General features: G+C 54.7%; 7 protein-coding genes across 12 annotated transcripts; 3 read left to right on the top strand and 4 right to left on the bottom strand.

Annotated features, from left to right (window-relative positions):
- The first annotated feature begins 984 nt into the window (after nucleotides 1–984).
- Nucleotides 985–37273, top strand: ANK1 (ankyrin 1). Of its 6 annotated transcripts, none has more exons than XM_083880612.1 (44): nucleotides 985–1163; nucleotides 8621–8722; nucleotides 12445–12543; nucleotides 13500–13598; nucleotides 14283–14381; nucleotides 14484–14669; nucleotides 14806–14904; nucleotides 15456–15554; nucleotides 15879–15977; nucleotides 16427–16624; nucleotides 16701–16799; nucleotides 17123–17221; nucleotides 17442–17540; nucleotides 17731–17928; nucleotides 18100–18198; nucleotides 18281–18379; nucleotides 19481–19678; nucleotides 19882–19980; nucleotides 20374–20472; nucleotides 20652–20750; nucleotides 20864–20956; nucleotides 21115–21187; nucleotides 21583–21606; nucleotides 22500–22602; nucleotides 22893–23040; nucleotides 23250–23347; nucleotides 23436–23660; nucleotides 24053–24207; nucleotides 24382–24593; nucleotides 24721–24925; nucleotides 25080–25176; nucleotides 25545–25773; nucleotides 25956–26081; nucleotides 26161–26280; nucleotides 26488–26572; nucleotides 26811–26885; nucleotides 27353–27484; nucleotides 27688–27834; nucleotides 29486–30038; nucleotides 30720–30960; nucleotides 32331–32414; nucleotides 32660–32827; nucleotides 33135–33256; nucleotides 35031–37273. In XM_083880612.1, the coding sequence occupies exons 1-43, from the start codon at nucleotides 1140–1142 to the stop codon at nucleotides 33231–33233; spliced, it is 5784 nt and encodes a 1927-aa protein (XP_083736738.1). In that variant the 5' UTR covers nucleotides 985–1139; the 3' UTR covers nucleotides 33234–33256; nucleotides 35031–37273. The 6 variants fall into 6 exon arrangements, with proteins under 6 accessions (XP_083736738.1, XP_083736740.1, XP_083736741.1 ...); XM_083880611.1 differs by lacking the exon at nucleotides 985–1163 and adding an exon at nucleotides 6567–6664; XM_083880614.1 differs by lacking the exons at nucleotides 985–1163; nucleotides 33135–33256 and adding an exon at nucleotides 6564–6664.
- A 619-nt stretch (nucleotides 37274–37892) lies between these two features.
- Nucleotides 37893–40267, top strand: NKX6-3 (NK6 homeobox 3). Its single transcript, XM_083880617.1, has 3 exons — nucleotides 37893–38503; nucleotides 39541–39710; nucleotides 39785–40267. Exons 1-3 carry the CDS (start codon nucleotides 38125–38127, stop codon nucleotides 40013–40015), a joined length of 780 nt encoding a protein of 259 aa, XP_083736743.1. The 5' UTR covers nucleotides 37893–38124; the 3' UTR covers nucleotides 40016–40267.
- Nucleotides 40268–43893: 3626 nt separating this feature from the next.
- On the bottom strand, nucleotides 43894–51558 carry GPAT4 (glycerol-3-phosphate acyltransferase 4). Its single transcript, XM_083880337.1, has 12 exons — nucleotides 50386–51558; nucleotides 47797–47866; nucleotides 47176–47473; nucleotides 47018–47092; nucleotides 46494–46583; nucleotides 46287–46380; nucleotides 46029–46144; nucleotides 45751–45806; nucleotides 45339–45424; nucleotides 44992–45120; nucleotides 44835–44914; nucleotides 43894–44273 (listed from the first exon to the last, which is right to left on the bottom strand). The coding sequence occupies exons 1-12, from the start codon at nucleotides 50548–50550 to the stop codon at nucleotides 44165–44167; spliced, it is 1368 nt and encodes a 455-aa protein (XP_083736463.1). The 5' UTR covers nucleotides 50551–51558; the 3' UTR covers nucleotides 43894–44164.
- A 1698-nt stretch (nucleotides 51559–53256) lies between these two features.
- Nucleotides 53257–54365, bottom strand: LOC310920560 (protein phosphatase 1 regulatory subunit 3C-B-like; the record flags this gene model as incomplete). Its single annotated transcript, XM_083880609.1, has 1 exon — nucleotides 53257–54365. One exon carries the CDS (start codon nucleotides 54363–54365, stop codon nucleotides 53499–53501), a length of 867 nt encoding a protein of 288 aa, XP_083736735.1. The 3' UTR covers nucleotides 53257–53498.
- A 2997-nt stretch (nucleotides 54366–57362) lies between these two features.
- Nucleotides 57363–59733, bottom strand: GINS4 (GINS complex subunit 4). Its single transcript, XM_083880610.1, has 7 exons — nucleotides 59604–59733; nucleotides 59376–59462; nucleotides 58963–59076; nucleotides 58400–58497; nucleotides 57992–58080; nucleotides 57552–57642; nucleotides 57363–57465 (listed from the first exon to the last, which is right to left on the bottom strand). The coding sequence occupies exons 1-7, from the start codon at nucleotides 59688–59690 to the stop codon at nucleotides 57369–57371; spliced, it is 663 nt and encodes a 220-aa protein (XP_083736736.1). The 5' UTR covers nucleotides 59691–59733; the 3' UTR covers nucleotides 57363–57368.
- A 1204-nt stretch (nucleotides 59734–60937) lies between these two features.
- GOLGA7 (golgin A7) lies at nucleotides 60938–65100 on the bottom strand. Its single transcript, XM_083880452.1, has 5 exons — nucleotides 64937–65100; nucleotides 63895–64047; nucleotides 63531–63632; nucleotides 62511–62574; nucleotides 60938–61656 (listed from the first exon to the last, which is right to left on the bottom strand). The coding sequence occupies exons 1-4, from the start codon at nucleotides 65045–65047 to the stop codon at nucleotides 62527–62529; spliced, it is 414 nt and encodes a 137-aa protein (XP_083736578.1). The 5' UTR covers nucleotides 65048–65100; the 3' UTR covers nucleotides 60938–61656; nucleotides 62511–62526.
- Nucleotides 65101–74344: 9244 nt separating this feature from the next.
- On the top strand, nucleotides 74345–87697 carry SFRP1 (secreted frizzled related protein 1). Its single transcript, XM_083880338.1, has 3 exons — nucleotides 74345–74894; nucleotides 79900–79977; nucleotides 85562–87697. The coding sequence occupies exons 1-3, from the start codon at nucleotides 74360–74362 to the stop codon at nucleotides 85882–85884; spliced, it is 936 nt and encodes a 311-aa protein (XP_083736464.1). The 5' UTR covers nucleotides 74345–74359; the 3' UTR covers nucleotides 85885–87697.
- The last annotated feature ends 17684 nt before the right edge of the window (nucleotides 87698–105381 follow it).

The raw sequence follows: 105381 nt of genomic DNA on the forward strand, positions 1-105381 counted from the left end.
CACGAGCTGTATTTATCTGAATACTGCCCAGGCCTTTCCAAGTGTGATCACCTCATGGCTGTGCATTCACTGGTTTGGCCCTAGTGCCTGGCTGGAAGCACCTTGGCCTTCTTGACCCTGTAACTGTCAAAAAGGGCCAGGTAAATGGTAGCTGGAAATAGAAACCAAGCTGTCTGGCTCCTCTGCAGTGCCCCAAGTCCTTTGCCAGGCTGGCCCCAGTGTAGCATCTGGAGCCAAGATGGGATAGGCAAAGCACTAGCAAGAGGGATGGCTCCTGCCAGCCAGGTGGTCACAGCTCTGCAGGGTCACCCTGAGCTGGAGCACAAGGAAAGGGTGGGACGGGAGCGGTCTCCAGAAGGTCTGTTCCTTTGGACAACTGGTGTGACTCCCTTGCGTGTCTTTCAGAGAGGGCATGCACCAACCACTGTGGACCCCTTGCCTTCTTGCTGCAAGCAAGGATCTCCTGAAGGGATGCTGGAGCAGGAGTCTGCTGTGCAGGTAGAAGGGGGGAAGGGGCGCGTTCATTGTATTGTAGTGGGCTCTAGGCCCTACAAAGAGCCTGGAGCTGCTGTCACTAGACCTCATTTGCCACTTCAGTTCCATCTCGGTGTCCTCCATTTGGGACTGTGCCCAGCCAAGGTCTGCAGGGACCTGTGAAAAACCTGAGCTCTTCTGCTCACTGTCTCCAGCCCAGCCTGCTTTGTGTGTCACAGACCAAGAGACAGTGTGGTTCTGGCCACAGAGCTGTTTCATTTTGCTTTATATTGCCAAAGTTTCATCTTCCCTTGTACTATTTGAAGAGAGGGCTCATGCACATGGGCTCCTCCCTGTTAACAGCTCATGGACATGTTTATGAAGTGTGGCTCAGGCACGACATCCACTAAACACTGTGCCCAGCCTGGCAGCTCTCCCCAGGTTCCTGACGTGGGACAACCCGTAATCTCCAGACTCCAGACAGGAGCTTCCTTGTTGTGCTGGTTTGAAGTCAGGCGTGTGAGTGGGTGATAGGGTGCAGTCTGCTGCTGATAAACCTCTTCCAGCCTGCTCATGCTTGGTTTGGCTGCAGCATTCGGCATAAGTGGGTTGATCAGAGCTGCAGACCCTGGCTGTCCAGGGTGAGCTGACCATCTCCTGCAGTGATGACATGCATGCGTTGCCTGAGGGTGAGTACTTGGGCATGGTTAGGGGTTCGCTGAGCAGCAAAAGAGGAGAGAAATCAGGTCAGCCGGTTTGCACGAGGGAGTTCAGGTATATTCTAGGTGGTAATATGAACTTCAGTCCAAAGATATTGCCTCCTCTCCCCAAACAGTTGCTGCTAACTGGACCTCAGATTGGCAGGAAGGGTTTTCTGCCCTTCTTAGGTCATTGGTAACTTGTCTAAGGTCATTCTTGGAGCCAGTGCCAGTGCTGGCATTGAAATCTTGGTGCCGAATTTGCCTTGTCCTTCTCACTACTGCTTTACTGGGAGAAGGGAGGTGGCCCATGTGTTGTTTTTTTTTGCAGTATTGTGACGGTAAATGTTGATTTCTCTGTTGTCACTTTTCTTGTTTTACCCCTGTGGAGGCCTGGGACAGGTGCACAGGATGATGTTTCTCCCTCAGCACAGTGCTGCGCTGGCTCTGCTGGGAGCAGGTGGCTGTGCTGCAACGGCTTTGCTCGCATTTCCTCACCAGGGATCTGCTGGCAGAGATATATTACCAGGCCTGTGCTTCTGGTGTTTTTCTGTCAATGCTTTCTTCTCTGCATGGCTTCCAGAGGCTGCACCCCAAGCGCTGGCCAGGCAAGCCTGGCTTAAGGCTGAAAGTCTATGTTAGCCACAGCACAAGGACTGTACTGTGATACCACCCAGCATGCAGATCCCAGCAGAAAGCCCCCTTCTAAGTGCTTCTCTTCATGCAGGCAGGCAAAGCAGGTGTGGACTAGTCCTGCAGAGGAGAGGTGGGGAATGAGTCAGAACAGACTGCAAAAATTAGGAACAGTTTATAAGTGTCACTATGAAAGAAAAGGAAGCTTCTCCAGAGGGCACCAGGGCAGACCCTGATGGTCTGATCTGGACTTCAGCACCTCACCTGAGCATGAGGGCGCTGACAGAGCCCACGGCAGGTTGAGGCTGGTCCAGGAGCTGTGTCTTAGTCCTAGGCTGACATCAGGCGGGCTCAGAGCATGTCTCTGATTCCCCCCGTGCACTGGCAGCATGCTAAGATCCTCTCAGCTCCCCAGTGTTTATTGCACAGACCTGCCTGAACCATGCCATGGTCCAAAAAAGGTAGTGCATCAGGAAAGTGGGAGATAAAAAGCAGTTGCTGTGCTGCTGCATCTCTCTCAGCAGCTGTAAATGTTGTTATGTTATTAGAAGAGGTGTACTGCCTGAGCAAAGAGCTCTCATGTATTGTCTTCAGTCACAGTCTATATATTTTTTGATGAGGTAAAAATAGCTTTTCTTTTTCAGGATATGCAGAGAGCACAGGCTCCTGCTAACAACAAAGGAGAGTGACAGCTCTCCCCTGGGTGCGCATGGCCTCAGCTGGCAGGAGCAGGAGCTGTGTTAATTCTTTCCTTGCTTTGGCTCTGTGTGAAAGGAAATATGTTCCAGTCTCCTTTTCCTGTTCAGGTCTCTGGACCAGCCCGTTTTACTCTGCACTCTCCATTGCTGCTGGACCCAGCATTGTACTTCAAAGGGAAAGTGATAGTTTGCAAATGACAGAACAAGATCTTGAACACGTTACTTAGAAAATCCATTAAGCAGCAGACAGCACTGCAGGCTTTCACAGTGCTGTAGGCTGTAGCCCACCAGGGGATCCTTATCAGAAAGATCAGTCTGCTGTGTAGGGGCAGGTCCTTGCTGCCTTGCTCTGTGCAGATTAAGCTGTTTGTGATATCTGCCCTCCTCACAGTTCTGAACCTGTTCCAGCTGGAGCAGCCAGCAAAGGGGACCCATGAGCGGGGAAGGAAGGAGACAAATGGCAAAGCAGATGTCATCTGCATCTGAAAATGCTTAGCAGGGACAGAGTTAACCTTGACTCTGACCTGTACCACCAGTGACAGTCCAGACTTACTCTCCTGTTAAGGGTGCACAAAAATGGGCTTTCCAAAAGCTCATTACTCATGATTATGTAATGGTGGAGGATTGTGCATGGGAGAGAGGCCAGTCTGACGCTGGCAGCAGAAAGCTTGTCCTCTCTTCAGCACTGGAAAAATGTTAATTGACAGGTTGCTTCCCTTCCCACAAACCTGCCAGGGGCCTTCCTTCCCTCCTTCTTCTGCTTTGGGATTTGTTCTTTGCCAGTTATGGCAAGTTCTTCTCCAGCTCTGTCATTTGCACGGGAATATGAACAGATCTTTCACTTCCTGCATGCTCTGATTCACCTGCTGCGAGATGGTCAAACTCCCCATTGCATCTGGGGGTCTCTGCTGGTCGTATCAGCCATCAGCCTCTGTGGAACGTGCTTTGGGGCTGTTGTGAAATCTCCACTAAGAGGAAAGGAGCATGGACAAAGGGTTTACTCAGGCTGGTGCATGAAATGAGAACAAACTGCCTTCCAGAGATGGCTTCTTGTGCCTTGACTCTTATCAGTCCTATTAAGATCTGCAGACCTGTGCTAAGTCATGTGGGCAGAGGTGAGGATGATGGGAGAATAAACTTGGGCATATGGATTTATCTGTCTTGAATCATGTGGATGGGGATGAGGATGGTGAAAGAAAAGAATTTAAGCATTTGGAATTATCTTTTCATCAGATGAATTTTCCTAATGCTTTTACTTTTCTCTTTCTTCTGGGTTTGCAGTATCTGCCTGTTCTCTGTGTTTTGCTGGCTGACTGCCTGGGGCATTGCTACTGTGGCCTCTCTGGAGATGCTGTATTCTGCTGAACGCTGCCTTCTACTCAGAAGGCAAAAACCTGCCAGCAGGTTTTGTTTCTACTGCAGGGCCCACTGAGAGCATCCCATTTCTGTTAATACAGATAGGGGAGAAAGTTCCTGTAAGACAGACAGTATGGCTTCTGTTTCTGAGCATTTTGAGTTGAATCTCCTGATCTTCCCTGATTGTCCTATGAGGACCCTAGGTGTTATCCCTACCTGCTCTTGATCTTAGCAGCTCTTTTAATGTGTTTTGAGGACTGAAAAATTCTTCACATCTGATGAGAAAGGACTGAGGTTATCACCTGCAGAACTGTGTACTTGATATCTGCAAGGTCGAGGGGTCCAAATGAGCATTGGCTCCAGAGATATTCCTAAGTTAGACAGTTATTTAAAAATAAACCACTACACTGAAGTGAGCTTTTGGTGTTTCTGCTGGAAATAATGTCTCAAAGGTGAGGATCATGCCCACTGTTGGACATAAGCCCACATGAGCGAGGGAATGTCCAAGCAAATGGCAAGGGCTGTTGCCCTTGGCAAGGGTTTATCACAGTCCTCAGCTGGCAGCTCTGACTTTAGGTTCCAGGACACTGGCACTAGTAGCTGGAAGTAACTGGATGACCTCTGAGTCATGTGAGTTGGACCTTTCCCCAGCATCTGAGACAGTATGCCCATAGCAATATATGGCTTGGCGCCAGGATTTGAATTTGCACTTCACTGCCAGTCCTGGGGTTCTTTGGCTCTTGGGGTGACTGTGTGCTGCCCAGCCTTTGGGTGTTTCCTTGCTGGACCTCCTGTCTGCTGCTTCATGAGTCTGTGTCAGCTTGGCTGAAGAGTCAAGTGTGCAGACAGGGTAAAGAGGGCAATGCAGCAGGATGCGTGTGTGCCAGGCTAGAATAGTGTGGCGAGTTGCTTTTTGACTCTCTTTTTGTCACAGAAAACACCGTGAAATCAGCACAAGTCCCTGGACTCATTTGTACTTGGAAATCAGCTACTAAGAGCACTTAGCAGCTCATACAGAGTGAGCTCCTGACAAGTGTGGCCACCATTTACAGGAGGAGGCAATGCTGAGATCCTCCCTTTTGCTATCAGTGATGAGCAGCAGGAGCTGGTGGGAGCTCCTCCCTGGGTGTGAGTGAGAGCAGGCACTGCCAGAAGAGATTAGAACAGGACACTGACTGTGGCCAGAGACACAGCAGGCTTACAAACCTCTGACTGCAGCCCTTGAAATCCAGCCTGAGCCCCTGGTTTGACTTCCCCTTTGCCTTGGCCATTGCTACAACTCAATGGGCTCATGTGATTTCAGGCTACTGGCATTAATGCTTTGAGAGCAGGAGGACACCTGGGAAAATGAACAGAAGAAGCCTCTACTCAGAGCCAGGAGAGGGAGTCATGAGAAAAAATGTACTCTGAAACCAGGACAGAGGGAAAGGGAAAAGTTTAGATTGTCAGCAGACCAGGGGAAATTTTTCCTGAAGGAAAAGGAGGGGATGGAGAGTTAGAAGCACAGTCTGGTGTGCTGTGCTATATTCTTGACTTTAGAAGGTCTTGAAGGACTTAACAAAGTCCAGATCTGAGGCTTCTCTCTTGCAGAATTGCTGGCAGCAGCCTCCTGACACTTCACAGCTTGGATGTCTGCAAGCCTGTAGAGCATGATGCCTGTGTACAGGATTTAGCAGCCACCTAAGAGTGCAAGAGGTACACAACAGCAAGCGAGGCAGCTTATTTTCTCCCCTGGAATATCTCCTTTCTGGAAAATTGGAAGGAAGGCAAAGGAGAATGGAAAGAAACTCTGCAAACTCCAAATACAGGAAAATCAGCAGAGGCAGTTTCTGCATCTGGAAGCAGTTGCTGTATGTTCTGGGGCACACAGCGAGTGACTGTGTGCGTGAGGCACGGCTGTGCTGCACTTGTGCTTGTTAGTGGGTGCTGAAAACTGCAATGTGTGTGTCTGTGGCTGGGTGAGCTGGGATGGCGCTCACTGGGGTGTGTGTGTATCTTCTCCATGTGCACATCTACTTGTGTTCACTGGGTGTCTGCATTTCTTGCTGTCAGTGCTGAAATTCAGGAGATGGCAGTGACCCAGCCTGTGCTTCTGTTTCCTGGGGAGTGAATTGCCCTGAGCAATAGGCAGGCAGTCCCATCGTGCACCCTGACATCAGAAGCACAATATGACTGTGGATCTGCTCTTACCGTTTTAGGGGAGCTATTCCATCTTCTCTGGTGGAATGTGTGGTGGGATTGCTGGTCTCTGATGCCCTGCATCTCTCTGTGCATCTCTGGAAGGTACATGCTGAGCATGGGGCGCAAAAGAGCAGCACCTCTGACACACTCTAGCCTTGGCATGTTTTCCAAGGCCAGGGCCCCAGCATCCAGAGGGTCAGGAGGGAGCCCCAACCACTCTCCTCTGTGGCAAGAGTTACCTGTGAATTGCCAGTCTCCTGGGCATATCTGTGGGGCTGCTTTTCCTCTGCTGTTCCTGAGGTGATACCTGCAGCTCTGACCCCCTCCCTGCGCTTGGCAGCAGTCATTTGCTTTCCGGAGGTGGCTTGATATTAAATATCCTGTCTGACACAATAATGGAGAGAAAATGAACAAATTCCATTAGCAGTTGGCGATCCCTGCAGGGTCTGCATTGGAGAGAGGACGGAGCCTGTATTTTTAGATAGAATGCAATGTAACTTACTGGCTCTCTCAAAGCTGGGGAGTAGATAACCAAGGAGGGAGAGAGGGGACACCAGGCTCAGGTTTCAGCCGAAGTGCCGGACTATGGCAGCACGAAAGGGCAGGTCCGGTCCAGACGTGGCTGTGAGTATTCAACACACTTCTCCTTCATGCCCACAGAGCCCTCTGCTTTGCTTTTCTGCTTGCTTTCTGCTTGTAGTCTCTGCTGCTGGATATGCTGGGGCTTTGGGAGCCCCTTTACTGCAGGGCCATGTAGAGTTTTACCATTTAATCTTCAAAGTTCCATGTGTGTCCCATGGATGACAGAGCCTGGCTGAGCTGTGCTTTGATTTTTCAAGGGTTTTCTGCCTTGTTGATCCTGACCTGAGAAGCAGAGGCTTCTGGCAGTGTCTGGAGTTGGAAGAGCTCTTTGCATTCAGCCTGTTGCTTGAAGCTGTCAGTGTTTCCTCACTGGATCCCAGACAGCACGCAGAGCTCAGAGCGTGAATGTGCACTTCTAAGCACAGTGCTGGTGTTTCCTTCTGCCTCTTGCAGTTGATCCTTCTGTGTGAGCAGAGCACTGAGGTGCTGTGTCTCCTCTGTGTTCACAGCCTTCCAAAGCCACAGCTCCGCTGTGAATCTGGGGGCCCTTCCCTGATAGATGGGGCTGTCCTCTGAGGTGGAAGCAAGCAGAGCCAGCTGGCACAGGAGGTCATGCCATCAGCACATGTTCCCCCTGCACGCGGAGGCTGCACACTGTGATGGGGCACGGTGGTGCTGTCCTCCACCACGTGTCCTTCTGACCCATGGGCTGCCCAGAGGGGCCATGGCACCCTGCTGCTGTGGTGGTAGCCTGGCCTGGGCTCTGTGCCTGGCCCAGCAGGGCCAGGTCACCCTGTCTGTGGGCCTTACCTCTACAGCAGGAAACAGGGTCCTGATGGGCCCAGGGCATGGCTGCCTTTCTCTGTGGTAGAAGTGTCAGGCAGAAGGGATGAGCTGGGGGAGGCAGATGGAGGAGACCAGAAGGCATCTGCTCCAAAGTCTCAATTCAAATGTCTGAGACTGCAAAGAGAAGGGAAGAGAGGAGCCCTGAACCTGTGTGGTGCATCATTCTCCCTAATATGCCCCCAATGCTTTTGTATCTGGCTGTGTTGCTTCCAGATCCTGTCCAGGAGCTTCCTGATCTTGGATGCTCCTCTGCAGCCAGGCTGTGGGAAATACAGGATGGCTTGGGGTGGCAGAACAGAAGCTCTCCTAGCACAGGAGGTCCCTTGGTCAGTCCTGATGTGAGTGGTACAAGAGAGGTTTCTCTTGGAGCTGAAGACAGAGGAGTGTGTCCTACGCCCATGCCATGGATGTCTTGTGGCCCTTGGCTGCAGAGAGCCCTATGGGCTTGCCTGAGCAGGCACATACCAGCTCCAGTTACCAGTCCAAGTTCCCAGACTCACAGACCCACATCACTGCATTTCCATCCTGTTCTCCAGCTTCTGGTGAGCCATGCCATTGTCTCCATTTGCTGCCTCACACTGCTAAGTAGTGTTGCTAAAAGTATTGCTGTACCTTGCCTGGGCTGGCTGTGGTGTAGCAGGGAGGCACTGTCAAAAATGAGAGCAGTGACTTTCACAGCTGTGAGGTGTTCAGCTGGAGTCCTTGTCCCTGGTGCCAGTACCTGAGCTCACTGCTGCTGCTATCCCATGGCTTCTGGAGGAGGATAGGGGTGGGCTCACTACAGCTCCATCCATCAGTGTAGTTCTTCAGCCCAGGCACAGAGGGGTTTCCTGGGCCAAGGGAGGCTGTCGTGGTGGCAGGAGCTCCCTCCCTACTGTCCCCACAGTGTGATGGGACGAGCTGCAGACCTTCTGCGCCATTATTTGGATGGTCTTCACTTTAAGTCCAGGTCCCAGTCCTTCTTCTTCCTGTCTGATTTGGGGCATCTCAGTCTGTCCCAGCAGCTTCCACTGTGACTTGCCTGGCCTCTGCCTTTTCTTCCTGGTCTGTGTAGTTATGTTCTCTGCAGCTGAATGAAGAGTTGACCCAGTGCTGGTGGTGGGGGAGAACAAGGAGGCTCTGAGTTTCATGCTTTTTCTTTTTGTCCCCAAGGCCGATGCTGCAACCAGTTTCTTGAGAGCTGCAAGATCTGGGAACCTGGACAAAGCCTTGGATCACCTCAGGAATGGGGTAGATATTAACACCTGTAACCAGGTAGGTGAAACACACAGGGCTTCTGGTACTATCTCTAGTTCATGTGAAAATGTGGCTGACCAGAGGGCAGACCTGGAGAAGTTGCCTTTGGGGCCAGGAGGGCAGCAATAGCTTTAAAGATCTGGGGAGCCTGGACGTAGTGGCTGGAGCATCGCAAAGGACATTAACAGGTAAGCAGAGAGGGCTCCTTTAGTGTGACAAGCAAATGGGACAATTGGAAGGAGCTCAGCTGCTTCTCAGAGGGTAGAGCAGATAGCTGTGAAGAGTAGCACAGTGGCTGGAACATCACAGGAATGGCTCTTGGGGGTTATTCCTCTTGCCTGCAGTGGTGCAGTGCTGAGGCTTTTGGATTCCTAGAAGATGCAGTTTATCACAAGCAGTGAATGTTTGCAAAATGCCAGTTGTGGTGGTTTGGGGGGCATTGGGCATGAGGAGCCCTCCTCATCCTTCACAGAAGCAGGTTTGTACAGGAGCAAAGAGCTGCAGGCACCAAGGAATTGTTTGCACATCATCATCAGAACATTTTGTATCTGTGTAGCTGCCAAATGCAATAGCTGAGCCTGAATGGGGGCAGATGCTGTAGGGACAGATTCAAGGGGCTTAGGCTGAGCAAGGGGAGCAGACAGGCTGTGCTGTCACTGCTTTCTGGAGCAGGGGTATTGCTGGGGAGGCTGACTCAGCAGGTAGCACAAAGGCACACTCATCTGTTTCAGTATCAAGTCCCCAAACCAAGTGAAGTTCAGACCTACTGATTTGTGTGCTGCAGCAGCCAGTGCAGTGACTGGGGACAGCTCCCACAGGGCCAGCAGAGCGCACCATGGATATGCACTCGTGTCTGATAGTGAGCCTAAAAGAGGGAGGATTTCCATGTCCACTGGTCCTGTAACGCTCTAGCCCAGAGGGGTTTGGGGTTCTGGAGAAGACTCTATAAAGAATTACAACAGGGTGACTCATCCACAAGATAAAGATGATGGCTTTCAACTTCTGTCTCACCAAAAGAGATGGTCTGTCATCAGCTATCTCCACGACTGGCTTCAAGTCCTGTTTCCAGCCAGATTTCAGGTGCTGGTGAGGGCATTTAACACTTCGATGGAAAGACAATGGCTACAGCAGTATGAGGCTCTTCTCTCAGTGATGTCCTTGCATTGGTTCCTGCTATCTCCCTGAGGTTAGATGGCACTTCGGGGTTTCCTTCTGAGGAATATCAGACCTGTGGGAAAGGTCCAACCTCACATGTCCTGTATAGAATAAAGAGGGATATATGTGGTCAGACCTATCCCACAGGCCCTGTATTCTTACTCAAGTTCAGAGACCTTGACATGCCATCTGATCTTCATCCCGCCGATTTCACCTCCTTCATTGCTGCATCAATGTCTTCATCATCCACCTTTTGTGTTTCAAATTATGGCACGTTCCCATCTCATCCAGGAGGAGCTGGAGGACTGAGGATGAGTGCACCTTGCTGCCAGGACTCTCGCCAGCTTGGAGCAGCACTGTGATGGCATGTGGTGCCCGGGAGATGGTCTTTGTTGAGATGGACAGTCCTGATGGGCAGTCCAGAGCAGGTCCCTGCTTTGGGACAGGCTAAGTGTGGAGCCTCTGTGTTATTCTGTAGGGCTGCATTTGTCGCATTGATAGTCAGTGACTAGGATTTCTGGGAACTATTTGCAGCATTTGGTGAGGAAAATACAGCACCTTTCAAATTACGGACATCCTGTGGCAGTTTTGGGTCAGATGAGCTGTCAAGCCAAAGCAAATGTGCAAAACAGTCTGTACTGTTCCTGGAGCAGAAATACTGATGGGCCATCAATGGAAACAATCTTCTGTGCTTATTGCACAACTATTTGTTACAGGTTAATGATTTGTCACCGGTTTATAGCATTCAAAAGGTTATTTATGAATCCTTTGTATAAAAGGGCTTATGGGCTGAGGGGAGCAGCTGAGCATCTGTGGTCTTGCTCTCCATTTGTTGGTTACATGACTGTAACTGAGAAAAAGCTTGCATGTCTGTGGCCACTTATCACTTATCTGAGTTGTGAGGTAAGGGTGTCAGTGATTATCTGTATGGGGTTGTGTAGGTGTGTCTGTGTCAAAGAAATGGGTCTTGGCCAGAGAAGATGGACTCCGTGTAGCCAGACGTGGTTGGGGAGCATTTCCTTTCAGTGGCACTGTTCTGTGGGTATTAGAGCACTCCCACTTCATTTCCCCTTGGAAACAGACATTTTGTGCTTGAGGCTTGATAGAACTCTGGAGTTGGTGTGCTGAGGAAGCCTGTGGGGTTTCAGATTTTTGCTCTTTGTGCTGTAATCAGAGTTGAGCAAAAGAATCTGTGACTCTTCAGTTACGATTCTGGGCAACTGGTGCTTTGAGTGAGAAAGAGTGGAAAACCCTTTTCCAGTCTGACAACATTATTGAAGAAGTTCTGAGTTTAACTGCAGTGTGGAGGGCTGGAACTGAGCCTCCCTGGGCATTTCCTGCTCCCCTACCAATATTTAGATGGGGATGAAGTATTTCTGTGAAGTGACCTTCCAGTCAGGAGTTGAAACACATGATTGGGAGGTGGAGTACTTGGGCAGGAGCAGGCATCCCTCTGCCATGCAACAGCACTGTGTAGGTGTGAGTAAACCTAGCATATCCACCTGAGAGAACTGAGGGATAAGGAGAAAAAGTGGCATCTGAAAAAGCCTGCAGGTATTTAACCTCTTTTCCAGCAAATATCCCAGGCCTTTTGTTTACATCTGGGAAGTGGAAGAGGGTGTCAGAAATAACAGACCAGAAGCTGCCTTAGTAGCCTTGAGGATGCTGTCTGGCCTGGCACCCTTCCTTCTGACAACCCAGGGATGCTAAAGGGCCACTGGCCAGTCCTCTGCTCTTCAAGCTCCACGTGTAGGAAAAAAGCAAACTAAACTGGGGCACAGGCAGAGATGTTCCTGAGAAGTGATTTTAGTTCTTTGGGAGCTTCCTAAAACTAGTAGAGCTTAATAGTGACACAGCCAACACCTTCTCTACACTCTGCTGCAGCTGAACTCTGGGGGAGCAAAGCCATGGGGTACTGGTGGGCAGTCGGAAAGCCAGTCTGAAAGCCTGGCCTGGAAGCTCACAAACTACTGTGAATTAAATTTGGCTGCTGCTTGATAAAATCATTGTCCCAAGCAGGGCTACTCCCTGCACATCTTTCTGTGTAAATGTTAAAGTTTAAAGCTTGTATGTGCACTTATACAGCAGTTGTGGTGCATCCTTGCTCTGGGCTGGGCACAAAGCTCAGCTCTGTGCTTTAGGTGTGAAAAACCTGACTGTGAGGAAGGGCACCCTGTGGAAAGTCACTTGAGCAAAGACAGGAGTTGACATGAAGGATGTGCCATGAGCAGGGAGGACTGAAGCAATTCTTGTGCCTTGAGCACAGAAATACTGAGCTGTGGTACCACCCATCCGTAGGAAATTGCCCACGTGGACTGCATGTTTTGCTCATGGAGAAACCTCCAGCATTAGTCAGCAACTCCGTGTTCAGTTGTGTGAAGTTTTCCTGGCAGCATGGGGCTGTTTGTGGCTGGATGTCAGTGCAGAGCTCAAGGACAGGGCAATCCCTCCTGCCCCCACCAGCCTGGACTTTCTCCAGCATGGGCCAAGTGTCTGCAATCATGTCTGCACAGGAGCTCAGAGTAGAGTGCTCTCCAGAGCTTCATTCCCAGATGATGGCTAATTCCCACATTTGTTTCCTCCAGAATGGGCTGAACGCCTTGCACCTGGCCTCCAAGGAGGGCCATGTGAAAATGGTGGTGGAGCTGCTGCACAAGGAGATAGTTTTGGAGACAACAACAAAGGTAAGGACAAGGAAGTCTGGCCACACTGGTCACAGCTCTGCACCCTGCCATTGCTGCCAGACACACCAGCAGTAGCTTAGCAGTGATCATGGTGTTTGCTGTCAGCCCCCAGAGAGGCAGTGCAGTGGCAGTGCTGCTGAGCTGGGCCCTAGGACCAGGCTCTGGTTTTAGCACAGGCTTGGCATCCCTAGGTGGATGGGAGCTGCCTCTCCCCTGTGTGGGGGCCATTGTGGACAGAGGGGAGTGACATAAACCACATGTGCCAGTCCTGTCTTACTAACATCCTCTCCTGGCACAGGCTGCTGCTCCAGGGCAGCCCCTGCAAGTTCCAGCACTGAGATGGCCTCGATACCATTGTCACAAGCCTGGAGAGCTTTGGTGCTCCGTAAATAACATCTTGTTCCTTCATGCATCACCACAGCAGGTGTGGTTCTCGCTTGATGCCAAGCAAGACAATGGCACAAGCAAGCAGGGCTGACAAATGAGCAGCCTCCAGCACTAGCTGAAGGGCTGCAAGAACAGCTCTCATAGGGTTCTGGACACAGAGCAGGATCTGGCATTCTGCCACACCACCCAAAGGCACAAGTCAGAAGAGCCTTGGCTACCAGGGTGCACACTGCAATTTTGCCTGAAGACTGCCAGCTCAGCTCCCCCATCCTCCCCCCGCCCTCATCTCTCAGTGCTGAAGATGCACAGTGCCTGACAGTGCATACAGCTCCTGCTGCCAGTAACTTCATGGGAGAGATGAAATCACTCTCTTTCCTGGCCAGCAAATGGGAAGGGTGGCTGATTGGTCTACAGCAGGGATGGAACATGGAGCGAGAGCTGCATGGCCTTCTAAAGGTTCTCTTGGCCAGCTGCTCTGATTGCAGGCCTGTTAACACATGTCAGGCCCATCTTTCCCTGGCATCCTGGGTTGCTTCAGCCCCTGAGCACTGTCCTGTGGTGTCTTTCAGAAGGGAAACACAGCCCTGCACATTGCTGCCTTGGCTGGACAACAGGATGTGGTCCGGGAGCTGGTGAACTATGGGGCCAACGTCAATGCACAGTCACAGGTAGGGTGACCTGGCCTGAAACAGGAAGGCACCCATCATGTGTGATGGTGATGTCCTCATGGTGGGAACTGTGCCTAGCCTGGGTATTTCAGCAGCCCTTTGCAGTTTCCCTCTAGTCTTGTTCAGGAGTGAGGACTGCCAGACTCCTGAAAAGAGACAAGTGTGCAAATGGTGTGGAGGGAGTCTTGAGGCACATGGGGAGACCAGAGTGGTCCCTGTCAACACATACAAGCATGCTGAACTTATCCTGGGAGGACTCATGGCTGATGCCTCCCTGGCAAAGCTTTGAGATCTCCAGCAACCCCTGCAGTTAAACACACTGTAATTCCTTCACTCTCTCTTCCTTAGGCCTGGGAGGGCTGAAAGTTCTTCAGATTTTGCCTGATGGGAGAATTGTCCTTGAAACTGGGGACAATACTGGCAGTGAGCAGAAGGCAGTGTCTCCTGAGTTGACTTTTATGAAGCATTGCCTGCTTTTTTTCTGGATATGTGGAGGCTTGGGCTCCATTTCCCTGTGATTGTTCCACTGTTGCCAGTTTTTTTCTCTTTTTCACATCCACAATGGATGCTTCTGGCCCTGTTCACTGACCTGGGTCTGTGGGTGTTGATGGGGGTGTAGGTCTTCAAAGAACTCAAGAAACACAAGGAAAAGTTGTGTTGATGTGCATGGCCCTGTGTTTGCAGAAAGGCTTCACACCTCTCTACATGGCAGCGCAGGAGAACCACCTGGAAGTTGTGAAGTTCTTGCTGGAAAATGGAGCCAACCAGAATGTAGCCACAGAGGTGAGATCCTTGGGGAGGAGCCTATGCCCCTGCTTGTGGGGGCTACTGAGGGATGTGCTGGGTCCTGCCGTGGCTCCTTGATTCTCTCCCTCTCCTTGGCAGGATGGCTTCACTCCACTAGCTGTGGCTCTCCAGCAAGGACATGAGAATGTGGTTGCTCACCTTATCAACTATGGGACAAAGGGTAAGGTCCGTCTGCCTGCCCTGCACATTGCAGCCCGCAATGATGACACTCGCACAGCTGCTGTGCTGCTGCAGAATGACCCCAATGCTGATGTCCTCTCCAAGGTGTGTGGTTTTCCTATGCTGTCTCTGGGAGCTTCCCCACATCCCCAGGGAGAACAGCAGCTTGGTATGCTGTATTTATCCATAGTTTCATCAGGGAGCATGTGTCTGGCTGGCTGATCCCTCCTTCTTTCCCTAGACTGGATTCACCCCTTTGCACATTGCAGCCCACTATGAGAATCTCAGTGTGGCCCAGTTACTGCTGAACCGTGGAGCCAGTGTCAACTTCACACCCCAGGTGAGTGCAGAGTGGGAAGTTACTGGGGCTTGTACTGCTCCAGCATGAGAGGAGGATGCTGTGCCTCCTATCCATGTAGGGTGCAGCAGCAGCTGCCAGGGCATGCTGGTGAGATGGGACTATGCAGAAAGTAGCCCAGATGCACGGGAAGTCGTAATCAATAGCCAGCATGGGGCTATGCCTCCCTTCTGTCAGAAGGAGCCATGCACCCCTGAAAGCTCTTGGGGACCTTGTGTCCAGGCTGAGGGAAAGCTGGAGCTGTTGCTGCAGGGCAGAGCTCATAGAACCTGCAGTTAGGATGCCTTTTCCAGACCCACAGGTGGAGCCCAATCCATGAGTTGGTGCTTTCCTGCAAGCTCTGTATAGCTTCTGTCTGCAGCCTTTAGCTGCACAGCCCTCTCTCACAGCCCTGTTAAGCTGTTCCCCAGCAGAGATGTAGCTGTCCCTGGGCAGAGATGTAGCTCTCCTTGCCATCTCTCCTCTGTTTGTCCCTTGCCTCCTTGAAAGAGAAGGGGCTGCTCCTTCTGACAGACTGTCTTTCCTCCTGACAGAATGGGATCACTCCCCTGCACATAGCTTCCCGCCGGGGCAACATCATCATGGTACGGCTGCTGCTGGACCGCGGGGCCCAGATAGAGACAAGGACCAAGGTGAGAGCACTTCTGAACACAGCCCATCTTTACGCGGGGCATCTCCCTCCCTGAGCTCCTTATGCCCAGTGCTTACCCTGCAAACATCTTGCTGGGAATGTCAGGGAAAGTCTCTGGTGCACTAAGGGGATGGACCGGGTTTCTTGCTGGCATATGTAGAGGTGCGAGGGGGCTGCAGGGCTACAAAGGTGTGCCCTGGGAGCTGAGGCCAGGCTCAGTTTCACATTATTTTGAAGACAAGTCTAAAGCCCCAATACTCCTCTCCCTGAGGGAACCTTACACTTCCATGCCATACTGAGCCCTTGAACCCTTCTCTCTTCCCAGGATGAGCTGACCCCTCTCCACTGTGCAGCACGCAATGGACACGTGAGAATTGCAGAGATCCTCCTGGACCATGGGGCTCCCATTCAAGCCAAAACCAAGGTACCCGGGTGACTTGGTGGAGCTGTGATAGGTGCAGGTCCCAGGGCAGCGCAATGGGGTAACAAGCCGTGCACAGTTGCTGGATGGCACCCATGGGTGGTATGGGGCTTTTTTTGGCCTGACAAGGGGTAAGAAGCTTCCTGCCCTACTTGGCGCTAGCTGGAGTCCTTTTCCTGAGGGCTTCATCCTTCAAAGGGACCAGTCCTGAGGAGGGGATGGCCTGGATACAGTCTGCCCCATGGCAGCAGCTCTCCAGGCCCTTCCCTCCACTCAGCATCGCTTCTCTGTAAGTCTCAGTGAGGGGTTTTGGGGCTCCTCTCTGGTAGCACCCTGGGGAACAAGCTGTCTCTTCTGCCCTAGAGTAGTGTCTGGGGGTGCAAGGCAGGGGCTGGGTGGGGTGCCTGGACCCCCTCCCAGCCCAGCCCTGAGGCCCTGCTCCATGGTCACAGAATGGCTTGTCGCCGATCCACATGGCAGCACAGGGCGACCACCTGGACTGCGTCCGCCTGCTCCTGCAGTACAGCGCCGACATCGACGACATCACCCTGGACCACCTGACGCCACTGCACGTGGCTGCACACTGTGGACACCACCGGGTGGCCAAGCTGCTGGTGGAGAAGGGGGCAAAGCCCAACTCCCGAGCCCTGGTGAGGAAGGGCGTGTGGGCTGGACCAGGGGAGAGGGAGTGTTCCTGCAAATGACTGTCCATCTGTCTGTCTGCAGAATGGCTTCACACCCCTTCATATTGCCTGCAAGAAAAACCACATCCGCGTCATGGAGCTGCTGCTGAAGACAGGTGCCTCCATTGATGCTGTCACAGAGGTAGGTGGCTGAGCCCATCCTCAGCTCTCTTGCTTCTGCATGTACAGTGTGGGCAGCATGGCAGGATGTGATGTCCCTGTTGCTTCTGCCATACCCCAGGGACCTTTCTTGGTGCTCTTTGCAGATCAGAACCTATTTAGTCAGGCAGCATCTTCCCGAAGGGCAGGGAGATGCAGGGGAGTCAGCAGGTCCCTGTGTTTTTCCTGGAGCAGACTGGGGACTCATATTTTCTCTGTGCTGAGACCTACCCTGGGGAGAAGGATTAAGAGATATTGCCAAGGCCATAAGTCCCATTTTGATTTCTGGTCCCTTTCACTTCACAGTCAGGCCTGACCCCCCTGCATGTGGCTGCCTTCATGGGACACCTGCCCATTGTCAAGACTCTGCTGCAGCGTGGAGCCTCTCCTAATGTGTCCAATGTGGTGAGTTCCACCCTGGCTAGGGCTTTGGGAGCTTAGCTTATTGATGTTCAGTGGGATATTTTGCACCCTCTGTTCACCTGAACAGTCCCTGGTGCCCTCTGCTTTGTGCTGGCACAAGGAACAAGTAGGGGTTGCTCTCCTCTGTTCAGAGTAGAGGAATGACTGCAGGAAGGCATTTTCCCTCCTTTGGCCTTACCACTTTATCCTGTCTTTGGTGCAGAAAGTAGAGACTCCTCTACACATGGCAGCCAGAGCTGGGCACACAGATGTGGCAAAGTACCTGCTACAGAACAAAGCCAAAGCCAATGCCAAGGCCAAGGTAGGTAGAGAGGACCTGTGTGATAATCAGCTCTGGCAACAGCTGGTGCTGGTTTCTTTGCTGTCACGTGTCCAGAGTGCAGCCTACAGCCTGGGGCTGTGCAACAGTGGGAGCAGGGCTGGGACCCCTTTGGCATCGCAAAAGGGACTGGTCCAGGTCTGCCCAAACAGCTTCTTTGCCACCCTCACAGGATGACCAGACTCCTCTGCACTGTGCTGCACGCATTGGCCACACTGGCATGGTCAAACTCCTTTTGGAGAACAACGCCAACCCCAACCTGGCCACCACAGCAGGGCACACGCCCCTGCACATCACTGCCAGAGAGGGGCACATGGAAACAGCCCTGGCCCTGCTGGAAAAGGGAGCCTCACAGACCTGCATGACCAAGGTAGGCTGCTGAGTCCACTGCTGCAGAAGGCATTGCCCAGCTGGGGCAAGGCTGGGCAGGCTGGTGGCACAGTGTCCCTGTCGCAGGAGGGGCAGCCTCCTCCTGTGTTGCAGCAGGCGCCAGCACTCTCTTCATCTCTGCCACCCTGTGATGGGCTGCCTTTCTCCTCAGAAAGGATTTACCCCTCTCCACGTTGCAGCCAAGTATGGAAAGGTGGATGTGGCAGAGTTGCTGTTGGCACATGACGCTCACCCCAATGCAGCAGGGAAGGTAAGTGTTGCTTCTGTGGGAGGAGTGGTCCAGTATGGGGAGAGGCTCTGTGTCACCTGTCTGTACTCTCTCCCCACTGCAGAATGGGCTGACTCCACTGCATGTGGCTGTGCACCACAACAACCTGGAGATTGTCAAGCTGCTGCTTCCCAAGGGGAGCTCCCCACACAACTCAGCCTGGGTAAGTCTGAGCTGGGCTTCCCTGGGGATGTGGGGATGTGGTGTGTGTCCAGTGCCTGCCAGTCTGGGGGCAGCCCTGCTCCTCAGCCCTGGCACTCGGGGAATGTGTAAGTGACTGATCACCACCAGCCTCCCTCCATGTCTGCTGCTCATGCCTGTCTGTCCTCACACCACATGGAGCAGGCGGGGTGCCAGGCAGTGGTCCTGTTCCAGCAGATAGGCTGTGTCAGGGATGGTCCCTGCTAGCAGCAGGGTGGATGCTGCGTGGGGAACGTGTTTCCATGGCAAGTCCTGCAGAGCAGCGCTGCGGTCTGGCAGTTTGGGAAACCACAGGCAAATGTTTGCATGCAGCTATGAAGCAGTGAGTCAGAAAACCCACAAGCCTGTGAGTCACCCGGCTCTGCCTGAGCATGGGGAGCATCTCCCCACAGCGCACACCAGCCTTGCTTCCCATGTTGTTTGCAAAAGCTGCATCCTCAAAACAGCCAAGTGGCTGGTGGTGCCAGCCCTCCCCATCTGGCACTTTCCTGTCCCCTGTGCCGGCTGCCGGCAGACATGCTGGGCGGGCACCGGGAGCAGCGGGTACCAGCGCCAGCCCCCCGTTGTTCTGCGTCACCGGCAGCCTGCACGTCAGCCCGGGCAGCGGGTGTCGTGCCAGCTGCTCTGCTCCTGCAGCGTGGCAGCAGAGGCAGGACTCAAGGCCCTGCAGTCTCTGCCTGAATACTGATGCCGTGTATTGGGAGTTTAGCTCCACACCTCAGCCAGGCGCATTCCAGGAGGTGTGTCTGCCCCAGGTTTTTGCAGCTCCCAGAGGCTGCATACTGCTGCAGAAATTCACGTGTAGAAAACTCCAGGACAGCCCATACCAGTGGAACCTGAAGCAGGTGGTCTTTGAAACTCCTGTGCTGTCCTGGCCAGAAGAGAGGGATTTGGTGTCGGTGTCAGGGCTGGTCGCTGCCAGAGAGATGTGGGGGGGGGCATCCCTGAGCTCTGGAGGCAACTAGGAGGGGCAGACCTGGCCTGGGGAGGCAGGGTGGCACCTCTTGTCTCTTCTGGTCTGCTTGGCAGGGCTGAGCACTGCAATGAGCCTCTCTCCCTGCAGAATGGGTACACCCCCCTGCACATCGCTGCCAAGCAGAACCAGATGGAAGTGGCCAGCAGCCTGCTGCAGTATGGGGCTTCTGCAAATGCTGAGTCCATGCAGGGAGTCACTCCCCTGCACCTGGCTTCCCAGGAGGGGCATGCAGACATGGTGGCACTGCTTTTCTCCAAACAAGCTAATGGCAACCTAGGCAATAAGGTAAGTTGTCCCAGCACGTTGTGCCAGGCTGGAGGCAAACCAGCTAGCAGAGAACAGCAGTCTGGATGGTGGTCCAGGCCCCTGTGCCTCCCTGTGTTTGGGCAGCAGCACACAGTTTGCCAGGCTGGAGACCTGACAGAGTCTCTGCTGCTGGACCTGCAGTGATGGCAGTGCCACTGTGCTGAGACATCCTCTCTTTGCAGAGTGGCCTGACTCCTCTCCATCTTGTTGCCCAAGAGGGGCACGTGCTGGTTGCTGATGTTCTAGTGAAACACGGAGTCACAGTGGATGCAACGACCAGGGTAAAGTAGTGCATTGACCATGGCTTTGGTGAAACACTTGGGGGAACTACCTCTAAGCTTGCTCAGGGAAGAGTTTTCTCCTTTTCTCTTTCCTTTTCCCAAGAGACTTCCTTCTAGCAGGCATCCTTACAATTTTGCCTGTGTCCTGGGACTCTTCCTCCTATTCCCCTCACCTCTCTGGCAGGGTGATTCTTGCCTGCTCCTATAGCTCACCTCTGTACCCACAGGTACAGCATGGTTTGAAGCCCCTGCTTTGGTCTTGGGCTTTTGGGAAGCCCCTACGTCTGTGCCTCATCCTTCACACATGGGGCTTGCCTGTGGGCTGAGAATATCCAAGCCAGAAGGGCAGTAAGCAGTGGTGAGGGCAGACTGAGACCTGATCTTGTCTTTCAGATGGGCTACACCCCACTGCATGTGGCCAGCCATTATGGGAACATCAAGCTGGTGAAGTTTTTGCTGCAGCACCAAGCGGATGTCAATGCCAAGACAAAGGTACAGAGGTGTCCTGTGCTCCAAGGACCCTTCTGCCCTGGGCAACGGCATGCAGGTTGATGGGGAAGTGGAGCTGTCCCCATGCTCCAGGCATGAAGCACGGTGTGTGAGGCCTGGGGGCATTTCTGGGGCAGCAGACTTCCAAAACTAATTGCAGCACCCTCTGTCCTCCCCTGCAGCTGGGCTACACCCCCCTGCACCAAGCGGCACAGCAGGGCCACACAGACGTGGTGACGCTGCTGCTGAAGCACGGCGCGTCTCCCAATGAGATCAGCACAGTGAGTACAATGCCTCCCTGCACATCCCCACCCTGTGCCAAGCTCAGGCAGCTGCCTGAGCCGCCTGAGCTGTCCTGTGGCTGCTGCTGACCCAGTCTTTCCTCTGTGCACAGAATGGCACCACTCCCCTGGCCATCGCAAAGCGGCTTGGCTACATTTCTGTCACAGATGTGCTCAAGATTGTCACAGAGGAAACTGACCTCCCGGTGAGCCCCTGGGACCAGGATGCTGTGGAGGAGGGCTGGCACTGGGAGCAGCCTGGGAAAGGTCTGCAGCCGGGTGCCTAGCCCAGGTGTAAGGAGGGGTCTGCAGAAAGCTCTGCAGCAAAATGCTGGCTTCTTCTGACTCTGCTCTGCTCCCACAGTCAGTTGGTGACAAGCACCGCATGAGCTTCCCAGAGACTGTAGACGAGATTCTGGACGTATCGGAGGATGAAGGTGAGGGTGGGAGTTGGGTCACACTGGCTGCTGGCTGGGTCAGTGTGACAGGCAGCAGTCATGGGGATGGCACTGGTGTTCCTGCTAGAACAGGGACAGCCCCAGGGCGGGGAGCTGTGTGGGCCTTGCTGTGGTCTTGCAGAGGATGAGGGAAGCCCAGCAGACTCCTGAGGTGGCACCTCCTGGCATGGGTGCTTCCCTGCACTATGCAGGAGGGATATATCTGGACATCTCCATGATCCCATGCCCCAGGGACTGTGCAGGGAGCCCTTGGGCATGCAGAGCCCACACTGTGCCTTGCTCTGCTGGAGGGTACCACTCCCAGCCCAGCTGAAGCTGGTTTGCTCCTGGACTCTCCCACCAATACCTCACTTTTGCCTCTTCTTACTTTGCAGGCACTGCTCATGTCACAGTAATGGGTATGAAATGTGTCCCCCTGCCCCAGCTCAATGGCCTCTTTCACCCCATGGCCACTAACCATCTGCACGCCGTATCCATCTGCTAAGATTTGCTGCTGGTCTGGTGCTCTCCAGCGCCAGCCCTGCCATCCTACCTTGCCAATCCATGTCCGTGCTGCTTGCTGTGGTGTGACTGCATGAATGGGCATCCTCCCACTCAGGAGGACCCTGACTCCCTTGTCAGACCAGGCCCTGTCCATGGCAGGTGGAAGAACCTGGAACTGTGACAAACACAGGTGTCCCTCCGCAATTGCCCCGTGCCATCCTGGCCAGAGCAGGGATTAACCTGAGAGCTCAAGGGTCTCTGTGCTGCTGTGGGCCCCTCCCCATCTCTGGGGCACTCTTTCTGCCTCAGGAGGTGCTGGACACCCTCCCACAGTGCACTGGCCAGAGCTGAACTCTGATGAGCTAGTTAGCAGGTATTGATGGGACCAGTGGTCAGCATTAGCAGAGCTCTGTGCCTCCAGTCGGGTGTAGTGTTAGGGCAGCCTTCTGCAGCTCCAGTCATGCCTATGTCCCTGTCCCAGATATCAAAGTGTAAGGTGTCTCCTGCAGTCTCTGCACTATGTTTGATGCTGTGAGAAAGACCTTAGTGAGCAGCCAAATTTCCCGATGGCTTCCACAGCTCCAGTCCTGCTGTCCTGCCACATGGGCCTTGCTCTGCCAGAAGACCCTTTCTGGCAGACAGAAAAGCCCCGTGTCTGGCTGAGACCCAGGGGGCAAGTGTGTGTGTCAAGCAGTGGGAGCAGGGATGGACCCTGGCTCCAGCCCTGAGGAGGGGTGGGGGCAGAGGCTGGATATCTGTGTTCCCTTGTCCGTCTGCCTCTGCTTGCTGAGCCAGCTCTTTTTTTCAGAGGAAGAGCTGATTGCACCAAAGCCCAAGACACCTGATCTCAGAGACCAGGAAGGCAAAAGGGAGATACTGGAGTTCATGACCACAACGACACTGGAGCAAACGTAAGAGACACTGTATGGTGGGGAGGGAGCAGGTTCAGGGCACAGGACCAGCCTTATCCTGGGCTGGGCTTCCTACGGGGCACATAAGGCTCCAGGCAAGGAACAGACCACTGAGCCCTCACTGGCTGGCATGGCAGGGAAAACTGGTCAGTGTTTTCCTGGTGTTCCTGCACCAGGAAATGGGGCTGCTGCTTAGTTTGCTTTTGTCCAGTGGCCCCAGGACTCTGTGGGGGTGGGCAGGGGCGAGGTACCCTACCACTTCTGTGGCTGTCACTATCCTCTCCTGCCAGGGTGGAGTCTCCAGCTGTCCTGCAGGTCCCCTGCATCCCACCTGAAACTGTGGTGACCAAAGCTGAGGAGACTGAGCAGGTAGGACCTGTGGAGACAGAAGCTGAGCAAGTCAGCCTGCTGCATGCACCCTCGGTGTCCCCACAGGAGGTGAGCATGAGATACAGCCTGCCATGCCCTCCCCCAGGCATTCCCTGCTGGGGCAGCTCCCCCATCACCACAGGGCTCAAGTGTGTGATGGGTAATGGGCATTGACCTGGTGGTACAGGACTGTCCAGTGAGCATTGTGTGAGGGTGGGCAGGCTCAACACCCCAGATAGGACCCTTTGCCCACAGGGTCTCTTCCCTACCTTACACAGCCCTCCAAAGAGTTCGATGAGGACTCCCTGATCCCCAGCAGCCCTGCCACTGAGACCTCAGATAACATCAGCCCAGTGGCCAGCCCCGTGCACACAGGGTGAGTGCCCAGCCTGTGCAGCACATGCATGTTCTGTTCACGAGCTGACTGCAAGGTGCCCACATGCCCGTGCCTCTGTCCACTCCAGGTTCCTGGTGAGCTTCATGGTGGATGCTCGTGGCGGCTCCATGCGGGGCAGCCGGCACCACGGGCTGCGCGTGGTCATCCCGCCCCGTGCCTGTGCTGCACCCACCCGCATTACCTGCCGCCTGGTGAAGCCCCAAAAGCTACCTGCACCCCCACCACTGGCTGAGGAGGAGGGTCTGGGCAGTCGGATCATCGCACTGGGGCCTGCTGGTGCCCAGTTCCTCAGGTGAGCACAGCTGGAAACAGCAGATTGGGCTGCCCACACCAGGGTCACCCCTCAAGACTGGGAACAGATCCAGGCTCATCTGGAGGGCTTTACCATCCAAGGCAAGACCTCTGCCTATCTCTGCTTGGCAGAGGAGAGATCCCACCTCTTTTTGGGTGCAGCATGTTTCTGGCATGGGTCATTCAAGAGTAACAGAACAGTGGCAGAAAAGCCCTGAGCAGCCCTGTCCCACGAGGTGCAGAGCCCTCTTTCCCAGAGAGAGGGAGTTCAGCAGTCCTTCTTCCCCCAGCAGCTGCACAGCATGGGCAGGCACTCTGCCCAGGGCCATCCTGCAGCCTGCGTGTCCCTGTGGCAGCGTGTGGGTGCCAGTGGCCTTCCTCTGCTTTCTGCAGCCCTGTCATTGTGGAGATTCCACACTTCGCCTCATATGGACGTGGAGACCGTGAGCTGGTGGTGCTGCGCAGTGAGAATGGCTCTGTCTGGAAGGAGCACCGCAACCGCTATGAGGAGAGCTACATGGACCAGCTGCTCAACGGCATGGACGAGGGTGAGCGTGCCAGGAGGGCAGGGGCTCCACATCTGACAGCTCCCTGCAGGCAGGGCTGCAGTGGCCTGGGTGCCGGAACAGGGCTGAGTGGTGTGGTCAGTGTAGCAGGGAGGGGTGTTGAGTGACAGCCACAGGCCTGGTGTATGAGCACTGATGGCTGTGCTGCCCTTGCAGAGCTGGAGAGCCAGGAGGAGCTGGATAAGAAGAGGGTCTGCCGCATCATCACCACCGACTTCCCTCTCTACTTTGTGGTCATGTCCCGGATTTGCCAGGACTGCGATATGATTGGCCCTGAGGGAGGGTGTTTGAAAAGCACACTGGTGCCCATGGTACAGGCCACCTTCCCAGACACTGCTGTCACCAAAAGAGTCAGGCTGGCCCTGCAGGTGAGCCTTAGAGAGCCTGGCCTGGGGCCCAGACATGATTCTGCTATTAAGGGTGGGCAGCAAGGCTAGGCTGTGCCCCACCCTGAGGAAAAACCATCCCTCATGCCCATCCTTGTGCTACCCACAGGCACAGCCTGTCCCTGATGAGTTGGTGACTAAGCTGCTGGGGAACCAAGCAACCTTCAGCCCCATTGTCACAGTGGAGCCACGACGGAGGAAGTTCCACCGCCCCATTGGCCTCCGTATCCCACTGCCACCATCCTGGAAGGACAATCCTCGAGACAGTGGCGAGGGTGACACCACCAGCCTACGTCTGCTCTGCAGTGTGATTGGTGAGACTGCAGGCATGCTCTCCGTGGGGATGGGCTGGGCTGCCTCGTGGGGATGCAGCTCCAGGGAGCTCAATAAAGGAGAAAGCAAATGCCTAGGGGGTGCAGACCCCAGGCTTATGGAAAGACAGTATGGTCACCCTTGTTTCTGCTGCAGGAGGGACAGCCCAAGCCCAGTGGGAAGACATAACAGGCACCACAAAGCTGGTCTATGAAAATGAGTGTGCTAACTTTACCACCAATGTGTCTGCCAGGTGAGTCCTGGGCAAAGGTGTGCCCATCTGAGGATATCTGGTGCTCTTGGGGCCTTGCTACAGCCTTTGCCAGGAGAAGCTCCTTACCCCTGGTGCTGTGCTGCCCTATTCCTACATGGGGGGTGGTTTCCTCTAGCCTTGAGACCCCCATGCTGCCTGAGCACACTCCAGGAAACACTCATGGCAGCTGGGTGTGCAGAAGGAAGGAGGCCATTATTTGTACTTGGGTGGGTCCCCATCACAGATGGGGCTACACCTGTGTACAGAACTCTTGGGGCTTCTTCTGCAGTCCAGTTGGCTGTTGAGGAGGGTGGGGGCAGCTCCCTGGTGCCACCACCCAGCAGCACCCTGACCCAGATCTCCTGCAGGTTCTGGCTGGCTGACTGCCCACGCACAGCTGAGGCTGTGCACTTTGCCACCATGCTGTACAAGGAGCTGACAGCTGTGCCCTACATGGCCAAATTCGTGGTGTTTGCCAAGATGAATGATGCACGGGAGGGCCGGCTGCGCTGCTACTGCATGACTGATGACAAGGTTGACAAGACTTTGGAGCAGCATGAGAACTTCACTGAGGTGGCCCGCAGCAGAGACATTGAGGTTTGTCTGCAGCAGAATGTGTGGAGGGCAGCAGGGAGAGGGATAACAAAGTGAGGGGAGACTGATGCCAGTGGAAAGGCCTGGCCCTGGCCTGGCTAGGAGAGTCAGGGTTACCTGCCCCGTCCAGGAGCAGGAGAAGCAGCTCTGCACAGGGTCTGAGCATGTTTTCTGCTCCTGGTCAGGTGGTGGAGGGAATGCCTTTGCACGTCGAACTCTCAGGGAACCTGGTGCCTGTCAAGAAGGCCACTCAGCCCCGCACCTTCCTCTTCCAGTCCTTCCGGGAGAATCGTCTTGTCATCCCCATCAAGGTAATGCCAGGGTACAGGACAGGGCAGGCAGTTGGGCCCTTGCTTGTGCCAAGCCACCTAACTGGGCTCTGACACTCAGGTCCGGGACAGCAGCCGGGAAGCCAGTGGCTCCCTGTCCTTCTTGCGCAAGGCCATGAAATACGAGGACCTGCAGCATGTGCTTTGTCACCTGAACATCACCATACCACCTTGCACCAAGGTCAGTGTAGGGTCTTTGGCGCTCTGGTAGGCGGCAGCGAGGGCACATCCCTTCCCCAAGTGCAGGGACAGCCCTCACTGTCAGCTTTCTTCTTCACCTGCTCCATGTCATGCCGCTCTGGAGCTGAAGGAGGAGCAGTTGAGTCAGGGCAGAGCTGCCGCCCTCTTTTCAAGCTGTTGACCCCTCGGTTTGTCACCACTTTCACAGGGAAGCGGCAGTGATGAGCGAAGGAGGACACTGACCCCATTGTCCCTGCGGGAGCGATACAGCATTCTGAGCGAGACCAGTTTTGGTATGCAGCCTGCTGGGACCATTCCAGCCCACTCACTGCCTGCACTTGGGGTGCCCAAGCCAGTGGAAAGGCTGGGATGATCCTGTCATAGTTGCACTGACAGCAACTTCCCTTTCCCTGAAGGTTTCCTTGGTCCTGCCTGCAGGGCAGTGCTGTGCCACGGCCAGCACCCCATTCCCTTCACCACTCTGGTGCAGGGCCCTGTGCAGCTGAGCTGTGACTCCCTCTTCTCCTCCAGGCTCTCTGAGCAGCACGGACAAGGCAGACCAGAAGATGGTTGATATAGCAGAACAGCTGGGCCTCAGCTGGGCCGGTGAGTCCACTCCTGACAGTTCTGAGGATGCACAACACTCCTCAGAAAGCTGACACTTAGGGAGGCTGGAAGTGTGCTGCCAGGTGTAGGGACTGCTTTGCACTGCACCTCTGCTGGGAGCATTCCAGGGCACTGACCTGTGAACCTTCCCGTGGCTGTGCACATATTCACATGCATGGGGACCAGGCTAGGGCTTTGTTATGAGTTGTACATATTGCTGCTGTTCGTTGCAGCCACACATCCAATGGCAGAGCCCACACTTCTTAGCATAAGACCCTTTTGTGCTAGTAACAGCCAGCCTGAGCAGGGGGGCTTCAACCCCTGCCCCATCCCAGCTCCTGCATCTTCTGCTGTGTTCAGCTGTATGTAACAGAGAGTCTCTGCACTGTCCTGGCTGAGCCCTTCATAATGTCCCTGGCCTTATGGTGGGCACCAAAGGTGTGATACTGACATGGTGTTTTCCCCAGAGTTGGCACGTGAGCTGCAGTTTGGGGTGGATGACATCAACAGGATACGTGTGGAGAACCCCAACTCCCTTCTGGAGCAGAGCATAGCCTTACTCAACCTCTGGGCCAGCCGCGAGGGCAAGAATGTCAAGAGTGAGTAGTTATGGTGCCCTTTTAAAGGCACAGAAGTGGCAGGGCGACCTATGCAGAACAGTGTGTGCATCTTCAAGGATCTCTGGCTGGTTTTACAGTGGTGGTTCATGCATATCTGCCTTCCCTGCCCACCTGGAGGGTGTCTGGGGCATGGCTGTGTCTCCCCAAGTGACAAGTGTGCTGACACCATCTTCCCCCTGCAGTTGAGAACCTGTACACGGCACTGAGGAACATCGACCGCAGTGAGATTGTCAACATGCTGGAGGGTTCTGGTCGGCAGAGCCGCAGCCTGAAGGGAAGCTGGCGCTACTCGGACAGAGACTACTCCCTCTCACCATCCCAGATGAATGGTGAGCCCCAGCTTCTGGCAGAGAATGCAAGAGGGGACTGGGGGCACAGTCTGCAGAGATTGGGGCTGGTGTCTTGCCTGACTGGGTTGCACCCACTGAGAACTGAGTGGGCACGAGGCATTGCCTGGTAGATGTGGCCCCTTCACAGGGGTTCATGCTGCAGAAAGCTTGGCTCTGCCATACTGCTTTCTCAGAAAGTCTCCACGTGGGAGTGACGTGTGTTCCTTATCCTAATGTGCCAGTGAGAGGTGCCTCTGGCTGTGCAAGCTGATCAGTGGCCAGGGAGCTCACTGAGTCCTGGCTGTACAAATGTGGTGGTGTGCCTGGGCTGGGTCTGAGGCAGAGTGTGCCTGGATGTGGGGAAACAGCCAGAGTCAGCTGTGGCATATGATGCTGGGGAGCCAGCACACCAGACAGGGGCAGGGCTTTGTGCTGCTACAGCCCTGCACTGTGGCTCTGCCCCTGCAGCGCTGGCTCATCGCTCTCTCCCTCTCTGTCTCTCCCCTTGTTCTGTTTTCTCAAACATGCCACCTAGTGCTGCCAGGTGCGGGCACTCCTGTGGGTCACTTCTTTTCACCTTTCTCCTCTGAGCTCATCCTGGCCTCTCCTTCTCTCATCTTCCACTGCCTGTCTCCACTGTCTCCACCTCAGCTAAGCCCTCTGGGAGCCGCATCCTGCTCCAGTGACTGCATGTCATCAGGGACTACCCTTCTTACAGCTGTCATGCTTGCAGGCAGCCATCCCAGGCCTTCTCCTACTGCACAGCTCCTTCCCCCGCTGGCACTGCACTGCATGCCCCTGGCCAGGCACCTGGGTGCCCATGGGTGAGGTGCCCTTTCTGTGCCAAGGGTCCCAGCTGTACCCTGTGCCTTGGCTGTGGCTGGCATTCCTGGCTGCCAGGGGAGCAGAACAGGTTCATTGCTGATCTTCATGGGTGAAGAAATGGCTCAAAGCTGAAAAAGGCAGAGCAAAGCCACCTGCATGGGTGGGAGTGCTTGGCTTAGTTGTAGTTCATGTGGATGTGTCTGAGCTGTGCATATGGCCCTGGGCAATGACACATAACAACTGCTTGTAGCCCTGGAGACACCAACAGGGTTGTAAGGCCCTGGCTGCCTTCTGCAGGGCCTTGGGGTTGCATGGCATGTTCTGGGTCCATGCTTCTCTGCTCATGGTACTTCCAACCTGCTACTCTGTGCTGTGGAGAGTGTTTGGCTTCGAGAGTTGGTGCCTGCCAGACTTGGCCACTTGAACTCCAGGCTAACTGCCAGCCAGCTGATGCTGGATGGGGGCTGTGGGCAGGGCCCAGGGGTCTGATGGAGCAGGGTAGCAAAGAGGGCACTGTGTCCTGCAGTGTGGATGGACCATCGTGTGAACACCAGGCCAGCCCTCCTCACAGGGAGGAGGCAGTCCCAGGACCTGCCCAAACCAGCCCCAGGACTTGAAGGGAGGCATGGCAGCATTTGCAGGGACTATGTGAAAGCAGCTGCTGCTGTGAGCACAGCCCTGTTCAGCCTGGCCACAGGGGGCTGTGGCATGACCATTGCTGTCCTTGGGGCAGTCATCCTCCCAGAAGCTGTTTCCCTTTTTCCCTACTGTGCTTGTGCGCGCGTGAGATGGCTGCTGGACATGATGCCTCTGTCTGCCCATATAGGTTACGCTTCACTGCAGGACGAGCTGCTGTCCCCTGCCTCCCTGCATTACACACTGCCATCCCCGCTGCGTGCCGACCAGTACTGGAATGAGGTGGCGATCATGGATGCTATCCCCATGGCTGCCACTGAGCAGGATGCCCTGATGGAGATGTCCGACATGCAGGTGTGGTCCTCGGGGCTCACCCCCTCGCTGGTGACTGCTGAGGACTCCTCTCTGGAGTGCAGCAAGGCTGAGGACTCGGATGCCACAAGCGAAGGCCGGTTCCCAGGGCAACTTCTAGCAGATGCTCATGGCCCAGACCACATGGGCTCTATGGACCTGGTTGAGGATGACACAGTGGACTCAGATGCCATGAATGGCCTGATTGACCTTCTAGAGCAGGAGGAGGGGCACAGGCCAGAGGGGAAGATGCCATCTGGTGATCATCAACCAGGGACTGGGGAGCAGGACCCGGAGAGTGAAGTCTCTTTTGTTTCAGTTCAGCAGAAGGTGCAAGCCAGGATCATGACATCACCTACCTTTAGCCATGCTGTGGAGAAGAGTGCAGACAGGTACTGCAGCCTGGGGCACCAGGGTGACCATAGTAGGGGAGCACAACTGCTTTGCCAGCTACTGCCCTGTGCTGGGCCAGCTGCAATAATCTCCCTGCTTTGCTTGCTTCCCTGCTGGTCTCCAGCTCTGGAGCCCAGGCACCTGCAGTACATAGAACAGTGGTTGGGCCAAGTGCCTCACACCTTTCTGGCAGTGCTCTGGAGGGCTCCTTGCAGAGCATCTGGAAGGGACTCCAGTCAGCCAGGCCCTGCATGTAGGTTGTAGTTACCAAAGCTAACCCTAACCTGGGCTGCCTCCTCCCACATTCCCAGTGGCACTGGACCCATGAGGTCCCTGGCAGCGCCCAGAAATACTCCACAGCATTAGACCACATTAGAGCTAGACCACACTAGACCATGAGAGCAGAGCATGCTCTTGCCTCAGACCCTGGCAGCCGAGCCTTGAGGCTGTGGGATGGGCAGGGAGTGTGGCATAGAGGTGGCCTGTGCCTTTTGTGCATCTGTGTATTTTGTGCTGCTTCTGCCAGGCGCCAGCAGTGCCGTGAGCTGGGGAGTGGAGCCAGCGCCGTGGGGTGCCTGCCGGGGCTCGGCTGGTGCTCAGGGGGCAGCACTCCATGCAAAGCTGACTGCCTCTCTCTCTCTGTCTCTCTCTCCCTATCCCTGTCCCTCTCTGGTGCCCAGGCTGAGGGACTGGAATGCAGAAGGCTCCTTTATCTCCTGCCTACAGGACCTGACAGCGGGCTCCTGGCAGGAGGGAGTCACCCGAAGGCTGCTCCCATCGCACACCACAGCCTCCGGGGCACAGGGCCAGGAGCAAGAGCAGGTCCTGATGCGGATCAGCTCTGCAGAAGACAGTGACTGGCAGCCTCAGCACCCCACAGGCGGCTGGCAGGAGGAGGCCGACAGCCGCTTCTTTGGGCAGGTGAGGGCAGGAGCAGGGGCCCAGCCCTGCAGGAGGTGGTGACCCTATGGACTGCTGCAAGGCCAGTCAGGCAGACAAGGTGCTAGCTCCTCAACTCTTCTGGCATACTTCCTGCCCCTCGGGGTGCCTCTCAGCCCAGAATAGCCTGCTGTGCTTGATACCTGAGCTCCTGCTCTCCATTTATAACCCAGTCACCCTCACAGACCTGTTCCTTATTGAGTATCTGCCCTGACTGCCAGCCCAACAGCAGCCTGGAGCCAGAAATAGAGCTGGACTGGGGGCCAGGCTGGGTGGTGGGCTTGGTGCCACGGTCACACAGAGCCAGCAGATACAGGGTGAGGAGGGCAAGAATCTTTCCCCGGACAGGGAACACACAGCTCTCCCGGCAGAAGGGCCGTGCTTGGAGGTGTCTGTTTAGCTCTGCCATGTGCGTTTCCTGTGTCAGGTGTGATTCCAATGACACCCCAAAGCCCGGGCGTTTGCTCAGGGCTTCACTTGTCCTGTGACAGAGGACTGCCCGCTCCCCTCCCACCGCAGTCAGGAGGGCAGGCTGTGGGCAGACTGACAGAGCAGAGGGACAGAGCTGTCCTGCTCTCAGACTGACAGAGCAGAGGGACAGAGCTGTCCCGCTCTCCGCCTGGCCGGAGCAGGCTGTGGGCAGACTGTGTTGGGCAGACTGACAGAGCAGAGGGACAGAACTGTCCCGCTCTCTGCCTGGCCGGGGCAGGCTGTGGGCAGACTGACAGAGCAGAGGGACAGAGCTGTCCCGCTCCCCGCCTGGCCGGGGCAGCGCTGCCCACATGACTCGGAGCGGGGCTGTCACTGCAAAGGACGCCCCACCTGCCCGCGCCCTTCTCGCCGCCCCCGGGCAGGGAGCTGCGGCAGCTCCGGTTACAGCGGGTCCCGCACCCCGGGGCGCTGCGGGGCGGGCGGGCATGGCTGGGCTCTGACAGCGGGCTCAGACCGCGGCACAGGTGCCTGCAGGATGTGGGCCTTCCTGGCCCAGCTGCTGATCGCTCTGGTGCTCCTGGCCTTCTTCCTGGTCAGCTGCCAGAACGTCATGCACATCGTCAGGGGCTCTGTCCGTTTCTTGCTCAAACACGCCCATCGTGAGCTGGACAAGGAGCTCGGGGAGAGCCAGGGGCCGGCGGATGACGAGGAGGCTCTCTCGGCCAGAGTCGTCCGCCGGCGCGTCCTGCTGAAGGTAACGGGCGGGGGAGAGACCGGCCCGGGGCAGGCGCAGGGAAAGCAGCGAAGGGTCCGGCAGGCTGGGCACGGAGGTGTGGGGTGCGTGTCAGGTGTACTGTTCTACCTGCAGAACAACTCCCCTCGCCGCCCTCACCTGCCCTGATCTCCCTCTGTCCCTGCAGGGGAACGAAGCCCTTCATCTCCCCGGAGAGCAGGTGACTGAGGAGCAGTTCACAGACGATCAAGGCAATATCATCACCAAGAAGGTGAGTAATCAGCGGCAGGATCTGGGCGAGGACAAGCCGCAGCCTTTCTCCTCTCCCCCCAGCCCTGAGCCCGGGCCATGTAGGGCAGTCTCGTCCCGCTGTCTTCGGTTACAGTCACGGCGCTTCTCCAGCCCCTGCGACAGACAGAGCTGCACACCACGGGCAGTTTAGGACCAGACTGGGTGAGGAGGGAGTCGTGGTGCCCTGGGACTGGCTGTGACACCCAGCTCTGTCGGTCTCCACAGATCATCCGGAAGGTGGTGCGTCAGCTGGGCCCCGGTGACATGGGTGACAGGCAGGAACAGGAGGAGCTGATTCTGGAGGGTTCCCTACAGGAGCCCCAAGACCTGGAGGCTGAGGATGATCACTTCATGAAATACTCCATCTTGCACCGGGATGGTCTGGGTGCCAAGGTACGGTGTGGTTCACAGCCCTGCCTTGCAGGCAGCTTGCCTGGGCCAGCACCCAGGACCCTCGGGACTTCTGCAGGACTCTCAGGCTCTGGGAGGATGTCACCCTCTGTCCATTCTTCTGCCCTGCACTCCTCTCCTGTTTCCCCTCTAAGACTTCCAGGGGCAACTCTTGCCCACTGCACCAGTCTTCTTCGCTTGGTGTTTTCTGCCTGCCAACTGACTCTACCTTTCCCTCTCCTGTCCTCTTCTCTATGTCTGTCTGTTCACCTGGGTGATGTCCTGCTTCCTGCCCCTGCGGCTGCCTCAGGAGGAGGTGCGAGTGCGTGTCCCGAAACCAGAGGTCTCTGGGGGCAGGATGGGGGCTCAGATAGTGAAACGAGCCAGCCTGAAAAGGGGGAAGCAGTGACCCCTCAAATGGCCTCTTTTGAGGTAACCCTACCTTTGCTCTTCCTTCTGTCCTGGCTCTCCATACTGCTGCCTGCACTGAGCTGCTAGTCATGCACATTCTCCTGGGGAAAGTGTGGTGGGGCTGTGCCCAGCTCTTGGCCTGCAGAGAGGGTTTGCAGCCAAAGACTGAGGGTGGGCAGCAGTGTGACCCTGCTGATCCCCTGCTCCTGGGTGCTGTGGGCACAGGATGCCCTGGTCTGCAGCAGTGCTGCAGCCAGCTGTGTGCCCAGCACCTCACTGCAGCCACAGTGCCGAGGGCTGCTACTGCAGTGACAGCGTCCTGCGTGCTCGGGCTGGTGGTCCCCAGTGACAGGGTCATGGAGTTTTAACTCCTGGTTTTGCTGGGCTACAGACAGAGGGATGGTCTGTCCAAAGCTACTCCAGGGACTAGACTGCGTTTGCATGGGGTCTTAGCAGAACTTCTCCCTTCGTGCATGAGCACTAACTGTGCAGCCTTGTGGCAGATGAGACCAGCCCTTGGAGCTGATGCCCTAGTGTCCCCCTTCCCAAGGGGCACAGCTGGGCACTGGCAGAGTTGTGGGGCAGATGAAGGGTGTCTCAGTTGTGTGGGGCTGTGCCTACTGCCTCTGCTCACAGCACTGCTCTGGGAGATGCAGCTGCTGCATCTGCCAACCACGTAGAGGAAAGCATTGAGGTCTTCTGAAGCCAGGAGAGGAGCAGGCCTTGGCAGGGTGCTGCTGGGATGCAGGGAGTGGCAGGTGCAGGGATGTGACACTTGTAGGGGCTGACAACAAGGCACCCGTCTTTGACCTAGTGTATTTCTCCCATTGATCCCCACTGAGCTCAGAATGACCCCTTAAGTCTTGTGCATTCCCTGCTGTTCCTGCCTTCGCTGTAGGGTGAGACTAGACCCGGTTAAAGGCAGGATGCTTGGCACAGCACACTTGAGCCTAGCTGCACCATTTTTCTCTGCACAGTCACTGTTGGTGTGGCAGTGCAGCACTGGGGGAAGGTGTTGCATGTGTGCTCCCCAGCTGCCCGGCACTGCCTCCTGGTAGGAGGCTGATGAGCAGGAGCAGTTGGTTCTCTAGCCTGTGCTGTGCATGCATGACTCGCTCTGTCCTTCCCCTCCCTTCTCTCTCCACTCTTAGTGGGCTCCCTGTGGGCGTATGAAAGTCAAGAGGCTTATGCTTGTGGGCACATGTTCATGCAGACCCTGTCCCCCTCTGCCTGCTCCACTCCCCAGACAGTCCCTGGCTCTGCTTCTTTCTGGGGCACTGCTCCTGTTGCTTTGCCTTTGCAGTTTTCCATGGTGCAAAAGTGGCGCAGGGTGTGCCCTGGGGAAGGTCTTCCTCACTGCTGGGAGAGGAGGGTGTAGTCAGTCACCTAGCTGAGGTCGGGGGCTCAAGGCTGGCCTCCTCCACCCCAGAACCTAGAGCAGCCGTCCCAGCTCCTTCCCAGTGCCACGCTGCAGTTGGTGCAGCTCAGCTGCTGCTTGCTGCTCTCTGCAGATGGGGCAGCACCATCAATATCACTGAAGTCATTGCTCCTAATTCCAGGCCTGCCACTTAGTGGTGCTCTGTCAGTGTCTCTCTGACACCCCCCAAAACTCATCTCATGGTTGCTTGGCAGCATGGGTGCATGTGGGACAAGCACAGTGTACAGAGGGGACTTCCCAGCCACGTACCTGGCTGCCTCCAACATTTATCCTGGATGTCCCCAACATTGATCCTGGATGTGCACCATGAATGCCTGGTAACCCTATAACATATTGTCTCTCTCTCTCTCTCTCCAGGATCACACCTCAACACCTAAACACTGAATTTCACACACGTTCTGACACATACCTGAGAAGAGAGGAGAGCAGAGAGTGGAGGGGAGCAGGGCTGGCTGTACATGTTTCTATAGGCTAATGGCATGACTTCTGTATGAGACATACTTACCGTCCTATCCGCATGACTGACTGACTGCAAGACGCATGAGCTACAGTACTTAAAACTGACGAGGGGCCTCCATCCCTGCCCTGCTGCTGCCAGGAGCCCAGAGACAGCACCACACACCAGGAGCATGCTCTCAGCTCCTTTGGAAGGCAAGAGCTGGAGTAGAAGAAAACGAGAGGGAAAAAGATTCCACCTCCGTGTCGTTGTGTGTGTAGATGCATCCCCAGTCTGAGCTCCAGCTGCAAGAGGAGAGCTGGGACAGCATGGTGCTGCTCACCACGGAAGGAAAGGTGCTTGGCCCCCCTGCAAATGCCTGTGCTGCCTCTGCTGGACTTGCTTCTCATCCCTCCCTGTGAGTGTTGGGTTTTGGGGAGGGCAGCAGTGGCCAGAGGGTGCAAGGGGAGGCTGCAGGGAGCACAGCTGCCCTGGGCAGAGGGACTGGTGCAGGGCTACCCTTCCTCTCCGCAGCACATGCCAAGTCTCCCACCAGGGCAGAGCTCTGGGCTGAGCACTGAGCTCGTTGCTTATGTTGAAAGTGTAAACTGTACAGCAATCAGCCTTGTGTATATGAACCAATAAATACTATGCAAACCCCTAGGGACACTCTAGCAGTATGTACAAAGCACTAACAGCTCTGCTCTCAAATACCTCTTCAGGCTGCAGGATGGGCAAAGCCTTTGGGATATGTGAGCAGCTCTGGTGAATGGAGCAGGAAAGGCTATAGGAGTGGGAGGGCAGCAGCCCGCCCCTGTCCTGTGCCCCTCTGCCTGAGCCTGGCCCCTTCCTGGCCTGAAGAGGAGGGGCTAAAGGTGCAGTCCCATGGCCCAGCCCCAGTTTGTGTTGGCTCCAGCTGGGTTGAAGCTGTAGGCCTGCGTTGAGGTGCTTGGGGCCCAAGGACGATGTGCAGTGAGAGAGAGCAGGGGTTGCTTGTGCCACACATGGGGTTGTGCCTAGCTCTACTCAGCACAATATCTGCTCAGGAGATGAGCCAGGATGAGCTAGCAATAGCCAACAGCCGTGCAATAGGCACCCCAGGCAAGGGCTTTGCAGGGACCCTGGCCTCCCTGCAGGGGGGGGTTATAGCCCTGATGCTGACCCTCCCGGGACCAATCCCAGAGACACGGGGGCTGCTGCCCTGGTGGCTGCATTTTCTCCAGGTGGAATCTGCTGTGGCAGCAGCCTGAGCCCCGGGGGCTGGGGCAGCCTCAGAGCAGCTGCTGTAGCAGGAGAGCAGCGCTGGGCAGAGCTGCCCAGGCAGCTCAGAGTCTGGCATAGATTGAACCTGTTGTAATACTTGACCCCAGGAGCGCAGGGTGCAGGTGGTGGCACTTGGTCCCAGGTCCCTGACCCTGTCCCTTACCTAACTGATGTGGGGACCTGGCCTTTGTAGCACAGTGATGTGGGGACCCCCTGCTCTTTCTCCTGGAAGTGGCCATGGACTTGCTTTGCAGAGTCCGAGTTTGTTCTCTGTGGCCAGGTGCAGAACAAGTGCACCTCCAGCTTCAGGCCGTGTGCTGGTGGCCTTGGCAGGGCAGCCCTGCCTTTCAGTGGGTGCACATCTGCTGGGAGAGCCCCTGGCTGCCTTGAGGCTGAGGAGAAGCCTCGCTGCAGAGACGTGACTGACCCAGCTTAGCCTTGGAGAGCAAAGCAGTCCCCTCCCCACCCCAAAGTTGAGCCATATAGGCACAGACTCTCCATCCATCACCCTTGCTGCGTACAATAACCTCCCTAGACCCACTGCAACAGCTGACTCCGTAGCATCACCCTAGAGTTGTGTGTGGGTCCAGTGCTTTGGCCTTGTGTATGCCATAGGGAATGTGCTGTGCTGCGACCGTGCCAGGCACCTGCAGTGACATTGCTTCGCGCTCAGATTGCTTGTAGGGCTGGTAGGGGGAGGCTGCACCCAACATTGAGCCTAGAGAATGCTGCAGTCTGCACACTAGAAGCTTTTTAGAAGTTTTAAAGATTACTTTTATTTTCTTTTTTTAATTGTTATGGAAACAAGCCTTTTGGATCTCCCTGTCTTAGGCCCTGATGTATAGATCATTTCCCTGTACACCAGCTATCAGATTATGAATTAATAAATAAATCAACACAGTGCCTCGTGTCTGCTTTTCCAAAGGGGGGGAAGACAGAGACCCCGGCGGCGGGGGCAGCGGTGGGAGTGGCGTCTTCTTGTGCTCTGCCGTTCCTGGGGGAGCTGAAGGGAGCGGGAACGTGCGCGCCCTCCAAGGGCTGCGGGGCCTCCCCCGGGTGGGCGAGAGGGGAAGTGTCCGTGCAGGGGATGCCACTGGGACCCCACACCGCGGGGCTGTCCCGGGGCAGCGGCGCTACTGCGGCCCCGCCGGGAGCACCGGCCCGACCGGCGCTGTCCAGCGTCCGCCCGCCCCGCTCCGGCCCTGTACCCCGTCCCGTCCCTTCCCATCACATCCCATCCCGACCCATCCCATAGTCGTGTCGTGTCGTGTCGTGTCATGTCGTATCTGTCCCGTCCCGTCCCGTCCCGTCCCGTCCATTCCTCTCCCGTCCCGTCCCGTCCCGTCCCGGGTGTTCAAAGCGCGATTTGTCTGGCCCGGGCCAATCGCGCGCCGCCGCTGAGGCGCAGCCAATGGGAGCAGCGGCCGCCGAGGCCCGGCCAATGGGAGCGCGGCGCGCAGCCCCCCGGCCAATGGGCGCGCGTTATTCTAATGCGCCTCATCTTTATCAGAGAAATGTTGGCGCTGCCCGGCCCGAGTTGGGGTCCGGGGCCCGGGTTGAGGGTCCGGGCCGGAGGCGCTCCGGGGTCACCGGGCGCTCCCCGGGTGCCCGGCCCCGCCGGGATCGCACTGCCGGGCCAGGACCCGGGCCAGCCCGGGCTCTGGGGCTCTGCAGCCCCCGGGCCATTGGTAATGGGCCAGCCGTCGCACCTCCGGGGGTCCGGGCTCTGAGGGTCGCCTCGGTGCTGGAGCCATGGATGCCAACCTGCCGGGCACCTTCCTGCTCAACGGCGCCTCGCTGGGCCCCTTCCCCGAGGCCAAGGCGCCAGTTTGCCAGTACTCAGTGCAGAGCTCCTTCTACAAGCTGGGCCCCCCCGGGCTGGGCGCGCAGCTGGCCGCGGGCACTCCGCACGGCATCTCCGACATCCTGGGCCGGCCCGCGGCGGCGCCGGGCGGCGGCCTCCTCCCGGGATACCCGCACGGGGGCGGATTTAACGGACTGAGCTCCCCGGGCGTCTATTACGGGCCGCAGGTGGGAGCGCTCCCCAAGGCCGGCGGCGAGTACCCGGCGCGGGGCCGGAGCTGCTGGGCGGAGGCGGCCCCGGAGTGGCGGGCCCGGCAGGGCGGCGGCCGTGAGTACCGGGCTCGGCGGTGGGCGGGTTTGGGTGGGGGCCACAGGTGTCGGGCACCTTGCGGAGCCTTGACCCATCGGCACCGGGGCAGGGCGGGGGGCAGGCTGTGTCTCCTCCACTGCCCTGCCCCAGGCACGGCGGGTCGGGCACCAGGCTGACCCAGGACAGGGGAAAGACCCCAGAGCCCGACCCCCGTGCCAGACCCCCGTGCCAGACCCCAGTGCCAGACCTCCTGGACTGTCAAACTGCCACAGAACTTATGGCTCAAGGGCAGGAGCAGCTCTGATGACAGATACTGTATTCTTTGCCCCCAGGCAGCCACAGCTGGCAAGGACAGGCAGAGTCCTCTGACTCACAAGTTCTCTCAGGCAGCCTCTCTGGGGTCAGTGCCTGGTTTAGTTCATGGCAGAGGGAGGCAGGATGGCCAGCCCCAGAGCCCCAGCACTGCCTTCCTGGTGGGGAGCTCTCAGGGGAATTGCAGAGCATGTCCCAGAGGGTGGGTGGGATGGGTGCATCCGCTGTGCCATGGAAGCCCCAGGAGGCTGGGTGAGGCTGCTCAGAACCTGCAGCTCTGGTCCCCTTCACCCCTTTGCAGGTGATGATTTTGGAGCAGATGGGTTAGGCAGTTTGACCATCTGCTCCTGGCACAGCTACGAGCCAAGGACCAGCTATGCCTGTCCTCTGTCATGCATCCTGCAAGGTGTGGGGGCACGGGGGACAGTGTTCCCAGCCCTGCATGGCTCCAGGGTCAGGCACTGTTGATAGAGACCCTTACCCTCTCACCACAACCACTCAGCACTGTCCTTGAAAGGAGGTGCCCAGCCTAACTCTGGCTCTGTGGGACCTGCACAGGGGGCAGCTCAGCCCCCCTGAGATGGGGATGAAGCCCTGAAGCGGGAATATAGTTTTAATTTGGAGGGAAGCAGGTGTGGAGGGACTCTTCAGTCGCTGAGGGCTGGTGAGTGTGGACAAGGGGAGAGCAGTCCAAGGCTGTGGGCTGCCAGGAGCTCACCCACTTCTCTCTTCCTCTCCTGCAGCCCCTGCTCACTTGGCTGACAGCATCCACAAGAAGAAGCACACGCGCCCAACCTTCACGGGACACCAGATCTTTGCTCTGGAGAAGACTTTTGAGCAGACCAAATACCTGGCGGGTCCAGAAAGAGCACGGCTGGCCTATTCTCTTGGCATGACTGAGTCTCAGGTGAAGGTGAGTCTGTCCCTGTGTGGCGTGGGGTGCACGGCGTGTTGGCTGCTAACTGAGCTGGGCCCGTGGGGCAACAGGTCTGGTTCCAGAACCGACGGACCAAATGGAGGAAGAAGAGTGCCCTGGAGCCCTCCTCATCCTCGCAGCGGGCGGGGGGCTCTGGCGGAGAGCGGGCGGCCTCCGAGACCGAGGACGATGAGTACAACAAGCCCCTGGACCCAGACTCGGATGACGAGAAGATCCGGCTGCTGCTGAGGAAGCACCGTGCGGCTTTCTCAATGCTGGGCCTGGGCACGCACAGCGGCTGAGCCCCCGCACAGCCTCCCCTCTGGGCTGGGGCTGACCGGCCCAGCCACCTGCATCCTGCTGGGGGTGACTCCCCTCATCAGCAGGTGCCTGGCTCTGGGGTGGGGTGGCTGACAGCTGGAGGGGGAGCATGGCTTGCAGGGCTGGGAGTAGCACTCGTGGTAGTGTCAGGTGCAGCCGTGTTATGAAATAAAGGTCCCAGTCAAGTCCTAGCACTTGTTTTGTGGGCATGTGGTTGAGGGTGGCCTTGCGAGGCTGGGCCAGAGAAGGGTTGGGGGTAGGATGTGTAGGGCAGGGTCTGCATGCCAAGCAGGGGAAGGGTCCATGCTGTAGTCCTGTGTGTGGGGCAGGAGGTGCCCTGGAGATTTTGCCAGGGTTTTCTCTGGTTTGGGCGTGTACCAGCAGCAAGAGCTGCTGGTTCAAAAGTCACGCACTGGGGCCTCTTATTGGAAGCTCTTAGCAGCAAATAAATATCATTTATCTTAACAGTGTGAGTGAGAGCCCATTCACCTGTCGGGGCTGCAGGATTGATGTGGCATCAATAGCCCCAGTGTGTTTGCCTGCCATCCTGTTGGGTCCCCCCCTGCTCTGTGCTGCACCCCTGTGCAATGGGGGCTGCACATACAGACGTGTGTGTGCACGTGGGTCTGCACACCCCCTGTTCTGGCTCCCCCGTGGCTCACCAGTGGCATGCCAGCTGTGGGTGCTGCACAGGGCCAGCTGCCCTTACCTGCTCAAGACACCAAAGGAGCTCCAGCTGGCACACACTGAAGGCCAGGCAAGATTGGCAGTTGTTCAGCCAAGAGCCAACTAAGTGCCAGCCAGGTGTGAGCAAACACGTGGGCTGTGTCTTGGAAGGAAATCGATAGCAGATAAGGTGCTGCCGGTCTATCAGGCACTGATTAGCAGCATGGCACAGGCACGGAAGGGGCAGGAATGGGGCTGGTTGAAGGGGTGCCCTTCCCTGCAGCTGCAGGCAGTACCTGCAGTGGGCTGGTGCCCGAGTCCACGCCTGGGACAGCTGAAGCTCCTGAACCACTGGGACCTTGCAGTGGCCCTGAGCACCCGCCTTGTGTGGGGCTGCAGATCATCACTGTACAACCTGGCCAGGCCTGCACTTGACTTAAAGCCCCTTCCAGTCCCTCACTGGGCTATGGGCACTTTGCAAGGAGACCTGGCTGCTCAGTGCCACTTTTCCAGCACTTAGGGGACCACTGTCCCTGCATAGGTCCCTGTCCAGCCCCTGCAGTGAGCAAGGGGATTGTAATGCTCCCCCCTCAGCCATGCAGCCCCTCCACTGCCTCCACAGGACAGATGCTGGGCCAGGACAGAGCTAATGGGCCCTTTGCAGGGACGTGGGATGGCAGGTCCCATGGAAGAACGGTGCACGGGGCTGGTGGCAGGGCTGGAAGAGGCACATCACTGTCTGTGGACAGAGCCAGCGCCCAGCGGGAGCAGCTTCCACATGGTGGGAGAAGTGAGGGGTTGCTGGTGGGATATTTTTTTAACATTTTCTAAGCTGCCCAGCTTGGCTGACAATTTTTAATGTACTAACTGCCTGGTCCAGTGAGCTGATTAATTGGTGCTGTGGAGATCAATACAAAACAGAAAATTAAAACAATTTTAAAGTGATTAAGTAGTTTAACACCTGTCTGATGCCACGTCAGGGCTGGGAGACAAATAAAGCAGGTGGCAAAGGGCCTGCTGTAGCCAGGGAGAGTGACAAATGGCTGCTGCAGCCTGGCTGCCCTGTGCATCCCCACACTGAGACAGGACCCCGAGCAGTGCTGATCCATGCAGGGTCCCAGCCTGGTAGCCAGACCTGATCCCCTCTCCTCCCTGTGCTGCCCACTGTGGCTCCCACTTTCCCACTGGCCGCTCGATGCTGCAGCAGAGCGGAGCCCCATCAGTGCTGGGGGCTCGACAGGACTCGTCAGCACTGAGCAGCAGCTCTGCCCACCCTGTGCCTGGTGCCAGGCAGCCCGGGCTGTGTGGGCAGAGCCGGGAGCCAGCTGTGCCGGGGGCGCGAGCACAGGCAGGCCAGCCTGGCAGGCAGATGGATAGCAGCTCCGCTTCAATTCCGCATCCCTTTTCTCCCAGACAAACCCCGTCGGATTTTCATAAATCAAAGCGCCACACTGTTTAATAAAAATTTATTGACTTACAAGTGATTATTTATCAAAAGGCCATTAATAGCAGCTCCGGGAATGATGTGCTACTGGGTGGTGCGTGGAGACTAATAGCAAATCAATGCCAGCATCCGGGCAGAATGCATATGAGGGCTCCTGGCCCCAGTGGGGTGCACGGCTGCTGCAGCCGGAGCCGGCAGCCCCTACCCCATGGGCCGCCCTGAGCTCCCCCCCTGGTTATTTATCGCTTACAAATGAAATGATCGATACTTTTAATCTAGAGCTAAATTTATTAACTTTCTCATCGGAGAGAGACATATTGACTGGGGGCATGGGGTGGGAGAGCCAAGGAAAGATGGATGTGTGCCTCCTAACCTGTCCAGCCAGCTCCTTGCCTGCTGTGGAGCATCCTGAACGCTGCTGGGGATGGTCCCCAAGCAGTGGCTGGACTTCCCACAGAGCTGAGGGTTCTGCAATCACCACAGCATCAGGGACAGGGAACCCAGCTGCAGGCAGGAGACTTGTGGGCACCTGCAGCTGGGTCCAGGCATCTGAGGACATGGCAAAAGGGTGGGGGGAGGCCTATGGCCTTCAGCAGTGCCTGAAGGAATGTGGGTCCCACCTCCAGAGAGGAGAGCCCTGGGGGCACAGCCCTTCATAGGGCTCAGGAGCAGCTGCTGAAAGGGGAGAAGTGAAGGAGAGCCTGGAGAGCCAGTGATCAGCAGGCAGCCATGTCCCTGGCAGTTCCCAGCTGCAGTTGGGCACACGGGGAAGGGCCACCCACAGCACCCAGTGAGAACAGAACTGCCTCAGCCACCCATGGCTCACTGTGGCTCCCTCCAGGGTTCACCAGACCCTGCATGGTGCAGGGGTCTTCACCAAATGGCCCCTGAGCTTGCAGCCAGAGCAGCAAAGTTCCATCAGGCAAATAAAAGTGCAGGAAAGTTCAGATTTAAGGTCACTTACACAGAACAGCTGTCCTCACCTGACATAGCAGATGCCCTCCCCAACAAACACTTCAGGTACAAAGGAGGCACTTGGGTAATTGCCTTCTCCAGAACTCCAGAAAATGCAAGCAAGCTTCAGCAGGTAGCAGTGTAAGGGAATTGGGAAAGTACATGGGACAAATGCTGAAATGCAAGCTGTTTTACTGAATAATTGACTTGCAGAGCAGAAAGGGGCACCACCTGCAGCACCAGATTTCAGTTTTCTTGCAACAAGTTGATACTATCTATGTGTGTGCATGACAAGGTCACCCTCAGGAAACATTTGAAAAGGGATTTGCTGCCCTAGCCATGAAGTCTTGGGCTCTCCTACACACCCTAGGCTCCACTATAGCATGTACAGGTTCCTCAAGAGCCCCACCTGCCACTCCAGCGACACCTGGCACCCCGCAGCCCCCGTGGGCAGAGGGAGGTTTCCAAGGAGTGTGATCCTGACTGCATCAGGAGCAGCGAAGAGGCTGTTACTCAGGCGCTGTAGAAGCAACAGTCTGGGTCAAGCTGACTGGAAGGTGGCAAAAGAAAAAGATTTCTCCTGTAAGTGGATCTGGAAATGGCCTGAGAGGCCACATTCTGCTCCTAAGGGGTTTATGCCTCACACACGAGGGGCACAGGCTCATGAGGATCCCTCGGTTGTTAAGGCAGCCCATTTCAGCACAGCTCACCAGCTGTGGGAGACTTGTGACTGACACACATGCACATCACACTGGTCCTTCCCTGGGGCTGGACACACCAGATGGAAGCATATGACACCATAAGAGTTTCATTTAATACTACCCCTGCAAGGGGCTTCACTGTAACAGTAACAGGAAGGCATCTCTGCCATCAGCTGCCAAAGGCCCAAAGACTCCAGGCAGCAATAGTGTCTCCGGGAAACAACAGCCGGAGGCTGAAAGAGCGAGTCCAAGCAGTGCTGGAGTAGCCCAAGTCCAAAGGTTCAGAGTTGCTCCAGACAAGCCCTGGCTGGTGCTGGAGGCAGGGGGCTTTGGCCAGCCCCAGTGGCAGTGCTGAGGCAGCAGACTCAGGAGCGGCTCCGGTCCTCATGGCTGCCTACAATCATTTTGCTGTAGAGTTTCTGTTGCTCCTCTTTGAACGCGTCTTTCACCTTCTCCCTTTTCAGCCCTCCATCCCTGGGGAGAGAGTCATATCAGAGAGGCTGAAGGCAGGCACCATCTTTGTCTGGGACTGTTCAGGGTAAGTCAGAATTCCAGTGAGTGCTGACAGCTGCCCCTGTACCACACACTGCCAGGGCACACTGCAGACCACCCATCCCCAGAGGGCATCACTTCCTTACCTGGTTGTGCCAGGAGCTGCCCCCACGGCCCTGCACTGTGCTCAAAACAGCAATTCTACCAGGAACATAAACTACTCTAGAACCCCTACAGGAGACTGCCTGCCTGCCTCCTGGGCTCTGAGACCTCAGTGCCTGGGAAAGCGAGTTCCCAAGCTCAACACACCTTGCTGAGTAGAAACAAGTCAAATCCCAATGCAAGCTACAATCACAGAATGAAGTCCTGATGCCCACATACAGAAGAAGCAAAGACTTTGGTCCCTACTACAGAAAAACATTCCTTCAGAGGCCTGCTCTACCCTAAGCAAGAAACAAATGGAGCTCTACAGCCCACGAGCAGATGCCAGGACCAGAACAAGGAACTCTGGCACCAGGAAGAGAAAAACCTGCTTGGACTCACCAGAGCAGATCCACAAGGCCTCCCTGCCTGGCAATGGCTGACTTCACTCGATTGGCAAACTGCACTGCGTCCTCTTCAGGCTGTGGCAAAATAAGAATGTTCAGCAGGAGCAAAGGGCCAAATAGGAAAGTGATCAGATAGGCTGGGTTCACCTTACCTGCCTGGTCATAGGGGGCAAGTACCAGACACTGCAGACGATGGCCCAGCTGGTCATCATCCTGAGGAGGTAGGTCACCATGCCATATTTGCTGCTGTTCCAAAAGGCATCTCCAAATTGTGGGTCATACTACAAAGGCAGAAGAGTTCATGGAAGTCAGGCAGTGGCTGCACCCTCTCTGAGGCTCCAACTTCCACCCCAAACTGAGCTACAGGTCAGCTCTCCCAGAGCACTACATGGAGTGACCTCAGCCCTCTGTGCCCTCAGACCAGGCTGGACTAGTCTGCCAACACAGAGATACGGAGGGACAGACAGACTTGTGCCCTAAGAGTGTTGCCTTGTCATACCTTGATGGCTACAGGGTAAACTGTGGCTCCAATTTCAAAGCTCCCCTTTTTGAACATCATCACAGATGTGTTGTTGATGCACGTTCCTGTAAGAGGCAAGCACAATCTTAACTTTCCTCTGCAAATCAGTCCAGAAGTCTAAGCTACAGGCTTAAGGGCAGGGCCACAGGAACCCAGCAACTCTCCTCTAACTCTCAGTCCAAGCCCTGTTCTCTGTGCACAGAATGGGTCACTGGGACATCATGTGTGACTCCTGCATTCTGGGCTCACTCAGCTCTAAAGACACAATGTCCCTTTTGTCTTAGTGGAGAGCCTAAAGCCCTTGGCTGTGTAAGAAGGAAAGGAACAGAGATGTGGTGCTATCTCAAGGTACCTTCTCCACCTGGTGCTTCTCTGGCCTTGTTGCACTCACCTTCTGGAAAAATAAGGATGGGCAGTTTGCTTTTGTCCTGGACGTGTTCTGTGAGCCTAAACAGAAGAGTGTCAAAAATTAGCAGAAGGGACAGACGGTCTCAGCAGCAATCCACACAGCAGCAGCCCTTAACCTGCAGTCACTATCAGGGTGCCAACAACAGGGGCACAATCTCCCAGTATCTACAAGGCCATGCAGTGTCCTCATCCAGGGAAGGTGAGCAGCCCTCTGCCTCCCCCAACCTTCAGACCCACCCCTGCAGCCAGCGACTGTCACACCTTCTGGCCACGAGATGACGATCTTTGACCTCAGAACGTTCGAACCAGACATGGGGACAAGCTTTCACCATGGCTCTCTGTATCACACCCATGAGCCCTCCATGGATCTGACCCACCTGAACAGGGCAAGAAGACACAAGTTACAAGACTTGGGCACAAATGAAAGTCAAGGCAGTGCCCAGTTTCACAGCCAATCTGAGGTTCATCTTCCTACCCCTACCCTGGAAAGGGTAAGAGGAAAAGGATCCAGTCCCTTACCATTGCATAGTAGCCATCACTGGCCAGGATGATCACATCGATGGGAGAGGTGTGATTGGCCACACAGATGCCTCCATTCCGGGGCCTGTTTTCTCTAGACACAAAACAAAGGCAGAGGTGAAGAAAGAGGAAGGAAACATGAGCCCTGCACAATGCCCAGCACGGAGCACCTCCCGGGCAGGGGCACCTGCAGCAGCCAGGCCTTACCGGTCGTGGTAGGTGATGATGGCTGTGAGGGCGCGCACGCAGATCCGGTAACACATCAGGTGGACGTGTTTGCTCAGGAAGTCCTTACACCTGCAGCCAGGACAGAGACCGTCACTCCCCAGTCATACAGTATCCCCTATAACAGTGCTACTCAGCCCAGTTGCCCCAGGCTGTGAAATCCAGCCAAGCCTTCACATCTCTGCTACAGAAACACAGCATGTACTGAGCTTTGCCATCAGCTTATGAGCACTGATTTTTAACTCATGATTTTGGCCTTTGCTCTTTTCTGTTATAACTCCATTTAGAGGCCAGAGCTGAGCACTCTGCCACTGGCTCAGTGCTCACATCTAGGCCCTTTGTTAAAAATTACAGGGTGTCCCTTCCTGAAAGACCACAGCTGCCAGGACCACCTGCTGTGTCTGCAGGTTGTAAAACATAAAGCTTTGCAGGGAAATTTCAGGATTATCAAGTCTCAAACTGCACGCAGTGATCCCCATCTGCTCCTCCCCTGAAGATGAACTCACCTTCCATTTGGCAAATATCCCACCACTGTGGTACCAGTCACCAACAAGCTGATGCCAGTAAACGCCAGGGCTATCCTGCAGAAAGAGGGAAACTACATGCTAGCAAAACCAGGCCATCAGCACCTTCTGGGCAGGCAGGTCCCTGCAGCAGCACCCACCTGAGGGGCAGAAGGAAGCAGTAGCGGATGAGCACACCAAGCCCCCAGAGCACAGTGAGGCGCAGGCTGATGTACTGGAAGTTGTAGTTGGTCCTGCTGAGCAGGTTCCAGGACTCCAGCTCTTCAGCTGAGAACCTCTTGGTCACTTCATCATCCATGATGGTCTCGATGCCTTTGCGGCAGAAATAGAAGATGTCTGAGAGCTCAAACTCAGGGGCGTCCAGGGCTTTGCCGCTGCCACTCCGGCGGATCTCCTTGATCTCCTCCTCCAGTGACGTTGGATCCTTTGCAATGATACCTGCAGCACACCATGGGCAGCTCTGGGCAAAGTGTGACTTGCCCGCTCAAAGAGAGACAAAAGCCAAGGCCCTTCCTCATCTGCCCTCCTCAGGGTCCCCTTTCTCCAGTTCAGACAGGCATAAACCAGTCTGCCCCATTATCTAGAAATAAAGCACTCCTGGGGTGCTTTCCTGCCCTTCCTCGTGAAGCAGAGCTCTCTAGAACTCTCTCCTACATGGAAAAGACTTCCCAGCAGATTTCAGATGCCCAGAGACACCACATTCACCCCACCTCCCCAAAGGAATTTTGAACCCCATGTACCCAAGCAGGGCAGGATCTCACCATTGACATAGGGCTTGTACAATGGATGGTTCTTCTCCTTGGCACCACGTTCTATTCTCAGTGTTGCCCACTGCAAGACAGATAGGACAACCAAGATTTGCAAGACCTATAGCTCCACGCCACTGCCCATTTCAGAGCTGACTTTCAGGAAGGACTGTAGTTCAGGAGAGAAGATTTTCCCACACAGAACTGAAAGAGTGAGTGATGAACCCAACTGAACTGAGGTGGAAGCAGAGACTGGCCTGGGAACAGGGAGTGCCAGAGGGAAGAAGAGTGCTCAGTCGGGAGAAGGCACAGCAAGATTTTCTGCAGTTTCCATGACCTCTCAGCTCTGCTGCACCTTGCACGTGGTTGGCACTGCACAGCTTCTGGCTGAGCTGTGCATCCTGCTGGGGTGTCTGCACCACACTGTAGGGAGCTGGTCAGGGGACCAGTGCTACTTTTCAATCCTTGTTTCTTCTAAATTCAAAGCGGAGACTGTGTTTTCAGGTTGCTGCTGATGGAAATATCAGGCTGATAACGGGATGGGATCCTTGCCCCTCTGATTCAGCTAATGGCTGCTGCTGCTGCTCAGCTCAGCAATCTGCCCAAAACAGCAGCAGCAAGCACCCTCAGACAGCTGGTTGCCAAATCCTGTGCCAGGACTACTTGTTCTCTCAGCTAATTTTCAAGGGCACCGGCACAAACTGCAGGCTGTATTTCTGTGCAGTTCTCCTGCCTGCCCTCCAAATAACCTTCACAGCCTGTAATTCATATAGGTCTGGAAGGACAAACTTCTGAAGGAGGAGAACTTGTGTAAAACAAGTTTATCTGTGAAGAGGGAAAGTTGCTGGGAACTCTGGCATCCTGACCTCAGCCCATACCAGCAGCAGATCAGGAGGCAGCAATGAGGGAATGCTGAATGCATACGGCGTGTCCCGCTCACCTTGCAGCTGCCTCTGCCAGCAGCTGGAACTCCAGGACTGCAGATTGTCTAGACACTGCTATCCCAAAAGTCAGGAGAGGAGCTCTGACCTCGCTGGAGCTAAGCAGCCTATGGAGAAGGCAGTGCTTGCAAGCCAGCACATCTCCATCCTGACTGCGGCAGCAGCAAACGCAGCCTCCCACCTGAGAGGCACCAGGCAGGTGCCCTCCCTCCCCACCAACACAGGTGTGCTGCTGCCAGCCAGGCCTTGCAGCCTGGGCTGTGTCCCACAAGCTTCCAGACTCTGCCACACTCCCATGTGCTGCCCCTCTGGGTTCCCAACATTAGTCTTGACTGCTGGGAAAATACTTTAGGTAAATAATAGCCCTCCAAAATACAGTTCTGAATGGTCAAACCTAAAGAGTGAATTTTCCACCAAATCAGTGACCAGTTGTGCATGAGTGCTCCTCTATCCCACCACTAAGATTCTTTAATTAAAGCTGAAAGGGACTTTCCAATCTTTTCAGAAAAATAGTTTCAAACACCAATATAAGCGTTGAGAGTAAATGTTCCTGAATTGAAAGAAGGGGAAAAAAACCTGAAAACACTGCAAAAAGTTCAATTTAAAACCTTTTTTCTGCCCACTTTAGTCAGTAAATTTATAGTCAGGTCTTTGGATATCTGTGTTAATGAAACCCCTCACAAAGCCCAAGGTGTTCCAATTTATATCCCAGGCTTATGGGAGGACTTGAGAGTTTAGAGTTGAACACTGAGAGCTCCAGGGCTGTTCTCCCAAGCCAGCCAGTACAGGGATACTCTGGGGACAATCAGTCTGGTTCAAACAGCTGCAGCTATACCATATGTCCTTTAGCAGCATGAACTCCATATTTAAGAGCCTAAAAACTCCCTAGCACACACTCTGCCTTTCACCTGGGCTGCCAGGTAGGGTATAGGCTTTACCTACTACTCTTAGTAGATAAAAAAATTCTGGTCTGGTCAGGAATTTGCTTCAAGAGGTGCTGGCTCAGAGACAGCCCATAAAATTAGTCCACCAAAGGCAGGCAAGGGAACAGCATGACAACAAGCTGGAAAATTCCACTTGACCTCTCTGTGCCAAGAGGGTCGGCAAGGGCTGCTGGTTGTCCTCCAGGGCGGCAGGTCCAGACACGGCTCAGCAGGTGACAATCCAGGACAGAAGCACGTTGAGAGCTCCGGGTTCTGGCCACAGACCACTCAGGGCTTGCAGCACAAAGTCCTGCCTTACCTCTGCTCTTGCTTTGTCCAAATGTGTCCTGGAGGAGCAATCTGCTGGCTGCAGCCTGGTCCCTCCCCATCACACCTGACATCAAGCTGTAGCAGCACCTGCCTTGCCTGGGACATGAAACCCTCCAAGCCACCCCTCAGATCCTGCTGTACTCCTGCCGAGCCTTGCTAGACTAATGCTTTACTTGAAGACTTACTAGATTAATTACAGGGAAAAAACAGCCCACAAACGGAAGTCTCGTAAATTGCATTTGGTTGAGATGAGCCAGAGGTCAGCTGGTGGCAGCACAACATCCACAGCCCAACCTTCCACTCCAGCCACCCACAATGCCCTCCTGAGGCGAAAGCCTCTCTTCCTGTCATGACCATGCTTGGACAAACCTCTGCAAACACACAGAGAACATTCTGAAAACAAGACTTACCTGAAAAATCTTTAATAAAGTTTTCATGTAAACCTTGCGGATGCCAAAGGAGACTCCAAAAATTGCTGGCACGATGATGAAAACCAGAAGCAGAGTGAAGAGGACAGTAATGGAAATCCCCAAAAGATTAACCACTAGGCTGTCAAAGGGGAGCAGGAGGAACATGGTGAAGGGCCCAGGCAAGGCTGGTGCCCTGCAGCCAGGCAGAAGGGCGGCTCGCAGCAATGAACCAGTTCCCTGTTACTCAGCAACAGTCTCACACATGAACAGAGTCTGCAGCGTGCTCAGAGACCCCATTCCAAAGTTCACATCCTTTCGGGGCTCTGAGAGAGGGAATGAGACAGAATCAGGGAAAGCACTTGGAAAACGAGCCAACAGTCTGCCAGAAGCTCAGGTGAGTTCAGACGGTGCAGGCCAAAGAGCTCAGAGCAGACGGTGCACACACACTGCTGTGTCCATGGGCAGGTGGGGGGCACGGCAGCAACAACACGACTGCAGGAATGGCTCCCCTCCCAGGCTGCCACTGAGCAAGTCCTGTCGTGGGGCAGCTTGTGGAGAATCTGGCAGCAGAATCCCCTCCTGGCTGCTGAGAGCATGCAGAGTCTCTTCAGAGGGACAAGGTGGAGTCCATCCCTGAGCCTGCATTGGAGGAGATGGAGGGAGTTGGCACTCAGAGGAGCCTACCGTGTGTGGAGCTATTATTGTTCTCCCCACGAGGACATGCGCACCAGCACGGGGCCTTGCGTGACGCCTGGAACAAGTTTAATTCTGGAGGCCCCTGGCATCCACTCATGCTGAAGGGTCATTACACACACGAATGAAGTCTGTGTCCCTGGAAAGCTTTCAAACAGCAAGTTGGCTTCTTGGCAGATGTGGCACCCACATGCCACCAGCAGCAGTGGAGGAGAGCAACTGAAGTCAGCAGATTGGAGAGATGTCAATGTAGAGAGCGTGGCAGGAGGCCAGAGACAGTGGGCTCTGAAACCTGGAAGGCAGGACTTGGGCTGAGGTCACACCATTCAGAGCAGCTCCCGAGACACAGCAAGACTGAGACTGATACTCTAGCTACTGCCTGTCACTGTCACAGACCTGGGAATCACCTCCTGCTCCCATTCATCCTGTGTTTTTATACCATGCACACCTCAGATGGAGCAGACTCATCCAGAACCACACCTACAGGACAGGATGCTGCAATCAGGTCTCGAGTGCAGGAAAGGAGTGACAGAAAACCCTTCCTCATGACAAAGACCTTATCATGTCTCTCATTTCAGGGGCATCCGAGAGGCCTGAGGAAGCCAGGTACCCAGATTCCTGGGCAGGCATCACTTCCTCTGCTCCTATTCATCCCATCCCCAGTGACACAGGGACGAGTTACAAACACTTCAGAACAGGAAGTGAGCCTAAGGGGAGAATCACTGCTGATGACTAGTCAAAGAGGAACTTGCTAGGGCACAGGGACCAGTCAAAGGTCACAGGGCCAACTGTGGCTTGTGATAAAAAATGAGTCTGCTCAGGGGAGACCCCTCTGGACACCACCTTCACCACTCCACAAAGTCTCAACCTGAGGCTGGGATTTCACAGGTACCTGACAAGCACACAGGGCAAAGCAGAGTCCTGCTCCCCTGTACACTGTGTTCCAGCTGCTGGTTAAACGCCGCTGTACAGTAACGTTATCAACAGACACGTTATCAATACACACAGACCATGTATGTACTGGGAGAGGCGGCTCGTCAGCCACACGTGCAGCTGCCCATTATGGCACAGCTGTCACCCCTTAGGACCAGGACTCGTGCCGGTAAACTGCTCATACCGGCGCCCTGAGGCGGCTGTGAGGGGCTCAGCGGTGACTCCCGGCACGGTGTCACCGCCCCCGGTGGCAGAGCCCACGTGTGCTGCATCCCGCCCCGGGCTCCCGGCGGGTGGGCCCTGGCGGCACCGCCCCGGGGCTGGGGCACGGCCGGGCGGGCCCGGCGGGCACAGAGCCCGCAGCCCGCACCGCTGTCCGGGGCTGCAGCGACTCACCGCCGCCCGCCGGGCCGGCACACCGGCGTAACGGCCGCCCGAGGCCGCTCGGCCGCAGCGAGACCGGGGGCGGCGGCGACGGTCGCTCCGGGCTCTGTTTCCCAGGAGCGCGGCGGATCTCGGCAGGGCCGGGGCCCGGCGCTCCCGCCGACCTTCGTCCCCGGTGTCGGCGGGGCGGGAGCGCGCGGGGGCGGCGCGGGGGGCACTGCGGCGCGGCCGCACCGCGATAGGAGGCCGCGGTCCCGGGATAACGGTGTGCGGGCGGGCCGGGGCCTGTCTGGGCGGGCCGGCCTGGCCGCGGGCCGCGCGGAGCGGCGGTGCCGGGCCGGTGCCGGGCCCGTGCGGGGCGGGGCGGGGCGGGAGGGGACGCGGAGGCCGCTCCGGGCGGTCACTCACCTGCTGCTGCCGCCGCCGCCGCCGGGCCCCGCTCCGCCCGCCACGCGCGTGCGCGCCCCCGCGCTGCGCTGCGTGCGTGACGTCAGCGCGCCACCCACGGGGCCGCGCCCGCACCACCGCGCCGTTCCCGCGCCGCCGGCTGAGGGCGCCCACCCTGAGGGGCCCGGCCCACCCCGGGAGAGGAGGACGAGCAGGCAGGAGTCCCGGAGCGCCGTCACTTTATTAACTCCCCGTTACAGCACCAACCACCGGAGGTGCGCCGCCGCTCCTGGCCCAGTACCCCCGCGGTGAGCCCTTCTCAGGACCGTGGTTTGGAGAGCGCCGGCAGGAGGAGGCCCGGGCAGCGCCCCCGCCCCGGCAGCTCCCTCCACACAAGGCACTTGGGCAGCACCGGCCCCCGCGGCTCCCGGGTGCCTCAGACACGGCCGCGGGTCCCGGCCCACAGCCCTTCCCTACTCCCGGGTCACCCTGAGAATCTACACGCTGGAGTTACTTCGAGCAGCAGCTTCCAGCCTCTGTAGCAGCAGCAAGAAGTGAAGAAACTTCTGCAGAGACTGGCAGCTGCTCATAGAGCAGCAGGCCATGAAGGAGCTACCAAAGCCATGAGCAGCAGCTTCTGCAGCTGACTGCTCCCCAAAGACCCCTGTAGCAGTCGGGACAGGGAGGGGACCTACATCTCTTCCCACACTGCCTTCCTACCAATAAGGAGTTTGGGTCTCTGCCTGCCGCCAGGTCTGCAGGCGAGAAAGGACGAGAGCAGCAGCCCCAGAAGTGCCAAGATGCTCCCAGGCCCTGCTGGCACTCTTCACAGCACGGGAGGCAGAGGATGGGATTGTGCCCACATGGCTGATCTTGTAGTTCTTCCCATGGTTGTTGTCCCAGTGGATCTTTTGTCCACACTGGAAGGAGATGCAAAACTCCGTGCCCCGATGGGAGCTGGATGGCTTGGGCAGGGTAAGCTCAAAAGAGAAGGTGTCTGTGTCAGCTGAGCCGTACGAGCTGTGCATGTACTGGCAGGAGACGTCCCGGAAGCTCTTCCAGCCATCAAAGGTAATGCGGACCTTCACTTTCTTCTCGTACTCGATGTTTCTAACCTTCACTGTCCCTGACAGGGCACGGTCCTGGATCACACAGCTCTCCAGGCAGACAAGGTTGCTCTGCAGGCTGTTGCGGAAAGCCACGTAGTTTGCAGACGGTTGTGGGAAGTCCAGCACGTACCTGCACACTTCTGGGCCTAAGTCCCACAGCCTCGGTGGGAAACAGGTAAGGTCTGACAGGGCATGCTGCAAATCACAGAGGTCCTCCTCAATCTTTGAGAAGAAGCGGACAGCCGTTAGTGAGAGCCCCTTCATGTCAGCAAACACGACCTGCTTCTTCTTCTTCTGGCCCTTGGAGCTCTTGGTACTGTCTCGCTGCTCCGGTTCTGCGCTCGGCCTCTGGTTGAGACAGGATCGGAGGGGTTTGCGACCCCGGTTGCCCCGCAGCTCCTCGTAGGAGTTGAGCAGCTTGCGGATGGGAGGCGAGTGGCTCAGGCAGAGCCGCACGGCCAGGTCCACGGGCATGGCTGGGGGGGCGACAGCCCGCCCGCTGCACACCTGGAAAAGCCTAGAGGCGAACAGGGTGTCAGGCAGCGCGGCCCCGGCCCCAACCCCAGCCCCACCCGCGCCCGGCCCCGCTCTCACTGGCCGCGGCTCATCCCGCCCGGCCCCGCTCTCACTGGCCGCGGCTCATCCCGCCCGGCCCCGCTCTCACTGGCCGCGGCTCATCCCGCCCGGCCCCGCTCTCACTGGCCGCGGCTCATCCCGCCCGCTCCGCTCCCGCCGCGCCGGCTCCGCTCAATGGGGCCGTGGGAGCGCCCGCGCCCGGGACACCCCGCGCCAGCCAATCACCGACCAGCCGCGCTCCCGGGCGGCCAATGGGGACCGGGACTGCCCCGGCCCCGCCCCCCCGCACCGGAGACCCGCCGGTACCGGGCCCGGCTCCGCCTTCGACTGGCCCGGCCAGAGAGGGGCCAACACGGGGAACAGCACGGAAATAGGGCCTGGTGCCCAAAAAACGCGAGTGCTTTAGATAAGCAACTATCAACACCGGGAGGTAGCTCTGGGAGAAAGAGGAACATCTTCCTCTTGCCTCGTCTTACAGGGGGAGGTTTTAACTGGCTTCATTCACCCCTTTTCAGACGCTTCTCCAAAGACAGCTGTTTCCAGGGTGTCTAAACAAAGAAAACCCTTCGGCTCATCCTCTACCAGCTCAGAAGCTTCTTACCCTAGATGTGTGCACTGAGAAGGAAATTTGCTCACACCCAAGAGACACTGTGGTGTCCCTGACATCTATATTCACTGTTCAGCTCACATGTGACTCCTTGACAGTAAAGACTGTCACCTAAATCAGATCACCCTTGCCTTGTACTCCTTGCTAATCTCCCCAGAGCTGTCTAGCCGTTTATGTTAAGCAGCCCTGATTGTTCCTGCTGACAGCACAGATTTTCATCAGCTCATGACACAGCTGACTGACCTATCAATAGTTCTGCATGGCTCTCCATCACCACCGTGTCTGAATGTGCAGCACAGTGCAAGACACCTCTCACAGGATGGCCAAAGTGAGCTTGAACCCAGTGCCCAGTTGCCAAAAACATGATGCAAAAACATCCTTTAAACACATCTCAGGCTGACAGCCCAAACCACCCCCCTGCTCCCTACTTCAGTGACCTGGTGTAGCCAACACAAACCATGAGTCTTCCCAGCCGTGAAACCAGTTGTCCCACCTTTCTCTGGCCCCCAGGAGAGCAGTTCCGGCTCAGACAGGGAAACTGCAGCTCACCATCAGTGCCCTCCCTGTGACCTCTCCCACCATCCATCTGCTTTGCATTCAGAGCTAATCACTAAATAAACCCAAGCTATTTCCACCCGGGGGAGAGCAGAGAACAGGGAATGTATTTGACTCCAAGTTTAACAGCAGAACCCACAGACACTAGAAAAGCTGCTCCTACTCTACCCCTTCTCTCCCAGCAGCACAGATTAAGGTGAGTGCACTGCTGTGTCTTCTCCTCCGTCTAAAAGTACAAGCCAAACCATCATTTTCTCAATCAAGTTGTGGACACTTCCCTCTCCTCCAACAAAGACAGAACAGAGGTGCAGTGTTAGCAGTTCCACAGATGTCCAGGTATTTAGTCACACAAAAGCAGGTAGCAGTTTCAGGTGTGCCACATCTGACTCTCACTTGCAGCCTGACTGATCTCAGCCTACCAGCAATCTCCACTCTCCTGCCTGGCCTGGGAAGACACAGCCATGTGCCAGCTGCCAAGCTCCAGAGACGAGCTGCACCAAAGGCACTCTGGAAACCATCAGGTCAGTTAAACTTCAGCCACTAGAAGAGGACAGACACCCCTCACACTGCTGCAGCCTCGTGACACTCAGCTGTGTGGCAGGTACAAGCTGCCTGGACAAGCATTCAGTCAGACTGAATAGGGCCAAGGAGAAAGCCTGCAGACGTGCCACCTACACAATCCTCAGGCAGATCCTGTGGAGCACACTTCCACAGCAGCAGATTAACAAGGATTTTGTCTGGAAGCTTCAGTCACCTCTGTGAAGCTGTCTGGCTGTAAATACAGGGAGGGCACAATTCACAAGCCCTTCCTGGGGGGCTGTCCAGAGAATACTACTGATTCTTAAGGATTAAACCCAGCCCCTTCTTAATGTCTATTGTTGAAAGAATCTTCTTTACCTAAACGGATTAATTAGGAAGACTATAAACCACACATGCAAAGCCACTCACACTGCAAGATGCCCTGTGTCACCCTCAGCACTGCAGAGGAAAATGCTCCCCAGATACCTCTCATGCAGACCCTGCAGGGAGGAGAGACCCTGCCCTGATGAACACAGTTCTGAACTGAGAGGTACCACAGAGGTACCAGAACACCCTGGCTTCTCCTCCAACTAGAAGAGGCCTGCATGGGGCAGCAGGGCCAGAGGAGTTTTTGCTTTGTGTGACCAGCAAAAATGAACTGTGTGTCCCACTACCCTTAGCAGTGGTTTCTGCAGAAGGGAGTCTGACAGTGTCTACTCTCCAAAAGCAACCTGAAGCTGTACCAGAACCCCTCACCCTCTGCAGGGAGGATATTCAAATGACACACAGCAGAAATTACTTTCTCCTGAGTCCATGACCACAGTTGTTCTGTTTCAGTGATGCTGTCTGCCAGTGCTCTTAAACCAAGGCATCCCAACAGCTACACAGAGAAGCTTTCCAGACACTACCTTGTGACACAGCCTGCCCTCACCCATGCCAGAATAAGGACTGTACGGCTTACACTGGGCATGTCACAAGCAATCAGGAGCCTGATGAGCTGTGGGGGTAATGAAAGCCTCTGCCTCTGTGGTACTCACCCCCAGCCCCACTCTGCTCTGCCTGCCACAGCAGAGGGGACCTGGTCCTGGGAGGGAACCCAGCCCCAGAGGGGACCTGGCCCAGGTGGCCCCACGGGGAGCTCCTGCTGGCCCCACTGTGGTGGGGTAGGCAGGGGAGAAGGTGTGGTAGCTGCTCTCCCCACCATGCACTTACCTCTCCCCTCAGATGAGCTGCACGGCTCCTGAGGCCACCAGAGGGGCCACGGTTCTGTAACGGATCAGGTGCTGGGAGCCCTCCTCCAGGTTGATGACATATTCCCTGCAGAGACAGGAGGGACATGATGCAGCTCACGCCCTTCAGTGACACTGACTGATACCTGTGCATGTGCAGAAATGCCCACCTACCTCTGCTCATCTGTCTCTGGCTCCACTAAGATGTTCTCCTGCCGCTCCAGCACCCTCAGAAACACAAAGGAGTCCAGGTTGGGCTTTGGAACTGCAGAAAACAGATTGAGAGCACAAGCTCAGCCCTCATTTATGTTCCTCTGCAGAACACTGAGGGGTCTGACAGGTGGCAAACTTATAACCAGAAAGGGAACACCTGAGGCTTCTAACCAGATCTGTGTGCTCAGCCTCAGTGTAAGACAGGACCTGACAGCAGGGGCCAGCACGACCTCCCGGCCACAGCAGGGAACCACATTACAACATTATCATCACATCACCTTTGCCTCAACTGAGCAGCAAGTGGAGCACCAGCCCTTACATTTGGGGCTCCCTTGAGCTTTCCTCACACTTCCCCCTGCTTCTACAATTTTCAGATTACCATGGAGTGTGGATGGACTCACCTGACTTTAGGAGAGACACTGTCTGCAGGTTAGGGGGCATGTGCTTTAGGGCCACATTCTTCAGGTAAGTCTCTGTGTTCGCCATATACCTGAAACAAACCATTTATGTATTGACTTGGTTAATCAAATACAAATCTGCAGGGAGAGTATTGACTCAAAACAAGAGTAAGCAACAGCTCCTCATCCCAGGGGCAGAGCCAAAGACAGGCCCTTGGCCCACCCTGGTAACTGACCCAAAGTCACCAGGGTTCCCTTCTTGCCCATAAGGAAACCTCCTGGTAAGACCCACTGATTCTCACTTCAAATGTGTCTGAGGCTCAGAGTATCAAGAACTTCAGCAAAACACTTATACAGGTAAGTTTCTAGAATCTATAAAAGAGGAGGAAAATACATTGAAAACCTACTCACTCTTTAGCAAAAGCAAACTCCTCTGGTGATAAAATGGAGGGCTCCCCTTCAGCTCGAGACTTCTCCTTCTCCAGGATGTGAGGGAAAAACTTCTCTATCTAATATTGGAACACAATCCAAAATAATGATACAGATCTCCCCCAAGAGTGCAGTGCTTAAACCCCCACTCTCCACTGGATTCCCTACAAGCTGTGGGAGCAGCCACAGGCCTGCCCAAATCCCTGCCCCTGAATTAATTGTAACATCACATGGGATCACCCAACTATACAACCAGTCATGCACACAGCAGGACTCGGGCAGAATGGGACAGAATTCAGCTCTGCCACTCCAGGCTTAGATTAAGCAAACAGCACCCACAATGTTGTCATCAACATTGCTGTGATCTTCCTTCATTATAACATGAAAGTGTGTCCAAGAAATTAATTTCTTTGAGTTACATTTCAGAGAACAGAGAGAGAAGATGCTTTAATTAAATGCTGTGCTGAGGCAGGAAACTCTGTGTGGGTAAAAATCCCTCCTGAAATTACCCTTTTTCACGCTCTGGGCTGCACAGCAAACATTACCTTCATCAGTCGACACCTCAAGTAGCTGCTGAGCACGTAACGGATCCTCTCGATCTCCATGTGGTGAACACTGACCTTCAGGTCTCCTCTCTTTGCCCGTTTCAGGTTGGCTTCCTGCACGAAAAAGCAACGAGAAATTAAATGGCTGAAATGTCAAACAACAAGAAAGAGAGAGAAAGACAAGTTTTGTATATACAACCCACAAAACCAGACTACAGCTGCTTTTGATGACCCAAAGCTTCCTTGTACTTCAGCCCCACTCCAAGGCAAGTTCAAAGAAGAAACTCGGAGCAGCTTTGTCTCATAGACAGGGAAGGAGACAACCCCGGCACTCCCAAAGAGCCTCAGGCGTGTTTCTGCCAAACCAGACAACCAGGGCCTGCCTGCAGCACCACTGAGCCAGGAGAACCTACCATATGGTCCAGCTGCTCCACAACGCACTCGATGATTTCAGGTTTACTCTCCAGCAATTCTGGAGCAAATTTCTCATTCAGCCAGGCCTGCAAGAAAGCGAGGAAGATGTCAGCTACACTCCCCCACCGGCGAGAGGGGAAAACACGGCCATGCCCCGCTCCTCGTGCTCCAGTGGGCCCAGCAAGCCCCATTCCCCCGGCCCAGGCCGCCGCTCCGGCCCGCGGTACCTGCTCCAGGCTGTGGATCAGCTGTGCCGGGGTGAGCACCAGCTCCTCGCTGTCGCCGTCCGAGTCCCCGCCGCCCGCGGCCGCCATCGCTCCCGCCAAACCCGCCCGCCGACAGCGCAGGCGCAGCCGCCCGGGAACGTGGATGAGGAATCCCGCTGCGGAGTTTGGCCAATCGCGAAACGGGGCACTGCTTCTTCGGCCAACCAGGAGGCGGGTTGTAACGAAGCTTTTTCGGCCAATCACGGTACAATTCCTGGCCGCAGCTTTTTCAGCCAATCAGAAAGGGGGTTGAGCTGGCCAATCAGGAGGCTGGTAGGAAATACAATTTTTTTTTTGGCAGTCAGGGGTTGGCCCAGCCCGCAGCCGTTTCGACCAATCAAGGAGCAGCGTCAAGCTGCAACTACTGGGCCTATCAGGAGGCGGAGCGAAGCTGCAGCTGCTTCAGCCAATCAGGGCTCAGCGGATTTGACACTCGGACACGCCCACGGACACACCCACACAACTGGACACACCCCCTGGACACACCCCCGACACACCCATGAACACGCCCCCGGACACACCCACAAATACACACACACCCCCCCGGACACACCCACACATACCTGGACACGCCCCGGACACGCCCCCGTGTCCCCGCCCCAGGCACACGGCGGGCACCGGCCCCGCTCCAGAGTCGGGGAGCCCCAGGAACGCCCCCTGTGCGCCACCGGCCGACCCCGAAGCCCCGCGGTTCTGGCCGCCCCCGGCCCGGCACTCAGAGCCACCCTGTGCCCCAACCCCTGGCGCTGCCACAACAGACCTGGACACAGTTTAAGAAAAGGTTTACTGATCCATCAGTACTTCTGCCAATATTGCAACAGCTGTGAAAGGCAAACACTGTTACAGTTTAGAAAAAAACCCAAATTTTATACAATGAAAATATTAATTAGATCTCAAACCCCCAGTGGCTGAGGAATGACCCTGGAGTTCCATATCCAGTATTAGCACCTGCAGCACCACCAACAACCAACCCAGCCCCTCCACCCTGCACAGCGTCTCCTCTGAACTCCTGAGTTCCTTCCACAACTGGACACTGACACTCGGCCCCTAAACCAGGACACCTGGGCTTTGATACAGGAAAAGGATGGAAGAGAAAGGATTCAGCCAGCTTGGATTGTGGGGAACTTCACTCGTGCAGGTACTGCTGAGCAATGCATGGGATGCTAAGGAATGCACAGCTCAACTCCTCAAGGTGTGCCAGCAGACAGAATTAAGAAATCCATCTTACGCAGTATCTTACAGTCTGTCAAATCAATGTTTTCCTATAAATTATATATAAGAAATCCATAAAGAAACAGTTTTACACTTCACATATTAATCAGAGAAGGGTGGGAATCATTATTTTTATTGGCTCAGCATCCACTTTACTGTGCTCACTGTTTCATGACTGGCCAGGCCCCTCTTGGTGAGCACTGACAGCACAGACACAGGGGCAGAAAAACCACCAGGGTTAAAGTCTGGCTACAACCCCCCCTTCGAGGGAAAACAAAGACATTAACACAAGGAACACTTCGCCTTTAGGTTTTCCACAAGATCAGCACAAGAGACGTTGCCTTGAGTCATTCTCACTGGGAAGAGGCACTGTGTATCTCTGCACTCTAACACAGAACTGGAGGGGAATTCCCAACTTTGAGCTGGAGCTTTCCAAGGCCCAACTGACACACAGAAGAGTTTAAGAACCAGGGAGGAACAGCACTGCACTTACAGGACTAAAACTAAACCTCTGTTGGGCTGAGGGCCCCATTTCTTTCAGGAGAGAACACAGCTTTACCACTTCTGCCTTTTCTTGAGAAAGAAAAACCCAAACTAAACAAAAAGTAAGAAGTGATCCTGTTGCTTCCAGATCTACTGCAAAGTGGATGCTGACCAGGTAGGTCACCCCGTGGGGAGCAGTTTGAGGAAGTTAGTCCTTGTAGTAGATGGCACTGTGGATCTGGCAGCAGAGAAAGGAATGATGCTCTAAAGTAGGAGGTAGGGGAACCTTGGTACAGCAAATCCACCGGTGAGCTATCATCTAGAAAAGAAGTTTCATATGGTTAGAAACTCTTCCTAAATCAAACCAAAAGTTCCCCTACACAAACCTTCCTACAGCTGCAGGAAGAGTATGGCAGGAGGAGCAAGTTACCATGTGCTATGGTGGGCAGCACGAGCAGAACCCAGAACTCTTGATTTCATTCGTCCAAAAAAAAAAATAAAGACCTTTATTGTTTGTTTCTTTTTGCATAACAGGCATAAATACTTCCCACTCTTTTCTGTATACACTGCCAACAGTTAACACTCCCATCCCAGGACCTGCAGAGCACCCAACACAAGGGAGCCAGTCCCAATGTGAGCTTTCTACAAGCGAAGTCACAGATAGTAATTTTGGTGGCCTATATTGGATACAGTAAGCACAAGTCCATCTCCTGTGAACACTCTTCACTTTGTGACTCGCCCACAGCATCTCTTGATGTGCCTCTCAGCAGAGCTGTTCAAGGCTGCTGGCCCTTCTTACCCAAAAGCATCACAAGTAAAGTCATCAGATAATAACTGGAACAGCAGCCAACTGACAGACTGCAACAAAAAGGCTCTGTATGCTAGAATACACCCAGGGACAGAGCCCATTCTCTACTGACCTGAGAAGAATTTTGGACATAATATAGCAGAAGTTACCATATTTACACAACCAAGACCCAAATTTCTCCAAGGTAACATTCAGCAACATCATGCCCAGTACTGGTATTTTTACTTCCAAGAAGAGCTGGTCCACACAGGATTTGTGTGAACAGTCTTTGATTACATACAAGGGTGGGATAAACTCTCAGCATGGCAGCACCCAGTCCTCTGAGCACAGAAAGATGTTGAGATTGAGCTGAGGGTAACACGTACTTGAGACTCCACAGTTCTATCTTCCACTGGTCAAACCTCTGTCTTCATAAATGGTAATTTCAATCTGCACAGAAAAGCTGTTAGGGAAATACACTATAAAGAGACTATGAAAACATACCCAGAAAAAGGCAGAAAAACGTTATGATGGGACTTTAAGATATCTTAGCTATTTTAAGGCAGGTCCCAGAGCTCCAAAGCAAAGGAAGAGTCCATGTGAGATGGGCTCCCAGCCCAGGGCCTGCTGTGGGAACTCAGTGCTGTGTACAGAGGGTTTGAGTCCTGCCTCCCTTCTGTTACATTTTGGGGAAGGCTGTGCATCAAGCAAAAAAGTCAATGCTGAGAAAAAAGGAGTCGTGTAGGTGACATCTCTGAGCTATGTGGACAAGGACACGAAACCCACCTGCAAGGAATTTGCCTTAACATACATTCAATTGGCATTGGGTTCCAAGTTGTTGTGGCTTCAATATTTTCAAAGAAAGATGTGTTATTCATTATACTCCCCCATTTGCTATGAGAGGTTTTTACAACTTCAAGCAATAACCACATTAAGTGTCTGCAGTGTCACTCAACAGCTGAAGAAAAAGGGTTGAAATGAGCCACACTGGAAGCAAGAGCAAGTGCTGGCCTTGCAGTGATGGTGTATGTCAAAATCTTCACCAGAACCTGAGCTGGAGGTTGCAAATTAATTAACAGCCAGGTCTTGTTCTCACAACATCAATTTCTGTCCTACCAACACGGTCACTTCTTTCCCCAGTCAGAAGGACATTTCTGGAGGTCACTGGAATAGAGGATCTCTGGTGCTCTTTCCAGGCAGTCACAAAGATCAGGTTCCACATTTTCATGGGCTTTCCAGGTACCAAATCTTAACATACTAAAACCTGACTGGAGACCAGGACACAACAAAGAGCAACGAGACTAATCATCAGTTCTGTATCACAGACCAAGCAGAGCAGAGGTGCCTCACTGAGACAAACGAGAAGCACAGGGCAGGAGACAATGTCAGAGGCCACAAAAGGATACAACTCTTAATCCTCTTTCAATGGGGTCTGTCAGCAGAAGGCCCTGAGGAGCATAGATCTTCTCATTCTGTTCCTGAATGAACTTGGCGATTTTCTTTAGAACCTGGAAATGAAACAGTACAGGAGTCACAACTGTTTCCTTTCCAACAACACCACAGATATGGCAACGTGAGAACTACCACAACTGCTCTGATGGCTCCACTTGCCACAGGACTCAGGGTGACCCCACAGGGCCCAAACTGACCAGCACCAGCATGTCTGAGTGAGAATCTGGTACAGAATCTGTACCAAAACACTGCAAGCCACAGGAAACCCACCAAGAACCAAGGACCTGCCTGCAGGCTGAAGGGGAAACGATCACATACCTTTTCATAGTGTGTCTCCATGCACAGGAAGATGGTGTAGGCAGTCAGGCAGGCAAGACAACCCTCAAGGTAAGATTGGCCCCCAAGTTTTTCAGCTTCTGCATAGAGGTTGTTCAGTGTCCGGACCGTCTCCTCAAACTGCTGCCTGTCAATCTGCAGGAAGAGCAAGGGGGGCTGTCAGCTGCACACCTCAGAGCTCACCAGCACCCCTCTGTGTCCACCCAGGGATCATCTGCCCTGTGCTCAGAGCCCCAGCCTGGAACACACAGTGAGTTACAGACCTGCAGCTCTTTGTTAGACACCTGTCCTGTCCTGTCATGTTTGAATTCAAACATAATGTGGACACAAAACCATTCAGAGCAACACACCTAAGAAAATGTGTAATTCAACTGAAAAAAACGGAATTCAGGCACAAGGATGTGCTGGGTTAAAATGAACAGGCAGAGAGGGGATGGACACTCCACACCCGCAGTGCCTCGGTGCTGCTGCAGTGCTGACCAAACACACCCTCAACAAAACACAACAAAGGAACAAGGAAGAGGAAAAACAGCCGCGTTTGAGAAAGAAAATGGGGTAGGAAGGTGTGTTTGTTTGACTGTCAGCTTAAGAGACCACATTGATAGCGCTGACCATAACGAAAGTACTCGAGACAGCATTTGAGAGGGCTCTGAGCGGGTTCGGCAGGACGGGCAGGATTCCAAGGGAGAGGACAATGTTAACACCTGAGCGCAGAGACGGCTCTGTTCCCGCAGACACAACGAGCACACTCCGCTCTGCTGCTGCAGACCAGCCGCCCTCCCCAGGGCTGACCCCAGTGCGGGACGGGACCCGGGGGAGGATCCGCGGCCGCTCCTGCACCTGAACGGCCTCGGTTAAAGGTTCCTGCAGGAGACGCTACCCCGCCCTCGGGGAACCCGCGGAACTGGCTCCGGCCCGGGCGAACGCCACCGGGGCGCAGGCCCGTGAGGCCCGGGCGCGGCCCTGCCCTGCCCTGCCCTGCCCGCCGCGAGCCCCGGGCCGACCCCGGCCCGCCCCGCCTCACCCTGTTCTCCAGCTCGGCCGGGAACTTGCTCTGGAACTGGCAGCGCGTCCCGCCGCTGTAGTCGCGCTGGATGAACACCTTGCCCGACACAGGCGCCTGTTGCGGCCTCATGGCGCCGCCGCCCCGTCCCGTCCGCTCCCCCCGGAACGCCGGCCGCCGCGCGCACTTACGGCTGTCGCAAAACCGCCCAGGCGACGCCGGGCGCCGGGTGAGGGCGGAAGTGCCGCTGAGGGGGCCACGAGGCGCGGCAGTGCGCAGGCGCAGCCCCGGAGGCCGCTGAGGGGCAAAAACGCGCACACGCAAAAACCGCCGCGTCCTATTGGGCGAGCGGCTCTTCCCACTCAGGGCGGGCGGTCTGCGTGACAGTCCCGTCTGCCCCCCCCACGGCTGGACTTGGTACCGCCCGGGGCCTGAGGGCACCGGCAGCTGGCGCTGTACCGGGGCTGGGGCTGTACCGGGGCTGTCCCGGGGCCGATCCGGGGGCTGGGGCTGTACCGGGCCTGTCCCGGGGCTGTCCCGGGGCTGATCCGGGGGCTGGGGCTGTCCCGGGGCTGTCCCGGGCCTGGGGTTGTCCCGGTCCTGGCCCTATCCCAGTCCTGGGGCTGTCTCGGGCCTGGCCCTGTCCCGGGCCTGGCCCTGTCCTGGGGTCTGGGGCTGTCCCGGGTTTGGGGCTGTCCCGGGCCTGGCCGTATCCCGGTCCTGGGGCTGTTCCGGCGCTGTCCCTGTCCTGGCCCTGTCCCGGGCCTGGCCCTATCCCGGTCCTGGGGCTGTCCCGGGCCTGGCCCCGTCCCGGACCCGCCGCTCCCAACTCGGGATCAGTTCCATGTCTTTCCTCAGGAACCGGCGCCGCTGTGAGCAGACCGCGCTCCTCAGCCCTGTCCCGGCTGGTTGTGCTGACACACGCGGGATCCCTTGGCGGCCCCTAAACCTTTGCCCGGGAGCTCCGAGCTGCCGGGCCTCAGCCAGGGCACGGTCACTCGGGTTCAGGAGAAGCTGGAAATGCCGTGGCGCAGCCCGGGTAAGAGCAGAGCTCGGGGACAGATCTGGAAAGCCAGATCTGGAGAAGTTTTCATTCAGGGCATTTGAAACCGAGTAGGGGCCATCCAGAATTTCTGTAATGCTCTGAAAATATTCCATGTCTGCCCAAAACTTCCACATGACAAAGAAAATGATGAATACCTGAAAATGGAGATATCTGTCTTGTATTGAATATTCAGGAATAAGATTTCATATGTGTATGAACAGAGAAAGTGAGAATTTCAAAGGGTGCTGCTTTCAAAAGAAAGAGAGAAAAAAAAAAAAACAAACCAAAAAAACCCCCCCAAACCAACCAACCAACCAACCAACCAACCAACCAAAAAAACCCCAAACAACAACCAAACAAACAAAAAAAAACCCTCCCCAAAAAAACCAACAAAACAAAACAAAAAACAACAAACAAACAAAAAAACAACAGAAGAAAGCTTTAAGTAGCACCAAAAAATGAAGTTTTTTTATTTTTTTTTTCTCTGCCAGTCTGTGCTATCTACAAAGTTAGCAGTTCTATTGTCTGAACAGGAGCGTGACTGCAGGGCTTGGGACTGGTGTCCTGCCAGCTCAGGTGGCCCCACAGGGATGTTCCCAGCGCCCTGCCCTGGATGGGGCTGCCCAGGCACCCCGGCTGGTGCCGGCCAGACATGAGAATCAGGCAACCAGCAACTTCTCCCGGGCGGGCTGGGATCCTGACACCCTCCCTCCAGCACGAGGAGCCCCCGAGACTCGCAATCCCCCGGGCTCTGTGATGCATTTTGTGCCCTGCAAGCCAAAAGCAGCAAGAGGACCTTGGCAGCACTGAGTTAGTTAATGGCTGGACTCAGTGATCCCAGAGGTCTTTTCCAACCTTGGTGATTGTGTGATTCTAAGACTATTTCGGCAGAGGGATAAGCCCCTGGCTCCCACTGCTGAGCTCAGCTGCCAGAAAAGTTCCCCGGGAAGTAGCACAATCTTTGTTTGGTCATTAAAGCAGAAAAAGAGAGAGGGAATCTTAGGAAATGCTTGAAACGATTAGGTGATCTTAACTCTAAGGAGCTAAACAAATGCAAAGCAATTCCCCCCTCAGCCCCTCGTGCTGCTGTAGAATGTAATCTCATTTCTAAACACACAATTACAGAAAATAAAAAGAAAAGAAAAGAATAATTAATTTCTGCTTCCTCATGCAAATCCTCTGACCAATCATTTAGGGATCAGGGGCAATTCAGCTTCTTGTGCAAATTCCAAACTGAAGGCCTGAAAAAAAACAAGTGAATGGATTTACTTTTCTAAGAACCAGAATTAACAAAGGTTCCATTTTCCATGGTTATGTGCCTGGCCAGACAGCCCTTGCTGACAAGCTCTCAAAAAACATGTGTTGGCCTGTTGAAAAGGCCCCAGTGTTGACTGACAGACAATTGAAGTGACAAATTGTTTCATTGTACTTGGCAGGGAGAGCGCTGTATTAGATAATTATGGCGAGGAGGGAAGCGACAGGTCACAGGTCAGAAGACACGTCTGACCCTGTTTTCTGAAAGCCCTGAAAGGAGCCCAGGCCCGGGAGAGCAGCGTGATGCTGCTGGTGGCTTCTCCTTCCGCTGTGGTGATTAAGAGCTAACGAAGATGGAGCGGGGATGAGCTCGGGCCGTGGCTCCCCAGCAGCCCCTGGCTGGCTCCAGCGGGGCCCGGAGCATCCTCGGCTCCTTCAGCACAATGCTGGGACACAACCAGCTTTCCAGCAGCACCAGAGCCCTGCCAGCACCTCAGCAATCCATGTTCTGAACCAAAAAGGAAGGAAAAAGCATCCGGAGTCCTGTCCCAGGCACTTGGGCACAGACACCGTCCTTTGCCACCCTGCACACGCCAGCAGGACCAACCCCTCCCTGCTGGGGTCTGGGTTTTTTGCTGGCTACAACAGAGTACAGCTAATAGTTATTGAAGCTTCTCTCCTGCCATAGAAATAAAATATGGCATGGAATCACAGCACAGCTACTCCATTGAGAGCAATGCTACACTGAGTAATACCAATAATTCAAAACAGATGAGCCAAAGGCTCGAGCACTATGGGCTCAGTATCCCAGTCTGCCCTGACCCCTGGAATTCGCTGAAAGTTACCTTGAGACTCGCCAGAACTCTTTTGTAACTTCTGTGAGGGTTATTTATTGCAAAGTCATAAATATTTGCTATGGATTTTCTCCATCAATCTACAAAATGAATTAGGTTAGAAAAAATGTATGTACTTGGATTTTGGGCATGTGTTTCCCAGGCAGGGGAGAAAGCATTGGATCTCCATTGTGCAGAAGACGGGCTGCTGCAGAGCTTTGGGCTGCAGAGCCTGTGCTAATTAATTCCCTTCCACAAACAGTTTAAAATGCACAGTACAGTTGAGAAAGGGGGGAAGGGAGGGAGGGAAGAGATACTTCTTTAAATCTCTTTTAAAATCTTCCATAAAATTATTTATGGGGAAAGGAAAATTCTGTTTCCCTCTCCTCCTTCCCTGCTACTCCATTAAAACCCTGAAACTGAGAGGCAGAATGTTGTGCCCCAGGGAATCAGCCTTAAGTCAACATGTCGCAGTCTGCCTCAGAAGCCAGTGCTGTCACCAGCTGGATGTGGGGATGGAAGGAGAGTGCCCAGGCTCCTCTATTTCAATCCCAAGGCAAAGCTGCCCTGGGGCAAAGCCACCCCATTTTCTTACTGTTAAAAAGAGAAGGGAGAGCAGGACTGGCCTTGCCTTGCAAGGCATTTCTCTTAACAAGTTTTTATTCAGGAAAGTGCTTAAGTGAGACCTTGACTTTGAGGACACTACAGTAGGGTTTGAGCACAGGTGGATGCTGTACCTGGTGGTGAGGGGGTGACAATGAGAAGTGGGGCAAGTTCTTCCCCCAGAGGGTGTTCAGGTACTGACCAGGCTCCCCAGAGCAGTAGTCATGGCCCCAAGCCTGCCAAAGCTCAAGTGTTTGGACAACAACCTCAGGCACAGAGTGGGATCCTCAGGCACATGAGCGGGGCCAGGAGTTGGACTTCCATGATCCTTCTGGGTCCCTTCCAGTTAAGCCTCCAAGATCCTGCACCTTTTCAACCACTGCCAAGTGACTGCATGGGACCTGGCAGCCTGTGTGTCCTGACGGCAATCCACACATAGGCAGTGAGTCCTGCACTCCTGTGGCTGGTCATCCTGACACCAAAAGCTCCTGAAAAGGTTTGCATGAATGAGCTGATCTAGCTTTGTTTCTGCTCCCATGGTTTGCCCTTTACCCTTTGGCCTTTGCCCAGCTCTGTGGCCACAAGAGCGAGGGTCTGGCCACAGATGACTGCACAGCTGGCCAGTTGCTTATTGTGTGTGGCACAATGAGCCATGGTGGGGGCCCTCAGCTCCTGCTGCTCCTCAGCCCCAGCCACGGCCATGCTTGGTAAAACACTAAACCCAGCAAATTTTTTTCCTGCTGCAAGGAAGGCTCCAGTGCAGTCCATTGTATGGGTTGTGTCCAATGCTTCCTAGTGCCAGGGAAAAGGGATATTGTTTCCCCTGGACTTGGAGCTGTGCCCTGTTTCCATCCTGCTTTTCTTCCACTGTACCTGTGCAGCAAACCCAAGTCCTGCCAGCCCTGGCCTTCCCTCCTTGGTGAGAGCCCTTGGTGCTGGGGGCACCCAACAGTCAGGGCTCTGGTCAGCCCTGAGGAGCTGCCTGTGGCCCGTGCCAGCCAGGTGGCCACTGGAATGCAGCTGACAGGCTGGGAAAGGCCACTGATTTCCTTTTCTTCTCTCATGAGTGTCCCAGGAAGAAACAGCTGCCTCTCTTGTTCGCTCTATACCCACTTAGGACTCTGCCATGTGCCGGTGATTGGTCTGGCCAGGTTCAGAAGCAATGTGACCAAGAGCACTAAGGGATTTGGATACATGCTAGCAAGAATGTTAGCAAGAATACCTTTCACTGCCTGTAGGTAAGGTCAGATCAGTTTACCTTCATGCTGAGGATCTGCATGGGGCTTTTTGTGTAGTGTGTGTCCAACAGTGTCCATATGTCAGTGACAACCCAGGTGTGGGTACCTGTGTCTGCCTGCCTGGGCACCACATGCACACCTGCCATCAGCTGGCCACCACCACTGGACACAGGCTCCAGGCTGGGTATCAGAGTAGTAGGAAAAGCTGAGAGAGGAAACATGACAGGAGAAGCTATTTGTTCGATCAATGATTTACCAGATGTGTACATTGTACTAAAGACATGTAAACATACTTTAATGGCCAGCTGTAAATCCAGGCAGTAGCAGTGCCAGCTCCATCCCCATCAGATGTGTCTTAAGAACAGCAGAGGAAAGGCTCTGAATCACTTTGTTACAGGCTCTGTCAGCTCTGCAATTATGCATGTAAATCAAAGAACCAAATCCTCATGTCAAAATTATTTGAGTGTCAGGAAAGGTTTTATAACCAGCAGCTTCTCCTTTGCTGGGTTCCCTGCACTTCCTTGTCTTCCACAGAGGGATCTCCAGAACGTTGGGTTTCTGTCCCAGTGCCCCAAGTGCGTGGCTGTGTTTTCACTGACTATGCTGGAAGTCTCTTTTGTTAATCACTGAAGCACAGCGTCATTAGTGAGAAGTGCAGAGTGTACACAAAAAGGAACTTGCCAAATTACTAATAAGCAGAAACTCCATCTTAATGAGACAGGGTTAAGAAAATAGCAACCTAGAATATACACAATGGAACCTTTCCAATCTGCTTATTTACTCCTGTTAGAAAGTAGTTCTGTGAACTCCATCTCTGGTCCAGCTTATCACGTGGTTTCCAAACCACAGGCATCTCACACTCTTGCAAATCGTTTAGCATGAGAAAGATAAATAAATAAATGGACAGATGGCTCAAAAATTTTTAGAGGGAAGAGGGCAGATAGGATTGCTGAAGAGCAAGAAGCATGAGATGTTTCCTCATGGTGGGCTAGTCTCCTGCTCCCTTCCTTTGGGTCCTCACAAAAGCAGTCAAGGGTCCCCATGTTCCCAGGGGCCACTCTGGGGCTGAGCCTTCCATCATGCCAGCCCAGCAGTGTGATTTATACCTCCCCAGTGACTTGCAGCACTTCCCCAGGTTACTCTGGCAACCCAGAAGGGGTTTGCACCCACATCAACGTGCCTGCACACCTGTGCTCCCCAGCCACATTTTTCTTTTGTTGGGTAAGGAATGACTTGCAGTGCCTTTCACGTGTGCAACTTGGCTGCTGCTGTTTTATTGAACACCAGCACTTGCTGTACGTTATTCAGGCAAACTTTATATATGCCACAGACCCTCTCAGCAGCCTGCACCTGGTCCAGGGCAAAGCTGAGCCTTGTGGAGAAGAATGTGCTGTAATGCAGCAAGTTATTACAGGATAAATATTTATAAGCCCCTGTAAACATTTGCCATCGGTTCCCTCCTGAGACTAGGGGCAGACGGTCAAGAGTTTCAGCAGTGCTGACGGCATTAGCTCTTGTAGTCCTTTATATGTTAGCTAGTAAACCCGTTGTTGGTCATGTATAGTTACAGCATTTATTGGTGCTAATTTCACACAATCAGGAGACATTGGCTGGAATGGTTGGGTGCCTTGATCCTGGCCCTGCTGCTGGCCAGCTTTTGGTGAAGTGTCTCCTGCAGCCCCAGGGGCCCTGGGCACCTGACTGAGGCATCAGACCGGGTCCCCACAGCTGCAAAACCTCCCTGTGCAGATTCCCTTATCGTGGGCTGAGCGAGTGTTCCTGGCTGCATCAATGTTATTGGAGTCTTGGACCAATCTGCTGAGAAAACCAGAAAACAAACATGGCAAGACCAACATCCTCCTCAGACATGACCCTGGCAGGGGCTGTCAGCTCTCGGTGGGCTGAGGGGCATTCTAACCTAAAGCAAATATTCCCTGGGGGTGTCCAGGAGCTGTCCTGCTGCAGGGGTGGCATGGGCTCTCCATGTAGGGATGTGGTAGGTGGGCTGCCTTTGTTGGTGAATCCCATCTGCCCCCAGAGAGGGGGCACGGGCATCAAGGGACAGTGTGACCCCTGGGACAGGGACTGTGGGGAGCTTGTCTCATCTCCCTCGTCACTGCTGCCTCTGCTGGGGCTGACACAAGGGTAATGCAGTGGTGGGAAACTGGAGAAGAAATGCCAGGGCAGGCAAGGCCGTGACTCCTCCATGCCCTCAAGTGCAGGAGTAAAACAATGAGCCCTGGGCAATAGCGCTTGTTGCATGGGAGTATTTGGGGGCTCCACTTTGCTGCTCATGCAGGAAAGCCAGTCATTTGGCAAAAATCAGCTCAGTTAGCAGGCTTTGTTCATAAAGAGCCAGGGCCTGAATGGACTCAGGGCTAATATATTCTATTATCCCATGCCTGCCTGTTTCCCCAGTGCAGCATGCAGGGAAAGGCACATTCCAGCACCAGGTGGCCAGGGCAGAGTGTGCCCAGGGTGGGCAGGGAGGATGGGACAGGTGGGAGAGCACTGCTGCCAGCAGCTTGGGGACATGTCACCTGCCACCTGGCCTGTCACGCACTGCAGGTGGACACGGAGCAGAGTGGGATGCCGGGTGCAGATGAGGGCAGAGTGCCTGGTCCTGCAGGCTGCTGGGATGAACAATGGAGCCAGGAATAGGCACAGTTAATTGGACTGGGCTTTTCACAGGGCAGGAGAGGTCTCGGGACAGCCAGAATGGTGTGTGGTGCAAAGCGTCTCATTATTCAATAGGAAAATGTTAGCCCCTGTGGGAAAGGCAGCAATAAATGGCTATGACATTAGAGCCAAGGCAGAGATTTAAGAAGCAGTGGGCTACATAATTATGAAGGGAAATGGCTGTGCAGGCTTCACTCAGAAAAGTTCATGTGCAGTCTGGAAGAGTCTGTTGGAAGAGAAGCCCTTCTTGGGCAGCTCCTTCTAAGAGGTCTTATATTGTGTATTAAGCAATTGGCCTAGACCAGAGCTGGCATTTTCATTTGGTTTAGGTTTTTTCTTCCTTCTCCCTGGTTTCTTATACTTTTTAAATAAAAAATGGTTTGCCAGCAATTGTATTTGCTGGTCAATTGTGTTTCAGTTTACAATTTACTGTTGTAAATGGGCTTGGGTTCCCATTCAGGCACTGCTGTCATGAATGTGGATATCAGCCACAGAAGAGAGAAGGGAGCCAGCAAAGACCTTCCCTGGGCCAAGTTCAGGAACTGTCCAGCCCACGCATTGGTCAGATCAGCAGCCAAGTGGCTCTTTCAGGCTGCAGAGCCTCTTCCATTTACCTCGCAATGAGGTGTAGTTCCTGTTTTAAGTAGCACAAGTTGTTTGAGCCTCAGGCAGCAGCAGGAAGGGCATCTCTGGAAGATTACAGAGCCCAGGAGAGGTCCCTGGGACAGGGACCTGTGGTGACACAGGGACAGAGCTGCTCAATGGCCAGATGGGCACAAGGGCCGAGCCAGCCTCTCCTGCCTGGGCTTTACAGAACAGACTCCCTTTTCTCTCTCCTCTTTTTTCTTTTGATTTGGTTTTGTTGTTTTTCTTTTTTCTTTCTTTCAATATCATAGTTTCTGTTGGAATTCGTTAACTGGGAAATGAGTTCTGCACAGTCCGGTCCAGGTTCACAGAAATACCTGCAACCTCGGAACAGCCGTTCAGGGCCGCCGGGACCGCCCAGAGCCGCCTCAGCTCCAGAGACCGCGAACGGCTCCGGGGACTCGGGCCGCGCACCGGGGCTGCAGCCGAGCGGGGCCGCGGGGCGAGCTCCCTCACACCGACCGGGTGGGGCCTCTCGGTACCGCCGGGCTCCCCGGGCCGGGCTGAGGGGCTGTCCCCGCTGCAGGCGGTGCCGGGCCGGGCCGGGCCGGGCCGGGCTGAGGGGCCCCCGGGCTGTCCCTGCTCCAGGCGGTGCCGGGCCGGGCCGGGCTGAGGGGCCGTTCCCGCTGCAGGCGGTGCCGGGCCGGACCGGGCCGGGCCCCCGGCCTGTTACCCGCTCCAGGTGGCGCCGGGCCGGGCCGGGCCGGGCCGGGCTGAGGGGCCCCCGGGCCATTCCCGCTGCAGGCGGTGCCGAGCCGGGCCGGGCTGAGGGGCCGTCGGGGCCGCGCTGGGCGGGGCGGGGCTGGGCGGAGCGAGGCGGGGCGGGATTGGCTCCCGCGGCCGCTGATTGACAGCGGCGGGCGAGCGCGCGGCGGGCGGCGGCGCGGTGATTGGCTGCCGAGCCCTCACAAACCCGCGGCGCGGCCGGAGCGCGGCCAGAGCGGGGCCGGGGCTGAGGGAGGGCGGGCGGTCAGAGCGGGGCTCCGCGGGCCAGAGCGAGGGGAGCGGTCAGGGGCAGGGCCAGCGGAGGGGCCGTCGGGGGCGGGGGTGCGAGTGCGAGGAGGGTCCCCGGGGCGGCCGCCGGCAGCGGGCGCCCGGCGGGGAGCGGCGTGCGGTGCTGTCGGGGCCGCCGTCGGCGGTGGCGGCGATGGGCAGCGTGCGGGGGCCCGGCGGGGCCGCCCTGCGGGCGCTGGTGTCGGTGGCCGCCGGGCTGCTGGCCTGCGGCGTGGCCAGCGAGTACGACTATGTCAGCTACCAGTCAGACCTGGGCCCGTACCCCGGCGGGCGCTTCTACGCCAAACCCCACCAGTGCGTGGCCATCCCCGCCGACCTGCGGCTCTGCCACAGCGTGGGCTACGACAAGATGGTGCTGCCCAACCTGCTGGACCACGAGACCATGGCCGAGGTGAAGCACCAGGCCAGCAGCTGGGTGCCGCTGCTCAACAAGAATTGCCATGTGGGCACCCAGGTGTTCCTGTGCTCCCTGTTTGCCCCCGTGTGCCTGGACCGCCCCGTCTACCCCTGCCGCTGGCTCTGCGAGGCCGTGCGCGACTCCTGTGAGCCTGTCATGCAGTTCTTTGGCTTCTTCTGGCCAGAGATGCTCAAGTGTGACCAGTTTCCCCAGGATGACGTCTGCATTGCTATGACAGCCCCCAATGCCACCGAGGTCTCCAGGCCCAAAGGTAAGGCATGGCTGGTGCTGCAGCCTTGCTCTCTCTGAGCTGACAGGGCAGGTGTAGCCCAGGAGGGGCCACAGGGGACTGAAGGGGTTCTAGTGGCAGCAGGAGGCTCACCTGAACTCTTCTTGGCATCTGCCCTCCTCTGGCCTCTGAGCATTCTCTGCACCCTCCTGTCCCAGGGAAAGTGGGATGTCCTTCTAGCTCCTCATCCCTGTCCTGTGGCCTTGGGACAGGCTGTTGGGACATGGTGGGGCTGTGCCTGTTCTGGTGTCTGCACAGGCACTGGGGACGGGTTCCAGCCCTGACGGACCAGGGTGTGACTCTCCATCCTCCAACACTGCACTGCCCTGGTTCTGCCCCCCAGCCAGGCTCCTGCAGGGCTGCTCTGGGCAGCAGGAGGATGTGTGGTCCATGGCAGAAAACGCTGCTGACTGGAGTGAGCAGTGACTGTAGTCCTGGCAGGATCCCACACGTCCAGTGCACTCCTAGGGCAGGAGGCTGGCAGCTGGGGCTGGGCAGGCAGTGGAGATCCAGCCCCGTCCTCGAGTGGGCTGTGAGCTGGAGAGGGAGCAGGAAACCTGCCCAAAACCAGCTGGGGAAACTGAACGTGGTTTGTGTTTGTTTCCATTGTGTGTGGCACGTTTCTTCGGTGCCAGACTGGATTGTCCAAGTTGCAGTGAGTCTGGCTTGTTGCAGGAAACTTGAAAATAAATAAATGTCCCGGTGTCACTTCACTGTTTACTATTGGAGCGCTGTGAAAGGCTGGCAGGAGGAAATGTTTGTAGAAGGAGATGGCAGAGGGTTCTTTGACCAGCATTGAAAGGAATTGTCACTCCTGATTCCACAGAGGCACAGTGCCATTGCTCAGGGACAGGCGAGGAGGGTGGCTGGGTGGTTTTTGTGGTTTCTGTGCTGTCAGAGCTCGTCTGCAGGGACGTCTGCCCTTTGCAGTTATCTGTGCAGACAAAGGCTGTGGCGCTCAGCTGGGAGAAGTGACCCAGCCCACGGGGACTGGGCACTGCCATCTCGCCCATCTCGAGAGGACTCAGACTTCAGGGAGTCCTTCTGATACAGGGCAGGAACAGAGTGATCCTGCAGCAGAGGGGTGACACCCTGAGGTGTCTGTGGGAGCTGTGGAGGGCAGTGGAGAGCAGTGCACAGTGACTGTGGGATGGCACAGGGGGACACCCCAGCTCAGTGCCCAGAGGAGCTGCAGACAGGAGCCCATGTCACATCTCAGCAATGATATCCAGAGGCAGGTGGAATGTGAAGCTTGTGCCAGTGCTGGGGAGGTCGGGGGTCTGAACTCTGGCTGCTCTCATTGCCAGGGACCCAGCCTCTCCCCACAGTGATAGCAGCACAGCCATACTGGCTCCCTTGTCATGGCTTGCCCTTACTGATGTGACTGCTGGAGAAACCTTATTGTTTTCCAGGAATGCTCTAAATTAATATGTCCTATGTGAACCTGGACCCTTGGTCAAGATCGCAGCCATGTTCTGCCTTGCAGGTACAAAGGTTGCTTTTATTTCCTCAGGGAATTGCAGCCAAGCGTGCTCCTGGGACAGCTGGGTTTGAGCTGCCTCTTCCAGGGTCTGAAATAGAGTCTGAACTGTGTGCAGGTCATTCATTTTACAGGCATTAATGAGCCAAGACCTGGGAACAGTCTTCTGAATGGGCAGCATCTGCCAGGTTTTCCGTTGAGTAGTTTAACGACTTTCCCTTCACCTTTCAGACCTGTCTTTAAGGCAGCGCTGGGGTGGGACACTACTGCTTTCTTGTGGTGCCTCAAACAGTTTGGAGTGTAAAAAGCAAACTCCGAATTAATTGTAACCGCTGCTGTGATGTGAACCAGCACCGCAGGATCTCTTGCCTGCCACAGAGGATCTGTTAACGGCCCATGAGGCACCCATTGCTTCAGCTCTGGTACTTCCACCTCCTGCAGATGTGGAGTCATCCTCGGTGACCTGCAGCTCTGTCCCTGTCTGTGTGCTGGCTGGATGCTTTTGCCTGCCTGGGTTCTGCACCCTGTGCACCCTGTCCACGGTTTGTCTGTGTTTTCTGTCAGCACCAACTCCTGGAGCCCCTTTGCTCTTGGGCACAGGGGTGTTTCCTGTTGATTCAAAGAGGGTCAGAACCAAGCTGTGTCCCCCCTTTTCTCTTGGTACTAATAAGAACAAACCCTTTCAGTATTTTCCCCCATTAACACCTTGAAATTGGAATTTGTTTCTGCCTCTCAAAGAGCTGACCTGCTGAATTCCTTTCTCCTTAAGCACAGGCAGTAAAGCCTGCAGGCCCACAGGATGCATCAGGGGAGTTGCAGATTAATACAGCATTACACATTCCTTCTCCTGCCCCTGGAGTAAGCTGGCTCCACAGCCAGGCATTGGAAAATGGTCAGCAGGGAACAAGTGAGCTGGAGGCAGGCTGAGATGGTGCTTGGAGCTGAGCCCTCGGCTGCAGCAGATGGGCCCCAGCCAACCTGCAGTGGGCCCCGAGGGTGGACTGGAGATGTCTGCTCTAGTGCCTCAGGAGGGCTGGGAGGGCTTGCAGCTTTGGGTTAGCTGTGGCTTCCCAGAACAGCAGTTTTCCTGGGGCACAGAGCTGTGCAGGAGCTGGCCAGCCCCCCAGAATTTGTGTTCTTGACTGTAGTGTGACGTGGTGACTCAGAGCAGAGGACCATTTTTCTTCCCATTGACAGGGGACAGTGTCTCCTGCAGTCCTGTTGTGCTGTGAAAGGGCTGCAGGAGGCAGGACTGGAGGATGGGTTGATTTAGATTTGATACAAGGAGGAAGTTTTTTATAGTGGGGATTGCAAAACACTGGCACTAATTACCTAGAAATGTGGTGGATGCCCTGTCCTTGGAAACATTCATGGCCAGGTTTGGTGGGCCTCTGAGCAACCTGATCAAGTTGGGGCAGGGGGATTGTGCATAAGTGAAGCTGCTGCCTGTGGAAGGGGCTGCCCAGGGGCTCCCAGGCCCAGCCCAGGGGATGGCTGTTGGCTCTGGGCCCTGGCACAGCAAGGCAGGGGTCTCTGCCACCTTGGGTGTGTTACAGCCTGCTCAGGGGCTGCTGGAGCATAGCTAGAACAAAGCCTGTATTTGCACCAGGGAACAATGAGTCTTATTTTCCATTTTTGTTTCTTTTTTTCCCCTATTTTAATTGGTTGCCTGGAAAGCTCATAGAGTGGATGCAGCAGTGGCTTTCATGTTTGTCTGGCTGGTGTAGGCTTGGCCACCCTCCTCGTGTGCACTTTGGCTGCTGAGGCAGATTGTGGTGCTTGGCATGGCAGGTACTCCCTGCTTGTTCCTGGTGGTGGTCCCCAGCACAGTGATGAACTCCTGGCTCTGCAGCAGAGGGAGGGCTGGGCCTGGGTCACCTCCCTGTGAGCACCCTCTCTCCCTTGTCAGGAGCTCATTAAATGTGCAGCCTGGAAAGAAATATTCTGACTGCTGGTTTTAAAAATAAAATGTTAGGGATGTCATCATATCTCCAGAGGCTGACTTCTGCCTCACTCTGAGTGAGATGGTGACAGTGGCAGTTGCATGTTGGGGTTCTGGAAGAGGAGGTTACCCAGGACATGGACAGCTCTGAAAGGTACAGAGAGTGTGGGACTGGAGGTGGGTGTTGGTGTGAAGGGCTGACTTGTGACTTGCACAAAGGAGCGAGTGGAAGGCCAGTTGCTCTGCATGTGTGATTAATAAAGTCATGGTGCATGTCCCCAGGAATTAGCATTTGGCACAGAAGAGATTTGAGGGTGGCAACAGGGAATGAACAAGCCACAGGAAACAAATGTCTGGTCTGAATCCCTGTGGGGCATCTGTGGCTGAGGAGACATGACATTATGGTCGTGGCTGTGCCTCCCTTCCCGGCCGTGCTGGCTCTGCCCCCCTTTCTGGGACACCTCTCTGCTCTTTGGGTCCAGCAATGCTGTGGGTTTGCTGGTCTGGCCGAGGGCTGAAAGGCCATGAGTGCCCTGTTTACATGCAGGGGCTGGCAGATGTTTTGCTGCAGTGTTGTCCTTGAGAATAACTCCCTTGTGTGGGAAGAGCCCTCCGTCCTGCTGGACCAGGAACAAGCAGCATCTCCCAGCTCAATAAATTCATCTGCCAGTAGCTCAAGTCTACGTCTGTGCTGCTGGGTGGTCTGCCCCAGCTGCAGATGGGAACCTGAAAACAGATTCTTACTCTTTGGGTGAAGTGAGCTTTCCTCCCAGGACAGATCCCAGTGAAATCCCCTGTGCTGGCATTTCCCAAGAGGCAGATGATGTTGGCCACCGCCAGCGACTGACCAGCAGGGATGGGTCTGCTCTGCTGGAGCCATGAGGCTGCCCTGGGCTCAAAACAAAAGAGGGCATGACCACTCTTGGTGGTGGCATCATCCACAAGAGCTTTGCTGGTCCATCTCTGGGACAGGGCAGGAGGGAGGGTGGCCAGGGGCTTCCTGAGCACTGCCTGGGCAGTCTGTGGGATGGTCCCCAGTACTGAGTGGAACACTGTACTGGACTGGGCTGTCCCAGTCCTGATCCCCCTTGCCTGGCACCAGGAGAGCACTTGAGCCATCTCTGGGCAGCATCCTCCTGCTGTGCTGGGGTTTGGGCATTGTGTGCCTGCCTTGGCATGCCACGGGGAGGGAATGTCAGCAGGCTGTGGGCCATGCCCCTTGGCCAGTGGCTCCCCTCAGCTGAGTGCCTGGCCCTGAAAACTCCTGTCTTTGCCAGTGCTGTCCTTTTGCCCTTAGCAGCTGCCTCGCCTGGCCTTAGGGCCACTGACAGCATTGGAGTGGGGCTGGCAGAAGGCTGCCCATGGCCAGTGCTGCCTGTAAGCTGGTGGATGGTGCCTTACACCCAGTAGGGTGTTGTCCCACACGAATGGGAGCTGGCAGCCTGTGACAGGGTGCATGGGCGTGGATCCCCCTTGAGGGTTATGGCTAACAGCATGGGCATGGGTGCTACTTGTGCTGGCTTCTTGCCACCTCTTAACTGTCTTCACTTCTTTTCTCTTGTCAGGAACGACTGTGTGTCCCCCTTGTGACAACGAGATGAAGTCAGAGGCCATTGTGGAGCACCTGTGTGCCAGCGAGTTTGGTAAGAAGGAGCACTCTCGGCACAGAGAGACTCCCCAGTTGGTCATGGGGCAGCCTGACTCCTGTGTGGGCTAGACTGGGACTGCCACGATTCCCTGCCTGTGGTGGTGCTGGCGTGTCCTGCAGTCTGTCCCCAGTGCCAGGCACATGTGCCTCTAGATGTCAGTGTGGGTATGTGGAGGTGGGTGTTGTTAAAAAAAACCAAAAAGCTACTTGAAAGCTTTGTCCTAAATGAATGAGTGAGTCAGACAAACAGAGGTAAACTGAACTTCATTTTAAATAAAAGATTATCACAAGGAAATATATTAGCTTTCTCAGATCAAACTCAGAATTAACTGGTTTTGACATCCTTGCTGTATGTAACTTGGTGTATGTAGCTTTCCTGGAAGATTATTAAAGGCATATTGAACAAGGTGTGCATTCCTGGGGGATTAGCACTTGAATGTGCCCTGTACTGGAGCGTGCTTGTGCAAACCCAAACCTGCTCTGCATGCTGGTGTGTTACCCTTTCTGCTGGAAATGAATTCTCAACTCTCCTGCAGATTTGGTATGCCAAAAGTCCTAAGTTCAGTGCAGGCTTTTTCTAATAGGGAAAAGCATCAACAGAAACACCCATGTAATAGTTTCCCAGGAATGTGCATATTTCTGGCTTGGCTGGGGAATGGAAGCAGATTTTCAGTGCGTGGCCTGGCTGGGGAGTGAGAGGTGCTGAGTGCTCGAGTTGGGGTGCTCAGAGCTCTGTTCTGAGCAGGCCATGGGAGCTGAATCAGAGCTGTCCCTGCCTCACTCCACACACAGGGAGAGACGGTGAGCAGGGAGAAAGGGCCTCAGGGGTCAGCACACCTGGTTTGGAGAGGAGCTCACTGCCTGGGCTTGTGGAGATGCAGAGGCATTGCCCCAGTGCAGGGCTGGGGGGCCAGAGGAGGAGCGAGGGGCACTGGCCAGTGGCAGCAGTGGATCCAGTGCTGGTGGGTCACTGCAATGCCTGTCCCCTTGCCAGAGGTGTGCACAGAGTGAGCTGAGGTGATGCTCTGCTGCTAAGGGAAATACAAACTTAACCACATGCTTGTCATCAACTTCTGCTGCTAAATATCCTCCCGTGCTCTGGGACAGTTACACAACGGGAGCAGAGGCCAAACCAGAATAATTCCCTGCCTGGCAGAGCAGCTGGGGACAGTGACTTGCCCGCAGTGTAAGTTGTTATTGGGAAAGACAGTGGTGACAGTGTCCAAAGGGTGGAATTATTTATTGGCAGATGTGGCCTGTCTGTAGCCAGCTGGGGATGCAGTGCAGGTCCTACCTGTGCCCTGTGAGGAAAAGCAGTGTAGGGGTGAGAAGGAACATCTCAATGGAGGGAGTGGCTGGTGGAGGAGGCATCAGCTTCAGGAAGTTTTCCCAAAGCGCAGTGCATGGCCCTTGGATCTTTGTTTAGTCTTGGGGGGTTACTGTCATGGGGTGATTTCTCAAGGAAAGCTGTTTATCTGGCACTATTATAAACTCCCAAACCTTCAGGCTGAGGTTTCTCATGCACGTCCACCAAGGTAAACACTGGCAGCTGACAGGTTACAGATCCTCATCAAAGCCAGACATGTACAATAAATGTTTAAACTAACATGTGCTGCACAGGGCAGCTGTTGGTAGGTCTTGCACTGATTCCTGCTGTGTCCTTACTGCAGGTTTCTCTTACATCCCAGCAGCTTCTGACAGAAAAGAGGTGAGGAGCACTTTGCCCACCACAGGTGAGGTGTGCCAGTGTAGGAAGTGGCTGTGTAGCAGCCCTGGTGTCAGTCTGGAGTACAGGAAGAGAGCTGCAGTGAGCTGTGGAAGACAAGGCAGGAGAGGATCTTGGACAAGGTGCTGGGGGTCAGAGGGGTGCCAGGAGACTGCCAGCCTCATGGTCCAGCAGAATTCTGGGTTTGCCTTTGAGCAAGGATGAATGTGATGCTTTGAGGCAGCTTGGCTGCTCCTCTGAGAGTAAGGCAGCTTTGGGCTGGGTGTCAGTGAGGGGTGCCAGAACCCTGACCTGAGCCCAGAGCAGCACAGGGGGCTGGATCAGGTACACAGGGATAACTGTAGTGTAGACTTTAGTCCAGTGCTGGTGTGCTGAGGCAGCAGTGGATGCAAGAGGAAGCACGAGGTCGGCCTCCAGTGCCCCCACAGCCGCCTCCCCCAGCTGCCCTGGGCTGCAGCCAGCGCTTGTTTCTTACTGCAGGAGTTCATTCCACGCTCTGTTTCTCTTAGTGATTTTATTTATTGTTTCTGCCCTTTCTCTGGGGTCTGAGGGGATCCTGCTGAACGGGCTCTGTGGCACTGGGGACTGCAGAACAATCAATACATGCTGTTTATTTTTTCTCTGTGACTGACAGGTCCTTGCCTGCAGCCTTCTCCTGTTACAGCCCTAATGTGTCTTCTGGCAGGTTTCTTCCTTCTCAGTGATTTCTAAAGGAAGGAAAAACGAGGCTGTAGCAACAGTGGAGCTTTCCCTTCTCTCGTGTTCCCTTTCCTGCACACGAGGTGCTGGAGTGGGGCCCCTGCCTGTGCAGGCAGGAGAACAGCAGAGGCAGCATCCTAGTCCCGGGCTGTCCTGTGCTGAAAAAGAGGGGTGGAACAGGAATGGTGTGCAGTTGAACAGAGCACAGAGGTCCTGCTCTCAGCTGGTGACTACCCTAGTACAGTGCTGTCCTTGGAGAAGGTTGTGCTGGAACTTGTGTGTGTCCCATGAAAGTAAATGGTAAGAAGGACTTGTGAGTGGCATGTTGATCCTGCATCCCTCCTGGGCCCCTGTGACATGCAGAGTGGCAGAGACCAGTGCCACAGCTGATGCTGAAGCAGGCTGTGGCCACAATGCAGCTGCTGGACTAGAAAAGGGGCACATGCTCCTGCTGTGGATGACTCTCCTGGGATCAGCTCCTGCCTGGCAGCCGCAGCTGAAGATTGTCTGTCTGAGCAAGCGTGTCCTGGGATCTCAGGGGTGATTCTGGCCCTTCTCCCACTTGGTGCTGAGACAGATTTGGTGCAGCCTGGGGGGAGTGGAAAGGCCAAGGTTCCCAGTGAGGAAGCTGTTTGCTTTGGCAGCTCAGCTGGGTTCTGGAGCCAAGACTCCAAGCATCCCGCTCGAGCCTTTTGCCTGCGGCGGCGTTCCCAGGGCTAGGGGGATGCCAGGAGAGCTGCTGCAGCACCACGGCCCCCCTGCCAAATGCCATGTTCTAGGAAAGCCCAGAGTTGGAGGCTGCCTCCCACTATGAGGTGCTGAGCTCTCAGAGCAGGATGCACGCTGGGCTGAATGGACCCTCCAGCCCCACTTTTCTGGTGTTTGTGGGACATGCCAAAGCTGCGTGTCTGGCCTGCCACTGTGGAGCACAGCTTTCACACCTGGGCATCTCACCTGGAATGTGGGTTGGAATTTAGGGAATGTGGCCCAATTAAGTGAACAAGGGGAATTTGGGGAGCCAGGTCACTGCAGAGGAATGCTGGCTGAGCAGCGATCATCGTGCTTGTGTGACTGCTCAGCCTGCAGCACCAAGGGCAGATGAAGCTTGGTGGTCCCTGAGCCAGGCTGTGTTTACCTGGGCAGCACCGCAGGCTCTTGCTGGTTACAAGGACATTGCTGCTGGGAAGAACAGAGCCTGACACAAACTATTTGCTCCCCTGCTCAGCCTCCTCCTTCATCCCCCTTAGCATTATCCCATCTTGGCTCTCGGTGCTGCTCTGCACGAGCAACGTTTGGATGAGGTTTTGATTTACATCTGGATGTTTGGTTCCCCTGGGCAGCTTCCATGAACCTGCATTGCTGGCTCACAGACTCTGTGTGCAGGGAATGGAGCAGCTGTGAGCTCCCACAGCACGGGATTACCAGGCCTTGTTTGTCTTCCATGCTGTGTGATACTTGGAGGAGATCAGCACCTCCACTGGCTGGCAGATCTTTTTCTTCCTCTAGCAAAAAGGATCAAACTTTGCGGTGATCTCAGCAAAGCAGTTTGCAAACAAGCCATTTTGCAAAAGTCTCTTACTGTGCTGTTGTAATGGTGCTTTAGCATCCCTCCTGCCCTGGCCACCTCTGTGTTTGGTGCAAGGGCTCCAGTCAGCAAGAATAAAGGAAGTGAGGCTGACATTGAGGGGCATTGCTGCTACTGCTGCCCAGTTGATGTCACGGACCTTAGAGCTGCTTGAAATCTATATACTTCATTTTCCAGATTTGCTGCAAACTGATCTGGTTCAGCATCTTTAGCTCCTTAAAGCTGGAGTCTCTTTACCTCCTAAATTTGGCAAACAGATGGAATGAAAATTTCACTTAGGTTTCCAGTCCTAGATTGCTTTCTAATACAACAACAGTGTAACATGACAGAGCTCTTGGCAAACTTGGGGATGTTTTTGGCACAGGGGCAGACAAACACCATTGCTTGTGTTGCCAGGGTAGTGGCTGGGAGCACGAGGGTGATACTGTCTCTGCTGCCTCCCCGGAATTGTCACCGTGCTGTCCTGCTGCCATCTGTGCCTGGAACGGTGAGCAGTGCTGCTCTCCAGGAAACAACACGTGTTCACTGCCACATGTGCCAGCAGAGCAGGGCTGAGAGGAATCCTGCTGTGGGGACCCATCTCCCTGCCAGAGCCAGAGGTTCTTGTGGACTGCCTGCAACCAACCTGAGACTCTAATGAGAGGGGACAGCAGCCAACAAATCACCTCTCTGAGCGCTAGTTATCTGCAGCTCTGAAGTAAACTCCCAAATTATGAAAATATGTTAGCAATTTTTTGCCATATGTGCTTTTCCCCAAAAATGAGGCAGAGCCAAATGGCAAAGAAATGATGTTTTAATGTACAACACATTTTCATCATTTTTCCCATGTATGCAAAATTCCTCTTCATGGTCGTGGCAAAAAACCTCTTTTTTTGTTTTTTGGGGGGGCGGAGAGTATTGTGATTAACTCTGGCAAATGCTGAACACAAAGAGGGGAGAGTATTTTCCATGGAAGTTGTATCAGACCAACTTCCCTTCTCCTGGGGAAGGTGCAGGCACATGACTGCATGCTGGGGTCTCCACAGCAGAGACATCCAGTGCTTGGAAATGTGTTTCACAGGCACCTGAGGGCTGGTGTGACTGCAAACAAATGCTTGGGAAGCCAAATTGACCTTCTAAATGATCCTTTCAAGAGTCTCTCCATGCCTCTAGAGCAGGGAAGTCACCTAATTTACTCAGCTAACATTTGTGCTTGGCAGCTGAACAAGTCCCCTCTCAAATGGAAAGTGCTGGGTGCTTTGCTGGAGGAAGGGGAACAAAGATGTCAGTGTTTTACTTGGTGCTCTCCTGGATGTGGGGCAGTTCCATCTCAGGTGCAGGGGTGTGAGTGTCATAGTGGGCCAAGTCCTGGCCAGGGTGATGCCATGGAGCAGGAGCGTTCAGGAGCAGAGTAGGGAGAAGGAGAATGCAGGAGAGGAGCAGGGCACTGTGTGTCTGCAGTGGGACAGGGCATTGCCACTGTCCTGGGGCCACAGCACTGCTGCCCCCTCAGCCTCACTTACAGGGGCTTTGTGCCAGTGGAGGTTGCTGAGGAGTTTTGTTTTTCCCCTCTCCCGTCTTGTTTCGCAGCTCTTAAGATGACCATAAAGGAAGTGAAGAAGGAGAACGGGGACAAGATGATCATTCCACGGAAGAGGAAGGCGCTGAAGCTGGGGCCCATCCGGAAGAAGAACCTGAAGAAGCTGGTGCTGTTCCTAAAAAACGGGGCAGACTGTCCCTGCCATCAGCTGGACAACCTCGGCCACTACTTCCTCATCATGGGCCGCCAGGTGAAGACCCAGTACCTGTTGACAGCCATCTACAAGTGGGACAAGAAGAACAAAGAGTTCAAGAAGTTCATGAAGAAGATGAAATCACCCGACTGCCCAACGTTTCCATCCGTTTTCAAGTGATGTGGTGGGCGGCGGGAGAGCCGCTGTCTGGACCGGCGCAGTCGGGCACGGCGGCTCGGCCTCGCTGCTCTGCAGCAGGGACGCTGGAGCCAAGCCCTCCTGCTCCTCCACCCTGCTCCTCAGAGCTCCCTCACTGATCCCAGCCCTCCCACATCCCCGCTGCTGGCGTCGGCCTGACCGCCTGGGTGTGCAGTGAGTGTGCACCCAACGGGCGCTGAGGTCACACACGATTCACGTCTGCATTGTCTAGAGACCCGTTCTTGCACAGACACGTACAACCATTGAAATAGCAGCTGTCAGGTAAAAGAGGGCAAGCAGAGGGGTGTGAGGTGATGTTAAGAGCTTGCATGCTTGCAGAAAGGACCCTTGTGACCGTGTCACTCCCGTCTTCATGGCTGCAGGATTGCCCTGAGTTCCTGTATGAACCGGAGCTGGCTGATTAGACAGAGATCCCATCTTCGTGATCAAAGTTAATAAATGAGTAGTGGGGAACCCGTTACAACCTCTGATAAGAATTCCTAATAGCTAATTGCCCTCACTGTAAAAATATCCCATTATAGTCTTAACCTGCTTAGTTTAAGCCTTAACCCTGGTTTCTCGTGGTGCCTTGATGGGCTGGAGCCCTCCCTCAACCAGCATCTCTTGTAATGTTTTCCTGGGTGCCTGCCTTGGCATCTGCTGTGCCAGCTGAGCCCTTTTGCCCAGTGCTGTGCTGCACCCAGGTAGCCTTTGAGTCTCCACGCTGTGCCCAGTGTGTTGGTGCACTGGGCCTGGGGAGCAGAGGCAGAGGGGGCTCTCTGCCTACACCTGTGCCTTTGGCCTCGCTCAGGCCCATCTGCAGCAGTGTCCAGCTGAGATCCTCTGCCTCAGCCTGGTGTGGCCCTTCCCATGCACAGGTGGCCTGAGCTGCTGGTGCCCAGACCTGTCATTCCGTTTCAAGCCTGTGCAAAGGTTCACTTGCTGGCCTGCCCTGGGCTTTGGCTGGGGGAGCTCATGGCCAGCTCCTCCCCCTTGTGTCACTCCCTCTCTTTACCAGTGATGTTTTTATAGTTCCTTTAGGCTGCTGGCAAAGTTCCAGAGTGCAGAAGGCCGAGGACTTGTCCCTGTGGAGCCCTGCAGGGAATGCATGGTCTGTCTTTCCCTCTTTGCTGTGGGACCCATCACTCTGGGGTTTTGTCTGTTTGATCTGTGACAACTTGGCTCTCTATCATTATGTCTTTTTTGCCCTAATTGAAATGTCATGTATGTATGATTTCAAATAGTTTATGAAAGACAAAGAATATCTTACCCAAATGATTACATTTATCAACCAAGCTGAAATTCATTATTCTGTTAACTGGACTAGTTCTGTTTTTCACAGACCCACACCACTCTGTATTCATTATCCTTCCTCCTTCCATTTAGTCTGCTCATCCATCACCAATACTAAGAGAATGAATATCTGACATCTGAGATAATCCTGCTGTATCACAGTTAAGTGGAATAACAAATCCTCATTTTTGAGGCTTGAGCCAAACCCTCTCAAAACTGGTAAATTAATTATTCCTTGGCTTGGGAGTGGTGCTTATTCCCCACGTGGGGACAGAGCCACGGACTTGGTTGTAGAAGAATTCCTTTAACAAGCCAAGTACTCTGAGGAATGATGCTTCACAGCTATCAGAAAGATGGGTTTAGGATGTGAACTTTGTAGAGTCCCCCTAGGTTGTCTTAGATCACCATTTGTAGTAGTTTTGTTTCCTTGTTGCAAAGTTAATCATTGTAGATAATGTGCTTTATTAGTGAAGTAAAGAAATAAATAAACCATGGGCTTTAACATCACAGATTGATGAGGTGAAATGATGATGAGAGCTGACAAATCCAGCTGTGTGGGGAATGGAGTCAGGACATGATGAGCTGCAAGTCTGGTTATCTGTGAGTGCCCACAGTGCCCCTAAAAGCCTCACTGGGACGGGGCAGGGACCCTCTGTCCCCACTGCCTCACCTTCCTGAGCAGCACAGCAGAGGGTCAGCTGCTGAAATTGCCAAATTAATCCATTAAATATGATTCCCCCCAACCCCCCTTTTAAAAAGAGATTCTGTTTCCTAACCCTGCCCTGGCTGCAGCTCGGTGGTGATTTTAATTTTAAGTGATTTTTTTTTACTTACCTGTTGGGTGAGGAACTGCTGAGAACGTGTTGCAGCCCCAGCTGGGTCCTGAGTGCAGGGGAAGGTTTCAGAGCTCGGGGTAAGCAACAAGTTCTTTGTGCAATGCGTTTGGCCTGAGACCTTGGCTGCAGCAGTGTTGTCACCACGAGACCAGGTGAGGCCAGTGCTGTGGGGCTGCTGCTCCTTTTCCCAGCTCGGAGCTGGTGCCTGGGACAGTTTGAGAGCTGACTTGGGGCAGTTCAGGGCCTGGGCTGAGTCTGGCTCTACTTTTCTGGTCTCTCCATTTCACTGTTGGTTCACCTGTGCTCATTCAACAAAGAGAGCACCAGATCAGTTTGAAGAGATGCAGGAAGCCAGGCCATGTGTTTGCTGAACATTTACAGAATCAATTCCTTTACTGTCTTCTTGTAACTGGCAACTCCTGGAGTATTTTTTGGTGATGTAAAAAATGAGACTTGCAGTCAAACTGCTGCATGTGGGTGCCTTTGCTGTCTTGAGATTTCCTATACTGCTCTCCAACAAAAAAAAAAAAAAAAAAAAAAAAAAAAAAAAAAAAAAGCCTATTAAAACCTGAAATGGGTTAAGTGTAAACTATGGATAAAGTACCCAAGATCCTGGATTGTGCTTGTGTGGTCAGGTGGAGCAAACAGGTGTTTACTGACATGAGAAAGCACAAAAGTCTCCCCCAGTCAGGCACCATGTGTCGGTGTAGTGTTCCAGAATAGAGCAATGGGGTTTTGTGCAGTTCACAGATACACTTTACATTTTAAAATGTCAGATGCTGATTGTTATAATGAGTTCTGATTCAAGTTACAAGTATGTGTGTATATGCTCAGTCTGAGACATGCTTTGTGCTGGGAGACACCCTCAGTTTTACCCTGCTGAGGGCTGTGGGGTGTCTGTGGGACAGGGATGTGCCACCTCTGGGACACTCAGGCTTGCTACAGCCTGGGCTTGTCTGAAGTATGAACCTTAAATCCTAAAATAAAATATCATCCTTTTGTGACTCAGTTTATCCTCCCAATAATGTTCATCTTCTTTGCTCCAGCATTCCTCTGTTGAGTTATCCCTGTCTGGCTGCCAGTTTGTAGTTCAGTTACAAACTAAATAGAGTTTTCTTTCGTGCTATACAAAAATTCATCTTCCATCCCTCAGTAAATTTTTTTACCTTGCTGGCAGTCTGTGATCTGCTTTGACCACTGCGGGGAAATGTAAGGCTGGGGTGAACAGCAATCAGCTGGGGAGGATTTGCTCTGGAGAAGAGAGGATGCCAGCCTGGCGTGTCTGCTGTGGAACCCTGTGAATGCTGTGCAGGATGAGTGGGGGATGCACCAGAGCTGTGCCAGGCTCATCACTGCCTCACAGGCAGCAGGTCTGGGGTCAGCAGCCAAATAAATATTTGCCACCTGGGGCTGGGTCCTGGGCCCCCTGTGGCACAGATGGGCACAGCAGTGAGGGGTGGCTGGGTGAACGTGCAGGGTCTCAGCTGAAACGTTCTCTAAAGCCACAGTGAGACTCCTTTCCCTGCCCCAACACCAGAAACCTTGCAGAGAAAACGCTCCACTGTGTTTCAGGGGCTGCTCCTGTTTTCTCACTGCATCATGCTGGATGACCCTTAAAAAGGACACACATACACACGTAATTAAAGCCACCCTCCACCCCAAGGCCAGAGCTGTGTTTGGAAACCACTGTTCCCTGGCGCGGGGGCTCCTTTTTCCATCCCAGCCAGCTCCACATGCCGCAGTGGCACCGCCAAGGAGAAAGGGCTCCCTCAGACCCAGTGAGGAAAAATGTCTTCCAGTGTCTTTAGCAAGTGCTTTTAAAATCCCTGCTTTGCAAAGGAACAGACATTTTTTTATTACTGTTTCTTCCCCAGTAATCCCATCTGAGCCCCTGAGCGTGCAGCCTGTTGGATAAGCTTCTTCCTCTGGGCAGTCTGGAGGTGTCCAAGCCATGCTTGAATGTCTTCCTTGGAAGGGGAGTGGGGCAGGCTGGCGGCTCCTCTGCTCTGGGGAGCCTCTCGCTGCAGACAGACCCACAGGCAGGGCCCGGGAGCTGTGCAGCCCGTGGTTCCCAAAGCAAAGCCCCATCCTGGGGAGCCTGGAGGGAGGGAGTGCGAGTCAACCTGTCAGGGTGGCCGCCTGTGCCACGGTGGCCTCACAGCCTTGAGACAAACGAGGCCTTTGTTTCAAGAACTTCCCATCAGAGCTGAAATCTCCTCTGGGGCGGCAGCCTGCCACGAGAATGTTGCCTGCATGGCGGGAGAGGGGTCTGTGCACCCCTGGCGCTGGCAGAGAGTCCGGCAATGCCCGCCAGCACCGGGGGAGCCCTGGCTCTGTCTCCCCCCGGCACATCAGAGTGATGGATCTGTCTCCACTTGCCAGTGCGAGGGCACGGGCACGCTGCAGCACAGCGGGCTCCTCTCACAGCCTGCCAACATCCCCAGAGCCACCAGCAGCCGGCAAACAGTCCCTCTTTTCTGGAGAAGTGTGCTGGGATGGGGAGTTCACTGCTGCCTGGAACGTTTTTCCTTTAGAGACACCCAGGAGATATTTGCCAAGCCATTCTGTGGAGAGGAGGAGGGGAGCCAGGACACGGCTGGAAGAGCCATACCTGATGCAGTCAGTACAGCATTCTTTGGGATCCAGCTCCCTGCTATTGTTCCGAGGTGTGGAGAACAGCTCCATGGGGCTGCTACCAAAACTCCTCTTTGTCTTTAGCTCAGGCTGGGGCCTGTTGTGCTTTTGGCAATGCTGTGCTATTGGCACTTCACTGCCTCAGTCTGACTTTTTCCAAACTCTTCAGTTACTGATGTGGCAGAGAGGATATTTTATTGGTGATATTGTATATGAATAAATTGTGGCCCCAGGAAGGTGGCAGAGTGTGAGTCTCTCTGCTGTTACTTGGAAAGAAATGAGATCAGGGCATTTGCCTTGGCCAGGCTGAAGAGCATGTAGCTGCCATGGTGCTCAGAACTGCATCAAACCCTGGAAATAACAAACTGCAGCCCCTTGAGACAAATGTGACATCTTTAGATGGGTCATCCTCAAGTGAGGGTGAGCACACCCAGCACAGACAACCTCCACAGTTACTGTACAGCGAGGGAGAATATGGATTTGGGGAAGGTTGAGCTATTTGTGGAAGTTCTGAGATAATTTAACATGTGTGAGGCCGTGTGTTTTCTTGCAGGGCTTGTGGAACAGTGATGGCCTGGCCAAAGGGATGGTGCTGGCTGGCATGTTCAGACTTGTATATTAAATGGTCTTTAATAGAATGATGATATCAGGCTGAATTTTTATCAAAGCCCTGCTCCTGGATTAACACTTGCCAAGAGTTGAGGCACGACTCTGTGTGACACTCCATAAATGATTAAACACTGTCCTGCACAGCTGAACCTGTGCAGCCCCAACTGCCTGCTCCAGAGTGTTTGCAATTTCTTCACCATTTCACAGCCTTTCATTTGTCCTAAATGTTTATTTAATAATCCTGGAAGACCTTTTAAGCTTCCTGGGTTTAATGTTTGCTAAACAGCCTGTCACTTCCACTCGTATTGATAATTCCAGCCCCTGTGCTCTGCGGGGCAGGACAGCTCTGTGCTAACACAGACCCCCAAAGCCAGGCAGGGTCCTGGAGCTGAGGTGGGTCCTTGTCAGCTGGATCATCTCGCCCTCGGGTTACCTCAGCCCCTGTGCTCCCCGTGGGCCCTGGCAGTATTAGTTTCACAAATTCATTTTCCTGCACAAAAGCTTTTGGTTACTTTGGGATTAGGGACTGTTTAGGGCTCATTGTTTTTCCGAGCTGCCTTGTTTTGCTGTAATGCTGAGAAGCCTGGGCTGCAGGAACCTAATCCCCCTCCTCCTCCAGCAGCCCCGCTCAGTGAAAATCTGTTCTCTGCTTAAGTGCAAATTGTTGATGGGAGATAGCAGCGGGTCTTTCTGCTTCCATTTAACGTGTCAGCAGAGAAAGACATCTGCTTGCAATTATGGGCACGGCCTTGCTGAAGGATTGGCATGGTAGATTTTATAAGGTAATAGGAAATCTTTATCAATTCATAATTCCTGGTGTCAAAGAAAGGAATATGTTTCATTTAAATTTTTCATCTTTTATTTTACACAATCATAGGATAAAACATGAGATTGATATCAAGGGGAGAATCCCTGTGCTTTCTGCAGAGGGTGAGTCCTGGGTTTCCCATGCAGAAGGCTCTGAGCAGACAAGGGCCAGTCTGGGGGGTGAGTGGGCTCTGCTGCTGGACCTTCACTGCCCTCGGCGACATGCCCAGAGGCAAATCATTCTGGAAATTATTTGCTGTTGGCTTTGCATCATGATCTGAAACTGGTGCTGTTGGCAGTGCTGGTGCCTGCCTGGCCCAGAGACACCCAGCAGTGGAGGTGCTCCCACCCTGCCTGTGTGTGCCCAGGGGTGCAGCCTGGGGGCTGGGGAAACACTGGGACAGGTTTGTGGTCATGGGAAGAGCTGCCCAGGGGGCTGGAGGAGGCTCCCCCTGCTCCTTCCAGCCCTGTGGGAGCCTCCTGCCTGCAGCAGGGAGAGGGGGCTGCTCCCTGCCCCAATCCCTCCATCTGCCCTTGAAGCTGCTCCTGGCAGGACACACTGTCAGCGTGGCTATTCTTGGCTGTGCTCAGCCCCTCTTGTCAGCCCTGAGAGTCTGCTGCAATTTCCTCTGTGATTAAGGGTCTTAGAGCATGTTCAATATCATTAAAGAAACGAGAAAATAATAACAATAATGATCCGTGCTCAGGAATGCTCCCAAGAGTAGCTGGAATTGCATTCAGTGCCTTTCAGCTAAGAAAGCTCCTTATGCTTCAGCCTTGGCAGATTCACAGGGACAGCATCCTTGGCTCTGGGAACTTTCTGTGCTCTTTCGTCCATCAGCACCAATTCCTGTTCCCTGCTGTACCTTTCTGTGCTTGGATGTGGAGCTTCACCTCTGGGGAGAGGTTGACAAGTGTGTCAAACTGCAGACAGAGATCTCCATGAATGGTAGACAGATGCAGACGCCCCTTGTCCAGAGAGGCCACGAGGTCCAGGCCCTGGCAGCTGCTCTCCTCGCTGATATCTCCTTGCTCTCCCTTGTCACAATATCACTGATGTTTGGATTGTTCTGCCACCACATCTGGGCTGCTCTGGGGATGGGAAACATCCTGGACTCCTGGGCTAATGACACTGCCTGTGCACATGTGTGTGAAGTGTGCTCATCATGCTGCCAGCCTCTGATCAGTCCCCAGCCCAGGGAAATCCAGAGAGGCAGGATGGGATTCAGACAGACTCGAGAACACAACAAAGAAATGAGAAGGGTGGAGAAGATTCTGGGCTGATTTCTAAAATGCCATGAATTTCTGGGGGCAGCTTGTAGGGCCAAATCTTTGTTAAGGCAAGGGGAAAACATGTGTCCGGGGATGCAGTGTCCCAGGCCATGTCCCACAACAGGACAGCAGCTGTTCTCTTTGGGCTCCCGTTGTCTGCACAGCCCTGGGCCCAGCTGTGTGTGCCAGGGGCTGCTGGTGACCCAGCCTGAGCATGTGCTTGTTCCTTGCAGAGGAGAGACAGTCTGGTTTAATTTTAAACTCACAGATGTTGTGTTACCAGCATTTCTTTTTACTGAAGTAAATTCGAACTATTCATCCTGAAGTTCTCAGACATGACACATGGGGAGGTTTGTTTCTCTACAGCTCCCAGCTAAGCCCTGGCCTGGTGGGATGTGCTGTGGATGTGCTGTGGCACCCCACTGAGGGCAGAGCACCTGTCCTGGTGCCTCTGCAGGGTTTCCACATCCACCCCAGGGTGGGATGAGCCTCTCATGATGCCCTCAGCCATCTCCATTTGGGTAGCACATTCTGGTGGGTGGGCTGGCTCCTGCCTCTGCAGCCCCTCACTCAGTGGAGAAGAGACAGACAGACCACCATGCCCTGAGTGTGGAGCTCCCCACACACCCCATGGCTGGGGCCAGGCTGTCAGAGTGGATTGGCAGCTTGGAGCTTGGCCTGCAAGGTGAGCCTGCATGTATCTGGCGTGTTCCCAGGCTGTAGGGTCTCCCCATCCTCTCTGCCCATCAGCTGCCCTCCAGCAGCACCAGGAGGGGGAGGAGAAGCCAGGTGGGCTGGCCCTGGTGTGCTGCTGATAGTCCCCTGTCACCTGCAGCTCTGCTCTGCTGGGAATTCACCTGTCTGGGTCATACAGCGGGAAAATGTCCCAGGAGCTCTGGACTTTGCATGTTGCTGCAGTTCTGGGGATGCTGCTGGTCATGAAGGCACAGGAGAATCTTCCAGAGTCCCCCGGGGTGCTCTGGACTCCCTGGGCTGGCAGCCTCCACCTGAGGTCTGCAGGTGATGCACTCAGGGAAGGTGCAGGCTGGTGGGCTTGCTGCTCATCTCCTGCTGATTTGGAGCATTAGACTACGCAGGGTTGGGTTTGATTTCTTCCTCTCTCCCCAGTTTTTTAGTAGCTGACAGTTGTTACCAGCATGAGGTACTAACTTCTTATTTTGAACACATGAGTTCAGGCTCGTTAATCACTTCCAAATGTCCCCGTCTAAGGGCGATATTGTTTCAGCTTTCAGCCACTAATTTTTTGAAATCTCTGAAATAAGACTCTGCTCTTGAACATGTGCTGGAGAGTTGTTCCTTTCCGCTGTATTTTAAAAATATACATGTGGTTTAATTCAACAAGAGGGCTAGAGGGGACATTTTTCCTCCAGTTCTTTCCCCCCCTCTTTTTCTTTAGAGCTGTGTCTGCCAAACCACCCAGTTCTGTGCCAGCAGCAGCCCCTGGATGATCCCAAATGCCTGTGGGGGCTGAGGAGTGTGTTTCTGGGCGGGCTCAGTGCTGCTGCCCTGCAGTACAGACTGATGTTCCCGGGGTCAAGGACAGCTGTCACAACCTGGGCCAGATGTGCCCGACACAAGGACAAGGGTTGGGCTTGTGGCAGCTCCAGAGCACTGGGACAGCCCTGGAGTTCTGCTCCCTCATCCTGCAGCAAGGAGGGCTGGGCTTGCTTTGTCATCTGCTGGACAAGACAAATCCCCAGTGGGGATTCAGGCTGCTGGACGTGGAAAGTCAGCGAGTGCAAAGCCACGGGAGAAGCAGCAGTGAACCCTCACAGCTCCAGCAGACACTGGAAATCTGTGGATACACCAAAACAATGGGATATGACTATTCAAAAATGTGAACTGCAGGAAGGAGTCCTGCCAAGCTTAGAGCCCTCAAGGAACTTGGTTGTGTCTGGGCTCAGGGATCCCAAGGAAACATTCATTTCTGTGACTGAACTGGATTTTATGTGTCATAGTTTTGGTAGGACTCTTGAGGAGATTTGGTGCACACAGGGGTCTGGCAGTTACAGGAGCTGCTTCAAACCCAGAGTTTAGTCAGGGACCTCTGCCTTCAGGGAGAAAGAGATGATTTAAAATTATCTCCACTTGATTTATGAAGAGGAAAAGTGGTGGGGAAGGGAGGCAGGGAAAGCTGTTGGTGCAGTAGGAACAGACCAAAGAGGCCAAGCCCTGGTGAGGACTGAGCTGGGCTGTGTTTCCCTGGGCAGTGCCCTGGCTCCCTGCACGGCCACTGACCACTGACCACTGACCACAGACACCAGAGCTGTGTCCCTGGGCCATATCCCAGCACCTTGTCCTGTGCAGTCCTCACAGCACAGCTGGGCCACCAAGAGGATGGGTCTAAGCCAGGTCTGCTGCACCTCCATCCACACTCTGAACCACAAACCCTCTCCCCTTTGCTGGGCCATCCCTGCTGATGGAAACCCTCTTCTGCCTCCAGCTCTTGGAAGCTTCGGAGCCTGCTGAGACTGTTATGTCCTGTGGTTGTGTTGTTATCTTAAATAAATGTAACTGAACATGAAAGAATTTGTGGTGACCAAGGGTTGTTCTCATTAGAGCAATGAATGAGGAGGGGGTAGTTCTGTCAGGCCCAGTCCCTCATGTCACAGTGTCCTCTGAGGGCTCTCAGACCCCACTGGGGTGTCAGGGATGCTCCTGCACAACCAGCCAGGTCTGCTCTCAGGAGGACGGGATTCCTGGCTGTGCACACACGGCATTTCTGTGCCAGGACAAAGATGTAGAGGGAGATCCAGTTTAAGGGCTGGGGTGTCACTGGGGACTCCAGCAGAGCAGAGAGGAGCTCTGAGCGGAGCCTTGTGCGGTTCCTCTCCCGAAGAGGCGCATCCAGGAGCCAGAACACGCGCTCCCCCCTGGCTGTGACCGGGGGAACAATGAACAAAGGCTCCGGGGGGCTCGGGGAGGACAGCGGCTCCCGGGGGGCTCCGGGGGCGGGAGGGAAGGTTCGGCTCCGGCAGCCCCGGCGAGCTGTGGTGCCGGGGTTTGGGTTCGGGGGAGCGGGGGCGATGCCCGGGCGGCGGCGGGCGGCGGGTGCCACCGAGCGGCGGCGGCGGGAGCGGCGGGGACGGGGCCGGGGCCCCGAGAGCACCGGGGGCTCCGCCTGCCCGAGCCCCGGGACTGCCCTGCCCTGATCCGCCCCTGCAGCCCCTCGGGGCTCTCCCGACCCCAACTCCCCGGGGCTCTCCCGACCCCAACTCCCCGCGCCTCCCCAACAGGAGCAAACGGTCACAGAACCCCAGAACAGTCTGGGTCGAAAGGGACCCCAAAGACCGTCCAGTTCCAGGAACCTGCCGTGGCCAGGGACATTTCCCACCAGAGCAGGTTGCTGATAACCCCCTCTGGCCCGACCTGGAACACTTCCAATGATGGGCCATCCACAATTGTCCCTCGAGGGCGGGGATGTGCCCTACGGCATCACCCAGGGGTGTCTGTGGATGTAACCCCTGGGGATATTTGAGGGAGGGGCAGAGCTTGGCTGACACTGGGGTTTAACAGCTGGACTTCCAAGTGGTGCAGCAACAGCAACAGTTGGGATTTTAACTGCAGTGTCAAGACAAGCAAAGGGTTAATACAGAAATCTCCTCTCTCTCCATTCCTTGGAAATGACCTCTGCAAGGCCCTCCCAGAGATGCAGCTATCTGTGTCCGTGCTGCAGGAGACAGCACTGATCCCGAGCCTGACAGGTCGCTGCTGTCTCCAGACATTTCCCTGGCAGTTGGTTTTAATTACTGACACTCTGTGGTGCCTCACCTGCTCCTGCAGACCTGGCACGAGCTGCTGAGAGGCTGATGGAGCATCACAGGGTGTCCCCACCGGGCTGGGCAGGAGTTACTGCTCGGGGTGTCCCCCCTGGGCTGGGCAGGAGTTACTGCTCGGGGTGTCCCCCCTGGGCTGGGCAGGAGTTACTGCTCGGGGTGTCAGCAGGGGAGCCTCGCTCTCCTCAGCCCCTCCGGGCATTGCCTTGACCCGTGCCAGGTCTCGGGTTGGCCCAGGCACCAGGGAACAGGAAATGCTCTTTTTCCCTCCTGCAGTGCTGCAAGTGCACGGGGTTCTGCAGTGCACAGGGTTCTGCAGTTCACTCTTGTGGGGTTTGGAGCTGTTTCTGTTGTCAGCTGGGCGAGGCTCTGCTCCATCCAAAGCAGGGGAAGGGCTGATGGACACACACAGCTCCTTCCCTCGGCCTTGCAGGAGGCAAAACTGGCCGGGCACCTTCTGCAGGCCCAGAGGCCACTTGTTTCCCAGGTGAGCCCATGTGAGATGTGCAGTCCAGAGCTCTGCTTTTCCGCCCACCTGGGTGCTGGAGCTGCTGGTGGGACACACAAGGAATCACAGCTGTGATCCCTGTGGAGATGCACAAACTCTGCGTGTGCTGCACACAGGCACTGCTGTCTGCTTGCACTTTTCAGAGTGTGTGTTTATACCAGCCTGTCAGTTCATAACAGCATTCTGAGAGAAAGGAAAAGCATGCCAAGGAGAGAAGGGAAGAACCATTCAGTGAACAGGTTGGTTCTACTCCCTGGAAAAGAAACAAAGCCCCAAGCCACAACCAGTGAACTCAGAGGCTCTTGGTGACAGACTCCAGATCACATTTCTTTTGGACGAGAAAAACTACTGAGAGGTTAAAAAAAGTATTGCCAGAATGAAACTACTCATCACAGACTCTCAGACTGCTGAGGGTTTCTTTACACTGCTGAGAGCACTTCTCTCTCTTGGAGTCCCACACTGGAAAAAGGATTTTTTCAGTGCGCTGCAGGGTCTGATCAGCTGAGTATTTCCAGACTGCATGGGGTCTGCCCTGCTGCACGGATCTTGCATGAGCAGCCCCAATGGCACCCTCTGAGCTCTGTCCCAGGGCTACTGCTCTGGCTGTCCTCACCAGCAAGTCCTGCCAGTCTCACCCCTGCCTGCGAGAAAAGGGTCACTGGCGTGTGTCTCCAACCAAAATCTTTATTTCTGGCCACAGAGAGCAGCCAGTGAAGCAGCCTTCCCACCCCCACGCCCCGGGGCTGTAGCTGAAAAGGGCTCTGCTGTCCAAGTGAAAGCTGGATGCAAGCTGAGGGAAAACAGATGGTTTCAAGATCGAGCCCATCATATGAGTGAGAAGCCAAGCTGCTGATGGATGGGGCAGCGTTCAGCTCGGGCGTGGAGCCAAATGCTCTGCTGTCCTGTTCCCAAACTGTGGGTCTGCTGATGACCAGGAGCACAGACCCTTGAAGGGTCCAGAGGAGCCTGGCCCTGAGCAGAGAGTTGACCCAGCTGAGGCTGTGCTGCATCCCAGCATTTCAGCTCTGCTGCACTGTCACTCCACAGCACAGATTTGGGAGGTGCATTTGCACTGCAGCCTTGGGGTTTGCCCACACGAGGCAGGTTAAGCTGCCCAGCCATGGCACTGTGGCTCTCTACCCTCAGTGGGCCCTGTCCCCCAAAAAGGCTGCACTATTGATGGGGAGCTCTCGGTAGCAGCCCAATGTCACAAAGTGCCCTGTGTGCACTGGGAAAACACGACCTTTGCCAGACCCTGGGCTGGTGGCGGGGCTGGAATTTGGAGTGGCAGCAGAAGGGCCACTCATTTTGTGTGTGGCCATCTGATGTGGTGACAGACACTGGGGACAGGCAGCAAGGTTGCAGTAGGGAGGACTTGTGCTGCCTCAACAGTGTGCTTCACCCCCTCAGAAAAATCTCTAAGAGGAAATTTGATTTTAAATGGTTCTTCCTGACTCCCAGAAGGCCCGAGAGTGAAGAAGGGCTGAGCAAGGGTCACTCATCGCCAGCTCATTAAAGGCAGAAACCCAAAACCCCAGAGAATGCAGAGCTCTGAGGCAGCCCCTGACACGGGTCACTGGCACGGGCTGCTCCACGCTGGGATTTGGCAGCTGGGAATGCACAGTGTTCCCTGCCCCAAAGCCACGTCCATATGGGGATGTTTTTGTTATTTTTAGCATCACATGCAAAGTGTCCCCTGTTTTCATCCCACAGGACCAAATCCAAGGTGGTGTTTACTCTTGGAGATGCAGATGTTTCTGTAAGATTTGGGTAGAGTTGTGTTGTATTTTCATTTGGATTTCTCACATACAACTCAATATAGAGGTTTGTGTTTGAGAGTGTGCATGGCCTGGGGGAGGAACATCCCTCTCCACTGTTCCTGTGGGATCACAGAGGGACTGGGAGCTCAGTGAACAACTGGGAAGGCAGGGGGAGACTGAGGGAAGGCTGATGCAATGTCACCTGTCCTGCTGCCCGCCCAGGGACACTCCAGGGAAGAGCAGAGCACACCCTGGCGGTTTTCCATGAGCATCCTCTCCTGGCAGGGTCAGCATCCTGCACCTGCCGGCTGCCCGGGGGGGCTGCCAGCTGCAAGGTTGGCTCTGAAGGAGGATTTCCCCTTTTCACCAGGAGCATCATCCCCTTGCACTGCCACAGGGTGCAACTGCAGATTTTGGGAAGGAAGAGGGATGGAGCCACCAGCATCTCTTCTCCCCCATCACCATTTGCACATCAATGTGCTCTCCCTTATGGGGTGAATTCAGAAAAAACCCACATTTGCACTTGAATACCCAGCTAACATCTGGGCCAGCAGTTGATGTCTCAATCCATCTCCAGGGCTCACTGCTACAAGCACTTAACTTTGCCCTTGCCCAGATGCGCCTGTTCTCTGCACTATTCAGAAAGGCAAAAATTGCACAGAGTGGAATGTGTTGGAATTGGCACTTCAGAAAATGCACGCTCTGCTGGAATGTGCTAACATCCAGCTCATACAGAAGGGCAATTAACTCTATTTATGTTCATGAGCCTGAATCTAAAACTGGCTTCAGAAAGCAGCTCACTCACATTAAAGGCCTTTATAATCATTACGCTAAAGTATTTCTTTTGAAAACATTTTCAGTTTCTTAAACAGTTAGGATATTTATAAAATATGGCATCAATTACTACATATTTCTTTATTCTCACTGATTAAACAACCTATAATTATATTTAAGCCTCTTATTTGTATATCATGGCAGCATTAAGAAAAGCTCTGTGATTTGTCTGCGTGTTGTTTTTTTTTTTTCCAAATAGCAGAGGGCTGCGGTCTCTCTCCTCCTCTGGAGCATTACCAGGGTGGTTGGTGTTGCCCAAACAGCAGCAGCAGGTGTTGGCTGCCCCAGCAGCTCCTGGCAGACGGGAGGGCTGAGGCTGGCAGTGCGTTGTGACAGGTAATGTTTGGCCCTGTGTTTCCTGGACTCCGAGTGCAGTGTTTACAGCAGCTTCTCACAGTCGTTTACTCACAGAAAAACATTTTCCTGGATCCCTTTTTTGCTCGCTGTGAAGCAGCCAGTGTTGGAATAACCAAACGCTCTCTGGCAGCGTGTCGTTCACAGAGGCAGCATGGGCTCAGCCCTGCTGCAGGCGCGAGGACACTGCGGGGACACTGCGGGGACACTGCGGGGACACAGTGGGGGGATACGGTGTGGAGACACTGTGGGGGCACAGTGTTGGGGGACATGGTATGGGGAGACAGTGTGGGGACACTGCAGGGACACGGTGTGGGGACACAGTGTTGGGGGCATGGTGTGGGGACACTGTGGTGACATGGTGTGGGGACACGGTGCAGGGACACTGCAGGGACACGGCTCAGGAACATGATGCGGGGACACACTGTGGGGACATAATGGGGACACGGTGTGGGGACACTGCAGGGACTCGGTGCAGGGACACAGTGGGGGGGACACAGTGTGGGGACATGATGGGGACACAGTGGGAGGGACACGGTGTGATGACATTGTGGGGACACTATGGGGACACTGTGGGGACATGCCCGGGGACACCATGGGGACACTGTGGGGACACGGTGCAGGGACACACTGAGGGGACATGGGGCAAGGACACTGTGGGGACATGGAGTGGGGACACACTGAGGGGACACAGTGCAGGGACACACTGAGGGGACACAGTGCGGGGACACAGCCTGGCTCCGCGGTTGGCAGCTGGCGGCGCAGGGAATGGCGCTCTGGAATTCCCAGATGGCAGTCTGGAATTTGTGCTGTGCTGGCAAGGTACAGACCATTGTTCCTCTCTTGGCAGAGCGGCTGAGAGAGTCCCAGCACAGCGGGGCCGGGGCCTTTGCTCTGCTCATGGCTCTGACATTTTGCATTGTTTCTGCTGACCTTTGTGCCCCAAACACTTCCCCTTTCTTGTGAAACTGGGGCTTTCTGCCTTAGAGAATCTTCGAGATGGAGAAGGCTGTGCAGTGGGACAACTGAAACAGAGTTTCATTTTTCCACCCTGTTTTCTTCAGCGGCCCTTCTGCTCACTTATCCATGGAAGTGATACAGTTATCTGGCAGGAGCAAACAGACTGGTCCAACTGAGAATTTGTGTCACTTCCAAAATCCCTGAACAATATTTCATAAGCCACATCTGACCCTCGAAGCTCCTTGTTTTCTGTGGTTACACCTTCTCTGTTGCCTTCAGCCACCCTGCCTTACCTGGGGCAGTTTCCAAGTGCCTTGTCCAGGTCACTTGGCTCCTGCTGCATTTCTGTGGTGCAGGCTGAGATACTCTGGGAGGGAGAAGGACATCCTCAGCTGATCCAGGTGAGCTCCATGCTTTCGTCCAAGAAGCTCCTTCTCCTCGAAGCAGGATACCTCATCTCCAGCTGGCAGCACAGAGCTCCTGCTCACAGCTCTCCTGCTCCTCGATAAGCATCTCTCAATACCTGAACTGTTTCCTCCCAGTAAAAACTGCAAGAAACGTGTATCGCTTTTGTGCAAATATCAGATTACAGCAGAGAAACCAGATTGTCTGCAATTAGATGGCTGAATTAATGGGAGGACAGACAGAATCCTGTACGATATGAAAGAAGCTCGTTGTTTGCCTGAAGATACTGAAATTTCTCCATTTCACTCTCAGAAAAGCACTGTTGTGTCTTCCAGAGTGGCACAGAATCTGATCTCCTCTTTCTTTCAGCGCTGGGATGGGCCCCAAAGTTAATTCCCTGCAGATCACCTTTCTTCATGAATAGAGGAGCTCCTCCTGCAGTACCTGTGCTGAGGAAAAACAGCTGTGAACGTGCTGGAGCTGCGCGCCGGGAACAGGAGCAACCCCGGGGCTCCGCCACTCTCCCACCTGGTGGAGCTCTGGGTACCCGGGAACAGACCCGGGATGCCTCTCCCACCTGGTGGAGCTCTGGGTACCCGGGAACAGACCCGGGATGCCTCTCCCACCTGGTGGAGCTCTGGGTACCCGGGAACAGACCCGGGATGCCTCTCCCACCTGGTGGAGCAGAGCCCGGGCTGTGGGGGAGCTGCCTGAGCTGTGGGCAGCCTGCAGCTGGTCCTGCCCCGGAGCAGAACGCCCCAAACCTTACCCCTGACCCCCCAAAATACATTTTTCCCTGTTTAAGGCACGTAGAGGAGGAGGAGGAGGAGGAGCTGTCTGACAGCAGGGAGGTGTGTGAGCTGTCAGACACGGGTCACCTGTGGTTACACCTCAGATTTTGAACTGGATCCCGTTAGGGCGGGACACTGGTGCTCACAGCTTGCCCCACATGCCGGCTCTGAGATCCCGGGGAGCTCTGTGGGGATGGATCACGGTCTGGAATCTCGGTTTGTCACTTGTCGTGCCTTGCACAGGGCTCAGGGGTGAGCTCGGCAGCGCTGGGGTAACGCTGGGACTCGCTGCTCTTAAGGGTCTTTTCCAGCCTGAATTCTCTCGTTCTTTGCTGCAGCGATGCTGTTTCTGTCATCCCGTGTCTTGCAGGACCGCAGGGGGGGCCGTTCCGGGGTGTCACGGAGCCCCAAGAGCTGCTGCCGGAGGCTTTTCACGTTCCCGGAGCTGTTTTTGTGGGGAGGGAGGGGTGACTGGGGTGGCGGAGCCTCCCTTGTGAGGAGGAGCGGGGATGTTCCAGTTTCCATCCTCCCTGGGCTGCGGTGCCTCCTGCTGCCGGGCGGCGGCACAGGGGTCTCTGTCCCCCCGCAGCCCCCGCCCCGCCGGATCCCGGGATTTGTCCCCAAAGCCGCGCGGGGGCGCGTTTGTCCCGGGAACGGCAGCGAGCGGGGGAGCGCCGGGCCGGGTGAGGGGATCCCCCTGCTCCTGCTCCCCCTGCCTCTGCTCCCCCTGCTCCTGTACCCCCTGCTCCCCTCTGCTCCCCCTGCTCCTGCTCCCTCCTGTGCTCCTGCTCCCCTCTGCTCCTGCTCCCCCTGCTCCTGCTCCCCCCTGCTCCCTGCTTTGCCAAAATTTATTATTTTTGTTATTTATAATGCATTTATATATTATCTGTATACATATATATATATATTATATACATATATATACACACATATATATATGTATATATATGTATATATATATAAAAAAGTATATATGTATATTATATACATATATATGTATATATATATTATATATACATATATATAAAATATGTAAATACTAAATCAGTAAATAAATATATAAATATATAAATATATAAATATATATTTTAAATATCTTTTATTGCTTTTAATTGCCACTCTGGAGTGAATCTTGCCAAGATCCATTTGCCCTAAATACCGTATTTTTATTAAAATTTTTTTTTTTAAGCTTAAACAGCAGCAGCAGCAGAGCTTTGCTTTTCCTCTGCCCAGGTAATAACAGGTAACACAATTTGTGCCAGTGAGAAAGTGAATTCTGCACCTGTCCTGGTTTCTGGGGCCGAGCACAGCTGCCAGAGCTCCCAGTCTGGCCTAATGAGGTCGGTGCCTCTCCGTGTCATAACTAATCTGGACACACGAGCTGCTGCTTTTATTCCTTTCGCTAATTGCTCGTGGCTGTTAAAGCTTTTCATGCTTTAAAAAAGTGAAAGTCAATCGCCAGAAAATTCAGGGACTGATTACAGTCTCTGTGCTGGAAGGAGTGGAGATGAGAAGAGTTTTGATTTGTAATTTGTGGTCTAACAAACTAATTAAGAAAGTACCAAAGAATAATGGAGGCTTTGTTGATTTTATTTAACAGAAAATCCAAGCTGGTTAATTTTTGCTACATGGATTTAAATGCAGAATGGGGGGTGCCCGAAATCTCCCCAGCCTCACTCGGGGAGAAAGTGAGGAGCTCCCCTAAAAGCTGGAATTAGAAAGGCAGTGATTTCCCCATGAGTTTTTATTTTTGGAGTGTTTTAAATGGCCTGGTCTCATCCACAGAGCTCCCCCCTCTCCTCCCCTGCTTCTCCCCTCCCAAGTTTCTCTAATGTGGGTCGTGCTCCACCTTTGCAGGTGGCACAATACAGAATCTGCACTTTTGTTTTTCAAAGTTAAAGTGTCTTTGAAATGTGGTTTTGCATGTAATGCAGAATGTAATAAAAAGACTTTAAAGAGCTGCTGACGCCTTGTGGAAAAGTGAAAAACATTCTGTTGAGAAACAATCCTGCTAAGGCTGTCTTATCTGCTGTTCCCTTTGCTCATTTTTGATAGCAAGGGGCACTATAAATATATGTAACTATACATAAAAATGAGAAACCTTGGCAACCACAGGGAAGGTTGGCTGTTTTCTCATGTTCCTTCACTGTGGGCAGGTGGGTGAGGGTAGACAGAGTTCATCGGTCTCGTTTCATCTTTACAGCTCCTGTAGTGATGTGTGGCCGTTCGTTGGATGTTGGGCTGAAAGGGAGTCACGTACCAGAGGATTATTTTTCCTAGAGGTATTTGTTAACCCTCTAAAAATAGCGGCGGTGGTTTCTGGAGCGCTCTGACAAGGTTGGCGGCGGAACAGAAACGAAGCGACGCCTCGGAGCCAGAGGACAGGAGCCGCCATATGGCGATGGGGCCAGGGCTGTGTGCTGCATCCTCCCGGGGAAAGGGGCAGGGAGGGCGGCAGTGCCAGGCAGGGAACAGCTCCCTGCACCTGCCTGGCTCCAGGGCGGAGCGGAGCAGCCGTGCCAGTGTCACACTGTGTCACACTGGGCTGCTGTGTCACCTGAGGGTGCTGGGGGGAAATCCCTGGGGGGACCCGGGCACACAGAGCTCACACCTCCCTGT

This window comes from Zosterops lateralis, assembly GCF_965231275.1.
Source record: "Zosterops lateralis genome assembly, chromosome: 30".
In the NCBI taxonomy this organism is placed as follows: Eukaryota; Metazoa; Chordata; class Aves; order Passeriformes; family Zosteropidae; genus Zosterops; species Zosterops lateralis.

Coding starts and splice junctions, on each gene's coding strand:
- ANK1 (XM_083880611.1), top strand. CDS start 6,626: ATGGCAGCACGAAAGGGCAGGTCCGGTCCAGACGTGGCT. Junction 20,957..21,114: donor CAGAGGAAACTGACCTCCCG/GTGAGCCCCTGG, acceptor CTGCTCCCACAG/TCAGTTGGTGACAAGCACCG. Junction 23,661..24,052: donor GCTGGTGCCCAGTTCCTCAG/GTGAGCACAGCT, acceptor TGCTTTCTGCAG/CCCTGTCATTGTGGAGATTC.
- NKX6-3 (XM_083880617.1), top strand. CDS start 38,125: ATGGATGCCAACCTGCCGGGCACCTTCCTGCTCAACGGCGCCTCGCTG. Junction 38,504..39,540: donor GGCCCGGCAGGGCGGCGGCC/GTGAGTACCGGG, acceptor CCTCTCCTGCAG/CCCCTGCTCACTTGGCTGAC. Junction 39,711..39,784: donor TGACTGAGTCTCAGGTGAAG/GTGAGTCTGTCC, acceptor GTGGGGCAACAG/GTCTGGTTCCAGAACCGACG.
- GPAT4 (XM_083880337.1), bottom strand. CDS start 50,550: ATGTTCCTCCTGCTCCCCTTTGACAGCCTAGTGGTTAATCTTTTGGGG. Junction 46,145..46,286: donor GTGATGGCTACTATGCAATG/GTAAGGGACTGG, acceptor TGCCCTGTTCAG/GTGGGTCAGATCCATGGAGG. Junction 45,807..46,028: donor CGTCATCTCGTGGCCAGAAG/GTGTGACAGTCG, acceptor TCTTCTGTTTAG/GCTCACAGAACACGTCCAGG.
- GINS4 (XM_083880610.1), bottom strand. CDS start 59,690: ATGGCGGCCGCGGGCGGCGGGGACTCGGACGGCGACAGCGAGGAGCTG. Junction 58,498..58,962: donor TGAGGTGTCGACTGATGAAG/GTAATGTTTGCT, acceptor TTCCAATATTAG/ATAGAGAAGTTTTTCCCTCA. Junction 57,643..57,991: donor AGTGTCTCTCCTAAAGTCAG/GTGAGTCCATCC, acceptor TGTTTTCTGCAG/TTCCAAAGCCCAACCTGGAC.
- GOLGA7 (XM_083880452.1), bottom strand. CDS start 65,047: ATGAGGCCGCAACAGGCGCCTGTGTCGGGCAAGGTGTTCATCCAGCGC. Junction 64,048..64,936: donor CGGCCGAGCTGGAGAACAGG/GTGAGGCGGGGC, acceptor CTCTTCCTGCAG/ATTGACAGGCAGCAGTTTGA. Junction 63,633..63,894: donor TGGAGACACACTATGAAAAG/GTATGTGATCGT, acceptor TTTCATTTCCAG/GTTCTAAAGAAAATCGCCAA.
- SFRP1 (XM_083880338.1), top strand. CDS start 74,360: ATGGGCAGCGTGCGGGGGCCCGGCGGGGCCGCCCTGCGGGCGCTGGTG. Junction 74,895..79,899: donor CGAGGTCTCCAGGCCCAAAG/GTAAGGCATGGC, acceptor TTCTCTTGTCAG/GAACGACTGTGTGTCCCCCT. Junction 79,978..85,561: donor CCTGTGTGCCAGCGAGTTTG/GTAAGAAGGAGC, acceptor CTTGTTTCGCAG/CTCTTAAGATGACCATAAAG.